General features: G+C 47.4%; 4 protein-coding genes and 1 long non-coding RNA gene across 6 annotated transcripts; 4 read left to right on the forward strand and 1 right to left on the reverse strand.

Moving 5' to 3' along the window:
* Positions 1 to 39345: 39345 nt before the first annotated feature.
* LOC105182763 (uncharacterized) lies at positions 39346 to 48394 on the forward strand. The gene is made up of 4 exons (XM_011140441.3): positions 39346 to 39792; positions 40969 to 41872; positions 46125 to 46407; positions 47145 to 48394. The coding sequence occupies exons 2-4, from the start codon at positions 41737 to 41739 to the stop codon at positions 48289 to 48291; spliced, it is 1566 nt and encodes a 521-aa protein (XP_011138743.1). The 5' UTR covers positions 39346 to 39792; positions 40969 to 41736; the 3' UTR covers positions 48292 to 48394.
* A 4763-nt stretch (positions 48395 to 53157) lies between these two features.
* Positions 53158 to 112976, forward strand: LOC105182762 (uncharacterized). Of its 2 annotated transcripts, none has more exons than XM_019841259.2 (8): positions 53158 to 54923; positions 106901 to 107086; positions 108369 to 108516; positions 108631 to 108907; positions 108979 to 109222; positions 109680 to 109817; positions 110012 to 110308; positions 110432 to 112976. In XM_019841259.2, the coding sequence occupies exons 1-8, from the start codon at positions 53606 to 53608 to the stop codon at positions 110830 to 110832; spliced, it is 3009 nt and encodes a 1002-aa protein (XP_019696818.1). In that variant the 5' UTR covers positions 53158 to 53605; the 3' UTR covers positions 110833 to 112976. The 2 variants fall into 2 exon arrangements, with proteins under 2 accessions (XP_019696818.1, XP_025163052.1); XM_025307267.1 differs by lacking the exon at positions 53158 to 54923 and adding an exon at positions 83707 to 86248.
* A 1433-nt stretch (positions 112977 to 114409) lies between these two features.
* Positions 114410 to 124241, forward strand: LOC105182779 (uncharacterized). Its single transcript, XM_025307290.1, has 13 exons — positions 114410 to 114480; positions 115050 to 115171; positions 115421 to 115644; positions 117415 to 117553; positions 117810 to 117967; positions 118036 to 118096; positions 121286 to 121412; positions 122695 to 122826; positions 123025 to 123146; positions 123321 to 123547; positions 123649 to 123787; positions 123853 to 124004; positions 124123 to 124241. Exons 1-13 carry the CDS (start codon positions 114410 to 114412, stop codon positions 124225 to 124227), a joined length of 1779 nt encoding a protein of 592 aa, XP_025163075.1. The 3' UTR covers positions 124228 to 124241.
* Positions 120356 to 121099, reverse strand: LOC112590513 (uncharacterized). Its single transcript, XR_003114275.1, has 2 exons — positions 120892 to 121099; positions 120356 to 120765 (listed from the first exon to the last, which is right to left on the reverse strand). It is a non-coding gene; the product is annotated as an uncharacterized LOC112590513 (long non-coding RNA).
* A 202-nt stretch (positions 124242 to 124443) lies between the features above and the next one.
* LOC109503794 (uncharacterized) lies at positions 124444 to 126675 on the forward strand. The gene is made up of 2 exons (XM_019841237.1): positions 124444 to 125517; positions 125635 to 126675. Exons 1-2 carry the CDS (start codon positions 124444 to 124446, stop codon positions 126673 to 126675), a joined length of 2115 nt encoding a protein of 704 aa, XP_019696796.1.
* The last annotated feature ends 17504 nt before the right edge of the window (positions 126676 to 144179 follow it).

Consider the following 144179-nt stretch of genomic DNA (forward strand, 5'->3'; position numbering starts at 1 on the left):
GCGAAGGACTCGCCGCCTCCCCCTGCGTCAAGTTTTCTTTTCGACCTGTGATGTCGAGTGAGCGGAGACTTTTTTCCCCGGCAGGGAGTAGAAAAGTTTTCTTTCGAGTGTGAAGAGGGTCGACGCGCGCCCACTGACGCGCCGACCACTTTGAGTACAAATTGCTTTCCAAGATCGCGTGATTCTTGCTTCCATCTTCGCGAAATGATTTCTCCGCGTCTTTCTTGGAGAACAAAGCACTATCTTTGCTCTGGGCGAGAGAAAGAGTTTAATCGTGAAAATACGTTTTCTTTCCGATTTTCGAATGAAGAGTTAAGACCTGCCGCGTCGGTGATATTTCTGAGATTCTCTGATGAACAAAGAACAAAGAACACCGTTTCTGCACGCGTCTCTGCAAATCCGTTCTTACGTGCAATTTTAATCCGCTTACCGAAAAGCATGCATCATTCTACTACGTCAGAACCGGGCAAGAGTCGGCGAGAATCTTCCCTATCCGAGAAATGAATTTCCCACAGAGCCGTCTTTGCTATATCGTAGAAGAGCGACTATGTGAGAGAAGCCGAAAACCGCGATTTGTATTAAACGCGTGCACAAAGACACAAACGCGCACGCACACACATCTCATCTAGTCTCTCTTCTAGCAAAGAGAGATAAACCGTTACAAACTCTCCGGCGATGCATGTCGTTATAAATGATAAGCGCGACCCTCCTCGAGCGTGACATTAACAAATCATGCCCTGTGATTCAAGGGGGGACCGATGCAGCCGCGCGCAAGAGATCACCAAATAGACAATAACGACAATGCGGAGATACAAGGAGACAAGCGAGCGCAGTTCGCTCGATACGATCTCTCTTAGCGGCTTCCCGTTTAGTGCGGGGCCTCCCTTCCGGCGCGAATACACGAGTTCCTCTCCTAACGAAGACGCGAAAAGGGACGAGCATCGTCCAGGAATAATGACGTTCGTATATTGTACGTGGCACGTCTACTTTATACTACACGTGGCCGATCGCATAACCAAGCTGCGCTTCGGAAACAATCTGTGCAACCGGGATATCCACGATGAGAAAGAGAGAGAGAGAGAGAGAGAGAGAGAGAGAGAGAGAGAGAGAGAGAGAGAGATCGCGCGCACGTACGTGGCTGGAATACAAATCGTATTGGAATTCAACGAATACGAGTGTATCGGACACGCCGAATGGGCACCGAGAAGAAAGAGAATTAGAAAGAGAGAGAGAGAGAGAGAGAGAGAGAGAGAGAGAGAGAGAGAGAGAGAGAGAGAGAGAGAGAGAGAGAGAGAGAGAGGGAGAGAGAGAGACGGGGAGAAAGAGAGAAAGAGGACTTCGAGAAACGACGGCTCACAGCCGGTATATACCATGTACGGATTTGCGTTACTACGTTATCGCGTACTCGCGACTCGCCCGAGCGTGTACATCGCACGAGCGCGCGTCCAGGTATATCGCACCTCGCCGATCGAGACACAAGCGGAATCTACGGCCATTGTTTCCTGCTCCTATTGTCGCTTACACAAGTATCGGGATACATTGCATCCGATACTTCCTCCGAGCGCGTTCCCCCGAGCGCGTCATCTAATTGCGGCATTCGTCCGCGCGGATTCGCAATTTATCGTCGCCGCGAACATCGAGTGCGAACAAAGCTGTCCCGTGAGATATGATAGAATACGTGCTGAAAATCGAAATCGCCGCGTAATCGTCCGCGTGGAATAACAACGCGACGAGACACCGTATCGTTTAGTAACCGAGAGCTGTAGACGCGCTTTTACGACGGGATGAGTCGTACGAGAGAGAGAGAGAGAGAGAGAGAGAGAGAGGGAAAGCTGCGTTTAAATCGATTCTATTATAATTGGGACAGGTGAAGGGTGTCCCAAAATTCACGCAAGATTTGAATTTTGCGCCATTTGTGCGGTAAAGTGTTGCCAACGAAAAAAAAAAGACAGCGTGACAGCTGACAGTTTAGGGTTTTTAAACTGACCACGCACAGCGAAGAGAGTTCGTTGAATGGATTATGGAACAACAACTCGTATAGAAATTTCTTAGGATTTTCCCAGATACAGTTTAGATTTCAACTAGAATACCCAAATTTGTCCCAAAATAGGTTATCCCATCACGATACCAATTAGAAATCCCATTCTTGTCCCAAAATGGGTTCTCTATCTAGAATCGGAACAGAAATAACGTGTAAATTCCAACCTTTTTTTATTAATGCAACAGGAATAATACAAATGTCTTTTTGTCTTAAATTGTTCCGTATTTGGACGTAATATAATACATTTTCGTTTTATACAATGTATAGAATATATTTTTATATTTGAAGATAAGTTGATTAATTCGTACATGTGTAAATTAGATGAGTTTGTCGGATATTTATATATATTCTTTATTTTTTTAGCTTGAAAGCCTTCTATTAATATTTTTTCATAATTATTTCTCTCGCAAACAATTTGAGTTATTTTAAAAACCGAATTAATATATATATATATATCATATTATTGATTCGGTTATGTATATGCATTATTGTGGTATATATAAGAGATAATTATTATATATTAATACTTACAATAAAAAATTTATATTTTAAATACTCATTTATTTTATAAAAACTTTTCACAAAATATTGCTTCAAGTATTTATGCTTTAAATATTTACATTTTACAAGTATATGTGTGTATGCATATATATGTAAAGTGTAAATATTTAAGGTATTGTACATCTCATCCTTATCATGGAATGTAAAATGAAAACCAGAAACATTTTTGAGAAAACGTTGGGAATGACCAATCTGTTTGTATTTCCCATTTAGAATCGTATTTTTAAAACATTACACTTCTAACTAGAATCTGTACAGATTTCCCAGTTAGAACCCAAACATATTTTGGGAAATCGGGATAGAACCCAAATAGATTCTAAAACATTTTCTATACGGGAACAAGTGGATGCTGATTTTTCGAACAAAATCATCTTCAGCGATGAGGCTCATTTTCATCTTGATTTGGCTTGGTTAATCGACAAAATTGTCGCATTTGGGGTTCAGAAAATCCACGAGTGATTGTCGAGAAACAAATGCATCCACAACGTGTCACTGTTTGGTGCGGATTTTGGGCTGGAGGCATCATCGGACCATTCTTCGGGAGAAAATGCGGCTGGTCAGGCAATAACAGTTAATGGTGCTCGCTGTCGCGACATGATAAACCAGTTTTTTGTGCCTAAATTGCAAGATATGGATGTGGACGACATGTGGTTTCAACAAGACGGTGCCACATGCCATGCAGCCCGAGAAACAATTCAATTACTGCATGAGTCATTTCTTGGTCGTGTAATTTCCCGTTTTGGTGATCAGATCATGCGATTTAACGCCGTTGGAGGACTTTTTTCTTTGGTGTTCTTTGAGGTCTAAGGTTTATGCCAACAAGCCCACGACCACCCACTCACCACCCTTGAAGGAGGAAATTGAGCGCTGTATCAACGAAATTCAGCCACATTTATGCAAAACGGTCATGGAAAATTTCAACAAAAGAGTGCATATCTGCCAGCAAAGCCGTGGAGGCCATTTACCCGATATGCTATTCCATACCAAACCCTATACTGTATACTTTATGAATCAATAAAAAATTTACAATTTTTAATTATAAACCTGTGTTTTCTATCAAAATTACTTCTTGCGTGAATTTTGGGACACCCTTTATTTATCATTCCGAATCATTCCGGGGAAACTGCACTATTTATGGAAAGCTAATCACTTTACGTATGCGTGATCCGGAACATTAACCGGCGGACGAGAAGAACGATGGCGTGGCGTGTTCATCGTGACAGAAATCATACGCCTTAGGCTTTCTTACGGTTGGGATTCCAGTCCTGCGCGTCCTGCGCTCGTTATGCTATGAAAGTGTTAGTATTTCTCTCGCACGAGACTCTCTCGCCGGGCTCTCGCATGTCCGTTCTGGAAAGTTTGCGGAGAGGGTAAAAAGGAAAGAAAAAAAAAAGAAAAAAAAAGAAAAAAACAGAAAAGGGACAGAAAAGGGAAAAGGAGCGGGGAAAAAGAAGAGGGGAAAAAAGGAAAAGAGGTAACCGAGCACTTCCAGTGGCACGAGGAAAATTATATACACCAGCCGGTATTTACTAACCGTGAACACGACCGCCGCACTCCGCACAGCGTGCACTCATTGCGGACAAATGGACGCGAAATCACCGTTATTATTGCAATTTTCCAGTCGGACCGAGGTCTCGCGGCCGGCGGTAGCCATCGACTAAAGAGAAGGGCCGGGGCTAAATCGGTCGGACATTTTTACGCTGTAAATCGAGGTGGAATCCGTGCTCTTTGTCTCGGCGGGACGCTCCTTCGATAAACGCAACGCTTGCCGTGGATAAAAGCGAGCTTCCACGGAGCTTTTGTACGCGTAAACCGTTCGCGGCCAACGCCGCCGAGAACGATCCGCGGGATCGCGACCCTTTCAATGTTAAGCTCCTATCCTTCGTGTGAAGAAAGAGAATCATCGAGAGTACGTCCGTTCTTGATTTTCAATGCTTTAGAGGAAATGGATGCACGTAAATGTGACATGCAAAAATTCGCAAATTTGTATTTTAATAACAGGACGCAATTAGATTTGATGATATTATTAACCCGCCGAATGTATGCGCTATATTTGTTTTCGCCTAATTCAACATACGCGCCTAATTGCTTTAAACGTAGCTCTCCCTCTCTCTCTCTCTCTCTCTCTCTCTCTCTCTCTCTCTGTTATTTTCAAAACTTGAAAGCTGTGTCAGTCGAATGTAGCATTTCGCCTAATACAGCTAATAAACCATTAAAAGCGGGTTTATATGTGTTGCTCGCAGCTGTGAAATGAGTAATGTTTGAAGCATTTCAGCTGCGGATGCTCGAAACTTTAGAACAAGTGATGCTCGAAACTCCGAAACAACCAATACTTAGAACTCTGGTATAGTTGACATTTGAAACTTTAGAACGATCCATTTGGCTCCGTGGTTTGATAGCGACCGCACGATAAAACGCACGATAAAACGGAGAAAGACAAATATCTCACAATGTTCGAATAAATCGCATTTAATTAGTTGCTTGAACAATATTAATTGTGCGCTCCCAAGCGACGCTTTTATTTGCTTATATCCGCGCGAGGATAAGCCAACTCCCCACATCGTCGTCCCTAAGCGAACGTACGTCACTGGCGAGTATAAAATATCGCCGTAAGCGCGAGTTCACGTGGAAATGAATAAAATTAAAACTTCACAATCTCTCTCCTGCTACGATGTAATATCGTACGGAGATAGGCAATTTTGCAAAGTTACACATCGCACTAAATGCGAAAGGATACGCTCCATTCAAATTACCGCGCGCGCTGACAGAGCTATTAACTGCGAATAATAATGAATTTTAAACGATATTATCCGAAAAGCCGCTACTTAAGCGCTTCCGCGGAATAATTCCGCCGGTCGAGACATCGGCAAATTTTATAAAGCTACACATCACGTGCGTGCGGCGCGCAAGAGGAAAGAGGAGGTCGAGCTGCCTCTGAATTATCCCCGGGAGTGATTAGCTTTAGTTAATAATGAGCTTTAGATGATATTATCTCCAGTCCTGCTGAGATACTACGGCTTCCTCCAGAGCGAAGGCCCCAGACCTAACGTGAACTCCGTAGGGTCTAGCGTGGGACTTGATGGTACCTAAGGGTTAAACTAGCGAGATTAGATTGGACGTCGGTCATGCTGAATACCGGAAAACGACCACCTTCCGTGAGCCTTCCGTCGATAATTGCTCGATCGTGTTACACGATCATTCGTGTCCGATACACGCGGCGAATCCTAGCTAGCGCGAATGACGCTCAGCGTCTTTGTCGTCGTCGTCTAAACCGGATGGTCCGCAGCGTGGTAAGTATACGTTCTCGATAATTACGAGCGCGTTTGTTCCTTCCCACGTCGCGCCGGAGCGGCCTTTTTTGCGAGCCGACCTGCCGGAAGCCGCGCGTCGCCTTCGCAACGGGAGAGGCCACCGTGAAAGAATAGTCCGGCTTGAGACTCTCGAGCAGCCGGTATTCCCGATATTCAACTATCGATCATTTCAACCTAATATTCGCACCAACGGTTTCATTAACGACGGCAGATTGAATTGAGCGTAGTTTAGTAGCAATCTCGTAGTCAATGCTATTACTAGTTGCTAGTAATGGCTTATTAAGTTCGCCAGCTTTACAGCAGCAATCTCCCAATAATTTCTCTAATGGAAACGGAATGTGGAACGAACTTGAGTGCGCACGTTTCAGATTTGCCGCGATCGTACATTGCCGCCGTGATAGTTCGCCAGATAGTTGCTTTTCGTTCACGAAGATCCACTCGCTGGAATCTCCATCGACTGAACCGACGCGACGCGGCCAAGTTTCCTCGGCACGTACGAAATTTCATTGGTCGCGCATTCCGCTTAAAATTAGACACTAGATTCAAGCGTGAATCGGAAAGCTTTATTTCGTCGTTCTTTGCATTTTTCTCAAGACTGTCCGGGACAGCCATTATCGACAACGACTAATTATTACCGTTATTACCACACAGTAATTTCAACGAGTACCTTCGGCCCTGTTGTCGCAATCATCGCGATTGACGGCGCGACCTCCCTTCGGCCGTTCATTAATTTATAGGAAGCGAGGCGATATTGGACAGAGAGAGAGAGAGAGAGAGAGGCGGCCGTTCGTAGAGGATTTCTTCGCTGTAATTAATAACGTCCGTCTCAGTTCTAACTGCAGCAAAGATCGGTAGCTTCACGATAGACGACGATCGCGGAGACGCGAGTGGACGATTTAATATCAATATCTCCAAGGGGGGCAATAAGTAGACTCGTTGAAGCCTCGGTGAGAGAGCCGGCAGACGAGAGGAGATCGACTAAAAAGATCAACTGCCGGATCGCGAGTCCGAGGGGGACGCTGCGCGCGCGCACGTCATCGCGCAAAGGACACCGCGAGACACGTAATTAGAGTTTGCCGTTCGGCAAGCGCGGCTTTGTAACTCGCGGCGGCCCTCATTAGCGCGTGACTTTTCATTAGTCCTTCTTCTCCGTCTGCGGATCTAATATAAGGCAGGATCGCTGCGAGATCGCCCCGCTAAATACTTCGGAAACTTAATATTACTGCGCCGGCTAATTAAGAACCTAATGACGCCGTTTGAAAAGCGCCTCGGCCGCCGGAAGTCAGAAGAGCCGGCGATTGGACGCGCCCTCCGTGACGGGGTGTCTCCTGTGCTGTCCGCTACAGAGTAACTGTACCGATCGCAATTTATCGCGCAGTTGTGCGAAAGAGCGCGACGTACGGCAAACATTAATTAGTTCCGTGTCGCGTATCATTTTTCTCTCTCCCACCCGCTTTGAAGTGGACTTCTTGCTTCGTGTGCTTTCGAGTCGCGCATCGAATTATCATATTTAATACACATAAGATAAACCGTCCCAATGACCGGACACATTCTGCTATCCGACCACTTTGAAAAAAAAAATTTACTATTTGTTTTTTAACAATAATAAATAAAAGTAATAATTATTGTAAAAAGAAAACTCCAATATTTGACGATTAGTTAGGAAAATTTAGATTATTTAGATTAAATTTAGATTAAAATTTAGATAGAAATTAGATTATTAGGAAAAAAATATACCCAATTTGATACTTTTTTTGTGTTAAAATAAAAATTAATTAAATAAGTATGCACCCCAATATGGTTTAGTAAAATAATGATCAATCGTTGATAAATTCATTGCGAGATAGCACCTATATTTATATTATTTTTCGTTAGCACATGCTAATTTTCTAATTGCGGCCAGACACTGGGACAAATGTATCCGAACATTGGGCACTAACCTATTTCAACTGCCCGGTCACTGGGTATATTAATGCGCTCCATTACTTATGTAAATATTTCACTAACAATAGATATATATACAGTCAGTCATTGGTATACAGTAATAGATATATCACAGTACATTGGTCAAAATCATTTTTCTCTACTTAAGTTTGCGAATAAATGTGAATATTTATATCAAAACTATTCTTAATAAATATTATATATTATATTTTTTTGTGACGACCTTAACGCTTAAACGTCCGGTTACTGGGACATTTATCTTATCTTACACCTAACGTACTTCAATTCAACATGTGGACGCGGGGCGGAAGGCGCGGCGGGAGGCGATGAAACTAACGTTTTATCCAACTTCTCCGCTACTATCGGCGCGCGTGGATTATCGCGTGACGCACGACTCACACTCAAATACGTTTTCGCGAACGGCAGCAGCGCGAGCACGCCATTATCGTCTGATATACCGTCACCTTGGCGTCGTGCAACGTTGTTGCACGTTCCGCCGCAACGACACGAGCCGCGCCGGATGTTTATCGCGATGGAAGTTCGTTTTCCCCGCGTGATCGGTGCAAGTTGCGCCATTAAGGCTCCGCTACCGGTTCGACGGGCGTGTAAGTCGCGGCCCGTTTTAATTCACGATTGCCATTAACACGTTTCTTACGGCTCGGCCGTCGGGATGGCCGTCTTCGCCACGGCCGCGCGCGGCGATCACGAGAGCGAGACATTCACTCTTGCTCCGAAAACGTTGCCTCCGAAAACGAGAACGTTGCCGTTCGAGCTGCTATGGCCGACGAATGCCTGCTTATAATCGATGCGAAGAGATATCGAGCTAAACTTGCGAACTTGCGTCATCACGAGGCGCGGGTCGTCGTCTCTCTCCCTCTCTCTCTCTCTCTCTCTCGACGCAGGCCCGTTCGAGAATGCAACTTGCTTCAGATACGCTAAATGTTATACACAGCGCTAACTCGGCAGGAATTTTCGAGTTCCCGCGCTAGCTTTGGATTACTATTCCCCGTGCACGTGGACTTTGGCTGTCTTCCGTGTCGCAGCTAAAACACGATACCGCGATAGCGGAGCGAATTGCAGCGGCAACGATGTTGCAGCCTCGCCGGTGTTAACCCTCTCCGCCAGCATACACGGCGAGCAAGTTACGGTGAGTTGTATGCGACTTGATCGCGTGCGCAAGTATCGAGGCAGTTTCGCGTCGCGCTGCAGCCTAGAAGTGAACATCCGCGGACTCGTACCGCGCGCGCGCGCGCGGCAACTCCAACTCCGTCGCCGGTATTAGCAAATGCATGTGCAAATAGCCGAGCGTTTTGTGCGCGAGATCACGCTCGGTGAGTCGGCCGCAAAGCTCCTGAAAGCACAATTACGTCGTAGGGGCTCCGTTCGCTCCGAGGCGGAAAAGCTACCCGTGGAGCGAGGCTCGCGGCAGGCAACGCGACGACATTTGTGCGCGTGTCAGGATTATGCCGTGAGCGACGCCGTGAGGTGAATATATGGCTACGCGCGACGCGACGACGTTTCGGTTCGCTGTGCACGTACGGTTATTCAATGCAACAAGCTTGCATTACAACCGCGGGGGGATCGCACACGCCGCGATACAGTGGAGCGGCTGGATTAACGTTGTTATATTTCGTCAGTCGAGGATGCGCGCTCGCTCTTCTTCAGAGTACGCCCGCTTGCACGGGCACTGCGATACTATCGCGTTCTCTTCCGGTCGTCGACCAACGGAGCTAACGGAGATTCAAGAATTTTCACAAAAATATCGCCAAGCCGTCCCCTCCCCCCCCCCCCGCGGCGGGGAAATTATTTCAACGTTGATCACCTGACAAGTTTCCATTGAATTTTAGATACTTGTCGAAATAATCCATCCCCCGCCTGCCTGTCTGCCCGGCCCCTGTCATTGTTCCGATGACGGATCTGTTCAGTTGTTAAGAACAGAAGAGAGAGAGAGAGAGAGAGAGAGAGAGAGAGAGAGAGAGAGAGAAAAGAAATAAGCGATAAGCGATTCTAAATACCAGAGAAATTTTGCGAACGAAGGAAAAAAGGAAGTTAATTTTCAGACACCCTGTAATAATTCTCCTCGGAAACCGATCAACCAGTTAATTTTAATCTGGGAGCTTTATGCGCTAATTGGTAAGCCTGATTTAAAGGCTCTTTTTCGAGCACGCCGTGGAGGTCTTCTCGCAGGAGGTTCGCGAGAGGAGCGCCGTCCTGAAAAGGCGCAAACTCGTTTACTCGCGTTTATAAATTGCACCGTGCTTTTTCTGCGGCAATAACAAGTCCCCGCCATCTCGCCGTATCGTCCGGCCGTGGCCGGGATATAATCCCCGGCGCTATATCCGCAATTCGGCGCGAGATTCATCGAAATTCTCTCGCAACAATATCCGCGGATATCAACGACGCGCGATGCCTGGCCGCGAGCGGAGCGTGACTAAAACCGCCAATAAAGAACTGTATTTATAGGCAGCGTTCCGACCAAGCAATCAAACGATCCGCCGCGTCGTTCCGGCTGAACGAGAGTAAAACGCCGAGAGTATCAGCGCGACGATGTAGAGGTGCGCGGCAACGCGCGGAGCGCGCCGATCCCGAGGAAGCGATCGACCACGTCAAATGGTACACCTCGCAACTTTGCGCTGGAAGTGCGAGACTCCGCGAACGGACGAGAGGAAGAGAGCGAGGGACTCGCGCTCGCGCGCGCGCGCGCGCGAGCTGGCGCTCGCTGAGTTGGATAACCAGATATATTTCATCCCGCGTCAAGACATTCATTGCGCGTAACTGTGCTCTTCATTCGCCGGACGCGGCCGACTAAGTGCTCGGGGAGCGATATCCACTCGTGGAGATATTATTCACGGCAGCGGACGCGCGCGCACGCGATTCCGCAGCCGGGCGTAAAATCTCAAAATTCCGCTCGACCGCGTAATGCTACCCGACGCGACATTCTCGTCGAGACTGAGGTTGCTAATGATCGTACGAGCTCGCGTCGAGCACGACACCGATTCCTCGAGAGCTCGGCCATAATTCAACGGTGGAATTCCGCGCCGAGGTGGTGCATGATCATTGTCAAAAATGCAGCATGCGCGAAGGCGGTGTATTGTGCTCGAGCGTCGATTGTTACACGCACCAACAAGAAAAGTACAACGTTGCTCTTCTCTCTACTCGAGGAAGCAGCAGCAGCAGCAGCAGCAGCAGCAGCAGCGACAGCGGGCAGCGGCAGCGACGCCGATCTCGCGATTTTCTACCTTCTCCGAGATAGACAATACAATCATACGGCGTAAAACAATAAAACAATACAATCATACATACGATCGCAATGCGAAGAAAATAAATGTTTTACTCGATCCGCGAACCCACCTACGGCAATCTCGTCGGCGAAGAAGAGCGGCAGGTGCACGCGTGTACGAGAGAGAGAGAGAGAGAGAGAGAGAGAGAGAGAGAGAGAGAGAGAAGAGAGAGAAAAAAAAAAAAAAAGAGAGAGAGAGAGAGAGAGAGAGAGAGAGAGAGAGAGAGAGAGAGAGAGAGAGAGAGAGAGAGAGAGAGAGAGTGCGTTAGCAATCCGAGACGGATGAAATAGAGAGAAAATGAGATCGATCACCGGCTTTGATAAAGGACGAAGCGGCCATACGCGCGCGACCCTTTGAGATTGTGCCTCGTGGAATGATAGAGCTTTAACGATGATTCCGTGTAATACCTCTTCGGCCCGAGGGCTCCGCGCGGACGGTAAATGATTCCCGCCAATGAAATTACACGGCCCCGAGCTACGGGGATCTATTGTGAAGCGCTTGTCGCTATTCACGGCACGCAGAGAAATTCCGCGAGGCGAACGAAACGTTGCGCCGCGCGCGAGGTCGTCCGTCTCCGGCGGGTAATAAAAGCTTCTTTTTCCCGCTCGCGATATCCTCGTCCTCCCTCGGTTTTTCGACCCCGACGGGAGGACAATTTTGCAGGAGGCAGCCGAACGCGAAGTGCAACGCGAAGTCCGGAAACCTTCGAGGAATCAGCGCGATGCCGCGCGCGCCGGGCGAAATTCGCCGCGACGCGCATTCACGTCTTGCTGTCGCTTTTCGTACGCTTGCGATACGTATCTGTGTGTTCACCACGCCGTGTCCCCGTTCTCTTCACATTTTTCATCAACCAAGGAGAAATTCCAGAGGGAGAGTGAGGGAGAGAGAAAGAGAGAGAGAGAGAGAGAGAGAGGAGATTACATAACTTGCATGTAACGTTTCATTTGTCAAGAACCGACGGACAAGCATCCGTCGGAAATTTGCGCGTTAATACATCGCAAGTGGGGTAAGCCCGAGCATCAGTCAACTATTCAGACAGATACTCACGGAGAGAGATATTCCCCCGACGCTTAATCCCCCGATAAAAGAATTTAATCACGCGTTTACGCGTTTATAAATCGTCGGCGGGCGTAGATTACGTGCACCGCGCGCGCCCGCGCGTCTAACGTGCGTTCAGGGAACAGTTTGCGAACGGCCTGCGAGCGTGTGGCTGGATACCTCGGGAAAGGACATATTCATTTTAACGGATGACGCGCGTAAATCGAACTTGAGGGAACCGCTGGAAATGTGGGAAACGTCGCGGGAGCGATGCGGGGAAAATCTGTGTGACGCTCGACGCTGAGAACTTTGTCCCCGACCTCCAGAACGCTCTCTCTCTCTCTCTCTCTCTCTCCTCTCTCTCTCCTTCTCTCTCTCTCTCTCTCTCTCTCTCTCTCGCCACGTCGGACGTAATGTTTCAGACGTGGGCGATCTAAGGCAGACGCCACGGTAACGAGTTCCTGGACCGTGGGATATTGGTATGCGACTTATAAGGATGCGCCCCAATCAAGGAGTAGTAGGCGCAAGATCGATGCATCTCCCGGGATAGACGATCCGCTCGGCTATTATTCGTAAGTCGTGATCCGGGGTCAGACTCCCGACTGCAGGAGGCTCCCCCTCTTTATTAACCGCTGCCCGACAGGGGCATACGATCGAGAGACGGCACTAACGCATTTTCAGGAAGCACCCTCTGCCCTCTATCGCTGCCGACGATCGGTCGTCCGCGTCTCGTACGCCGCGAGCGTAACGACACGCCGCGCCGCGCCGCGCCCGCGCCGCGTCGACACCGTATCGCTCGCGCGCGCGCGCTAATGTAACTGTACACTGCCATAATTCAGGATTGATACACGTCAAGGCGTTTTCTTCCCTACGTGTAATCTTATATCTCGTGCAAATGGTGATACGAAACTCGAATCGCCGTCGCCGTCGCCGGCGCGACACAAAATTCCGGAACGGAACGGAACGCGCGCGACGCCTGTAAAGTCAATTTAACGGAGCTCTCGGAATCATGATAATCCGCAGCGTAACGTATTGATTTCTTACACCTCGCGCGCGCTTGACTCCCGCTCCGCCGGTAATTTATGCAGCATCCTGAGAGCGTCCTTTCCGGCTGAATATCGAACGTTCCATGACTTGATAACTCTCGAATCAGAGAAGCGGAGAGAGACGCTGCTTGTATAAAATTCCGCGTCGTATGAAAAACAATGAGTTTTCAAGAACGAAAAAAGTCCCAAAGCCCACATTATCGAGGCTCATTCTACTGCCCTTACGGAGGAACGTAATTATCAGGACGGACCTGGTCGCGATCACACGCGCGATTTACTCCCGGACGCAATTCCTCTACCCATGTCGCGCCGTCGCATTTAACGTCGCGAATAAATGCCACTTGAAAGGAATATCAAAGCAACGGGAGAAACACGGCGACCGGCGAGTTAACGACGGGTTTATTGGCGGGTCAGGTCGCGCTGGAAACGTGATTTGCAGATGCGCGCGCGCGCGCACGCACACGTGCGAGCGCGAGGGGAGCGTGTTCTGACGGTTCCTGACGACGTGACACCTGTAACGTAACGACTCATCGCTCATTTTTACGGGCGATCGACAGGTTTCGAGTTTTACTGCGCGTATACACCGCTGCCGCGGCGGCGCGGCGCGGCGCGGTGACGGCCGAGCCGTTCGCGCACAGCTAGGCTGTAAAGCTCCGGCCTGAGGAATACGGCCGAGTAATCCTGCGATCCCGAGAACCCACCTACCTAGCGACCCAGCTACCTACCTACGCGTTGCGAGTGCGAATGCGAGTGCGCGTCAGACGAAGGGACAACACGTGCGCATCGGAGGTGCACACACGTAGCGGACACCTACACGTGCAACATCGGCCGTCGCCGCCGCCGTCGCTGGTCGCTTCATAACTTCGCGCCGCACACGGCACACTTTATCTCCGGTTATCTTTGCCGGCGAAGAATCGTAAATTCGAACTCGCGAAGGCGAAGCGTTGCGCGTAGCTGTGAGTCTCTCTGCGTGAGTGAGTGTGTACGTCTGTGTGTGTGTGTGTGTGTGTGTGTGTCCAGCATCACCGGCCGGCCGCATGATTTACGCGATCCCTCGCGTCGCGCCTTGAAGAAGGCGTAAATTGCATCGCCGCGCGCGTCCGTCGACCGCAATTTTTTCCTTCGACGCCACGCGGCGGCGGTCGATCCCGCTCGGATCAGGACTTCCAGGCTGCTCGCGATCTAAATTGATCCGGCAGGAGACGAATCCGCCGGAGAAACTCCGGCTCGGCGTTTAACGCAGCTGCTTGCTAAGCGGCAGCTTACTGTACCGAGGGGAGAAATATGCGACGAAATACGCTGCGTCCTTCGCTATACTATACTATAAGAAACTAATTTTACCGCTGTGTCTTTATCCAGCGAAATTTTCGCTTCCATCGTCAAGTATGGAGGTTTTAACCACACCTGTCGTTTCTATATAACGTTGACGTTCGCTCTTTCTCTTCGAAGAGGCGATTTAATGACCACCTGAGATCGATCTGAGATCATCACTTTATTTCTCTCCCTCTCTCGCTCTCTACGCAAAAAAATTCGCAATATCGCGTGATTATTCCAAATCACGGGTACCACCATCAACGAACTAAATTACGTATCCCGCTGACTGACACTTTCTGAATTACGGCCATTCCGGACGGAGGCATCGACATGGAGCCCGCGATGCGCGCGGAGGCGTTCCTCTCACGATGTTACCTTTTACGTCCGGCCTGGTAGGCTCGTCCAGGCGTATGTAACCACCTACGTGTCTCGTCATCTGCTTCCGATCGTGGCGTTTTTGTCCGAGCAAAGTGAGGCACCTCGCGATTATCGCGTGCGACTCCATTCCGCGCTTGTATCCGTTTAATTTCCGGCCTGGATGATAAGGAGACATCGCACCGCGCCGCGCCACGCCGCGCCACGCTACGCTACGTTGCGTGCTGCGCGTTGCGTAGATCGGGCGATCTCGCGAGCGAGCGAGCGAGCGAGCGAGCGAGCGGATTAAAGGAGCAAATCGTTACAGAGAGAGAGAGAGAGAGAGAGAGAGAGAGAGAGAGAGAGAAGAGGAGCGGCGAAGAGAAGACGGGGAGATGTTGCGGTGAGATCGATCGGCCGATTCACGAAGATCGAGAAAGAGAAGCGAGGGCCGCGAGAGATAACTGCTTACCGCGCGCGATGGACAGTACGTTATCGGCGTACCTGCCATTACCGCCGTAAATGGCAATTTATATTCAGACCGCGCGGAAAAATGACGCGAATTAATATTTCAGAACGGCAAGAAGCAAGTAAGTTCTTAGTTAATCGTCGCACAACCGATAATCAAGCAATAACGAGTATACAACTAATGACTATGGATCAGGTAATCATTAGCGTGGCCGTGTCACACGAAAACCGCTAATTACGTAAAACAGCAATTAAGTGATCGGTCACGAGGGCGTGGAAACGTTGAATATTCCCTGCACGCGTTCAGACTTATGCATCCGAAATCGCCATTTTGCCGCGGTCAAGTGGCAATGGCTACGGCATTAATGATAAATATAATGTCGCGCGTTATCGCGCGAGATATCGCTGATATTGCATCCGCAACAAACACACGCTCGACGGCGCGAAAAACTTGGCGCACGTCAAGAGTTACCTTCGAGATACGATTTCACGGATCTCCGCTATCGCTGATGTCTACTCGATCGTTCGCTCGTTGACTCTCGAGCGATATCCATCGCGAAATTCGCGCAACGTCGATGACTCTAAGACGAATAAAAGTTTCCCTCTTCGAAAGCGCGCCGTCCTCCCAGCGAGCGATCCGGCTAGTCGGCGAGAAGCGTTAAGGTTTCCTTGTCGCGCAAGTCGCTCCCGAAGCGCGCAGGAAAAAGTGTCGGCGGAGGGGAAGGCTGGCGTCTGCTCTCTCGCCGCGTATTACAATTAGCTTTGCAAATCTCGCCACGAGCAGTGTGTGTGTGTGTGTGTGTGTGTGTCGCGCGCGAGCCGCATTGCGCCGAGTCACACTCGTGGATACCTTTTTCTCAGCCGCGCACCGCGCGACGCGCCGTCCATTTCCGCGGACAAAAGAGTCAAGGAATGCCGCGCGCCGTTCGCGAGGGTCGCGGCCCGTCCGTCCGTCCGTCCGTCCGTCCCCCGGTTTCGCATTAACGCCGTTTCAGCCGGTAAAAAGAGGAAAATCGTGCCGCCGGGGAAGTAGCGGCCGAGTACCGGCGCCTCGCAACGCCGTTAAAAGCGTTTATTGGCGTGAGAGCACTCGCGGTTGCGCGCAGCCTGCTCCGCCGCGCTTCTGCAGCTGCTGCGGCGCCGCCGTCGATGACGACGACGACGACGACGACGAAGACTGGCTCGAGAAGTAGGTCCACGAGCTTATCGGAAACGCGCGCACCGGCTCTTCTTATTACTTTTGTGCGTCTCCGGCGAGCTGCTTCGCGCACGCACCTGCCTCGATCGGAGATATCGCGGCCGGATATGTTATAACCGGATATATTATAACTGAGCTCGCGCTCGCGCGCGCTTGCGCGCACCGCGGATAATTTCTCGTTATTGAATGAATCGTACGTACAGCCCGTGCGCAATCTACTGGGTCGGATCTGCATTGTGCGGATGTCTCTCGGGCGGAATACGTCCTTTGACGTAGACCTTGACGATAACGGACATGTATTACGTGGCTAACGGTAAGAGTAACATTTTTTATCTGTTGAATCGCGTGTACCCGGATGATTGTAGGATGTCGGCTGTTCGCGAGTCGAAGAGGTGATGGAGCAGTGATGGATGGCTAAAACGGTCGGAAAGGTGAGGGGAACGCGGAGTGGTTGCTTGGGCGAAAAGCAGGGCATCGCTAGAAACGGGGGAAAAGAGGGACGACCCTGAGTGAATGCTTGCGCGCTGCTTGCGGTTCTCGTAATGGGTCCGATCGCGCCGATCCCACCGATCACCCCGACTGTGAGACATAATTGCGGCGAAAAATGTGTGCGAACGTCGATCGTTGGTGGATGGACATTGAGATTGAATTCCCGCACACTTACGCACCCGATGTTTCCACCACATGCATAATTTTGTAATTATACACTTTGCCTGAGACGATCGCGAGGGAAAAAGACATTTTTCCTGCATTTTACATATCTCGATTCAGGATGTTATCGTAATTCGCTGTAATTAGCCTTATCGAGAGAACGACAACTGTCGGCCGTTTCGCGTACGGTTTTATCTAGTGTGATGACACGCGGCGAATGGTCGACGGCGCGTTAGCGTGCGTAGCTCATACCTTCCAGTCGCTTCTTTCTAGCTGCGATTTCCTGCCTCGAACTGCACTTTGCAATTCAGGAATTTTCTATCTGTGGCTCACGGCACACGCACACGTGCGTGCGATACACGTGACGTAATACCGAAGGAGTCGTCTTTACGACCAAGCCGATACCCTCTCACATCCGGAGGAATACAAACGTTCTCTCTTGCGGAACTTTCCACAAGATCACAGAATTCCCGAATGTCTCAAAAATCACACGAGATAAGAAGAGACTATATAAAATATGTATACGATAATAGCGAAAATAAAAGACCTACGGCAGAGAGACAAAGATAAATCTCGACGGGACGGATAGAGAGAAGTCGCTCGAGGAGGTAAAATATGTAACACGTTCCTCTCGTAAATCGCACCGGTTTGCGAGGCACCTGAGCGAAGAAAGCGACCGTTCCTCTCGAAAGCTTCCAAAAACGGAATATAGAACTCGAGAGCTCGGATTACACGTCGCCAACAGCCCGTCAACCAAGCGGATCGGCGCGCTTTCCCGCACGACATATCGTCTTCAATCAGGCTCGTTAGGTCAAGAGCAAGAACACAATGATCGGTCCGGCGCGGCGATCGGGACGGCGCGATACGTCCATCAACGCGTGGCGAAATATTTTGCGGCGAGCAACGAGTCGATCGAGAGATCGGTCGGTTGGTCGCTCGGTCGCTCGTCCGTCGTCCGTTCGAGGGAAAAAGTCGACGGCGGAGATCTGCGGGGCGATTTTTTCGGCGTGTCGTGTCACGTTCCGACGAGGGAGGCGAGGAGAGACCCGGATGAATGTCACGACGGCGGCGACGAACGGCGATGACGAAGACGACGACGAACATGAGGTCGACGACGACGACGACGACGACGACGACGACGACGACGACGATCGCGAAGATACGGGACGACGTAGATTACACTGAACGTGCTACCCATATTAATAAACTAGTTTTTGCCGACACACTCGCCGCCGCGGTCGTTCGCTTATTACCATAGAGAACGTCAGCTACTGAATCGCGCGCGGCCGTTAGTCCGCGCTACGCCCGACGTTGCCGACGCCATCGTCGTCCTCGCGGTAATCGCAGCAGAGGCGGCGGACTAATTAGATGCCACGAAGGTTACCAAGGTCAAGTGCGTCGCGCTCTTCCTTTTCGGTCCGCGCGGCCTGTCGTCGGTCGGGAAAAAGCGAATGATAAGTCGGGGAGAGGCGATTATTATTAATCATGATGATTAAACTATTTTCGCCGACGGCGCCGCGCGGCTGGCGAGCCGACGAGTTCCGGAGGGGATGGCGAGGGGATCGCCACGGCCGACACACGGAGAACGCGCGAGGAGGAGGCATTAACTCTCTTTCAGAGTCTCTAGGATACATCTCTCGCCGCGCGACTATCTCGATTACATCTTTTAATTAAAAGTAGATTCGCGCCTGTAAAGCCTCCACGAGGACACCGTTTCCGCGGCTCTAATTATCGGCGTTGTCGACACGGTTTCACGGTGAGATAATCTGACACGGTTTCATCATGATAAGCCGATCCGTCTCCTTGAATGTCACGCGCAATAACTTTGCGAGAATCTCTCGTCGGTCGTAACGTAATCGTCGGCGATCGTCGCCGGGAAAAATTGCGCTTTATTTTCTCCCGTTTTCGCGGCCGACACTCTTTCCTTCGTATATCTCAAAGCACACGTCGCGAGTTTCGCGCGGCCGCGCGATTCCCGCTACGCTCCCCGTTCACCGCCTGCCGCGCGCGATTGCGCCGCGATCTCGTTTCAACACGTACGCCGAATTCGGCGACAGAGCGAACCAGTTTGCACGCTCGCAACAACCGTAGCCTTATCGAGCGTGCGAAACGCGCGAGGATGTTCCGCGGGAGTTCAATTACGCGGAGCGCGCCTACTTTCAGCAGCGCGATCGCCGCACCGTTGCGTAGCGGATCCGATCGTCGCGCGATCCCTCCTTCCGGATCCGTGCGGAGTAACGTTAAGCCGCGCGCACGTGCGTGTTTGACGCGACTTTTTCTCTCTCGCCGGGCATGAGAGCCGCGCTCCGCTGTTTCCCACATGGAACGCGCGCGCGCGCGCGCGCACACCGTTTCATCCGCGCGGTGAGACGCGGCGGCGCGCTACTCGAGCGCGAACTCGCGCAAAATCCACGACAAAATCGAGCTAATCTGCTGCTCGGCTGAGAATAAAGGCAGAGATTCCGCGAGTGCGATCCTCTTAGGAAACGCAGCGAACACACGGGCACGTACACGCGGGTTTATCAGAGCCCGTCCCGTCCCGTCCCGTCTCGTTGAAGCAGCTTCGAGAGCACTTACGAGACTGAGTCTCGCGTTGTAACACGCGGACCGTTGTACCAGATACCTATCGCCGCAATTATTCCGTCTACGCGAGAGATACTTTTCGTTTACCTTGGGAATTCGCGGCCGGCATTAATCTCAATTAGCGGCAAACCGCGCGGCAACGACGCGACGGCCTATCGAGGCGAGATCCACCAAATCGATTTCAATTTCTTAAGCCGCCGCCACGCCATCGCCATCACCGTCGTCCTCGCCACGCCATGCCGTGGCGCGCCGCGCCGCGCCGCGCCGCGCCGCGCCGCGTCACGCACCGTCCCGCGCATCGTCCGTCCGGAGTGGAATATCGTGTTCCAGATTTTTGCTCCTCAAGACGCGCGCGTCACCGCATCCTCCCGAGAGATACTTTGTCCATCCTGTCGTTATCCGCCCACACTGTCTCTGTCCTTGACTGCGTTCTTCAAGCGATCGGCAGTCTCTTACGGCGTGATGCCCCATCTCACACGCTGCTCACTTCTGCGCTATTTCTGCGACGGTCTCCTAACCCCCCCCCCCCCGCGCCCCCCGCCGCTCGCCTCCCCGTCTGTTTAATGTTTCTCTTTAATAAACTACAAATCGGACACGCTTCGTTGCTACTTTCGCCGCGGTCTTCGGTATTCCTTACGCTGATAATTATTTCCTAATTATTCCGCGATGTTTTCCTCTCTCGCGAGTACCGTTGCTGATTTATCATCTTTTTTGCGCGCGCCTCTTGGCTCTCTCCAGCGGGTAGAATCGATGGTACGCTGTCGTGAACAGACTGATCAAGTCGCTGCAGCAAATAGGAAAAGAAGTCGCGCAAAGATGAGAATAGAGATACATCTCTCACGTTGTTTCGCGCGCCTCGTGTGCCTTAATATTTCACGCGGCCCTGCGGCTTCTCAGTCTTCACTAGATATCGCGTAATTTGTCTCCCGATGTCTCGCGATGGAAACAAATTTTCCCGGCGCCGTACGGCGGGAGGGTGGGGTGGGGGTGGGGGGGGGAATAGCCCCGATAACACGCGAATTTATAACGCGAGAGCAACGTCGTTAGAGAGACGTGACTCTCCGGAGGACAGGAGCGTGCTTTCAAAACAGAGTGATCAATTTTACGGATTGCGAACCTTGCTCTCGAAATGGCCCGTCCAAGGCTCGCGCACGTCGATTACAAAGCGGACGTACATCGGAAACGCATTAGCAAACCGTCGCTGTCTGCTGGCCAGCTCTCATGCCGCCTCTTAACTTCTCTCCCTCTCTCTCTCTCTCTCTCTCTCTCTCTCTATCTTTCTCTCTATCTACCTCTCTGCCACATCCTAAGCGAAACTTAGCGCACCATAGTATATTCCGCGCGCCTTCTGTCACAGCCAGAGATACACGGTTCGCCCGAAGAAAGACGTTCAGCGCGGACAAGTTAATGCGCCCGTTCGTTCCATCGCCGAACCGCGAGACCGACGAAAGCCGTCGTCGAGCTTGCTCGAGCTGCGCTATCATGAATCCGCTCGAGAAGAATCGCCAGAGCGCGAGCGAGCCGCTTCAGAGGGAAGAACTGTGCACCGAGCAAAAATCAAATCGCACCCTGTGTTGACTTTATCACTCCCCGGTTGTGCGCGCTTCTAACGCGCGGCCGAGAGAGCCCAATAAAATCGTAGGCACTCCTCCGCAAACAATTACACCAGGGCTGTAATTTAGAAACAATGCCAGATGCATCGCCGTTGTCTTGCTGCCTCGCGGTACCGTACAACTGCCGGCTGCCTTCGCACGGGATTGACGTAATCACCGATGACAGTCGGGCAGCGCGCGCCCAGCCGACCGTGCATAGCCTTCGCCCACCTCCTCTCTCTCTCTCTCTCTCTCTCTCTCTGACACTCGTTGTTGCTCCTCTGTCCTTTTTCCTCTCTTTATTACACACGCTCGCTCGCGTGTGTCGCATGTTAATGGCATTTCGGGAGTCGTCGGTAATCCCGACATCGCACGCGATTGTTCTAGATGCTCATGCGACGTGCGAAAGGGCTGGAAAGGTTGACTGACCGGCGCTCGCGAGAGCTAAAAATTCCCGTCACTTCATTTCACCCGGGAAGCTGAATATCGGGCGACTGTTGATGGCGGCGAGCAATATATCGGCGAATGATCTCCGCGGGGTAGTGATGGCATATAAAGTTGGGCTTGAGAGTACGCTTTATACGAAATCGCAATTACATTAGCGAGGTAGCGCTGGGTCGCAGTGAAAAGCGCACGATCGAGCGCGAAAGCGTTCTTTTCGCGCCGGCGAGAGACGACGAGTTGCAACTTACGTTACGCCTCGGGTAAACGCAAGTTGCAGCGCGAATGGCGGATCGAGAGCCGCTTCCGCGGTCTGAATCGGGTGAGATTCGTCAGCGCTCGCTGCCACACGCTAATCACGGCGCGATACCGCACGGAGCTACCACTCTCGCGCGCTTTATCGTCAAAGGCGCTGATCTCACGCTCGGCAAACTGCGACTGTGCACGCGTAGACATGCTCGGTCAAACATACCAATGAGCTGCATAAACAAGGAGCGCCGGAGCACGCATTCGCGCATGTCTGTCCTGAAACCGCCGGGCGCTTCCTCGAGCGCTCTAATGCTCGAGAGACATTTAACTGTTTCTCGTTAAAATTAGCGGAAACGGCATCGTAAAATCCTAAGCCTCTCTCTCTCTCTCTCCTCGTCAAGAGTTCCCGTTCTCGTCACGGGGCGCGGAGCACCGGCAACGACGAGTAAATTGTCGCGGTCACGGGACGAGCTTTATGGATAAGAGAGCCGTTGCGCGTAAACTTCCTGCGACGCCGGCGAGGCCGCTTAACGATGCCGCGCGCGACACCACGCCGGCCCCGCCGGGGTTAACGGTCTTTATTATTATTCTCGCCTAGCTGGACCGGCTACCGCCGGAAAATTACTACCTATTCTCGGGTTATATGCGCGTAAATTATGACGTCGGGGGATCGACAAGACGTCCCGACCCGAGTGCGTTTTCCTGATAATAATATAAAGACCGGCGCAACCTCGCGGCTGACCCACTTAGGCCGGGGATTCTGATCTCCGCCCCGCCAGATCGCTGTTCCGTTGTCGCATCGCGCTGATAAAGAAGAACGCCGATGCGATCCTCCGGGTAACGACAGCCGGCTCGACGATGGACCGACGATGCGGTGGGAAATTGGCGTTCAGGGGAGAATCATCCTTCCTGCCCTGCAATTTAGCGCGCACGACTTGTGAAATTGATATTCGACGTTATAAAAAATAACGGAAGGCACAACTTCCTGTTGATAGAAAAAGTCACGCGTGTCAGAGCTCAACATTTTCATTATTCATAAATCTCTAACTTGACTTTCAAGAGAATATAATTATCAGGAAGGTGAGGGAAAAATAATGAGAGGAGCGATAACACACGCATGCATGCGCGCGCGTGCGGAGAAGCCATGAAATAATCGCCCGAGCAACGCGTTCGTCTTCACGCTCTTCCTTTGACGTCGCCTCGTCCGCGAAGGAGACGTCTGCGGCGCGGCGCGGCGCGGCGGCTGCCGTCCCTCGCGTGTGTCTTTTACGTCTCAAGGCTGCTACATTAAGATCGTCAGCAGCGGAGAATAATAATAACACAATAATAATAATCATAATAACGACTTCTTCTTCCTCATTACGAGCGATCTGGCCGCTCGTCACGTCGAGACTCTTCGACCGCTCATCAAAATCCCGGCGTGCATAGCGCGCGATACGGACGCGAGTGCTGATTACCGGCGAGATATCGGGACCCGGGCACTGCCGATGACGACGATGTTCTCCATATTTACGAAGTATCGCGCGCGCGCGGGACGCTCTGCCACTCGATTTACCTGCCCGGCCAGAACGGCGACGCGCTGCGCGTCCTGCGGAGCGCGTACGGCGCGTGGGCCGTTAATTGTTGAGTAATGAAACGCCCGCCGCGTGCACGGCTTATACAGCGAGAGCACAGAGAGAGAGAGAGAGAGAGAGAGAGAGAGAGAGAGAGAGAGAGAGAGAGAGAGAGGGAGAGGGAGAGAGAGAGAGAGAGAGAGAGAGAGAGAGAGAGAGAGAGAGAGAGAGAGAGAGAGAGAGAGAGAGAGCCGTGGGCCGGATCGGCGTCGTTTCGCTCCCAGCCACGACATGGACCATACAGCCCGCGGAGGAGAAGCGAGCGGATCGCGAATCGTGTATCGATTTAAGCGCGACCGGACGGATTCAATAACTCTCCCATCGAGAGAGAGCCGAGCCGTTTCAAGGCATTCCGGTTAAACGTGCGTGGCAACCGATATTTACCTATCTCATTATCGGCGGAATTTATGTTACGATCCACGGCGGACTTTTCCAGCCGCCCGAGTGGCTCTCTATCTTTTTCTCTCGTCAGCCCGCCGCGCCGTCAGCTGTTAGAACGCGAGCGAGCGTTCGTCAATTACGAGAATCATTCGCGACAGACTATCAGATCCGTATCTTTCCGCCGGATAAGCCGGCCGTTAACGAGCCGGCGCAGCTTTTTACATTCTATCCTAGAGTCGTTGCAGTGTCTGACACCGTCGCTCGATACCTGTCGTTAATCCTTTAATACCCGTCGTGACTGCTCGCGCTGGTACTTTGAAGCTCGATACATGTGCTTGCCGGATCTCTTTTTTTCTTTTTGCGTCCGTCGGTATCTCGGACGGCGCGATAAAAATTGCCACTTCTCTTCCGGAATATTGGCATACATACCAGCGATTTAAAAAAAACCCCCGCCGAATCGTCAAAGATTTCATTCGCTCTCGAGAGACGACGCCATTTTTCAAGCGTGAAATTAGACAATCAGCCGAAGAGGGGTAAAAAGTAGAGAATAAAAATAGCAGACATTCCCGATATATACGTGGAACGTGTTCTGAATATAACCGTTTCGTTATCGTCGTCGTAAAAAGAGCATAAAAATTGGACCAATTTTTACAAGAGCCTGATGTACGTATTATTCATACTCTCCTTATTTGCAGATGGTCCGAGAAGATAATGTTGAGTGATATATATATATATATATATATATGAGCACATTCGCCGCGCTAGCTTTCCTTGACTAATTTAGACTGAGTATTTCTCGACACAACGTTCGTGAGAAGAAATGCTGCTTTTGCGTTGCTTCATTTTCGATCGTCAAAATTGATGTCTTATCTGTTGGAGAGATTGCACGCCTCGCAACAAGACGGCTTAGAGTTCTCGGATGAATTTAATTATCGTCGTCTGTCTTCGCATTACTTGCAAATCATCGCGACGGCGAGCCAGCCGCAATCGTGCACGTCGATCAATATTGTAAGGCGTTCAATGAATTAGCGGCGAGATTCGCGAAAGACACGGTGCATTCTCCGGATAATGCAATCTATTAGGAAGGCCGGTACACGGTACACAAAGAGCGCTGCAAGACTTTCAACTTGGCTTCAGAGAGAGGAAAGTATTCCAAAGTTAGCCAAGTCTCTCCGTCCGCTCGCTCAACGCTGCAAACCCGGCTGTCTAATTGTAAATTCTGTTCCGCTAATATATGCCGCGGAGAGATGACTTTCCACGAGTAATCTAACCCCAGACATATGGCGTGGCGTCTCGTGTATTTCCCTGGGTATGCTCAAAGCGCGTTTCATGACGATGATATATGAACGCATCGGTCTTATGATCCGCGCTGGAAGAGAGATCGGTCGGCACGAGTGGGAATGATAAAAACGATCATCGCTTCGGGGCATCGATTTTCTGGTGGGGCTCGATGAGCGTCAGACACGCTGACGATGCAGTCGGATAACAAAGTCGCGGTATCGCACGCGTAACGCGTCACGCCCTGCAACGCTAATAGGCCTCACATTTAATTAACACCGGGGGCTATTACGGGCGTCTTCGCGCTCACACAGATAATCTAAGCCACATCGCGACTTGCGGATCTTTTCGGATCACGAGCAGAGAGGAGAAAAATAATGTGCATGCCTGTGTGTGTGTGTGTGTGTATGTGTGCGTGTGTGTGTGTGTGTGTGTGTGTATGTGTCGCTCGACGATAATAATCGAGAACCTGTCTGGATGCGACGGACTATCTCGGAAGCAACATACCTACGTCAACGTCGCCCCGCACGCGGCTCAGGTTGGAATTTCTCTCCCCTTCTCTCGTGTCGCTCTTTCAACAAAATTTTCACACCGATACCACTCGAACTCAAGGCCGCGCGATGCGATCGAGAGAGGAGGAGCGCTATAATCCTCAAAAGGGTCATCATCCGGCCGTCACAGCGAATACAGATTGCTGTTAGCTCCGCTGCGCGCGACTATCCGACTTCACCAGCTATTACTTCACCGCGCGTACTTTCCGCGGAGAGCGTAATCCGCAAAGTCATTCCCGAGGATGCATCTCGAGGCACTCGTTTGCCATGCCCGGGACGTCGGGAAAAAGGTCGATGCGGGCGGCACGGCAGTAAAAACTATCTTCGCCCCGCGGTCATTGTCTACGTACACACGGGCCTCTCCGGCATGGGTCTCGGCGAATGCGCGCTAAGTCGAGCGAGAGAGAGAGAGAGAGACAGAGAGACAGAGGTCTCCTGATCGTGACGCTGACTATAAAGTCCGCGAGCGAACTTACATATACGTAGGTATTATTAGCCCGGCGAGAGGAGGAGGCCGTATAAACGTGTCCACGGGTGACGTCCCGACATCCCCGGTGCTCCGGGCGTACATGAACTCTGTACTTTAATGGGCTCGTTTCGTCCCTCGCTCATTCTGCGGCCTAGCGCGCAGCCCTCCGTTTTTCTCGCTTTTCCCCGTCGCCCTTTCCGCCGCGACCCTCCCCTTCGTTCCTGCCACTCCCTCCTCCGACTCTCTTTCCGACTAACCTAGCCGCTCGAAAGAGAGAGAGAGAGAGAGAGAGAGAGAGAGAGAGAGAGAGAGAGAGAGAGAGAGAGAGAGAGAGAGAGAGAGAAAACGACCGTGCATACTGAAGGCAACTCGAACGCATCGCAACGCGCTGCACAGAACGATCTCATGCAAATGACACTGACCGCCAAGGAAGGAGGTTATCCTCCAATTAATCGAGCGCCGCCGTGTGCTCCGTCAGTCGGTGCCCTTCGATACACGTCAAGGCGCGAAATTACTCCTCGAGGTGGATCCCCACGCGGTTATTAACGCGCCGCGAGCCGCGCGGAATATGCAAATCCTGCTCGCGTTTCTGCAATTACGTTCGTTTTCGAGAACCTTGAGGAAACGAGGCGCGAGAGAGTACCTCGCGGGACAGGTATACCTACCTAGAGAGCTTATACAAGCGTCAGCAGCGTGGCGAAGAGAATTTGATAACCTTTGCTTAAGCAGAAATAACAATATCCTGTTTCTGCTGTGAAGATGATTATCTTTAGCGTACGTGTTTCATTTTAGTCTCGTCCCCCCCCCCCGCCCGCCCCCCAAAGGGAGGCCTTTCTTCGTCGGAATAAATTTTCGAGCACGGTGTTTCCTCATTATCCGTTCAACACACGAAATATCCGGCGAGCGCGACGCAACATCTCCACAGCAACGTGCGTTAAGCCGAACATGATAGTGTTCGAGTAGGGAAGGAAAAAAAAGAATATTAAAAACTACAGGCGGGACACAAAGTCGCAGCGCGCGCGTGCTTAAGCCAAGAATGCGAGATTTCTGTTGCTATCGATCTAGGATCTCACGTCACCCCGATCAGGAGTCACGTTTCGACGGGTCCGAGAATAAGTCGTGACTGCAGCCGAGATCACGCGAGGACCGTCACGACTCTCTCTCTCTCTCTCTCTCTCTCTCTCTCTCTCTGTCTTTCTCTGCGAATGCCGTCATAGAAGCGGTATAGTACCTACTATAGCGCGTCCTCCTCTTCCTCCAGATACTATCGCGATCGCAATGTTGCGCATTCAACATCAAGGCACGACGGTGCGGTAACCTTTCATTTACCAGAAAATCCAGCGTACAAAGTGGATGTGCAAGTACAAAAGAAACTTAAGAGGGCTTCATCTTCAGAAAGCACCGCGACGAGCACGAATGTTGCACGTCGAATACGTGATGAGATAGAAATCTTTATGCGTAATAGTGGACTCGAGGTGTGCGTACCCCCGACAGACAATAATGAAAGAAGAAAAAGATGCGGGAAGAATGAAAAAACGTACAGAGCAGAAGAGAAGAGAGGGGGAGGGAGAGAGGGAGGGAGAGAGAGAGAGAAGAGAAAAAGGAATTACGACACAAAAATTCAAAATTCTGACTCTGGAAGACGTCACGGCACGCATAATTGCTACGTACAGAAGATATCGCCGCTACACCTTCATTATCGAGAACGAGATGGGTGAAAAAATAGTTTGATCAACGGGTACACGACTCCATATTATGACTCACGTCTATCACGTTGAATCCTTTAGGTATATCGGCTCACTCATATTCCCTCGAATACTGAGGTATCTAGGCTCGCCCGCTCTCGCTTGTAGTCGACCTGACTCGGCTCCGGAGCAGCGGGACAAGCCGATAATTTAGCGGTTTTGTTACTTCTAGGGTAGTGCGCGCCGCGTTCGCCGCCGTACTCCTCGCGTTTTACATGCATTAAAGCCACTGTGCGCGAACCGAGAGAGAGAGAGAGAGAGAGAGAGAGACCCTCTTCTCTTTACTCTTCTCCTTCCCCTCCCCCCTTCCCGCCCCTCTCCTCTCACCCTCTCTCTCTCTCTCTCTCTCTCTCTAGTTTTCTTCTCTCTCCTCTACTACACTCTACTCTTCTCCGCTCTGCTATGTTCTGTTCTACTCTGCCTTACCCTCTCCCTCATCCCCGATTACAGCTGCTGCAACTTGCGCGCTCCGCCGCAGCGGTTTTGTCCCGCACGGTTTCGATTTCTACGCTTCTTTCACGCGGTCCACCCGATGCCCTTCTTCGCCTCGCCTTTGTAACAGCGGCGGCAGCGGCATTTGACGGAACGGGATATACTTCTTCTTCATCCCGAAGCGCAACGATTATACAAAGAGTGCTTCTTTCGCCTCGCCGATTGCAGTTTCCGCGCACGGCACGGAATCCTTCCTCCCTCCCTCCCCCCCCCTCTCTCTCTCTCTCTCTCGCTGTCCTCTCCTCGCCCGCCACTTCTCGTTCACTCCTTCCTTCTCCTCTCTCGGAAATACTAAAGGCCGCGGAGCGGCCGTCGTTCGCGTCGAGCGGCACGGTTGCCGCCAGAGAACGCGAGGGACTTTTGTTACGGTGTGCAAGAACCCGTTGCATAAACGTCAGAGCCGGGGAAAAATAGAGTGGCACGAGTAATCCTCGGCGGAGCGAGGAATATCTATTAAGCTTCCGCGCCTCGCGGCGAATTAACGGCCGCAACAAAATTGCCCAGAGTCGCGTTACGATTTCCCATTCACGCTTTTGCGCGATCGCCATTAGCGCGAGCGCGCGCGATTCCACGCGCGTCCGGCCGGCCGGCCGACGCGAGGGGAACGGCTCTCTCATCGCCGACCCGGATAACGGCGAGCGCAGGGGGTGAGCGCGATGTGTTGTTGATGGACGTGCCTCGAAAGAGGGGGACCGGTACCGTTGAGCATCGAGAAGATCGGCCGAGGAAACGAGGGCGACCGTAAAACGCGATTCGTGAATCGCGCGCAACCGCGAACGAGTATCGCGGATCGGCGCGCCGCGCCGCGCCGCGCCGCGCCGCGCCGGCGATGTCGGATGGAGATGCTTCTCCGATTCGCCTCATGCGAGCGCGATCGAGCTGGCCGTATCGGAACCGGCCTCTCTCTCTCTCTCTCTCTCTCTCTCTCTCTCTCTCTCTCTCTCTTCCCTTCCTCTCTTTCTCGCGCGTTTCCTCTTCTTTTCATTTTTTCTCTTCCTTCCTCTCCCTCGCGCTCTTGCTCCCTTTCTCCCGTTCGTCGTCACGCTCGTGCAACTAGTTTAAACAAGTTTAATCGGTCGAATTTTTCTACACGAAAGCGGATTTCACGGCAATATAAACAGGCGAGAAATTGTGCACAGCTGTCGCGCGGCTTAACGACTTTCTTCTTCGCGATCGCATCGCTCACCGTCTGTTTGCGCCGCGCCGTGCAGCACTACGTCTACACGTCGCGTACGTCTCTTTTCGTCTTTTCGCGAATCCTGAGAACACACGCCGGCAACAACGGCGCGCCGAAGCTAAATACCTGTGATCGTTTCCGATACCGCGAGCGTGCGGTTACCTAGGGGCGCGGGGCGTTCATCATCGTAAATCCTCCGTGTTTAACGGCCAGCGGGAGTACTTACGAGGCAATTCAATCTTATTGTGTTTGCGAGTGCGCTCAGCCGCAGTGAGATGGACGAGGATCGTTGCTAATTGATTCCGCCGGGGACGCCGTTAATTACTCGCCAGGAAATGCGTTATCGATGACGCGCAATCGCGTTGCGGCGCCGCGATTGTGCACGCGCGAGCTAAGAGACTGCCGCGCGAGAATCGATGGGGCGCTCCACGCGCGCCTTTCCATCCCGCTCTCGCACGCAACCCCCGCTCTCGTCCATTTTCCGATTAGAAACGGCAGGAAAGAACAAAGAAGAGAGCAGAATACAACGTCTGACGACGTGTAGCGCGGATGGGCCGCATGGTGCCGCATGGGCAGTTTACAAAGGGAGGATATCTATTCGTCGCTTGGTAGCACACGGATCGGCAATGCTTGACCATGTGTCTCGTAGCGGTAACACTCCAACGAGCACTGTGGCCATTGTTCTTGCGCGGGATGCGCTCTCCCACGCGTGTAACGCCTCGTTTCATGGCGTGAGCGCGCGCACCTCGGCGGAATCCCCTGAAATTTCTTGCCCATTCTTGCGCCGATTGTCCGCCGTTCCTTGGTCCCGCGCTAAGGACGCGTACGAGGATACGCAAGCGTATATGCAAGCGCGCGCGATTTAAGCTCGCCGGCAAGACTTACGAGCTCGCGGTTAATGGAATACGCGCGCGCGACGCAAGAACGACGGACCTCGAGCGGACACGACCAGACTATTTAATTACCTCGCGCGTCCTCTATTCCGTGTCTGCGTGGACTCCCGACGCGGCGTCGACGTCCACCGGAGGAGGCGATAAACGCGGCAACTTCTGTTATTAAGAGCGCCTTTTTGACACGTCACTTTCATCCCGCATGTGTAATCGGGAAGATTGAGAGAAGACCGCGCGTGCGTCCCCGCCGATTCGTCGTAAAACGAAATAGTGGCCGCTAACCTGGCACGGTTGTAAAAAAGGAAGGAGAAACTTTTAGGGGGCTGCAACGCTTACTCCACTTTGCTGTTCTTTCGCTAGGAACGAAGGGAGAAATTTCCGCGGACGTAAACCGAAGGCAAACAACAAGAGACGGCGGACCGATGAGGAGAGAAGAAGAGAGAGAGAGAGAGAGAGAGAGAGAGAGAGAGAGAGAGGTCGTGACTCTAGGAACGATCGGGGAACCGTTTCTATGGACTACCTTCCTTATAGCTTTCTACCTCCATCATCCGAATGTTCGCGGTAGCGAGAGTCGAACTGTGAGAAAAGCACGAGGAATGTTTCAGGAATCACTACCTCGCAACTATGTCGGGGTCACCGTGTGATGGCTTTCGATATTTCGTGAAACACGGAATTTGTCGCACTTCCGCGACGGTTTTCATCGGCTGCGACTATTGTCCCTCCTTCCTACCTGGCCTGGATGAAGGGACAAGAGACCGAAGCTCACGCTTCAATGCACACCGGTGCTTCCAGAAAACCACGGCGAATAAATTGAAATAGAATAACAGACTGACTAACATGAGAAATCCATTAATACGCTATGCATCCTTCCTTTACAGTTAGCCGGACACAACTCGAAGACGCCAGAAGCGGGAAGCACTTTCGATGCTTTCGATCGTGTGTCTCTGAAAATGAGCGAAACGCGCGCACAACGGCAACAAACGAGATACTAACCCCGGTCGGGAAAAGTTTCAGAGAGCATTACCGAAGTAAAGATACAAATTGGAAGGTATCGTATATCATACGGAGAAGCTGAAGAGGCGATTTGCGCGCGCACGTGCGAAATTTCAGATACGCTTTATCGAAACGCGTTACCGCAGCTTTCGTTGCTGGCAACCTTTCGCGCGAGCGCGCGCGAGACAAGGAGAGAAATAGGAATATAAAGATTATTGTTGCACGAGCACTCTCTCGAGGGTGAGCGCCGGAGGCGAAATGCAATCGCGGACGAAAAGGACGAAGGCGCGTCTTCGCTTCCGAGGAGAACGAGTGTCTTCGGAGCAGACAGACCGCGGAGCAGCACACAGAGAGACCCTCCTCTGGTCTCTCTCGGCCTCTGGCTCCGGCGGAGAAACCCGCGCGACCACTTAAGATCGTCATAATGCGAAGATAAATGCTCCGCCGTGCTGATCATTTTGTTGCGCCCCATTAAAAAAATTAGCGATATCGAAAAGATCGATCCGAGACGGGATCGTGCGGGAAATTATATTTAATCGGCTCCGGCCGCGTTTTCGTGTCGGGAAGGGATATAGTTACCGCATCTCATATTTCTTCACGACATATTTGCAAAGAGCGCATCCTGTTTTCGCGACGGGCTGAGGGAGGGGCGGGCGAGCGGGCGGGGTGTTAATTTAGCTGTACGCGAGAAATGAGGATTACGTCGCTAAATCACGCTCTCAAAGAAACTCGCCCGACCACGTGGCGCAGGGGGCTCGCGCGTAAAAAGCGAACTCTCTTCGCGCGCGCGCGCGTGATGCGCTGGACTTTTTGCTGCGCGAAGAATAGCCGTCGCGCTTTTCTCGATGCTCGGAAAGAAAGCCCTCGGAGGGCCCCAGTTCGCCTTCAGCAGCCGCGGGCATGTTTTGACATACTTCCCGCGATAGTAAAAACGCAAGGCGGCAAAAGGTGAAATGCCGATGAAATCCCCCTCCCCCCTCCCTCCCCCCCGAGCGCGTCTCACGTCGCAAGGTGGCGGGAGAGCGGGGTTGCGCGTTCTTTTGGAAAAAGCGGCGGGTATCTCCGTCGATTAATCGCGCTGGAGATTATCAGGTGCACCGACCATTTTATCGGACACGATGTGGATAGACGCTCGCGATGGGCGGTCCGCCGACGGTCGCTACCAACGCAGCAACTAACTAAGGAAGAAGAAGATCGGCAGTGAGTAGCCGCCGCGCGTCTCAAGGTCTCGCAACTAGGAAACGATCGGTTCCACGGGCTTTGCCTATACCCCCATTAGCTCTCTCTCTCTCTCTCTCTCTCTCTCTCTCTCTCTCTCTCTCTGTCTCTCTCTCTCTCTCTCTCTCTGTCTCTCTCTCTCTCTCTCTCTCCGGATAGGAAAGTAATTACCGATGCATAAATCCGCCGATTGGAAGCCCCTCGGCGAGGCATAACGGCACGAGAGAGTGGCGTCGCGAGCGTCGCTCGTAATTCGCGAGGTGTAAGTCGTGTCACGTACGAACCGGCCGTTTTGCGTTCCGCCGGCGAAGCAGGAAGCGTACGTGGGATTATCGGGATATAATCCCGGGTAATTGCGGGTATTCTACTCGACCCTCAACTACTTAATTAGCGCTGAAACCCGACTCGTACGAGTCGGAAAGACCAGCGCGCGCGCGCGCGCGCGATTCCTCGCGCGCGGTAACGCCCACTTACGCCGCCACGTGGAAATCGCACGCGGGCGAGTACCGTGTGTCTCCGATTATCTCACTCCGACTCTCATTGTTCGTCCGATCACGCGCGCGCGCGCGGTCAATGAAATCGAAGTATCGAAGTTGGCACGCGCGCGCTTCATTCCGCGGCTAAAAATTCTCTCCTCGCTCTCGGTCGGGCCGGTCAACAATCGACGGAACACCGTCAAATGTCTCAATCCTTCGACCTCTGCCAGTATATCTCCGTCGATATCGACGAATTGCGGCGCGCATTCAGCGGAAATTTTCCGAGAGATGCGCGAGAACTCGCGTTGCGAAGAACAGAGCAGAGGGTGAGCGATAAAAGATTATTTACTCTGAGCAACACACATACACATACACACACACACACACGCGCGGCTTTATAGCGTGCGCGACTAGCTACATCGGCATCATCGCTAATCGACGGTGCCTCGCCGTTGGTCCGAGATAAATCTAAGTTGCGCCGCTGATTAATCTGGCTAACCGCAGCGCAGCGTTCAGAGCCCAAGAGAGAGAGAGAGAGAGAGAGAAAGCGGAGGGCGGCTTCATTGTCGGCCCAATTCCCGATCGCCTCAACGCGTCGCGCGCGGCCCTCGCCCTCGCGGCTAAGAAAAGAACGCTCGAGTCACGATCGATAATCGCGTATCGCGACGGTTCGATCGCCCGGCCCCACTATGACCGCCACCACCTTCTTCTCGGCGGAATCGACTGACCGGAACAGAAGTAAACACCGTGCCGCACACGGCGAGCCAATACGTAGGTGTCTAAACGTGCTGTATACAGACGAAAGGACCAGCCATAAGCAGCGCGGGCCGCGCTGCCCTCAAGAGCACCTCTTCACGTCCGACGGAATGAACTGAATTATACGCTATTGAGAGCGCACTGAGCGACGCCGTCGCGATTCACGATTCACACCCGCGCGATCGATCTCGCGCGCGCGCGCGCGCGCGCGCGGCGTTATTGCGGTTAAGCGCCGCGCGCGACTTTAAGATAAACGATTCAGCCGAGATAACATTGTCCATCTGACAGCTCGCGGTAACAGCGACTACGGACCGCGGAGAATGACTGCTTTCGCACCTCGGCTAATGCCGGCGCATCTCAGCTCGTCGTTAGAAACGACGCGCGCGCGCGGAGAAAAAAGAAGCGGCCAGTTTCATCAATACGATTCATCGTCCGCGCGACGCCGCCATGTAGCCGCGTCGTTACTAGATTGCCGGACGAATAATAAATCAGTGCGACGAGCTGGCACGGAGGAGCCGATAATCCCGTGACACCCGTTGCGTTAAATAAAGCTAACAAACCGGAGTTTCGTTTTAAATCATTCCCCCGGCTTATAATTTATGGCGCGTCTACGTGGACTTCTTAACGTCGGGACGACCATGCCGACGTAACTTACGGCGGGTTGTCCATTTTTTGAATCCCGCTACTTAGTTGGCCGCAAGAAAACACTGTTGCACGTTCTGCATCATTAGCTACGCCGTGCCTCCAAGTGCACCGTCCTCTGCCACGGCGAGGGCCGGGGAAGAAAAGTGCGTCGCGTCGCGTCGCGTCGCGTCGCGTCGCGTCGAAGATCGTCGGGATTCGCGAGACGAGAGAATCATCGCGTGCAGCATGCATACGCCGCTCTCCGAGTGTGCTTTTTGCGCCGCGACTTTACGGTACACAAGCGTGTACCTGTACCTGCGCCTCCCCCTCCCCCCTCTCCTCGCCGCTCGATGCGATGCGTCTGAATGGTAAACTGGCACAACATTCACCGGCAATACACGCGAAGAAACGCGATAATGTTAACGCGCGACATCAAGTATGTAATTATCTTCGCTCTTGTAGGACGCTTTTTTCATGCGCGGGCATAACTATAACAGTATTTCATACGTTGCGTGTGTGTGTGTGTGTGTGTGTAACTATAGGAGAGCAACTTTTTTGACAAATTCGCGGTGCGAGCTCTTGCGTGTCCGGCAAAATTGATTATAGTTTGTCGCTCGGCTGAGCATCAATATTAAACGTACGGAAAAATGCATTCCTGGTAAGAAGAAACAATTTCTCGCCAATCCTCGCTCGCATCTCGCCAAATTGACTCGGCGAAAATGCGAAATCACGGCGCGAGATGTATCGGTGAAGAGGGAACTCGGTACCGATCGGAGATTCTCCGCAAATTTCACGCGAAAATTGCGGCTTTGACTGGACGAGCGGTATTTTCCGCGCGATGTAATTGAATACGCGAAATGTGGCGCGTCTCGGCTGCTTTTGTGCTCCCAGTCCGTTCTGAAAAATTCGCTATTTGTACCTCAGTAGCGATTCGCGACTGCGCTTGTATCATTATTTCTTAAGTACCAAAGTGAATCATGGCGTGACGCGAATTTCTTCTTCACCTTCTTATCGTTAAAGCCAAGCCTATTCGCGCGGAAATCCAATGAATCGAGCATTTAGCAGCAGGTGAGCTGGATTATACTTATGCGCGCATTATACTCGGCACAAGAGCCTACTCTTCCGCCACTTTTGAAGCCGGCCGAATGTCATAAATTTTCAAGCCCCGCGCGCTCGCCGTTTGTACGGCACATACAAAAGAGCGGCCTGAAATAAATAATTTCCCCCACGACAGATCAATCTGTCTACACGCGAACAAATCCATCCTTTCGTTTTGAATTCGCACAAAGGATCTCCGCGCGGGAGAGAAATCGCGAGCGCGCGTTTCGCGCGCGTGCGAAAAAAATTCGCCATTGAAATCAGCGCATAGCTTCACGTCGCGGTCGAACGAAAAATCGCGTGGTTACGGCTGTCGAAAGCCCTTCCATAAACGATCAACTTTTTGCCGGTCGCGCGCGTGTCGCCAGATTCGAGGCACGCAATAAGCAATCGCCTCCTCCGCGAGTAAATTATCGGGGCTCCCTTGTGGAGCCAGCCGGTGGGAGATTAATTTCGACGCGCGCGCGCACGCTTTTCCCCACGAGCCGCGCTCGCAAAAAGCCGCGCGCGCGCGCGCTCGTATATATCGCCCCGGTGGTAGTTGTGCCGACCACGACGCCGGGTAAATACGTAGTGGTAAACGCGCACGGCCACGGATAGATCCCCCTTTGCCGTGATCTACAACCACGGCGAAGCAAATCGCCGTCGCACGCATCACGACGGCTTGGAATACGCGTCCCGAGGCTTTCTACGCGTTCTTAACAACCGAGTGACCGAGACACGTGGATGTATATGACCGCGTCGTCTCCCGCCCGCTCTATATACCCCCCCCCTCCCTTTCATACCTCGCTACTCGCGACGACGTAGGGGGATCCGCGGTGAATCTCTTCTCCAGCGTGCACGAGCGCTCTCTCTCTCTCTCTCTCTCTCTCTCTCTCTCTCTCTCTCTCTTTGGAGCTCTCTCGCTCACTCGCACGCTTCCACTCTTATTCCCGTCCTGTCACGACCAGTCGCATCATTAGGCCATCCGGTATTACAAATGACGTTGAAGGGACTCCCCAGGCTCCTCCACCTCTTCTTTGTACCCACCCCGCTCCCCCTGTCCAATCCGTCCCTTTCTCTCGCTGATTGTCCCTCTCTCTCTCTCTCTCTCTCTCTCTCTCTCTCTCTCTCTCTCTCTCTCTATCTCTCTCTCTCTCTCTGTCTCGCGCTCTCTGTCTCGCGCTCTCTCCACCGCGAGTACTCGCGCCGCTCGGATCGGCGAGTCCTCCCCGACTTCTTCACGCGAGTCTATCTCCGGCTGGTTTGCCGAGTCAATCCGGCGAAACGTCGCTTTAACTGGATCGTTCGAACACCGCGGCAAAAAGCGGCAAGCAAGTCATAAGCATTTATGAGTTTCTTACCGGCGATAATAAGTTTGGAGCGATTGCTGTTTGTATCATTGCGCGAGGTGTACGGCGCGCCCGTATTTCTTCTGACCGGCCGACATTCTTCGCGAGCGAGCGAGCGAGCAGCCGCGTGCGCGGGCCTTATCTGCGCCTTCTTTTCCCGGCCGACGCTCTTATCATCAAACCGCCCGGCCTGACATTCGCGAGACTCGCCCAGTGAGACGCAGTCGCGAGCGCCCGTGACGACGGACTCTCGGTCGCGCGTCTGACCCCGACCGGCTTTACCTACTGCTACGTACCACCACTACTACTGACAGCCCGGCATAATCGAACGGAGGATCGATTCCCGCGCACGTCGGTAATGAACGATGGTCTCCTCTCAATACGTATCGCCGCATTAACCTTCACCACGGTCGTCGCAGCGGGGCCCACACGCACATCCATGATTCGTAGAAATCGAGCGACGCGTGATACAGGAGAGCTAAACGGCTGAGCGACCACCATTCATTGCCTCGTCGGGTAGCCTGGCACGCGGCTTCAATCCCCTTGCTGTCTCGTTCCGCGCGGCACATACCGCGGGCACAAAACCGCGTTTATCGTAATTTCCGCAAGAAGATCCGCCGTTTCGCGGCGACCGACCGCTCTCGGTAGCGACAGTCGCGTCAAGATGATTTAAATGTAGCCGTCGTGCACAGCGCTCCGATAGCGCGCGTATACTCGGCTACATTTAGCGCGCGATTGACTTTGACACGAGCAAGTAGCTCGCGCGCTTCACGGTGGTCGAGATAAAAGGAAACGAGAGGAGAGGAAACGAGCAGCAGAGAGAGAGAGAGAGAGAGAGAGAGAGAGAGAGGAAGAAGGACGGACGTGAGAGAATCTCAAAGAGAGTGAGCAACGGAGAGCGAAGGAAGGCAAAGAGAGAACGAGAGAAAGAGAGAGGGGAGGAGGGGGGAGAGAGAGAGAGAGAGAGAGGAGAAGGAAAGAGTAACAGCGAGAAATCCGTACGCGGGGGTGGACGCGCGCGAAAATAGTGGTTTGCGAAGAAAGGTCAGACAGTGTGTGGAGATAAGACGAGATAAAACCGCCAGTAAGGGCATAAAGCCGTTACGGGGAGGAGGGAGAAGGCGTTTTATTACAGCCGGAGGTATGACTCCCGGAGGATAACGACGTTACGATGGCTAAGGGAATCAGTGTATACTCCTGGAAAGCGTATGTAGCCTAATAAAAGCTCGTGGCGAATTTACAATACGCCTCGAGCGGCATCATTGTAAAGCTAAACAATGCCCCGGGGGGGCAACCAGTTTGGCGGAAATAAATGCTGCCCGCGTAAAAACTAGGGATATTATCGTAGGAATTACATTAATCTTCCGCTGAACGTGATAGACCCAACCCTTTGTCGCTTTTGTATTCCTCAAGGATTCGCCGAGTCCAAGTTGTATCAATTAGACGACGTTTCAAGTGGATACACGTGTTAAGACGTGACGTGACAGGAAGACGTGTGAAACGTAGGGGGTGAGGAAACGCGAAACACACGAATTTAATCACACGTCGTTTAAATTCCGCCGCGCACTGGTGCGATTCTGTAACTCGTTATTGGAGTTAACGACATTTTCGTTATCGTTGCGCAGCTTTTGTATACCGTAGAAGAGAGCTGCGCAACGATAACGAAACTGTCGTTAACTCCAATGACGAGTTACAGAATCGCACCACATTGAACGTGTCACACAAGCTGTGTCAATTCATTCATCAGTGATATCCGAAACGAAGGACCACGAAGACCAATCGGAACACCGTAACGAGCGTGAACGAGCCGCTCTGCGGGCAGCGTACAGAAGCGACAAAACGGAAATGAAAAACGACGAAGAGCGAGGACGAAGAAGACGCGAAAAGAGAGGAGCACGTGAAATGCGACGTGATTCGCAAGGTTGCGACAAGGTAAACTCAACTAACGTTGTCGGAGCAAACAAGCACGACCGACCGACCGACCGACCGACCGACCGACCGACCGACCAATCAGCCAAACAACCAACCAACCAACCGACCGACCGACCGACCAACCAACCAACCATCCGAGCATCCGAGCATCCGAGCATCCAACTATCCAAGCAACCAAGCGACCAACCGACCAGAGAGAGGGACAAAGCTAAACTAAAAGGCAAGTCAAAGCAAGTCAAGAAGAGCTAGGTCGAGGCGAGGCAAGGTAAAGCGAGTAGGGACGGGGTAAGGCAAGGCGCATTGGCGAGGCATGCTAAAGCAACGGGTCCAAAGTCGCCGTGCCACGGCGAGGCCCCGGTGGCGCGTTAACCTCCCGCTCGTACGCAGTACGCTCTCGACTCTCGCGCAGGCCAGGTTGCACCAATCCCGTCAGTCGATCCGCCGACCACGTGCATCCCGCCACGACAGGCGAAACCACGAGAGAGAGAGAACGGCCAGAGCGTCGATTCGATCGCGCGCACGTGCCTCTCGTACAGCGACGAGAGACGTCTCTCGGCGACCTGGACGGGGACGATAATGGTGAATTCTTGCCGATAAAGGAAGCTTACCGCGACGGATGTAACGCGCGAGTCTTGTCGCGAGAAACACGTTCGATCAATCGTCCCACGATGATTACAAGGTGAAACTAACCAGGAGGTGCGTCAGTGACGAGCGTGGAACTTTGTCGAGCGACAGCTTTCGGCTGCTCTCTCTCTCTCTCTCTCTCTCTCTCTTTCTCTCTCTCTCTTTCTCTCTCTCTCTCTCTCTCTCTCTCTCTCTCTGTGTCTCTCTCTTACCGCTACGAGGGATGAGTGTTCGAGTGTGCGCGGTCGGACAATCTGCCGAGGAGTGCTCACCACGAGTGCTCTGTTCGGACGAAGCTCGTGAATGAAGACGGACGTCGCAAATTAATTCGCGCGAGATTTCGATCGCCCTCCTTGCTCCTCTCTCTCTCTCTCTCTCTCTCGCGTGCGCGCGCGCTATCTATTTATCTATCTCTCTCGGCATCGGCCGCGAGCGGTTTTCGCGCGCATTACACCGTGACGCCGGCGGACGAATTTAATTCCGCGGCGGCTTTCTCACGCCTGTGAGAAATCGGCCTGGGTCGCGACGATTAAACGATGAAGAGGAGGTGGGCCGCGTCATTCTTCCCGGCCGGGGCGTTCCACTTTCGGTGCCGGCGCGTGAAATCGACGGGACGAGGCGAAAATGAATTCGAAACGGTCACGCCAGTGCGTGGCAGCACGTGAGCCTCGCCTCTTGCCATGGCTGAAGGAGCGACCAAGCGGCGCAGTGTAACCTTCGAGGGAGCGGGTCCTTTAAATTGTCGCGCTCCGGCGAGTTGCGGCGAAAAAAGGGGAACCGGTCAGAAAAACCGCCTCGGCGAAGATCGATCGGCCGGAACGGCTCGGAATAATTGAATTATCGAAAGTCCGAAGGTACACGGAGAGCAGTCCCGGTAGGACGACCATACATGGTCGTCGTCCTCTGCCTACGAGAAGGCTTCTTCGCGGAGGAAGAAGCGAAAGCGGCGTCGTCGTCGTCATCGTCGTCGTCGTTGTCGTCGTCGTCGTCGTCATCGTCGTCGTCGTCATCGCGTGGGAGGTCGCGAGCATCGTGCGCGGTGCTTTTTACTCGGAACGAAGGAGAGACAGATTCGTGCGCTAGCTCCGGAACCCACACGCGGCGATTTCAGTCGCGGATCTTGCCCTCTTCTTCTGCGACAAGAAAGAGAGAGAGAGAGAGAGAGAGAGGGAGGAAGAAAGAGCAGCAGCGCGAACAACGCGAGTGGGAAGCGAGTGCGCTCGATTTCGCGACCAACGAATCTTCCAGGAACGGCGCTGTGGTTTCTCATCTCTTTCTTCAACGCGTCCGCGAGAACGCGTGCCGCGACCGAAGACGATCGATCCGGATGATCGGCGGAGGAACGAGGGGAACCTGATTCGAAGCGAGTTCGTGCTGCTGCTGCTGCTGCTGCTGCTGCTGCTGCTGCTGCAGCCGCCGCCGCCGCCGCTGAGTAGCCAGCTCGAATAATTACAACTAGTTCGTTAGCAAACGCGGCTAAATCTTCGCGCGCGCGCGGCAGACCCCGCGAGTAAACGAAACCGAGTGAATTAGCCGACACAAAGTCACGAGAGAGAGAGAGAGAGAGAGAGAGAGAGAGAAAGCGAAAAGAAAAGGGAAAAACAGAGTGGAGAGAATAAAGAGGAACAGGATACAAAAGAAAAGGGAATAAAATGGAAACGTGCGAGCGACCCGCGAACCTGCGAACCAGCTGGGAAAGCGCGTGGAGAATTGCACGCGCAGTCAAGTGATCCACGTAGTCGCGACTCGCAGCGTTCACCTGTCAACGTCTGACATGCAGTCGCGGCAGAGCGCATTGGCGAAGTCTGTTCGCGGGGAAGTCTCGCGAAGTAAATCGCACGCCGTACGTTAACGTCGCCGTAGCTCGTGACGGACGCGCGCGCGCGCGCAAGCGCGCGCGCGAGCGAGCGAGCGAGCGAGCGAGCGAGTGAACGAGCGAGAAGTGGTTCTTCCACTGGCGGCGGAAAAACGAGGAAAAAGGGGACAACAATAAAAGCGCGAGGAAAGAACAAGAACATGCCGGTCGCCGGGACCAGGAGATTATGCAGAGTGGGACTCGCCGCGGTCCTCGTCACCGCGCTGTGCGTCTTGACTCTGCTGGACTCGCCGCCACGACTCCCGGATCCTCCGACCGATCTTCCTCCCACGCCTGGTAAGCAATTTTCCTCCTCCGGCAACGCGGAGGGCGCGAGCGCCGCGACCCTTGGCCTTTCGTTATCGCTCCGCGGAACGGTCCGTGGCGACTGCTGAAGGCGGTAACGCGGTGTATCGGCATCTAGCGGGGCTCTTGCGCCACCGCAACAATCGGCCGCGCGAGGATAGATAAGTCGAGAGAGACAAATCGATCTCGTTTCACGTGACGCGCGACGTCCACGATTGAATCCTTCGATACACGAGAGCGGACCGCGCGAGACGCACGATCGATCCCTTGGAATCGATGCCTCCGGTTTGCTGTTCTCTTGGGAAAAGCGTGTACGCGGGGAGAGAACGGGAGTGGAGTAACGATTCCGCGTCCTGGGATCGCGAGAGAGAACGCGGAGATTGAACGCGAGGGCCGAAGGCGAACCGAGCGTGACGCGCGCTGTCGTTATCGCGTACGTTTTGTCGCGCACTCTCACAGACTTCTTCCTCTCGCAATCTCGGTGTAACTAATATCGGGGAATGTTACGATCGTCTCTATTATAACTGTAATACCTAACTATATCTATTATTTGCGATAACTCGCCTCGTACCTTAGAACTAGCCTCGAGAAACTACAAATTACAGGCGGAAGATTTCTCTTGTGGAACATTTCGTCGGATTGAGTATTGTACTTTTTTCTACGACTTACTCAAGTTTAAAAAAAAAAGAACATACATATATACACACACATGTGCGAGATTCTTTTCGCGATGACGTGACTCTACAGTTTTGCAAAACTTGGGACTTGTGCCGTGTAAAACGAGAAATTCCTGTTTGCTGCGCGCGCCGTAGGCGCGCGCAACAATAACGCAACGCGGGCAGGTAAGGGGAGAGAGAGAGAGAGAAGGAGGGAGGGCGGGAGGGAGGGGGAGAGAGAGAGAGAGAGAGAGAGAAGAGAGAGAGAGAGAGAGAGAGAGAGAGACGAGAAGAGCCGAAAGAAAGTAACAGTAACAGTCGGGACTGACGTGGCGGTGCAACAGTGCCTAATTGGCGCGTAAGCAGAAGTACTTTCTCGGCGCGATAGAACGAGATTCGCACGCGATGAGTTTGTCCGTGGTACCTGCGAGCGATTTATTACGGGATACGCACTATTTCCTAGTCGCGCGAATAGTTTCTCAGCATTAAAGTGCTAACGTGCCCGCGGGAAATAAAGAGCCCTCTAGCTTTTTTAAACGCACGTTCATCCCGCGTAATTGCGCTTTTTCTTATGCTAACAGAGAATACGCGAGATACGTAAATGAATCGGCCAACGGCCGATACCGATCGCGGCGAGCCACGCTCTCTACGCATCGCGGAAAATTCTACGGGCTGTGCGCGCCGTGTATGTGCGCGCGCGCGCTCCCTGAGAAACTAAAAAGATAACAAGATAACGCACAACGAGAGGCTCGCGTAGACGCCCTCGCGCGCTCACGCCCGTGCAAAAGGAATACGCGATACGCAGTTATAAATAAACCGCGAAGCTTTGGCATAAAGCTCGCCAGGAACGTAAATCTCGGCGCGCTGTTCTTTGGTAGTAGCGACTTCATTAGTCGACGTAATTTATGACGTGATTCATCGAGTGACCGCCCGTCGACTCGTACGCATTCGCGTAATTCACCTTCGCTTCCTCCGTGCAAACATTTCGCGGCGATTATGACAGCCGGTCTCGTACGTCGCGCATTCGCGACTTCGTGCGTGTTCGCGCGCACTCCGCCGCGTGATCCGCCGGCTCGAAATTCGCCTTCATCTTGCGAAAAAAAAACAACAGCGACCTTCGTCTCTTCACCTCTCGTGCCACGACTGACTCGTCGGCCCAACATCGAGATCGCGCTTGGTGCGTTAATTGAAGATCGCGTGAAAAACGGCGAGCGCACTGCCGTTAACGCGGCAGTTCATGATCGACGTCCGCCGATCGCGCCGACTCGACGAGTTCCAAGATCACCCTGCTCAATCAGTCGAAGATAAGAATCCCCAGCGGACTAAATTAACAACCGACTAATTAACGGTGGACCTTGAAAAATCGCCACCATTTACCAGTCAACTCGGTCGACTAGACCCATTCTCCGCCCGCTCACAGCATTTCCATGAGAACGCCGCGCGCATTAGCGTATTTCTAGCATGGTACGAATGCCTCTCCCCCTCCTCCCTCTCTCTCTCTCTCTCTCTCTCTCTCTCTCTCGTAGGGCCGCGTTACCTTCTCGTAAACCTCGCGAAGCGTGGCCGCCCGACGTGGCCGAGGGGAGGCCGGCGGGTAAAGGGCACGGACGGAGTCACGAGGAATACTCGCGGCACGCAAACACGTAATACCGCCGTCGGCCCTCGTTGGGTCAAACGCCGACTTTTAACGACACACACACGCACGCACACACACACACACATCGCGACGGCTCATCACCCGTGCCCACGGCCGCCATCGTCCGGCGACGAAATCCGGGATCGCGCGCGCCGGTTATCGTCCGGTCTCTCGTTACCGACCAGCCGCTCTCTCGCGCGGATCGCATCGATCGTCCGGGAAATAGTCCCGGGCGTCTCGTCAATAACGCTCACGATCTATATACGTCGAAGGCGAGTAATTGCGAACGAGACGAGTCACGAAACGTACACGGTGCCATAAATTTGCCCGGCCGCGAGGAGGGCGCCGCGACTCGACGTGCGCCACGTTTCTCCTTATTTTTCCTTCCTCCTCCGGGCGGCGTCTCCGTCCGCCGCGCCGCGCCGCGCCGCGCCGCGCCGCCGCGCGCCTTCGTCGTCATCGAAATGATTATAAACGAGACGTAACGAGAGCCTCCTTAAAGCTATCAGCGGTGCAGATTTATTATCGCCGGCGACGAGCGCGCGCGCGCGCGCGCGCGTTCGCGAATCCCTTATTCCATAAATACATTTATTAGACGCATTAATGCGCGCGAAAAGGAAAGAATAGAAATCTCGTCCCGCTCGGACTCACCACTCGGAGTGGCGCAATGATTGCGCGCGGAGAACGAGTTTTCTCCGCGGAATACGGCAGACAGAGACGGGGCAGAGGGAGGCGTATCCAACATTGGGAAGCCCAATTAGCGATCGTGTCGATTGAGATTCCGGCCAGCTCATTTCCTTGCCCTTTGAATATTATTAGAGCGCCGGCCGCCGAGCGGGAATATATGGAAATCGCAATTACGCGAAACTATCGCGAGAGGTCGCTGATAAAATCCGCGATGCGGAGGCGAGAAGCGTTTTCAGTTGTAAGCGCAGCGAGAGGTGGTCGCTCCCCGAATGTGTACGTGAACGTTATTCGTAATAGAGAGAGCGCGGCCGACTCCGACGCATGACGCGTCACTTCCGTCCGTCCGTCCGGCCGATGCGCAGCGCAGCGCGCGGACTCGGTGTCGACTCATCGTCCATTCGACGATACAAGATCGCATCGACTTGGCTTAAACAAGAAGTTGATGTTAAATAAGATAAACTCAACTGTGTGTAGCGTAACACCTGCGGGAATTACAAGGCGACACGCTGACAAGGCCACAAGACAAGCGAGCGAAACTATCGGTCGAATCGTATAAAAGTATAGCGACAAGCCACAAGGGCGCAGGGTTGCGAAGCGCATCGACGAGAGTTGGCGGACGCCAGCAGGGAGTGTTACTACTCTCGCAAGAAGACACAGTCGACCTAAACTCGTTAACTCGAATGAAACTCCGCGGGACAGAGCGCGGGACGACTGGAGAGGAGCCAGCGAGCCGCGTGAATAACGACACGAGAGATATCATTGCGTGATCGCGTGAGCGTGCGTAAAAATGCCGCAGGCCAAATCGACGAGAGCGTCGCCGCCGCCGCCGCCGCCGCCGCCGCCGCCGTGACGGTGTGGTGGTGAAGGAGCGCCTCTCTGAAATCTCCTTCTCCCGATCGCAGCATCTTAACGGCGCGCGCGTTTGGATCCTGCCGCGCGAATCTTCATCCGATCCCCCGCTCTCGCTGCTCGTCGATCGAAGCTCCGGGGGCTTCGCGCGATTAAAAAGCGAAAATACCTTTTCCAAGGCCGATCGCCGATCGCCGATCGACGATCGGTAAGGAAAGTTGGGGTAATTGCGCATTCTTTAGGCTGGCTATGAATAGCTCCCGAGCCAAAACGCGTCAGATAACGCGTTCGTTTCTCCTACCCACCCCTGCGAGAGCCCCTCAATTAACCGCTCTAATGGTCGGCTCTAATCGGCCGCCTACTAACGTGCCGATACAAACGACTTCTCTCACAGCGTCGTCTTTCGCGCTTCTAGGTGGCGAGCCGCCGGGCACAAGAAGCATCGTCGCTTATTCGTGGGCACGGAGATTGGCACTCGATTACAGGCCCACCAAGCAGTGCGACGGTAATGGAACGCGCGAAATGGCGTTAAACGCCGCGTACAAGCCGCCCGGCACGAAGTGGCTCGAGACAATCCCGGGACAGCTCTTCCTGTACAGCGCCCACTTGGACCTCAGAGTCGCCGGTTACCCGAGCATCAGAGTGATTGGCGTTAAACGAGGAACTCCGCCGCCCTCTACGCTCTTCTGCACTATATGGTGAGCCATTTTTCATTTCGCGTCGCGACCCGTTATTCGCCTATACCCGACGAGAGCTGAACGTCGGTAGGAGGAATTATCGTTTCTCAAAGCGTGACCTAGCAGCATCCGTGTCGCCTCTGGAAACCTACGAGACCACGTCGACGACTCGGCTACAAATTAGCTCCCCCGGCAACAGCGGGATGAGCCCGGGATGAGCTCGTGAGGAAATTCGCGAGCCGCTTCCGCTCTCAAGCCAAGCGACCTTTTCATTCTCAAGACTTTTTATTGAAATCACGGTAGGGCGAGATGTCGTAAATGAAACTGTCACGGAAACTCGTCTCGACGCGCATCGGTTTCCGGCAAAAGTTCGGCAATTAAGAGCCCACGGATAGCCCACAAATCGCGCAACATTGCAAACGCATTATCACACGTGAGTGTATCCGAGAGAGAAATCATGTTTTCCCGCCGGCTTGGGCGAATTTTAGGCGCGAATTAAAACGCCACATTCGCGAGAACGCGAACACGGGGACGGGGGGGCACGATGCAAATGGTCGTAACGACGCGAAACAGAGTCCGCTCTTGCTTTTAACACGCACACAAAGGGTCGATGTTAGGGAGTGCTCTCTCCGCCACACGCGCGTCGGCCGTTTCGGCGCGCTGGAACGCCCGACGCATTAAGAACTTTATCGGCACGTGTACGCCCGCACACGATGGATTAAGCGATTTCGCGATTTCGTTGGATTTCGTTTTTCCAGGTACCGGGAGCACGGCAGGACGCGATCGGTGAGCGTGGAGGCCCTCGTCTCCACGATCTGGTTGAACGAATGGGGCGGCACGGAGGACAGTTACACCGGAGTGCTCGTCAACTGCCAATTGCCTCTGGACGGCTCGATACGCTCGCAGCCGTCTTGGGTTCACGTAGGACTAAACGGCTGCCACGCGAATGCTAGTCATAGTTTAACGACCCGCTCCGAATTCGCCGCCGACGAGCCGCTTGCGTCCGGCCGCAAGAGACGCCGCCAGCAGTTCACGCTGTGCATCAAGGGACTGGATTTCGACGAGGACATATCGCACAGGTTGATCGCCTTCGTCGAATTACACCGTATCCTCGGCGCCAAGCTCTTCTACTTCTACGTGTTCAATGTGCACGAGAACGTGCTGAAGGTGTTGCGCTTGTACGAGCGCTCGAACGTGGTGCGGTGGTTCGCGCTCGACCTACCGGGCGATCTGCCGAACGAGAAGTCGGCTAGGAGGCGGTTCTTCCGCGAGGACATCTGGACGAAGAGGCGGATGGAACTGATACCCTACAATCATTGTTTCTACGAGAACCTCCATCGCTCGGAGTTCGTGGTACCGATCGACATCGACGAGGCGATCGTGCCGACGCGCAGGAAAACCTGGCACGAGCTGCTGCTCGACGAGCGCGGCAAGCTCGGCAGGAGCTTCAAGGACTTCGCCTCGTACTCTGTACGCAATGCTTATTTCTTCCCCGAGCTGCAGAACAAGAGCCAGAGCGATCAGCTCGCCGGCGCCGACCGGCGGCGGCGGCAGCTCGTCGGCCGCGGTCGCTCGGCCGACCCTTACCCGGATTACCTGGACACCATGCGAACGGCCAGTATCTCGCCCGAGGGCGACTCGGTGAAGAGCTTCGTCTCCACGAGGCGCGCGCTAACGGTGCACAATCATTATGCCCTGACCACGCTGAACCCGTCCACTAGACGGGCTCATCATCTGGACTCGAACGACGTACTCAAGCACCACCACCGAGCCTGCGACAGCAGACATCTCGACTGCGATCTCCTGATGGAAGACGTTAGAATCGACGAGTCCGCTCTGCGCTACGCGGACGAGCTCAAGACGAGGATGAAGATCGCGCTGGCCGATCTCAACGCCTTGCCATAGACTACAGTGATGTTGTAAATAATAAAAAGAATACCATGCCTGCCCGAAAACGCGTCCTTTGGACTTCCCCCGAAACGTCCCAACGTCTCGCGCTAGTTCTCTCTCCTCCTCGGTGACGAGGTACTCGAGGTACCGATGCGACGATGCGCGACTGTAATTTCAGCACGTCGAAAGTTCGAAATTACGTTCAAACATACTTTCGTGTGCGTCGGCGGGCGGTGTAACGACGATGTAACGATCGCGTGGCCGGCCGCAATAATCGGTGGCCTCTGAAAGGAGCTGGTGCGCAATCTTTCCCGAACAAAGCACGCCCCAGCGCGCAGAACGACATCGTATCTGAATTGCCCACAAATCTGTTGTAATGAATATTTAATCAAAAACTTTTTTCACTTCGCCAGCAAGAATCCGGAGTAAAAGAAGAAAGGAAAAGAAGGAGAGCTCCGGGTAATCCCGTTAAAATTAAATGCTCAAAGAGACGATTTCACTTCTTCCCCTCCTCGAAGCGCGAAGAGAGATAAGTCTAGAAAACGAGAGCGTTCTCGGTCGGGAAGCAAATGGTCCAGGAGGGACAGTAAAAACAATGACGACGGTTTTCGAGCGTAGCGCGCTCCAGATTGTTGCGGCGGCCGGACACGGTAATTGGAAAAACGTGTAAAACAACGAGCACCAGAGAGCACGAGAGCTCGGCGCTCTTTCAGTCGTGATGTTTGAAATTATCGCGGCTGGACGCAATAATTGGAAAGCATTTAAAATGACAAAGACATGCTTGATGGCCTCTCAAGATTGTTACAGCCGGGCATGATAATTGGAAACCGTCTAAAACGACAAAAGCAAGGCTGATGGCTTTTCAAGAGCGCGAGCGCGATGCTTGGAGTGCTTAACTCGCTCCCGAAGATTCAAACGCTTTAAACAGCCGGCGGGGGGGGGGAGGGGGGGGAGGGGAGCCGGCTTTCCGCGCGGCCTCAACGACGTCTGACACGTTTATCAAATGAAAGACGAACGCGCTATTTACGCGAAAAGGAAGGCACAAGGAAAGGTAAGAGTCTCTTGAGTTAACGAGTACGTACGAGGAGCGAACGACTTTATAAAGCGCCGCATCCATCATGCTCGGTACGTGCGAACGACAGTTTCAATCTCGCTAAAGTGGCGGTTCGGTGGTCATCCATTAGCGCGCTAAGACCTCGCTCTACACTCTATGGGTCAACCTCTGCGCCTTAAACAGCCCGCGGGGAGGATTTCTATCGACGTTGTTATCGACTGATTAGATATCGCGGATCGAGTATAAGTCGCGACGGCGATGGTGGGACGTCTACGCGCGCGTATTTTTCGTAGATAATATCGAATAGAGCGACGAGGCGAGAAGAGAAGCAAGGCGCGAGAGGCGAGACGAGGCGAGGCTACTCTCTCAGACAGCACGCGTACTTGAAATGAAAAATAAATCCTGAGAAGGCGGCGGCGGCAGCGGCAGCGGTGGCGGAAGCAAACAAAGCTATGACCGTTCAGAGCACGAACGCGATTCTCTCAGATAAGTTTTACGATCCGTATCCAGCGCAGCGCGAGTGTGCGATCAAGCTCGTAACTAGGTTTAATAGATCATAAGGAAGTGGTCGTATCCGCATTCCCTGAAACTTGTTACATGAGACACAAAGATAAAAGTGGAATGCCATTTCGCCAAGAAGTGAGAAAAGAAGAGAGAGAGAGAGAGAGAGAGAGAGAGAGAGAGAGAGAGAGAGAGAGAGAGAGAGAGAGAGAGAGAGAGAGAGAGAGAGAGAGAGAGAGAGAGAGAGAGAGAGAGAGAGAGAGAGAGAGAGAGAGAGAGAGAGTAAGTGAGAGATAAGTAAGTTCACGGAATGCTGGAATTATTCGCGTACATTCACGGCGTTCCGGACAGTCCTCAGGGTGTCGGCCGACCGACTCTTCAAACGCCGACTGCTGCAACTTCGAAATGAACCGGAATAACCAAACTCGCGAACTTACGGCGGAACATGCAGACGCGGGCAAGTTTTCCGTCGTATTTCCCGGGACTTTACTGATCTGTCGGCGCTACAACTTGGACGTTTAAGGCGACAAGTTGCCAGAAAGTAGCGGGCAATAGGTACGCAGATCAAGATCGCTCTAGTTCCACATAATAATAATAATGTATCTTGTAAGAGGGACAGATCGCCTGATGATAAAGTATCGTTCAAGTGGATCTTGCTTGGCCGACAGCTGCGTTACGCGGACTTATAATTACACCGTGCAAGACTTGTTCGCGATTTTTCGCCACCGGCTCGAGATAAGCGGTCGCGCAGTCGATCCGAACAAATCAACCCAATCGAACATATTCTCTTATCGGTTACCTTCGCGTTCTTTGCAAATCTATTCCATCGATCTCGTGAGAGAGATCCGAGATAACTCTGCGTGTTAATACTTTTTTGTTCCGTTGAAACTTTAGCGTCTTCTCTTTCTAAGAATATTAAATTCTACACAACTTTCACAAAGAAATGTGCAGCGCCTTCACAGCGCTGTCGTAAAAAGTGTCTCATCAACATAATAACAAAGGACTCGTTATAAAACGTATGAGGTAGGTCACGACTGTATTCTGAAGTATATACTCGCAGTCCAGTCACACGGTCAAGCGGTCAAGCGCTCCATATTCATGGTTAGATCGAATTGCGTCATGGAGATTTCACGATCAGTGCGACGCATTGTGAAAGCAGAACATCGGATATATGAGTTAACGTGGCGACGACGCCGCGCAATTTCGGGAATTAAAATTTCGAGCGCGGCAGCGTCCGAACGAAACGAAACGTATGGTAAATCTCATTATATTCTTTAGCCTCATGCACGTTAACGTGCGTATCCCTTTACTGATTTATATCCGCGGCGTTTGAGTTACAACTTTTTCACCGGACTGACGAGGTAATCTCGCTAAGTCACGCCTGAGGGGCCCCATTGAGAGAGCCGCGCGCGAGCGCGTTCGCTCGCTCGCTCGCTCGCTCGCTTGCTCGTTTGCGCGCTCGCGCGCGAGCCGTGTTAATTCGATCGCGGAATATTTTCGAGCGACACTGCGCGAGCCGTGCTCCAATTTAACAAAGTATCCGCGAGAAGGCGTCCGTCTGACAACACGTGATAAAATTCGCACCGGTGTCATTTACTTCGCAGCACGCCGCGCGTAAGACCGATCCCGAATTAATACGGCGATAAATCACGCGGACTTTAAGAGACGATGCGTTTAGAGGGAGCACGCGCTCATCGCTCGCCTAAATTTATCGGCGCGTCGCGCAGCGGGCACCCGCATCTCTCTCTCTCTTCGTGTTCCGTCAACGACGACGACGACGACGACGACGACGACGACGACGACGACGTCGGAAATTTCACCCCTCTCCCCGCAAAGAGCGCGCGCGCGTGCACACACGCACACACCTGTCCCCTCCTCGGCAACACCCTCGCGGCCAGACCGCCAACTCGCTCGAGCCGTTATTCATGAAGGAGAAACAACGAGACGAGAGCTGTGTTATTGCAGCCGCGCGCCGTCGAAAATGAACGTATATGAGCGCCGACCTCGACGATGACGTCGCTCTCGTCGCGGATAATCGCCGCGAGTGAGCACATTTTTACGACGCTCTCCTCTTCCTCTCTCGCACTTTCGTCACCCGAAATCCAGGTCGCGTCTTGAGAGAGATCGAGTCCTCTCCTGCGCCTGGCTATCTCTCTCCGTCTTTGCGTCATCAGACATTCCCCACCTCCCTCATCCAACCGGCCAAAGTCGTATCTCATTGTCTCTACGACGCTTCCTTGAGAGATTGTTGCGACCAGCTGATCGCAAGCATAGTAAAGGTAGGTCAGTTTCTCTCTTGCGCGATGGGGGTAAATGCAACGATAATGCGGAGACGGTTCCGCCCCGAGAAACGAGCTGGAATACTGCGCGGGACCGCTGTTCCCCGTCGCGAGATAAATTCGAACGTTCAATTTATTCTCACATACCTTCTCACTCGTACTAGCGCTGCCTGCTGTTCCGATACGAGAGACGACGACGACGCGCGAGGCTTGGAAGCCTCGCTCGCCTCGCCTCGCCTCGCCTCGCCTCGCCTCGCCTCGCCTCGCCTCGCTCAACGACGAAACGAACTTTTACGTTCGCGCTCCGCGCGCAGCCGCGCCAAAGACAAATACGGCGATCACGTGATCGGTGGAGGTACCATAAATCTCCATGTAAACGCGCGCTTGACATAAACCGTAGACGCCGGGGGTTAAACTTGATCTCGAGACCTAAATCTGACTTTGCAGGAAGTGCTGCTGCACCGCGTTAAATTACGCGCGCCACAAACCTAATAAGAAGCACCGGCAAGCGCACGAGAGCACGCGACACGGGCGCCCACGTCGCGCTGCAAAAAGACCTAAAAGCGCAGCTTTCGCGTTTCGTCAGATATCTGCAAGCATGCGCCTGCCATCCGCCGAAGCGAGAGGGAGCGAGAGAGAACGAGAGAGAACACAGAGAGAGGGTTGATCGCAAGTAAGCAGCACGTGCGTAGCAGTCATCCTGGCGCATTCGCCAGGACCGCTCGTTCCTCCGAGGTTATCTCTGATCATCGACCATTGTTATCGACTGTTATCGCGCGTAATAAACATCCTCGTCGTCGCTCTCGCGCAAACTCGATTGACGGCCAGCGATGTACGCTCTTTTTCGCTCTTGCTCGCTCTCAGGCAAACGTAACTTAAATTTCCGATTGCTCGAATCTCGATGCGAACTCGTCTCGACGATTACACCGACGAAATTTCTCACGAGTAAAAGAGAGAGAGGAGTAATGTGTATGCAGGTCGATCAGAGCTTGAGATGAAAGACGCTCAGAGATGAGAGACGGAGACTCTCTCTCTCTCTCTCTCTCTCTCTCTCTCTCTCTCTCTCTCTCTCTCGTCTCGATGAGATTTAATTTCACCGCGGTGCACTGGCACGGATTCACTTTGGTTAATGTCGGGCGCACACGAGTGGAAATACAGTGAACGTCGTAACAGCCATAAAACATGCATGGTTACCGCGAAGAATACACGTGCGCGCGTGCTCCGCGTGTATACCGCAGCGGGCAGTACGCGACTCGCTCGCAAATCGTTCTCAAGTATTCTTCGAGGATCCGCCTATCGACCATGGTGTCTATTATTTCTGCGCGGCTGCGGGACGTCGTCGCGTTGGGAAAACGGATCGTCGAGTCTGCTGCCTCCTCGTCCTCGCTCACGAGGACAACATTCTGTCCAGCTGCGGAAGCTGCGGAAGGGAATGTTGCCGGCCGACGCGCCTGTCCGAGCGGATCGTAGATCCAGCGGAAATCGCTAGTCGAACATGACGGTGCACAGACGCGACAAGATGAGGCACAGCAGTTCCTGGCCCGCTCGAGCGCGGCAAACGGTGAGGGTGCGCGTCGATCCCCTATCTCGTGCCTTCACTATCATCCCGCCGACGAGCCGCGAAAGACGAGCATCATATCGATCGGAAGCAACTGCGCCGGGATCCAATCGCCCGGAAGAGACCGTCCCCTTAGATCGATGCGCCCTCGGAGTTACCGCGTCCGTCACGACGAGGCGGAGATTAGCCGACGGCGGGGCGCCGCGGGCTCTCGCGGGCAAAAACGCCGCGAAGAATCTCGCTCGCAAATCCGAGGATCCGAGCGACGCGCCGCCGAGTTGCAAGACCAAAAGTGCGGGGAACGTCATTCCGCGTTACTTCATGCCGCGCAGTCTCTCCTCAGGCGAGACTACCGCGTCTCACCGGCGCGACGCGCCCGAAGACAATCTTTCCTTCGGCGATCGAGCCAGATGCAAGTCGGACACCCTCGTGAGGAGCGACGAAGCGCGGAAGGCGCGAAGCGCGAAGCGAGCAGCCATACGGAGAACGACTTCGGACACGGACGTCCTCGAGCTGCTGTTGCAAGATCCAGATGCCCAGGAAGAGCTCGCACCGCTCATACGCAAATCCCCCCCGTCGGTCGCGGAGACCAACGCCTTTGATGTCGTGGTGAACATCGCGGATCAGAGAACGGAAGTCTCTTTGCAAACAAACCATCATTCGCGATACGATGTCGCGCGTGGACGATGTCGGACCGCCGCGTCTGGATCGCCGCCGACCCTCCGACGTGCCGCGACGCCGCCGCAGATCGAGATAGTCAACTACGACGACTACGTGACATCCGTTTCGCCGTCGTCGACGAGGGCTCATCACGCGTGCTCCAAGTGCACGTCCGAAGGCGACCTGCGCTCGCAGGTGGATCCCTTCCGTTCGCCGTCGCAGAGCAAGAAAAACGACGCGAGCGCGCGTAGACGCGACGATTCGAGCCCATCGCCGCGCGGCCGCAAAAAGGAGACGCCGCGCGGCGAGCCTCGCGCTGAGCGTCAAGGCAAGGACACCTGGCACGCGGAGCGTCTAATCAGCGTGGCAAGAAATGAGGACGGGGACGGTAAAAAGCCGACGGAACGACTGGCAGACTTCAGGAAGGAGGCTACCCTCAGGCGACATTATTATCCTGAGGGTGGCTGGGGATACGTCATTGTCACGTGCTCAATGCTGGTGCACTTTCTCGGGGTGGGTCTGCAGCTTGCCGCACCCGGGACCTGGCACGTCACCGCCGAACTTAAGTTCCGACATCCCCCGCTGCATAGCGCAGGTGAGAGACATCGTCGAGCGCGCTTAACCCTCCATTGCCCTCGTTTAAAAGAACGAATTTTAGTTTTCTCGTATTAAAAAAATTGTATTAACATAATTCAGAAAATAACTATACAGATATGATCTAAATGGTTATAAGTGAAAAGTCAGGAAGTTTCAGAGTCAACTTTTATGCCACATCTAAGTAATTAAAGAAAAAAAAGAAATGTAAACTGAGCGTTTGCCTCGTACGGGGGCAATGGAGGGTTAAAGACTCACGGCGAGGGCCCGATATCGAGAGGCCCTCGCCGTGTCTGTCCGATTGAAAATCGCGAGCGAACGCGGCGCTAAACGCGGAGTATTGTAATTTTTCACATGAGCGGACGCTCACGGTCGGTTTAATTAGCGATTTATTAACGAAACACGTGTGCAATATCGTATATATGGTAGGTATAGCGTCGAATCATCAGTGACCGCTGTATCGTTCGACGTGTTAATTGCGGATTATGAATGCAAAACTATGCGATTGCGGTCGTGGGAATTCGGGCATGCGAAAATGTCCCGCTAACCGGGACGCGTTCCAAATTACGAATCGTGACCGGATACGTGAGTCGAATATGATTTTTCGAACACACATCGTCCATCGTTGTGTGTAATTTATTACTATATTATATTTTTTAGCTCTGTTACTTTCACTCGAAATAATATTGTTCTCCACCCTTTGTGTATTTTCTTGAAGAAATAATATTATTTTTGCCGCGCGCGTTTCCTCGGAAAATACTAGCGCGCTTTATCAGTATAGAAGATAGATCGCGAAGAGAACGGTGTCGCATTTCTGGCCCGGAGATGTCTCTTCTTACGAACGTTATTTTGATCACGTTTTATGCAACTATACATATATTCAACCCGTCTCCGATCTGGTAATGTCATAAATTATGCGTTCGTGATATCTGGAGGGACGACGGCCGCGGAACGAAGCGAGAGGACGTTCGAAAAATTCAGATCTTCCATCAACGACCTTCAAATTCCGCCCATCCTAGACCCGCGCGTGACCCGACTTCCGCAATCATTAGTAACAAAAACAAAATACGAACGCAACTTTGCGGATTTGACAGAGTATTACCAATTGATTACTATATATAATGTCTATTAAAATGTTACTGAACACCTATAACGTCCCAAAGTGGAAGTCCGCCAAACTTTGTTAGCGGCAAGACGATCATGAGAATGTTGGCCCTGAGGAGAAGACAGCTATCACCACCTTACATCAAAGAGGAAATGATGTCTATCATCCTCAAAGAAACACACTTGGTAACTTTAGCCAGAATCGAGTTCAAAGTTATTTACAACTTCGCGCTTCCGACGTACGTTGATTTGCTTTTCGTGCTACCCCCTACAGAACGGAGCTACTCCCTACGAATCGAGCGCAATTTGTTTGCTTTGTCGTGTTGAAAATGCAAGCGCCTTTTTTACTACCGGCACTTTATGCCGGTGGCCGAAGGAATAATCGAAAAGTTTGCTTTGCGGGTACAATTTTTAGTTGCAAAGTTACACGAGAAATTAATTATACGATCCAAGTCGTAAAGGAAGGATGTAAATCTTTAAGCAAGCTAGATTCACAGTTTCCTCCAAGCTATATCGCTAAAAGCCGCTTTTCTCGCGCGCGTCTAAAACGAAGAAGATTATCCGAGTCTCAGTTTTACACAGTGGCAACTTTCAACGCTATCGACATTATTCCCACGAAAGACGAGCACTTTATCCGTGCTTTAGTATTATATCTAGGATTAATGCGCACGAAAGAACAATACCGACAGTGTAATCCACGTAAAACGTACGTGCCAGAAAAATCAGGCCAATGAATCGATAATCGGGACGCGTAGCATGGCTCACGTTCGGGCTTCATGCGTGTGGAGCATCGGCGATGTTCCGCGAGGAGCCGCTAAATTTTCTACGACGGACGGCAGTTCTCTCTCGCGCGAGGTATTCGCCGCCGGTCGCCAGTGAAACAAAACGCGCGATTCAATTTTTGGCGGAATGTGTACCGTCGCGTAATTGCAGAGATACGTTATACGCTTGCGCGAAGATCAAGACACGATCGAGCGTCAAACAAAAACGAGATTCAGACGAGTAATTTCCAATTGTGTTCGAGAGCGAAAAAGTGTGTTTCGCCGTTTTTGCTACGTCGGTGCTACGTCGACCGAGTCTCTCGTTTCAAAGGTAGACTTGGAAAGTATAACAATTTAAGTGCACGGTAAGTTCCTCGTCGTCAATCGGTGATCCGTTCGAATGACGCGATAAGTGGTGCAATAGCGCGTGTCGGTCACACGACTGCTTCCCGAACATCGCTCTTTTTCCTCCCCCCCCCCGCCCCTTCATCGTCGTGCAAAATTCCAGCGGCCGGTACACCCGCCGCCGAAGCTACGAGAGTTTCATGAGAAACGAGCCGCGAAATGGACGAACGAGCTGACTCGGCAAGTCCGCCGTGCGAAGACGCTTATCGCAAGCGTCGCCGCTCTTACAGCGCGGCTATGAGCGACGAGAATTCGCTCGACGACGAGGAAGATGAGGAAGACGAGCAGGAGGGGGAGAAGGAATCCTACCCTCATCGTGACGGTGCAACGCGAACGGGTTGCTGCCGGCAAGGCGAATGCGTAGCGCGAAAAGTATCCAGCCTGGAATCCGAAACCTCGTCGATCGAGAGTCTAGTTTCGAAGCGGGAACCGAGGAAGGTATCTTCCGGCGATACCGCCGAGTCATGGAGCGAGATCGAGATCCCGGAGTTGCTGTTGGCGCACCCGGAGATCCTATCGCGCATGATGCGGTGTCGTTGCTTCATCCCGCAATTCTCGTCGGCGTGTCGCTGCGCCCAGTGCCAGTATCGGCGCCGGAAGATCTCCTCCGCGTCCTCCTGCCTTGTCAGGGACTCGCTCCTTTGGACGGGCGCGAGACGGAAGGACTCGGGCTATTCCGCGTCCACCTGCCAGAGTTTCCTGCCGCCGTCGTCGGCATCCTGCGGCGGGAACTCGGCCGGTAGCCTCTACCATGGTTACGTCGCAGACGTCGGGGACAATGGCGCGATTCAACGGCGGCATTCGATCGCGGCGGCGGCCGCCGCCGCCGCGGCGGCTCCGATGCTGCTCCAGCATCGTCGATCCTCGGATCAAACACACTACTGCTCCCCCCCGTGCGGCGGCTGCAGCCAGATCGGCCGCGCTGATAATCGCCGCAGACTCTCGGTGCAGCCGCTCGGCGGAGATGCCATCATCGGGCATCGCGAGGGTGCCGGCGCCGCGAGTGCCGCGGAACCAATCATCGCCCGGACCTATCCACGGGGCTCCCCGAAGGCGACAGTTCTTACGACGCAATCGGCCGCCTCGTTTCACCGGGAACTTAACACCACCACCATCGCTGCCGTCGCAACACCACCCGTCCGAGCGCCGAGGGGTGGCGAAATCAGCGACGCGCGTCCCGCCAAAGCCGGCAAGAATGCCGAGGCGAACGGCCGTCGGAGAAGCAGCGCCGTAACGATCACGCCGAAGATGATGAGAAGGCGATTCTCGGAGCAACTAATTCTCGAGGGAGGCCTCGGTAGCGTCGGGGAATTCGAGAATCTGGCCGATCAGGCCGACGACGCGGACGAGGAGGAGGAGGAGGAGTCCCTGACCGCGATAAACGCTCGGAGGAAAATCACGCTCAAGAGGCATTACTACCCGGAAGGTGGCTGGGGATACGTTATTGTCGTAATAACGATCCTCGTGCAGCTAATCTCTCACGGACTACAACTGGCGTCCGGGTTGCTGATGAACCCGGCGATGACGCGGTTCGAGCAGACGGTTGGAAATTCAGGTACGACTCACCGCGACGCGACGCGACGCGACGCGATCATTTCGAAAAATTAATTCACGCGGTTCACCTGCGTCCCCCTATTGATTAACCAGAGTACGAGGGGAAAAAGAGGAGGGAGGGGGAGGGGGAGGGGGAAACCAGTGGAAATTGCCTCGATACGACGTGGAAATTGCATCTGCCTGCGGAAAGTTGCTAGCGGTGTGTTGTTCGCGGGGATAATAGACATCGAAATGAACATCCGCTGAAAAATACACGCGATAAATCGTCACGCCGCGTTGAATAGTGATCGATTATCGCAGCCCGTGTAGATTAATTGTTACCGTAATTGGTATCGATCAATGGAGACAAGTTACCACCGTGTACGTTTCCTAGAATCATATCGCAGAGGGGTCGTTCGCGAGATTGACGTCTCATTAAGTTTACGGTCTTTTTACGTTTGTGCATGTTGTATCTAAATACGTCGCGAACCCTAATGCTAATTATGTTAGTTAATTACACGCATGTTAGTTAATCTTTATAGACTGGTCTGGCATATTTATGGAAGCGGATCGCGCTTGAGTTTAACACGCAATGTTATTCAACGCTAATGTATATCCCACCCGAATATAAATTCTTGTAGAAGAGATTCAATTACAGGTAACATTAATAATATATGTTTCAAAGTCATTCGTATGACGTACAATATCTCAGCATTTTTGATAAATATACCGAGGGCATAGTGTACAAGTGACATATATAATAAATATATGTGTAGAAATGGTATATAATAAATATAACGCAACAATTATTCACGAATCAATGTACACGAATAAAAGCTTTCTCATCCGGATGATCTGTACATCCGGACTTAAGAGTTTATCTATGACTCAACCCGATGTTCGCGGCGCGATGGCAAGTCATGCGATTGCCAAGCGGACAATGTGCACACACACAGACTTGTGGAAGTAACATAAAGAAACGCTTAACCGCTCGCGAACTAAATAAATTTAATTATTTTCTCTTCCTAGTGCGGGAAACAATAGTGACATTAAATATCAGCGAGTTGAAAGAATAGATATGTCGAAATTTCGATATGTGCGACAAAAATAGAACGACCACGAAAGCTCAACCGCGGGTCGAAATCATAACGCATAAGACTCTTTGGATATCACAATCAACTGTCTTGTTCTCTGACTATTGCATTTTCGACTGATGTCATGTGTGTACAATTGTCCGGGAAATCAGTGCGATTTAACATTAGGCATGCATTAATGACACTCTTTGAGTGATGAGTTTCATCACTCACCAATGATGCATTGAAATCTAGCGATGCGCCTGGTCCACCGACGAAGCCTGCAGCAGCACAGGTTGAAGAACCATCAGGCATCAAGAAGTGGTGTTGTGTCCAGCCTCGATGTGTTGTCTCGTCGATGGTACTTCACTTTGTTTCACTCGCGACGCGATATTCGCATTTCGACGGAGTTTAGCGAGCTTTTTTAACACCGCTGTAAATGTACTTTAAAACGTTTTTACTTATCGTTTATGTTCGTTTATTTCTAACGCCTCGAAAAATCTATATTTATTTAATATTTTTTTTTGCAACTCTGCAGTTGCAAAGTATTTTCTCGTAGATGATGCGCGACGATCAACGGTTGCGAAACGGAATGAAAATCTAGAAAAATTGACTCTCGCGACTACCGAATCAGTCGATGTGTGTGCGCGTGCAAAGATATAATCGCGTAAAATATACGCGAGAAAGATAATCGCGACAAACGTGAAAGTTCTACCTCTTTGAAGTAGAAGCGCATAAAACGCAGAAGCGACATAACGTGAATGCATAACACGAACGTAAATGCAGAAACTGTAAATCGCAACGGTAATAAAACTTAACGACGTATATACGTGAGTAAAATGTAATCCTGACCGTCGTGTAATTTGCGCGCTTGTAGCTAAGAAACGCGCGACTGCAAACTTCAATTAACGCGAGCGAAATTAACGCGAGCCGCGTTCCACGCGTGACGACGGCGCTATTCTGACGCGTGGTATCTCCGCAATGCATTTTTGCGAAGTTCAAGGGTCGATTTCCATTCGACCGTATTCGAATAATCGTAACAGAAAATTGGACCGCTGAACGAAGCAGTGGCGTAAAATCAATAAGTCGTACGTGTTGAAATATTAGAAACTTAGACAAAAAACCTAAGACGCGAAATTTTCGTGTATGCAATAAGTAAATATCACAATGACGCGATATTAGGATAAGGTCATCAAATTTTTTTAATCGCGGGAGTCAAAATCGCAATATATTTTATACGCGACTTTTTAGACATCTTGATTGAGTATTCTTGTTCTTTGGTACTGCAGTTTTGATAAGCAAATCTCAAGAGAGCGATATTTTATCGTCATTTTAATAATGGGGAATTATATATCGAGTATTCTTTAACTTCTCTAAATTCTTCAACTTCTCAAAATAAAGAAACAAAGCAGAATATAGCGCTGTTTCCACCACTGTTTCGCTCGACGGCTTGTATTTAAAAACATGCAAAAACTATCATGCAATATAAACAAAGTGATCGCACTGACTTTTACGGAATCTCGCAAATGGACCGTTCACCAAAAATTCTAAAAACCATTACTTTACATTTTTATTTATTTTATTTATTTTCCTCACTCACCGAAATACCGCCAACTCAGGATCGGCCACGTTCTGCTGCCTTCGAATCTAGAACAAAAAAATATATTGTCAATTAGATTTACAGCTATTACTTAGCACACAAATGTGGGTGCGAACGGGTTAGCTCTCCCAGATCGTAATTCAAGTTATTCTAGCAACTGTATCTCAGCTTTCAACCGCAAAGGGTGAAAGGGAAGAATATAGGTAGTATTTTATTTTATTTTTAGGGATTATGTAAACCTACCTTCGAGCCGACCCTGCTTGGCCCGAACCGGATCCTCCGGTACCGCATCAGCATTCACTAAAACAGCAGCTGCCTTCGCAATGTCGTCGCAAGCTCTGCCGGATCTGAAGCAAAAAATTGTTTTTCCCGGTTAGTAATATCAATCGAGACTGTTCGATTTCGACAAGTCAAGCTGGCATTCGATCGACGGAAGTATCAAGAATACGAGCTGCGGCGATAGCGTTTATTTCTCTGTTAAATTTAAAGTTAAAATCAAAGTATTAAAATCAAAGTATTAGTTACCCTCAGAGTAAGTTCCGAAATGCTAGCAATGCTCGCGATGCTCGCGGTACAACGATCGCACGCGCAATGTGTCGTAATCGTGTCTTCCGATTATTTGGATTCTTCGAAAATAGTTGAATAGCGATACAATAGCGCGCGACGTGGTCCGATCCGTTCAACTCCGTGTCAAAGACTGTTATGATTACGACCGAGTAGTGTGCCTTTATAACATGTGTTGTTATTACGCAGGTCGCCCGACCTCTAGCACGTCGAGTCCCGCTTGGCCGAGCCGGTACTCACACATACTCCCTTATTTAACGCGATTTACGCGGTATTAATATTACACGATAGTTGTTAAATATTGTAGTAATAATTGTTAAATATTGTAAATATGAAAGCTCCGAAAACGTTTATGTTTGCGCACATTACACTTAACATATTCGAAATTAAGTATTTCGTAAAAATCGAACGAACGGAAGAAGGATCAATTTTGTTAGTTAAACCAAAGGATACCGTTTAAGACAAATAAATGCGCAGACAGAAATACGAACGAATTAGCTTCTCACATTTCGAGTCGCTCCCGACTCTCATTATCTTGACTTTCGACTGCATACAAAATGTGGAAAAGAAATATATAACGAGTCTGTGGAAGCTACCTTCAAAGGGAGGAAGAACCTCTCTCCGACCGGAACCAGATACTTTGGTATTCCATCAGCAACCGCCTCGTGATCGTACAAGCTCTGCCACATCTGAAGTAGAAAATAGTTTTCCTCATTAGTTGCAACGATAGAGGTGTTATTTGGTCGAGATGCGTTAGGAGTGCAACGATTCTGATTAATTGCTTCTAAAATACAACACAGAAGCCAAGCCTGACAATCACCTTTTAGACTTCAAGTCTATTGCCACTGCTCACGAGGATCCCAGCGTGATGATCGCGATACGGCTGTCGTAAATTATCTCTTTTCGATGACTCTCGAAATGAATCGACTTATTAAAATTGACGCGATACAATCGAAAATAGCGAGCAATGTATTTTCGCTTACGCGTTAAGAATCACTGTGACTCGGAAGAAACAGAATGACTTATATACGTGTTGCTCTGTGTAGCGCCGAATGTCGTACAGAAGGAAGGTCATTGATCATCGGCACGCAACATATTTGTAAACATATCGGTCGTTGGGCGAGCATTGTCCGCTTTTTCTTTTTTTCTTTATGTTATCGTACTATTTCCTTTTTTGTTATGTTATCGTACTATTTCCGTTAAACGTTGTCAAATCAATAATTAATCAAGCCTGATCAAGAGTCAATGTAATATTAATCTACGGTATTCTCACGTCATAATCATCATATTGGGATCATCGTGAACAGGAGGAAAATATACAGGGTGATTATCACGATTCATTTTTATTCAGTTTTAGAAAGAAATGTAGTATCGGAATTTTCGTATTTCTCATATATGTCTAGACCGAACAAACCCTCTATTGCTGTAATTAATTAAGAAAACTTTAATATTTCAAATCTGGTAGAGAGAGAGAGAGAGAGAGAGAGAGAGAGAGAGAGAGAGAGAGCTTGCGACCGCACGTAGATGCGGTTTTGGGGATGCGGCATTGGCTGATACCGATGATCCACCGGAGGATCCGGTTCGAACCAAGCAGGGTCGGCTCGAAGGTGAGTTTGTACAGACTCGCCATACCTATCTTCTTAACCTTTTGGGTCGAAAGACGAGACATAGTCATTGGTATAACTCGAAGTACGACCGCGAAGGGTTAATCCGCTCGTATCTTGTTGCGCATCTATTCGTTAAACCGAATCCTCTTGAGAGTCCAACCAACAAAATTCTACTTATTTCCATTTCAGATTGCGGTATAGCAGAATGTGGCCGGCCCTGTGTTGGCTGTATTTCGATGAGTGAGAAAAATGGGTATAACGAATAAAAGGTGGTGGCTAAAAAGATTTAGGACAGCTCGTAGAACTCGTTTAAGTGAATGCGATTTATCGTAGATATTTGCATGCGGATTTTTGCACGTATATACATATGCCGTCAAGCGAAATCTAGCGCGGAATCCATCAAAAATAATTTGGGAGAAGGTTTTTCATCAAATCACACACGCCTATATTGGCCGGGAAATATTAAAAATATTAAATATGCTTATTAAACATGTCGACTCAAATGTGACATTTTAGTTATTTATTTCGTACTTTGATCAAACTATGCAATTATTCGACAGAACTATTCAGTCATCGTGATCTTTCATTGTAGTTGTTTTGAGCAACACGTACACAAAACGCATCAGAATTACGCCACGTACGCGTGATCGCTTCACTTGTATTTTGATTGAAATCTGATTTCGATTTTATGATTGTCATTAGTTTTTCAGATTTATCTTACGAGCTTAACTTCGTTTGATTACGCATCGCGTAGATTATGTTTGCTAATAAAAGAGGTTTCAAATACGTATTTGATTTAGATTATGTTTGTCAATAAAATTTAAGATTTTAAATATATATTTAATTTAAGTAGAAATTCAAGTTTATATATATATTTTTTTCTCGCATACGCATCGATAGATTTGACGATCATCGTTTTCTTGTTGATTTTCGTTCTATCTGACTGTTACGTTTACGGCACAATTTATTCCTGAGAGATGGAAATTATTCAAAACATCAAAAAATTACGAAAATAACGATCTCGTAGGATACTGCAAGACAGTCTTTGCAAAAATACTGCGAGAACTCGTGGAGCTACCTTCCGCATGAATATTGGCGAAGCCATCGTGCGTAAAAATTTCACGTTATTTTTGGTCACTTCGTATATGCGCGACACGTTCACGTATATTGCAATCGACGCGATCGATTTTTAATTCTTAGTTTAATCGGTATTTTTTGCACACATACGCGCTTTTTTAATACACATTCGCGTCCCTGTTACTTTGCCCGCAGATTTCGTTATCGATTTTTTACGCGGAATTTTTGCGACGAGTGTCGTTGAAAGGACGATAAAACGTCACGAATTTGCAATTGTGTTTCTGACGTGCACAACGTTTTTTTCCTGGCGCGATAAATATCCGTTAGATGAGTTTAACGGATCCGGTCTCGACATAGAGCAATATTTTTCGTCGCGGCAGCCGAGATATATCCGTTAAACCTCCCTCGCATATAAATATTAATCGCGTCGCGAGTGCAGTGAAGTGTAACGAAGTGAAGTACAATCAACGAGGGACGCCGCAGGACAGAGACTGGACGCAACAAAGTTCCTGATGCGGAGGGCTGCGGTTCAGGATGCTGCGGCGGTGGTTTCGTCGGTGGACCTGCCTGGACGTCGGGGGACTTCGACGGGAAATGGTGAGTGTTGAATTTCAGCACTCGCAGAGTGTCATATAACGTAGTGCATGTGTAGTAAATCGCATTGACTCCCAACGAGAAAATTGTCGTTAGAAGTAAGGAAAGAATATTGAAGATTAGACCGCCACTTTTAGCGCGGAATGCTCCGCGCAAGAATGTAGGTCAAAAGTCACGCGGAAGGATTAATTCGCGAGCTATCTTGTATACCTTAAACGCCCACAGCAACTAATTAATAGCGGCGATGTCAGATACTCCTAACGGCGCATCCTGACAAATTAACGACGTCAGTGGATCTCAAAACGTAATAATAACGGTGCAGATGAAATAATGAGACAAAAGAAATGATATACCAATAATACGATAAATTGTCATTGATAATTAGTAAATCTAATGAAGACAAACGTGTCATGTCGCTGACAAAGTCAGAAGAATTAAGTCTTTCCATACAGGAACTATTCGATCATAGGCGAGCGAATAATCGATACGTCGGTGAATATCGTACGTCGTGTTACGATACTCGTTAATATGTAAATATCGAGACTGGCCACCCACGTCGATTAATATCCGGCCGAAGACGCGTCGCGCATGTTCCCCGTGAACACCCCATGAAACTTTCATCGTTCTTCAAAGAGAGACAGAGAGAGAGAGACAGAGAGAGAGAGAGAGAGAGAGAGAGAGAGAGAGAGAGAGACAGAGAGAGAGAGAGAGAGAGAGAGAGAGAGAGAGAGAGAGAGAGAGAGAGAGAGAGAGAGAGAGAGAGAGAGAACACGCTTGGAGCCATGCACCGTGCAAACGATTCGATACACCTGGAGCAACTGTCGTCCGAACGGTACTCACCTATCGTAAATTGCGCTAGCGGCAGTATACAAATTCCTCTCTGTCTTGCGTCGCGATTAGAAATCTAGAGCATGTTTCAGGCTACACGTCCACCTGAAGATGTGACACGTAACACGGAAACAACACGCTGCCTATTTGTTACAACATGACACGGATTACGCGAGCGTGCATACAATTTTTCGACATGAAAAATTAATCGACGACTAGTACGCTCGAGTCACGCAAGATCACACAACAAAAGGAAAATTCAGACAAGCGAAAAATCGAAACAGAAAACCTATAGAAAATAATCTTATCAAGCGGCGAATAAAAATAACGAGAAACGCGTTGATCAAAATTGAAAGATTTCTCAGAAGAAAAAATAATTCAGAGAGATAATTTCTATAATGAATCATAGTAAAAACTCTCGACTCTCCGTTTAATCTAACCGGACTTGACCTAATTCGACCTGACCGTGTCCTATTAGCAGCAAGTCAATATTCATCCCGATCAACTTTTCGTTGGGTAAATTCCCCGTTCGGTCTATTTTCCTTTCGGATGTTTGTTCAGTCCATTGAGTTTTATTCGAACTGCCGTATCTTCCTTCATTTCAGTGAATTGTTGACAATCACTTTTCTATTAGGCAAATCATGTTCGCACTAAATTCCCTACTCGACGAGTTTTCATTTTGTCACGTTGTCCACAACGAAATTTTCGTCCGCCAGTTAATAAAGTGCAGCGGTAATTTCACAGAGACATGAGGGATGACAAATATTTCCCTCGCTGCAAAAAGCGCTGCGGGAACCGGCGAGTTTGGTCGTCTATAAAATCCCCTCGCGGAATACTCAGAAAATTGCTGAATGTACGCTGTGTCGGATAAATGCTCGATCGACTGTAACAAATCTTAGCGTCATTAAATAAATTGCAGTGAATTAATCCTGACTTCCTGGCAAGCCAAACTTTTAATCTGTCTACTCGTGAATGCGATGACGTATGCGCGCGATGTTGCCAGAGTAAATACGGCGCCAAAGCGCCGTATTTATTCTGGGCATTCAAATTGATTCAAAATGTATAAACAATCCGATTGAGTACAATATTTAATAATTACATTGTCACAGTTCTCCTCGTACCATAAAAATATGTTCCTTCTCAACAATATACATAAGTATGACAACTCTCTTCGAAATATCAAGAATTACTATGCGTTAACACCTAGGTTTCATTGCGAACAGATATCAGAAAGAAAATACAGTAGCGTAGTACAAAACCATCCAAAATATAAAACAATGTTGAGGAAAAAAAATAAATTATTCGATATTGTGTGTCAACCTTTCTCTGATAAGGTAGATAATAGAAGGTTTACTCTTGGCGAACGTTTTACCAGCTTATACTAACTTACCGACGAGCCAGTACCCACGAGTGCGCTTACCGAGAGACGATCTGATTTTCTGCTAAAACGTTTCGGACGGGAGAAACAGAGAGAGGATAGTATTTGCAAACAATATAATCAATACAAATCACAATACTTTCTTACGTCTAAACTGCTCGATGCATAGCGCATTTATTTGTCCCCCCCATTGTATGTAAGGTGAACAAACAAGTAAACTCGAGATGATAGAAGATGAAGCAGGATCCAACGCTATCGTTGAGAGACTGTCACTTGACTTGAGAAATATAAACAGTTTGATTTCGCGCGTTCAACCACCACAGTCGAAGGCATTAAACTTTATGGTCTTCCGCAAAGTGCCGTAAAGAGAATGCTCGGCCATGCAATGCACTTGCTTTTTATGCTCCCGATAAACTCCCTCAAGTACCTCGCGAGCGAAGAGAACACTTCTGCTTTACGCAAGTTTGATGTGAGATCTACGACTTGCTCATAGAATTCTACAATACCGAATCGTTCGAAGATTCGGCATCTCGCGACGTTCTAATCTGAACGAGTGATAAAGAGACGCCGGCGATTCCGTTAGGGCTCTACTCCGTTTTTAAATCCGTCCAGGGAGCAGAGGTAATTTCATGTAAGAGTGAGAGAGTCTCGTGCACCAACGGGAGACGTACCTGTTCTTCGCGCTGTTACACGGTAACGGTGCGCATATTCTCAGACGGTTATAGTCTCTAGAGTGCACAAACGTCAGCACAATTAACTCCCAAGCTTCGCGCATAAAGATCTCGCACGCAACGACTTGTGTGAGATCAAAATTAATAATTCGTATCGTCGCGAGTCGCGACGGTAATACGAAAACATAACACCTAGCCGCAACGATTTTAACGAGAGCGTTCCCCCCGCGCGAAGGTCAATGACATTTGGGAAAGAAACACGTTACGAGAGAAAATAAAGCTGAATGTTGCGAAGGGTCAGTCGCTCTTGACATGTGAAGGCGTTGAAGAGAGAACCTACGATACGGGAGGGAGATAAGACGGAAAGGGTATATTAATTCTCGAACGTACGTCAAAACTTTAAATTTATCACGTTTAACGACGTCAGGCTCGAAGGCTTTCCGACGTGCAACGAAAAGAAGTCGCGGGAATGTGCGGGAAGCTTGTTGCGAGCGTGACTAATGGTCTAAGAGACACGGCCGTCGAACGAATCGATACACGTCGTTTCACTCTGCCGAATCGCGCGAGCAGTGACAAATGTGTCTCGGCCGTCGTGAATGCAAAGTACCCCGCAGATTAGCAGATAACCGTAGTTCGCTGTCTGCAATCACACCCACTCGCTCGCTTTAAACCCGAACTTCGATCACCTGACGCGACGTGTAGCACGGCAGACGCGTTGGAGAAGGATGAGATTGAAATTTTGTCACGACACAACGCAGCCTAATGTGTAATACGAAAAGAGAAAAGAAAGAAAATATGTGTCGTGAGATATCGCCCTGATGTATTACACCGTGAAACTTTTCGCGAAGCAAACGCACCGGAAATACGAAGCCGGTCGAGTAGAATGTATCGTTCATCGATCAAATTTGTCTGTAAATTCCGCGTTCAAATGATTTCCACAGCATTTGTAATTTTTATACGTTTCCTCAGCAAACAGTCCTCGGCGAATTCGACGAGAGAAAATGCAATTAAATTTCGTCGGCAAAATGTAATTCAATTAAATTCGAAAATTTTCTTGCTGTTTTCCCGCATTATATATATTATCATTATATTGTCATATATATTATCTAGAAAATATTATCATTCTTGAGAAAACCTCCGTTACGCGCTATTTCTCGCCGGTCTAATTATCACACGATCAATCGCCTCATTCGCGCTCATCATATGTTACGCTCAAGACGCGTCTAAATCCACGCGAGATCACAGATAAATCACAGCGGCTTGACGCGATTAGCAAAATGATTAATTCATCATTATAACTAAGTTATTGAATTGCTAATTGCGCCGATACGTATTCCAACGGTGAGCATTTGCATAATTATGCGGCACATAATTACCTCAAGAGAGTTGCACTAAGCTCCGAGCAAAAGAACGGAAGGTCTTAGGTAACGTGGTCGAAAGCAACGCGCGCGCGCCGATAAGAAGCGTAAAACCGGATACGCTTGTATCGAGATGATATAAAGTGCACGGAAGCGTGCAGCCAGTGACGCGAAAGCTGTGAGCGTAATAACGCGAGGCAGCAACACGAGGTATGGTTATCACAAAGATTCAGCGGCCGTGCAAAAGCAAAGCAGCCCAAGTTAAGATGCCTTGTCAATAGTTACGGATGAGCGGATGGTCACGAAGAGTCAAAGGACACTCGGGCGGGGGGGGGGAAGTTGGAGGTATCAGCTGTCGTGTCCACCGCCTGACGCATATCACGCTCTTCTTTTATATCGCAGAGGCCACGGAAGGTCAGCGAACGAAAGTGAAGCGAACTACAACGGGAGAAGTTGAACGACCCTTGAGATAAAATCGCGCGTGGCAGAAGCTAAACTGAGCGCGGAAAAGTGAAAATACGAATTTGCCGGACCGGCGAGGTATAATCGTCATTCTTCGGTAATAGCATTTTGCGAGAGCGTAATATTTGCGAGCGTTTAATTTGCGACGCGACGCGACGCGATTTCTGTGATCCAAACAAGTTTTTATCGCAACTCTGCCCAAGAACTGTACTCGAAGAACTCGCCCGGGGAGTCTGTATGAGTCTCTCAGCGAAGGATCGGTACCAAAAGTGCGACGCCTAAATTACGAAACCACTTTCCAAGGCCAGAGCGCATGCAAACTTCGGACTATCGCCCGGTTATATCATCGGTAAGTGACAGAAATCTGCAAGCTAGAATGTGTTTCTCGCGATTCGACGATGGACGATGGAGGATCCTCTCGATATCGCATCGTCTTGATTCGTCCTAGCGCGAGTACCTTCTTCTCGAGCGGGGGGGAGGGAGAGGGAGGGGGATCTCCGATCTTTGCTCTGTTCCCTTCTTCCTCCCATAAAAGTTTATCGGTTACCAGCGAGTCTCTTGTACGCACGGAAGTTTATAGTTGACGAATATGCCCGACCGTACGGCGAATGAAATGGAATCGGCGAGATCGGTTAATGACATCCGAAAACATGTCCGCGAGATAACGCGCTGCGCCATGGCGCTCGACCGCGCCTGCCGAATCGAGTTTTACTTTCATTCGGTGAAAGTGCTGACCTCCCTCCTCCTTCCGATCGGGCCGCCGCTCGTGCAACGGGTTTATGGGACGCGTGCACTTTTTTCCCGTCCTCTCTTCTCCCTCTGCCATCGCGACGTAATGCCCGACGAGTAATAAACGTTTCTCTCCGTGCCCTCTCGTGGAACAATATCGTCTCCTCGTACGATCGCGAGCAACACTGGCGCCATACTGCTCCACGCGACACGCTATTTTCCTTCCTTGGAAATCTCTCAAAGTCGTCCTTTAAAACACCGGCTGTTGTTCGTGAGAAATCTGGGTAAATTTCGAGTTAATTATTCAGACGTGTTGGTATCTCGACGAAAAATTTAATAAAATTTCTCGACTGGTTCGCTGCTCGATTTTTCCCGGTCAGATCGACTGATAATTAGCGCGACCACGAAGAATTGATCGTGTCTACTAATTGATCGTGAACGCGCTCGATTGAAAAATGTCGCGTCGGGGCGGGGAAAAGGTAGGAGGAACACGGCGGCGCGTCCGGCAAGCGAGACCTCTCTTCCGCTGCTTTTTCCTCTCTACGGATGTAATTGAAGTCGTTATGGGGCGGAATAAGGAAGCGGGACGCGAACGATGTAAGCCGCGCAAACCGGTGATCTCGCGGTACGCGCGTGCACACACACACACACACACACACACACACACGCGGGAGCCGTACTATTGCCACGCGACGCGAGCTTCGCGTTTAATCCCGGTCTCATTTGATTTTAGATGAACCCTATCCTACCCGACGAATTCCTCCGAGGGAAACTCCATTCTATCCGACCGCCCCCGTACTCGTCCATACACATACGCGCCTCGCGCCTGATCCTCGCACTTGGAAAAAGTTTCGCCGCCGGATCGCAGCCCGCGCACACGAGAGCGCGGGGCTTGCTTCCTCTGAACTTGGAACCAACACTCGAGCGAGCTTCGCTCTCCGAGAGCGAAGGGTCTCTTCCTCCCTCTCGCAACATTCTCAGATAGACGCAGAAGCATCAAGTCCGATAGTTGCCGGCAACTGTTGTCGTGTTTTCGCTCGTTTAATCTATTCGCGCGATTATAGTCTCGCGAAGGAAGATCCTGAGTACTGAGTTGTCCAAGAAGTTGCGCAAATTTTTTCCCCGTGCAAATATAATCAAGATGAGTGAATGCGATTTTCCTGCGACCACGATCCTGCGAAGCTTCAATCCCTCGCCCACTGATATCGGGGTCTTTCTGAGTCATCATAAGCAGCTACGCCTGACAGTGAGCAAAGCCCTGTGGTAAATGTTCTCCCCCGAAAACTTGGTCCGTTGAAAACGGACTCTTCATGGTAAAGCTTCGTGTACATCTGCTTTGTGGAAGAAGATGCTCGTCCGAGACAAAGACTGTCTGGCTTTCTCGCGAAACTCGCGCATGACATGTTTGATACTGCACATTCGTAAAACGCGCCCGCGAGGTAGCATCCAGATTACTCCAGCGCGCCGCTCGTGGAGCTGCGCGATAAGATACGAGAGAGAATACCGCTCAATGGCCGAGCAATATCAGTGTATCCCCGAGCGATCTATCTGAATCCGTCGACGGTGCAGAATTCAGAGGCAAAAGAAAAGCGCTCGCCGCTGCGGAGAAAATTCTTGAACCTTGAGAGAATAAGACTCGCGTTGTACGCACAGGACATGATCCTAGCTGACCCGCCTATGAAAATTTATTCTACTACTTGTCTCTGCCCATTTACGTTGTTGCTGAAAGAATTATCAGCAAGACAGGCGCAAGAGGTACACGTTAAAAGCACAAAATCGTCATTATTCATACCGAGGTGTGTCAACGAAATATATAATTATCCCAAAGTTTCATTTTTCTCACGAGCGAAGGAGACCTGGAAGAATGAATAATGACGTTCTCTCACGCAAAAAAAGAAAACAAGAAACCCCCCTCCCCCCCGCGAAACGCAGCAGGCCGACTGGAAGTCGCTCCACTTTCGCTACGCGCCGGGAATGCAAGGCGACCGACGATAAATTTCGCTAATCGGCCAATCAGCGCTGGCAATGATCGACTGGCCGGTCGCACGTGCGTTTGATCATGCGGATGAGTCAGGGGTACATGCCGATGGCACTTTAAGAACTAAACGGGATACTTTACGAGGGACGCTCGTCGAGGGACGGTGATGTACGTTTACACGGGGCAAACGGTCGCCGCGACGACGGAAACGAGCGAAGCGCGTAGGTATAGACGAAGGTATAATTACGCCGTGTAATTTATATACGCCGCGTCTGTGATACACACATGACACAGAGAGGGGGAGAGAGAGAGAGAGGAGAGCGCATACGCCGAAAGAAGAACGCATACACGGACGCGGATACCCTCCTCGTATCCGGAGGGTCGCGCTCAACCTTTTTTTCCATCTGTACTCTCGCGCTCCGAGCGCGCTCATAAAGTTCGCAGTGTAAGACCGCCGGCTACGAGAGCGAACCGTCTTTCAGATCTGTCACCCTAAACTCGCGGACGTACGACTCCGGCGACGCCTGATAGACGCGTTGCTTCCGCCGCCCGCGACCGCGATCGCGGCGCGGCGCGCCTCATTCGCCGTCGAGAAATCGTGAAAACGAAAATAGCATAGGCGAAAAGCCGCTCGAGTCGAGTCGAGTCCTCCGAAGCAGAGACCTGTTTCGCGAAAAAGCGCACACGCGATTAACGTCGGGCGGCATCGGAGATGGATGAAAACGCCGCCGTGTAATCGCGGCGAAGCCGCAACATTCTGTGCGACACATGAAAAATTTAAGCAATCACAATCGCTCCGAGAGGCGCTGCGGTTGCGAATAATCGGTAATCACTTCTCTCGCGAAGCAGGCTTTAAATTTCCACGCGACTTAAACCGTGCGCTCCCCGCAAATCGGTCGAAACCGCGCGATGTTTATTTACGATATCCGCGAGACTTCGCGCCACGTTGTTTTTGCCGGAGAGATTTTTACCGGGCCGCATCGGGGACACGATCGCACTCGAAGCGTCGGCCTCCCGGCGCGGCGACGGAAGTCACGAGTCAACGTCGCTATTACGAGCACGTGTCTCTCGATTTCGCGTCTCCTCGCGGAATGGTAGGAATTTGAGAGAAATACCTTCGGGTCGTATACGTCCATCATGATTTCCCGTCACAATCTCGCCAGCCGAGAGCTGTGCATCAGCTGCGAAGAATTTGCATATGCACCTGCCGATTCCCCGAGCAGGCGCTTCGTGAAATTTATGAAAGCCTATGAAAATCTCGGCGAATACTCCGCATAACATCGAACATGCACAAGGCAACAACGACAGACGCTAAAATCTTCATCACCGTGGTCACCGGAAAATCGGGACTTCAGTGAAATTTCAAAGATACCAATTACTGATCATCGTCCGACTGTCATCTGAGAAAAATGCCGAATGCCGTGAAAGCCCGAATTGCGAAAACCTCTGCTTCAACGTGTCGAAGACAAACTCCATATGTGGAGCACCCGCAGGCTCAATTCGAGCGATTTCGATCCATTTCGGTTGACGTTATCGATCGCAACTTCGAATGTCTGTCGAACCTGTTTTTCTACGAGCTACTTGGAAGTACAGGTGCGACTACGGCGAGACTCGCAAGGAAATGCAACGACTTCGGCGATGGCGATGTGTGTCGGCCGGATGGCGATGGTGGTGGCGGCGCGGTGGAGGTCCGCGCGAAACGACGGGTGGAAGGGTGGAAGGGAGGAGAGGAAATAGAGGGAAAGAGCCCGTCTCTCGTCGGAGCGGCATCAGTCGGCGATACCGCGCGAAACCCTACGCTCCACAAAACCGCCAGCCAGCCTCACTTGAGCGGTCACACCACCTCTCGCAACGCTCAGTCCGTTGCCTCATCCCGATCGGGGACCACGCGATCCGACTCCGCGCGCTCGTCGACGACTCTCCCCGGGATCGTTTTCGCTTTTCGCGCTCACGCTCGGCCTCGCAAAAATGCCTCCGACTCCGCTCGCGGACACTTCTTCGCGGCCTGTTCTCTCTCTCTCTCTCTCTCTCTCTCTCTCTCTCTCTCTCTCCGCTTCTGTAATCACCGTTGAATTCGGCCAACCGCGAGAGTCGCGCGACTCGCTGTCACGGTGAATTTACGCGACCGCGCGAGACCGTAAATCGTTCACGCGAGACATAGCCGTTAATTGACTTCGGTAATCACTTTACGGCGCGTTCGTTACTCGCTCAGAATTGAACGCGCTCCAATTAAGCGCTGCCCGGTATACGTGATATTTGTTGGTCATCGGACGGCTTGTTATTTCGGCGAAAGCGATATCCACGGGTACCTTCGCGATCGCGCGGAATTCTCTGCCGGTCGCTGCTCGCGGCCGGAAACGACGATCGACCGGCGTGAGGCCGTTTCTTAATCGGCTAAGTTGTCGTACTTTGCGCGTCACTCGCAACTGTTATTTATTATCGTGCGACGACAATTCGACGGGAACAGGACGGAAGTCAGTTTTGCGCGAGATATTAATCTTTTTTTATTCGATAAATTCCTCGTGATTATCGCGAATGAACATTTGCACACATCTCTGAAAAATTCCTCCGGCAATTGATCTCTTCTGGTTGAAAAAAAAAAGAATTCTTTTGCAAGAATCAACCGAGTCATCTAGATCTCGCAATTCCGCTAAGAAACACGCGACTTCTGCTAGGAATCTCGCTCGTACAGGTTGCCTTTCTGTCTGTCTCCTACTTGTTTCCCGGCCGTTCCGCTGCGCGCACCTGACGACGTCGTTATCTTCTTGTGCAATGCGTGAGATTAAATTTCACCGAGAGACGCGCGCTCGATTAAATAATTGCGCCGCGTTCGTTCGATTCGTCGCCTCGATAATCGCGCTCGTTTAATTACCGCGACGGTCCGAAACGAAGGTGCGAGGAGAAAACGGCGCGCGTGGGACGGAGCGTACTCGATGACGTTGTTTTTGCTGAAAGTTCAGCCCCGGTAATTCGTTCTCCGTTCGGTAAACGACGAAAGCTTTTAGAGAAGGGCGAATCGCGCACGCCGAGGCTGTCGAGCGATGCATTTATAGACGTGATAAATCACGGCGCCTGTACAATGAGAAAGCCCGCGGCCGGAATTTATTAAAATCGAGCGTTTAGAGAGAGAGAGAGAGAGAGAGAGAGAGAGAGAGAGAGAGAGAGAGAGAAAGAGAGAGAGAGAGATAGAGAGAGCCTGGCCTCCTCCCGTCCACGCGCATTAACGGGAACGAAGCCGCCGATGGAATCGATCTCACGGTACAAAGGCCCCGCGCGCGGTAATTTATAATAGCTGATTCGCCGGGCCGCTCGAGCCGAATTAATTCATCGCAACAACCCATGGGGAAAGTACCTCGCTCATATTTTACGCGGCACTCGGCCGCATATCGCGGACAAAATCGCGCGATTAATTTTGATTCCCAGACTTCCGAAATCGCCGATGTCATTGCTGCCTGCGAGTTTCACACGGTTCTTGCTTTATAATGCAGAATTCGAGTCCGGCGTCTCGTTCATCCTGGGATAATATCCGACGTCGACGTCTCGTATCGGAGCAACGAGTTGCGACTCTAAGAACTTGCTAACTTGGATATTGCCGAAGGAGTAGCTGAATGATGTAATTATCGCACGATAATGAAACATGAAACTTTGAAACAACGACCAAAAGTGTAGGATTTAGACAATGTCGGCAAAGTGTCGCGATTCCCGTGTACATGATAACAACGTTTACAAGTTTCTTCAACGCGGATTTTCTCCGTTGCCAATTTCCACGTAAAAATGTACACCTCATTACTTCCTGATGACCGTAGTTGCACGGCAGGAACAATCGCTCCGGGATAAAAATAATACCAAAAGGCGCGTCGCGAAAGCGCTGCTCCTGATTGACGCGAATACGGTATCGAGCGTGCATCGAGCGGCGTAATCGACGGGCGTCGTGTGTGTACGCGAATGCACGTCGGCGTGCAGCTGTCGCGAGGAAGAAACCCGCGAGGAAGAAAACATACGCTGCCACCGGGACGACCGGCAACATGTTCCCGACGACTTGCACGCGGTCGCGGTCGCACGCGACGCCGATGCGTGCGACTAGAGTCACCGCATGCACGAGCGGCTTAAGCGGCAACGACACCGGCACGTAGCGGCGCGACGAAGGTGATCCTGGACCCCGGTGATGTCGATATCCCGTGCGCGATCTTGGCCGCTGCTGGATACGGCGGGCAGAGGCAGCTGCGCCTCCGTCGACGACTCGTCCCTCAAGGAGAAGAAGAATCGCCAAGCGGAGGAGAGCAGCGACGGAAAGAACAACCCCGCGGCGCAACCCGACGGTGGCACCCGGGTGCAGGCGAGACGGCTACTGTGCCGGCATTATTACCCCGAGGGAGGATGGGGCTGGGTGGTCACCGTCGTCAGCACCCTCGTACATCTCCTTGGCTCGGGTCTGCAGCTCTCGATACCGGCCACCATCGCGTTGCCCGCTAAGGTCAAGTTCTATCACCACCCGCTGCACACCGCTGGTGAGTCGAGATATTCGCGAACAATTTCCTGGACTCTCCGGCTTCCGTCGAGCTCTTACGCGAGCATGGCTCGTAAATACGGTAAAACATTACGTACGACGTTCTCGATGTGTACGATAAACGTAGTAGTACTTCATGGAGAACATCTTGAAGGCCAAGATGTGTAGTTTCTTTTAATGTATCAAACTTGCGCCCGAGAGGTGTTCAGAATGAAGGTGAAGGAAAGAAACTGAATACTAATTAACTGGATGCTAGGAGAGTGCAATATTTTTGAAGAAGTAATTTGGAAGATAAGAAAGAAGACTCTCTACTGCTACTGGGTCTCTTTTCTTCTCCTTCTCTCTATTCCGGTAGCAAATCAGTATACGAGCTTCCTATCCGAGTGTTTTAATGGGTAAAGTCAAACCCCTATTTCTACCACAAGCCCTTATTTAGTGGACGGTCCCAAAGTGAAGTAAACTCTCGTTACCGGTATGCCGAAAGCCGTAGCTACCAAGCCATGGTTAAAGACAATAGCTACGCGAAATTAACCGTAAAGCAGATAATTGAGAATAAACGCGGTAGATAGAGACTATCGCCAAACTTGTTCTCTCGCGACCGCTTAGACGCACAAATAATAAACTAGTCACAGTTCAGCGTTCGTAATTCATAGTTGTTATGAACAGATCATAGAATTGTTTTAAAAAGCGATAGACTACGCGCGTGCTTTTTTTCGTTATATTTTTTATCGAGTCATGCATTATAATCCGGAACACGAAATTCTCTCTACGACAATGCCAGATTTATGCGCGAAACAAATGATGCCTCTCGTGGGACACTACGATGCACATCCGAGAAATAAAATAGAAATGTTTTTTTAAATTTCATCAAACTGAAACAAAGCGAGAAATTGCATATTTCACAACTTTCTCTACAAATAACGCAAATAAATCTTGCGATAAAATACATAATTTCTTGGTTCAACCATAATAAAAGAATCATTTAAATTTTATCGTTTTTATCTCTTTTTTGTTACAAACGAGATTTCGTTCTTTACTGAATTTTAATCTAATTTTCCTAGTCACTTTTTAATTTTTCTCGTCATCTTTAATCTTTCTTAGGATGAGCCCTGAGCTGGATCAATTTTCCTCTGTGGTAATATCCGACATTAGTATAAAAAGATGTAGGAAAGTGAAATTTTACGAGGGCTACGGATCGCGCCACTCGGTTACTTTGACATTTGACCTATTCTCGGCGCGTTGAGCCGATATAAGTGTCCTTCTACCCTCCTTTAATAATTTATCCTGCCCCCACCTTCTTCACCGTTGTCTTATATACGTTGCTCCGTAAGCACGCGTCCCGTCGCGGCGGGAAACATATGAGAAACGAGTTTCTTGCGCGATGAAAGTTACCGCAGAATTCTTTTAACACTTACAAAAATATGGGTTGAAGTTTTCCCAATTTGCTGTCCTATATTGAAATACGATATTCAGGATCAACTTCTGCGTTTCATAGAATGGACAGTGTTTTCAATACCTTTTATATATATCATTTATATATATCAATTAATTTCATCCTACATCCTACATCGTAAATAAAATTTAAGACTTTAACTTTGAGACTAAAAGTTTATTTAAATTTTGTAATTTGATTAGTTCAATGAATAAAATGGTAAAAACTGCACAACACAAAAAGAGAAAAAATTAGAGATTTTTCTTTTTTGAAATAATTAACCCATATTAAAATTTTGCATTTATGCCAATAGATATATCCATGAAATGATATATTGATAACATATGCCACGTGTATTTATATCACAGAAAATATATTTTATGATAAAATAACTAACTTATCGGCATTGGAGATAACACAGCGCTCTGTTTCGCGAAGGAAGTACCAACAAAGTATAAAAGAGCGGCGCAAGAATGCCGAGAGTCAGTAAAAAATCTCAATCTTAGAAATCGATACAAATTTCTTTAATTTATATTAACCGCAGTTTTAAATGTAATTACGTGAAAAAATAACGTTTGGCAACAGACCAGTGATTTCAATAAAAATTCAGTCATAATAACAGTTTCACTCACAAATACGATGATGATCAATGCGACCCTGCGTTGATGTTCTATATGCTGACCAGTGTTCATCTCTCCTAAATCAAATGGACATGATGAATTATTAACCCAAAAATACTTGCATTGCTGCTTTTCATCCATTTCATAAGTAAATAAAATCACAGATATATGTAGTGATTATTTCAAATAAACAAGTTATTGATCTCATTGTTTTAACAAATTTTTGTAATACTTTTGTAAAATATAAGCAATAATTTGTGATTTTCAAGTGTGTATTTTAATTTAAAATGTAACAGAAATTATATATCTGATCTATTTGATATTCCAAATGTATAATAATTTTGAACAATAGATTATTGAACCTTGTTAAATAATGATAATAATTAGTTATTAAAGAATACACTACAAACTAAAATGCGATGCTTATGGATTAACGCTCAGGCAAATTTGTACCGTTTACTTGTAGGCAATCGAGACTGCAAAAATAAAGGACAGGGATGTTCAATTCAATTATCTCGATGCTCCTCGCGATGGTCGTACTGGGAGTCGCCCGAACACAAAGAGCAACGAAATGACTTCAATGCAAGAATCCGCGACAAACTTATGTTCGTCGTTCTCTAACAATAATCTCAGAGGCTTTCCGAGAACGGCTTTCAACTATTGGGTTACCGGGAAGGAAAAAGAGTTTCTCAGATATTCTCGACGGTTTCCCTCAACGTTTCCGAGACTTTCGGTTTTTCCGACATTGCCCAATATGATTATTTCGTTTTCACGCAGAAATATGATAAAATTACACAAACCGTTTCAAGAAGAAACAATGGTATATGTAGAAAGATTTTTTAAATTATAAGAATATCCAGAAATAATTGAAATACAGAGAGATACGAAAACACAATCGATCCCCAGTGCAGACAAATATTAGGTTATCGAATTGCGCACATCAAATACGTGCAATTGCCTTTTGAAAGCAAATAAAAGTATTATTCAGTGATTACTCATATAAATTTATCTTTCGATTTTATGACTCTTTCTGAATGAACAGTGAGCAAGAAATGCACTAATACCACATGACACTGCCGCTTCTAAGAAGACAACGAACATCAGGCGAGAAGAAACACGCAGCGCGCAAGAAACGAAGACCCCGCTCGTAACTTGCCGAGTGCCGTTGATAAATCGCGATGAGTAGGTGTAAAGTAATTTGGCAAGGAACATCTGATGAGGGCTTATCGAGGAGCGTCATGATGAGGCAATTTGTAAACGCATCGTAACTTTTCGCTTCAATAATATAACCTTTCGCCCGGTTCGCCCGGTTCGTTGTCTCGATAAATTGGATAGCGGATACGACTATGAAGTATGAAGTAGCACCGATTAATAAAACGTGTAGAACTATATTTGTCGAGCGGCAAGACCCAGGGGATGTTATTTAATAAATTATCTTACTTGTGATCACTCTTATTTAACTACGTCGCTTCAGTGCCGATAATCGCGCGTATCTCTGTTTATCTCAGCTACGCCATATTGATTCTCGATCTCCGAGCGCCCTCTTTTGGAGCACGGAGACAACACGGAGTCGATAACATAGAGCTCGCAAACGTCGAATAATAAATCCTTTTAATTAACGTCACATCTCTTACATCTCGCACAATGTTATCTCGTTGAATTTTATATTTCATTATTTCATTAAATCTCGTATTTTTTAAAGCGAGATATTATCAAAATTGTACTTGTAAGTCCCTGTAAGAAAGAAAAGAAGAAAAGAAAAAAAAGAAAAAACGCTGCTCTTCTATAATTAATATGAAACGCAAAGTGAAATATATCAGGAACGATTTGTCCGATTATTCTACAAAAACACATATTTGTATTTTAACGCCAGTATTTTAATTTACTTCAATTACACCAGGGAGCAATTAAATTACCGAGAGCAATAATCTGCATCGCTGTGTGGCAATCTGTAGGCTCCGCTTCGTAAATATCGTCTCTAAACTACGCCCCGCCGAACATGACGTCCTGACGGGTAATAATTGCTCGGCAGTCCCTTTGTTCGTCCTTCACTGGAGGATACTGCTCCTTGTCAACCGTACTGTATCGTCTTGCGTCTTTCATGAGGAGCTGTATCGGAATCGATATGTAATAACCGCCTCGGAACATGACGCGCAAAAAAAGTGTTGACGGGACCTAACGAATACGAACAATAAGATGGCAGCATGACGCGAGTAGAGTTCGGTCAAAACGGATGAGTGTCTTCGACGATTTAACCTTTAACCCCTCGCAAACCTCGAGTCACTCTCCGTCTCAAAGCGATTGTGCGAGCGATGACCGTTAAAATGCGTCGGTGGGCGTTCTAGCGTCAAATTAGACAAGTTACTTGGTCAATTTAAGTATTATTTCGCAAACTACATGAAGAACGCAAATAACGCTCTGCGGTACTTCGCACCGTACTCCGTTTGCAAATAGAACTATAAAAACTGCCCTCTCGAGCTATACATGCCCGTGGAACTAGGAGAAGACGAGTATGCGGCCGAGAAATCTCGCTGAAACGTTTCTTCCGAAGTTAAATCGAGACTTCCATAATCTACCGTCCCGTTGGATATTTATCGAACTACTCCTAATAAAACACCCGCTTAATCCGCGGATATATGCCTACAATGGCAGCCGCGCGCGCGCGCGCGCGCTTCAATTCATATATCCCGGGCAACGAGAGAATAATGTCCGCAAAAAAGGAGGGGAATAAAGAGGGCAGGGATTTACGAAGACGGGAATATCAAAGGAGTCGCGCCAGGACGAGGAAGAAGGGAACCTAGGACGCGCGCGCGAAAATGGAAAAGTTAAGATTATCGTGACAATTTAGGTTTTTATTTCTCGCATAATAAAATCATCCGACCTACCATAAAAAGAAAAGAAATGTTGATGCACGAGCGAGCAGGTCCGATTGTACGAAACCAGAGATCGACCGAAGACGAGCAGGGGAGAAGAAGCATTAAAGCTGGCATATTATTTCGAAAAGTTCACTCACTCCTCGCTGGCTCGCGCGGGGGTGAGTTTCGCGCCGGCGGCATTTTACGCGAGACCATCACGAGAAGGAACAGTGAATTATCTGCGCGGCGGGCTGTCGGGTCTGCTGCTGCGTAATATAATGTATATATACGTATAACATCTCCCTGCGCCCTGTGTTGCATGCGCAGTTTACACGCGACGGATGTAATTTCACCGACTAATTATCTATTCGAGGGCAACGCCACGAGGCGCTCTTTAACCTTCGGAGAGGAAAGACTACTACGGAGCGGCTACTTCGTTCCGCGACATAACGGCGAGAGTAGTTCCCCATTTGTCATTTCGGAGATCGAACGAAAAATTTGCGCGATTAAAGTTTCATCAGGCCGAAGTTTCATCCATGCGGCGCGTTGCCGGGGATTCGAACAGATAAGACGTATCGTCCGGCCGGGTCATCTATGCGAACAACGCGAACACAATCTCACGTCGCGACGAGCAAACACGAGTCCAACTTGTTATTGAACGAAATCGATATTTATAGGGGGCTGATAGAATCACACTCGTTTGAGTTCCGCGCGCCCGGTACACTTCTCCGAAGCAGGTCGCCGCGAAGTAGCAACGCGGCCATAAGTCAATTTAATTTTATCCAAATAATGCGCCTGATAGTAATTCCGCCCAGGGCGCATTCGAAGGCGCTCAAGGGCGCTCAAGGGCGCTCGCGGACGAGTGAGGAGGCGATGTAGGCAATGAGAATCTCGCTCGTATATTTCTCTGTCACATGACCAAAATACGATATCATAAAATGTCCACCGATAAAGAACATCACGTAATAATAACGCGCATTCATAGATTCGTATTCAGCACAAGAAGAGGGAAGAGGGAGAGCGCATTCCGGCGGATTGCGCTCTCCCTGCGATACCAGTCCGTCCTCATAGGAGCGCGCGCATAGATATATACGAGCACAAAGATAGCGTAATTTATTACGGTCCTGCATAAATATCGGAGATCACTCCGGCGAGTTCGCGCTTAATGATCGCATTGATCAAGCTAAAGAGCAAACAAAGAACGGTCGACAGCCGCATCGGCGCGGCGGGCGGCGTCGATGAATCGCTTGATGAGCCGAAGGGGGCTGTGTTACAGGGAGAGAGGGTGGTGAAAATCCGACTCCACCGAGCGGAGATTTACGGAGAGGAGAGCGCGACGCGCGTCCGCTGTTATACAGAGACCAAACTGGAAACAGCCATTGACAGGACATGCACGGCCGCGGCTGATGGACGAGTCACACGAGGCGTGCGATGTCACACGGTGGGGGGAAAGTGGAATAGCGTAGACCAGAGAGTCGGGATGGAACACAAGAGCAGGCATACGGAGAAAGAAGGAACGCGATGACGAGATCGCGTCCGATCCTCGGCTCTGGACGGGGGCTCCGCTCCTGAAAGCGGAGAAACGCCGGCCGCAGCCGCAGCCGCAGCCGCAGCCGCAGAGACGGTGGAGACTCGGCGCCGAGTCGCTCGGTGTTCAGTTCGCGCGCCGAGCGTGTCGCGCCCGGTCGACGTCTCCTCTCGTCGTCGGCCGCCTCAGCGAGTCTCGACGAACAGCTCCATCGGCTCTGAATTGTCATCGTCGCTGTCATTTACCGAATCGCAAGCGTTCCGACGACGGCGTCTTCCTCCCGAGACTAGCCGCGGGAAACGACTTTCCGAGAGTTTCGCGCCCGCGACGACGACCCGATCGGTGACGATTTTGCCACGTGCAGCGTCTGAAAAGTTCGCTCCATCCGCGGGAACTGTTCTCTCTCACCGGAAGCTTTTTCAATTAAATCATCATTATCGCGTGGCCCGAGAGCTACCATCACGCATCGACGAAGATATCGCGCCTCCGGCCGTAGGAACTTACTCGATAGAAAAATACACGTGGTAGCGTCAGTTAGACTCAATTCGTGTCGCCGACAACTGAGAGTTGGAAATTTCATTTTGAAATCGCGACTCCATCGATCCAGCGGCGAATCAGCATGTCGCGTAAATCAATAGCGGTGGAGGAACACTGAGAATCGGTAAAATTAAAATTTCATTTCATAAAAGTTCTCTTCCTAAAAATGTTATGTTTTCTAGGAAGTAACGGATTCGTGTAACTTGTTCGCAAAAATTGTTCGCAATAAAAAAAATGGATCGCAGTTTCGACGCGTTCTTGCGGAATATCGATGGTACCAAAGTGACGACAAAGAGCTCGAGTGATCCGTTTTCTCGGCAAGAATGATGCATGAAGGATTTCGTCTCGATTTGATCTTCCGTTTCCATCGCAATATTCGCGACTCGAGACAAACGTTCCTCGAGCCTCGGATTCTCGATCAGGAGGGAGATGGAAGAGACGGAAGAAGAGGAGCAACAACGACGACGACGAAAACGGCGACGAAGACAGCGACGTCGACGACGACGACGACGATGATGATGAGAACGATGACGGGGACGATGACGGACCGTATGACACCTTAAAGCCAGAGAAAGGGAAATTCGAATAATGGCAGCCTCTCGCGTGGATTCTGAAGTTGGCGAATACCGGCGAGTGATGTCTGCGACAGCTGCGGAATTATCGAGATCCCCGAACGAGGCTCGCGAAGTCGTCCAATCATGGACCGATCATAATCACCGCATCGATTACGCCGACGAGCCTCTCAGCCGGTCAAGGATCAGCGATCGCGATCATCCGTCGAAGTACTCGAATAACGGCCACGACTCCGTGAGCCATGGTGTGCAAGAAGACGAAGAGCGATCGCAGCAGGAGGAAGAGCCGTTCCCCGAGAAGGAAGTTCGCATCGTCGGCAGGACGTGGGACATGAACGGGGATGCAAGTTGCGATAAGGCGAACGGCCAACTCGACGGCGATATCGTCAGCGAACGTAAGATAATTGCGCGCAAAGGAGGCGACGACGGTCTCGGTGACTCGGAAGGTAAGCTCGGAGCTACCCGCCGCTCGTCCTCGGCGAACGTCGAGATCGAAGGCGGACGACAGCTGCTTAATGACCGCAATCGCGCGAGAAAAAGCACCCCCGGCGGGAGCGAAGAGCGTGTCGAGCCGGAGAAACACGCTATTCGCGGAATAAAAATCGCGGCATCGCCGACGGACAAATGCATAAACAAGGCATTCGTCGAATCGGCACGCTCCTCCCATGATGCCGATAAAACGATCGGCTCGAGCGAACGCGAGCATAGTCGGAATATCGAAAGCCATAAAGATGGCTGCGACGAGGACAAGGCAAGACTGCCGATGGAAATCAGTTCTCGGCGAGGTTCTCGCGCGTATCCTCACGGGGACGATGTCGTCGTACCCTCCGTCGCAGCGCCGGCGAGCGCAGGCTCGCCTCGAGCTGGTGATCTTCGCTGCGAAGCAACGGCTCGTAAGGTCGTTCACTCCGCCGAAGACAGCAAGCGCGCGCGATCGCCCGGAAAAATGCGACGATTCGCGCCCGCAAGCACCGCCGCCGTCGTGGATCACGAGTCAGGGGAGGTTCGCGGCACGACGGGCGTCGTCGTCGTCGGCGGCGAGGAGAAGCGGCGAGATAACGCGAAGAAATGCGACAACTGCGGGGAATCGCACTTGCCCTACAGCCGATACTCCTATCTGTGGAAGTATTCGGACTATGTGAACCACGACGCGAGCGCAGTCCTCGACGAGGGCCAACGCGACGTAGCCGCCAAGATCGCCGCCGATCGGAGAATCGATCCCAGGCTGGCGGAGAAGACAACCAGCGGCGCGGTGGTGCTTTATCGCAGCCGGTCGTTGCCGCGATTGTCGGTCCACGACAGCGGAGTCGCTTGCAGCGACCACGCACCACCACCGGGACAAGCCGGGAACGCCGCGTCCCGCCAGCTGGTTGCGGAACTCAGGCAGTTACTCACGTTGAAGCAACACTACTACCCGGAGGGTGGCTGGGGCTGGGTGGTCCTCCTCGTGGGTTTGCTCGTGCAAATCTTGTCGCACGGCACACACGGGGCCGTCGGGGTCTTCCTTCAGCAGGTGGCGGCCAAGTTCGGCCCCCACGTGCACATGCAGGCAGGTTAGTTTATTGCGGAGGAGTCGGTACTGTTCGTTACTGCACACTTAAATGAGGCGTCCCCCCGCCCCTCGACGACAAGAGGAAACAAAGCGGTGGGGACGCTGGGGAGGGATTTTTGTAACTCGTAACTTCGTGTCTTATTTTCCGGGTGTCTGAATTTGCTGTTGTTCTTCTCCGTTAATTCGCTCCGCTCGCGCGCACGCTGATTTGCGCTGATTTTCCCGAGGGGAAAAGTAGCATAATTATCGAAACAGGTCTTGAGAAGGAAAAGTGTCAGGCGGATAAAATCCCGATGCGCCGTCGTAACTTTCGGACGTTCTTCGCGACATTGTTCCCTGTAGGAATCGCTCGCACGCGTGCACATATCGCTCCGCTGGCGAACGGCCAAAACGGCGGAAAGTCGCGGCTCACTCTCGCAGCTGCGTCTAATAAGCGGCGTTTCCGTTGTCGCGCTTAGCAGCACTTGTCCGAAAAGGGTGAAACTGGAAAGTCATCGCGGAGTCGGACGTGCGCGCCACTGCGCCCGTGTCTGAGCTATTTCGCGTGAAACGGGCTGCTACTCATACATGTCGCAGGGTGTTTGAACCAAAAATAAGATGTCGCCGAGAAATGAAATGTTATCGATGGCGAAGAAAGTACTTGTTGGGAATTTCTCCGTATTTTCTTTTAACTTTTTAACTAACTATGCAGATGTAACCTCCGACATATCGAGACATACCGAGAAACGCTTGTTTCAACGCACAATGTCAGTCTCTCACTGACGATTAAAAACGTCACGTTTAACTGTACCATTACCTTGAAAGAGGCAGTTCGGCGAGCGCGGTAACTGTCACTTATTGGCGATCTTAATGGACCGATGATGAATCTATCGAGATATCCTCTCGACTGTCGCAAGAGACGAAGCGATAAAAATAATCCGGCCGCGACGCGCCGACAGCATTTGTACGTACGAACGGATGCTCGTGCTGGCTGCAATAATCCTTCCTTATACAGCATTTCGTGCGACAGGATGATGGCACACGGTCTCTCCCGCACGTTTACGTGGCCTAAATATCTCGCGAGAGACGGAAGCCGTCGCGTCGCGGCATAAGGGGCGAAATTGCGGTATCGTAAATGACGACGGTTGCAAAAACTGGTACACTAACCAGCCACTTTATGGTCGCGCCGAAGGAGCTGCCGGTTGAGGAGTAACTCGAAGGAATTTGACACGAGGAATGCGCGATTGTATACCTATGCGAATACAAAGATTTGTGTGCGAAACGCGTGAAGCAATTAACAGGGACGTTTGTGACGGAGCCTTTGGCGCATTGCCCGAAACAATCCCCGGACGAAACGTGCAGAACCGTCTCCAATTTTGATATGTCGCAGACACGTCGCGGAAGAAGTCGGACAAACAGGTTCCACGTTTCCTGCGTCCCGCAAAGTTAGCAGTTAAGATAGCTCCGTGATGCGAATCTGAATCCGATAAACAGACGAGATGTAACCGTTTACGGGGCTCATCGGATTTAGTGAAGAAAGAGAAAAAGCGAAATTCTTTCTCTTTCTTTGTAGTTGAGACGAATTGAGCTACTAGAAAATTGACGTCATAGTGGAAGTGGACTTGTGTTAGAGCGTTGATCCCGTTCTCGTTCAAGAACAAGCCTCGAGAAAGCGCTGTTCGCGCGCACGTTCACACGCGTGAGTATGCACAACCTTGACGTGGCTCAATGGTCCTCTTTTTAAATTGGCCCAGTCATTCTCTCCCGGGTCTATCTAATCATTATTCTCTTAATCATCATCCTCAGTCACATTTGCGAAACCGAGCGCCAAAGAGCGAGGACAAAAATCCGACGAAGTCGGAAGCAGAATATTACTCGAAAAAAAATATGCAAGTCGCGAGTGAAAATTTAGAACTTTTACAACAGTTATAAACGTCATTTATCACATGAAAGCGTGTGAAACGCAATATTTTGAAAAGTCTTCCTCAAATCCATATCCAGGCGAAAGCGAAAGGCACGAAAATGCGGCAGGGAAGTAACCAATCAATTTTTTGTCGGCGCATTTAAATACCTGCTTCGAAAAAAATCACCGAGAAATTTTGTTGTCATCTCAAATCGCCTGCATATCGCATACCTCGAATTCACATATTTCCGTTAAAAAGAAAAAAATTTCTTAGGATTATTATCATTATTAATTTTCATTGACCTTAGGCGAGTATATTTCGTAATGACCCGCAGTCGCGAATATCGCACAGAATGTCCTCCAAGCTGGATACTTGTTTCTAAAGTCGTATCGTGTTATATCCGATTAACTTTTCATGAATACGATTGAATACCAGAATACGAAAGCATTCAGAGCCTAAGGCGCTGAAATTTCGTCATCAGCGACGCTCGAAGTGTACCGCTGCGAATCGAGCTGCTTGCGTTTCGATCTGATTCGATATTACGACTCGCTGCGTGACATTCAATTTATACGTTTGTTACAAACGCATCATGGACGCGCGGTGATAAATTAATCTTTTTTTTCGGACTGCTACGCGTACGTTGACATCTCGCGTTATGCACAAGACAGGTTCAGATTTATAGAGAATCGTCTGTCACGCCTTCGCCATTCTTCATCGCGTGTTATGCCTGAATTCTTGATAAGCGCGCTTTCGCTCCAATTTCTCATTACGTTCTTTTAAGCTCTCTCCAAATTCATATCGTAGCGGGAGACGAGAGTATTATCATATTTCATCAGATTTTCACCATGACACATCTTTCATCTTTGCATTGCACATAAAACTGAAAAGGCAGATAAAGTGTAATGGACAAAAGAGGGAGGGTGAGTGATTACAAGTTTTCGTCGTGGTATAGAGTCAATTTCTATCTCGAGAACTGGAGGAGTATAAAACAATGATATGTAAATAGATATAAAAACGAGATGTGATACATCTGTCTGATATAGAATCTCCTTAGAATCTTATGTGAGTTTCGTGACGCGCGAGTATATATAAATCCGAACATTTCTTTCTCTCTCTTTTAAACTCAGGATGGTGAAACTCACTATGGTGCTTTTATCTGTCTTAAACAGAGACGCGGTAGGCGGGTTTTTGATTACTTCAATTTACTCGAGAGTTTATATCTCGAGAGTTGTATTATATAATGTAACTTTCCAAATTTTCAATATAGAAATTGAACAAATCTCCCACATGATCGAAACGCAAATTCAAAAATATCCATACAGTTCGATGCGATTTTTCTTACCGCCGTGAAATTACATTTCACAAAATTTCAATTCTCCCAATAAACAATAACTCGATACACATACGATAAATTTGAAATTTTTCATCTTGAACATACACGGATGCACGGACACCCGCGAGATTTTTCTCCAAAATTGCTATATGCAACGAGGAGACCTGGAATCCGTTGATCTAAATCTAAGCCAGTTACGTCCATCTCGGTCCACCCCCTCGATTCGCTCGGAAACGAAGGAAAAATCCAGAGATTAAAATTCCATCGGATTAAAATCCAAAGCCGCCCGCATTTTCTCGTGGCGTCTGGTGTCTGGCACGTTGGGTAGCGAGCGCTTCCGATAAGGAACGTGAAATATGCGTCGTGTCGGGGAGCAACGCGCGGAATTGTCGCGCGTACGCGCCGATGTTAAATGCGAGGGAAGCGCATGACGACGGCGTCCTCCTCGTAAGATGGAACTGGCCTGTTCTGACACCGTCGTGAGACAGAGCGGATGAGAGAGATGTGCGATAAAAATTGCCAGGCTTAAAAAGTTTTTTTCGGCCCCCCGCGGCGGACGCTTTCAGCACGCGGTGCCGACGCGTAAGTCTATCAAGATAAAGTCTGGAATGCCTATTGTCGCCCAGACGCCTCTCTCTTGCATGAAAGAGGGAGAGAAAGGGGTGGGAGAAAGAGTAAGAGAGAGGCTCCAAGCTACGGACTTACTTCTCCATTTTAACGATTAACGAGGTCCCGTCTAGTTCAGAACGTTATTTGTTTAGTAATTCATCTAAAAGCTCAAATACGGCCACCCTCGCTTTTACAGCAGCCCGAATTTTCCTTAACGTGGCTTTTGATACAGTTAAAAGTAGCAATTACATAGTGTTTTCTTTTCTAAAGTTGGTTTCCAACGATCCGCTCATTTTTTAGAAACATCAAGTTACGTTTAAAAAATAAATATTTTTTATATATAAAATAAAAGTACACTTATCTCTCTCTGAACGCATAAGGAACAAATAACAAATGTGTGAATAACGAATTCGTAAAATAGATAGATAATTCGTGTCAAGGGCAAATGCTAAAGCCTTGCGTTGCAAGCCGCCTTTTACTCGCAAATCTGGCCTCCTAAAATAATGAAAGATACGAGCTACGCAAAAATACCACTGCACGTAAGCAATAGCGCGTGAAAACACGCACCTCAGAGTTGTGCATGTACGCGAGAGGCACGAAAATAAATCTCATGTTAAAACATACGCAGTGTGATAATCTGAAATGTCATTAATCCAAATCTTAAACAGCTCGGTCAAAAGAATAAAACAATTTTCTTGTACTCTATATATACATATTATATATATATATATATCATATATATATATATATATATATCTCTGCTAATGAAAAGTTGACAAAGTAAACACAATTGACGGAATAGAGAGTTATTAACAAACATCGACGAATTCAAAAGGTTCACTAAGTATTCGCAAGTTATTATTTCTCCCTTATTAACACAATTCGTTTATTACAGCAATGAAAAATTCCAAGTCTCGAAATGAAAAGTAGCAATTCGAATTATCGCAAGTTTCTTTCTCCCGAGCGGATTAACTTCGAAATATCATCGAGACAATCCTCAATACGAAAACGCAAGACCACCCTATCCAAGAGGATTCGGTTATCTCCTGAGATCGCTTTCTCGGTGGGCGTCGTTACTGCAATTGTAATCGAGAAACGCTTTACGCTTTCCGTAGGACGTCGCCCAAGAAATTGTCCACTGCGGCTCACGAGTCCCGTAAAAAAGACGTCGACCTTTCGAACTTCTTTTCTCTCCTTCTTTCTTCCCTTGCTCCTTTTCTTCTTTCTACGTACGCCCAGCTCTCTATCTGTCTATCTATCGCGAATATTCCAGTTACTGGAGACGCGTACTGCAAAGGGAAGGAAAGCGACTCGTAGGGCGGAAACCACATCCGTAAATCCTTCGGTTTGCAACGAGTATAACGGCTTGCACGTTGTTCGCCGAAAAATATTGTTCCCGGATGAATTCGTTCGCCGCGAATGTCAGCATCCGGTGGTAGTCGAGTTCACACGTGTCGTGCAATTTATTGAAAAACATTTTATACAAAAATAATAATTATTATTGTTCGCTTCTCGTAATTCGTATACTTGATTTGGCACCGTTAAATTCGGCATATCGTAGACGAAAATTAATTATTTAAACAAGAAAATTAATTTCTTCTATTTTTCTATCTAAACATCACAGCAATTCATTCATGTTTTGTAAAACGTACAATCATAATTCATTTCAAGTATCTCATCACGAATATTGGAGAATGTGGAGGGGGAGGGAGAAAGAGAGAGACACATTTTTCACGACTCGCTTTTGTAGCCAGCGACGCCTTAATTACATCCACACCTAATCCGACTACCACGGGCGACGCTGTAATTATCGCGTAATTGATTTCAAACTAATTTTATGTACGCCTCTCCAAACCATTTCACAAAACCTAATTGAGTTTGCAAACCAGAATTTAATTCTTTCCCCGTGCTTTTTCGCTGTCATATCTCGCTGTTGTTCCATCCTCAGTGTAGACCTACAAATAACGCTTTAAATATCCGGATACTGCGTCTCGACATTTTTTCTTCATATTCTCATATATCTCTCTTGCGCGAATTACTGCGCGCATGGAGACACTTTGATATTTGTAGCTTTAATAAAACTGCTCGCGCGAAAACGATTGTGTATTTCCTCGCGGGACTAATGAGAATTTATTCGTCGTCTGGAAATATATCTGTTGATGCTACGAATCGACACGTCATTCGTACGTTGATTCTTTTTGTAGATCTTACTTAATTAAAGTACATTTAAAATAAATTGTTTGCGGATATTAAGCGGATATAAAAAGAGAAGAGAAACAGAAAACTATATAATATTTGAGAGAGTTTGAAGCCCTCTTTCGGTGATTAATAACAGCGTCATATTTTAAATATGATGACTGTTACCGCCAGTACCAACTTGCACCTGTATTTTAAATACATAAAACGCGGTGAGTTTAGACATTGTACGTCGTCAAGATTTAAATGGCAAAACAGGAAAACTTTTCGCAACAACATTTCATAAAGTGAGGAAAAATAAAGTACGTAAGAACTGTAGGAAGGATTACATTTGCCGCTGGAAAAGCTACCTCGTTATGTGTGATTACGGAATAAACATCTTCCTCTTAGAAATTCGCATCTTGATAAATGTTCTACTTGTACCTCCGAGTGTCGCTAGGCAAAGATAACGAACAAATTTCAATAAAAATAAAAATAGATATAAAAAATAGTATGGCATCGGAAAGATGTGCCAAGAATGTGCGAACAAAGCGCGTTTCTTATCTCGATCGGCACTACAATATTGCAGTCACGTACGAGGATCTAATTTTCTATCGACAGCTGAGAAGCGACTTTTCGTACGAAATTGAGCATCCATTTCACTATACTACCCAATAAAATTCAATTATCCGGACGTGCATAATCGATCTCGTCGCAAACTTTCCTAGTTCCGAAAGAATGTTTCTAGTTCTGAAGGTACCACTTATCGAGTGACGTTTGAGCAAATTATCGCAACGTTAGACTTCAATCACATATCGGCAAGAACGAAAATCGTTTAATCGGACAATGTCAGAAGTTTGAAGATTCCGTGTTTTTGCCGCTTGTAAGTAAACTCTCAACTAAATCTCTCTGAAGAGATTTCTGAGGAGATGAAATTACAAAGTAAAAGGGAATTAAATTATATAATTGAACAGAATGTTCAACGCAACGAGAGAGGTATTTTGCGGGTCAAATAGAACGCGCGGGAAATAAATCCCTTCTTCCGAAATTGCGATCAGACAGTTGACAATGAAACATCGACTCGACGAGCGCGAGCGCAACAAGTCTATTGCGATTCTTGCGTGATACTTGTTCGACACAATGGTACGTACACGAGCTTAGTGTATATTTATAGAGAACGGATATATAACGTATAACGAAATCGTGCGTGATAAATTTCTGATGAAGAATACTTCTCCCTCTTGCAAATCGTGTGTTCCCGCATGAGCTGCATCGAGCGCAATATAACGAAATTGGCGGCGAATAAATATACGGAAATGAATCTTTCTAAATGCAAGCAAGCCTAAATGAGGAACTCATTGTTACGGTGATACATTTAATTTGTACGGTAATTTACATGGACAATTCTGACCTAAATGCGCGCGCGCTGGTAAACGAGTCGGAAATCGTCCTAGAACTGTCGCAAACAAGTCTCGGTACGTGTAATATAATTATTATCTTTATATTCACCTTCCCTCCCTCTCTCTCTTTCTCTCTCTCTCTCTCTCTCTATTATCTATATATATATATATATATATAGTCGTTGCATTCTCCGGTGTGTGAATTTTCCGGAAATTAATGTCGTAGAGCTGTTGAAATTATAAAAATTGCTACAAATTATGCAATGTCATTCCATAAGTAACAATAACTCGCACGTAAAAATAAAAACTCATATTTTATCTCTTGATGCTTTTTATAAAATAAATGCAAGCATATTTTAGAGGAAAATAGCATACGAATATATAATTCAGAGTGGTTCGTTAAATTTATCGATGATAACGTTATCGTTACTAGGTTCTTATCAAGATATTCGCGAGCCCGAATTTATGGACTGCCCGTGTACATGACGCTTTTATCGGAGAGTCTATAAAGTCGGTATTTCGATATTAATATCGGAGCTCTGTCGAGCAATGATTTTTTTGCAGCCTATCCTCCTTGAGGGTCGCAACGGCCTCTAGCCCCCCGTTCGTCATCGTGCAAATAAATCAGAGTCCTCTGTCAAAGGCATCGCCTATCCTAGAAAGAAAGGAGCGAAGAATTCGCACGCGAAGAAAAACCTCCCGCCGTTGAACGGCTGTAAAGATATTCGCGCAAAAAGAGACGGAGGTCCGCTATCGTCCTGTCACCGGCAGAAATCGAAAACTTATCGCCGACGCTTCTCACGTTTCTAAAACGATTAGAACTCGGCTAAATTAGGACGTCGTATTTCATACGGCAGCAAAGGACCGAGACGATCTATGGTGAGAATTGATCGACTGAAAATTCCTCGTGCGTCGCGAACTGTTCTCATTTCGTTCTATACGACGATGCGATTTCGCGGTATATTGCCACGAAACCATATCGTGGCACATATTGGCCCGGATCAGCCTCGTAAAATAATAGTTGAGATTGCAAACATTTCCTTGGAGCAAATTTAATTTTGTCGAATATAGCGACTTTCCTTTTTAAAGGAAGGGAAAAAGAGGAAGATAGAAAAAGACAGGAACAGAATGCGATGTATCATATTCTCGTGTTTGCCTGTCGACTGACATGATATGCGTATGACCTTATCATAGTTATCTGGACTAGATAACCGCTTGTCGCCAGGATTTTGAAGGAAACTTCCTTGCCGGTCACAGACTTACACGCTATAATTCGCAACCATTCGTCGGAAGTAAGACCGTGGCTGTAAGATTGTTACCGCGAGACAGAGGTACCTACATGTGGTAGCACTCACTGCGATTTCAATGCCTATAATTATTTTACACAATTTAAAAATCAACTGCAAAGATGGCTAAAGATAATTGTTACAAAATAACACCCTAATTAAACTTTTCTTAAGAAAATATCAATTCGTTTGTTCAATGCTGAAGTACTTTGATCCAATATCGGCCACAAGTTGAAAAAGTGATGTTTTTTCAATGAAAATTTGATTAGAATTTGATCGACACTACTTGCACTGACGATATTTTCCCGATATCCGACATCACAATTGAAATAAAGTATATTGAGTGTTTTGACGGAACGACCATGGTCATTAAATGATGAATTGCGAACTGATTAATCTTGACGAATCGAATATGATCCCTCCCTATCACAGTGTGCCGATTGTTCGCCCGCCACAAGCCCTCCGCGCGATAACAAACCTGTCGCAAGCGCGATTCTTCATAACGCAACGTTCCATCAATGCGGATGAAGATTGACTGTCAGCGGGCGAAAAGGACGACAAGCGACTATATAGATATATGTAAACACGCGCGTCCTAGAGGAGCCTACTACAATGGCGACTACTACTCGTCAATGGGCTCCGAGTAAACGCTCCTCTCAATCCCTCGTGATATTAGTGCCAACGCTCCTTGTATCCCACGCAATACAGACAACGCTTAATCTTATCTGCCTCGTGAATCTGCGAGCCTATCCGTGATAACACGAGGTCCTCTCCACAAGAGCCAATATGAAGCTACTTGCCTAGGATAATGCCGCGTAGTCCAAAGGCAGCAATGTAATAGTTACATCGCTGTGAAAAATTAGAGATCTCCTATATATTAACCCCGAAGCATCTTTGAAATCTTTGCACTTTGTATCTTAATGAAAGAAGGAGAATCATAAAATAAATACAGGCAGGATAAGGAGGATTCGTTGAATTTACGAAATTTGCTGACATCGCTAATTACGCTCGTCATATTTTCATCTTCGCGATTAGTTTTTACGGGAGTATTAGGCCTCACACATATATTTATCACATTAACGTTCATTTCCATTTCACTCACAGAGTAATTACGTCTTCTTAGAGATAGATGCTTTTTTTCCGGAGAAATATTTAGGAGATCAGACACGCGGTCCTCTAGAAAGTTCTCATTGCTATATCAAAGTTCGCGCAATCGCTGATCTTCGAAGGGACGGCATTATAGTTCCGAAAGAACTCTGTCAGTCCTTCGCCAAATATATCGCGCGTTTCAAAGAGTCGTATATCGACGTTCTAGCTTGTTACACGCGCTGATCGAGAACGAGGAATTTGAACCGGCGAACCGACGAAAACTTGAAAGTTACTGCTCGCTACTCCAACTATCTCCTTTTCCTTGCGCTGTGGAGAGAAGTGCTTAACAGCTTGGTGGCAATCTAACTGAGTGACTCATGTTCCTTCTCTTGAGAGTTACGATCATCCTTCGGCCCTATTCCCTCTTCCTCTCTCTCTCTCTCTCTCCAACCAAGTTTCTAACTATTAATCTCTTTCCTTTGCTGCGAACGTACGTCCGCTTAGACTGACTTTTACTTTCGCCGAATTGCTCTTTAATCACATCGATAATTGTGCAAATATTTTTGTATTCTGATTGAGGTTGCCAACAATAGTGTAATATAATGAATTCTCAGTTAAACACGTGTCGTATTCTGGCTCTACTGGAAATTAATGCAGAATTAACTCCAGACGCTTTAAAAAAGCAAAGCTAATTTTGTGGAAGATTATAGTATAAAAATACTAAAAGCAGAATCTGAGATGAAACGACCGCTCGTGGTTTCGTCGCGGCCTGCATTTATATACATCTTAATGCCCAAATTAAATTCTTGCGGATAGAGTCTCCGTTGGTATGGATGCATCATCTAATCCTGTTCGCTTACAATCGGAAACGTCGATCGCAACTTACGAGAAGCTGAGAGCTTTCGTCCAAGAGAGAAGTTAAAGGACGGATTAGCGTGGACTTGGCTTGCCATGGTCGCCATTGTACGACTTATCCGAGTTCATCTCGAGGACCTTGATATTGAGTCTTTCCCGTCGCACCACGGACGATCCACGAGAGCGAGTTCATCGCTTGCAAAGAGCCATTAACGTTACCGCTTCAACGTATTCGACGAGATTGGTTAGCGAACCGAGGAGGGAATAAAAAGCAGACTTTCGCACTACTTTCGATCGCCGATGCTTTCGCTTTCCCGCTCGTCGTTCATAATTCAGAATCTTGCGTAATATAACAATAATATTCCAAATACGTGCAGGAAGAAGGGTTTAATGGATTATTAACCTTTCGTCGGCCAGTCGGAATATGGCATTATAATGCACAGTCATGCGACATTGTGTGCTGTTTTATTACTTTTCCGTCAAAGTTCTCTAACTTTCCACTCTTTAAAAGATGTCACACCGCAAGTCGGTTCGTTTTCAATTGCACACGTCCGGTCATCTGCAGCAACGATATTTTTATCAGCAGCGTACTCTTTGTTTCCAAAGCGAAACTTTGGAAACACCAAGAAACTGCGGACCTTTCCAAAATTTCTAATCTTGAATAATATTCGAAATGATGAGAGATGTCAGCCGTACGCTCGAAGTGATTCAACATGTCTTGTGCTCAACGCTAGATATCCTGCCTGCAACGGGATTTATAATGGACCGCGATTCGACAGCTGCAACGTAGTTCGACGATAAAAATAAGCGTCGCCAACGACGTCGTCGTCGTCGTCGACGTCGCTCCAACGATACAACATCGAGGGCGATCCACGAGAACGGCCGTGATATTTATGCACTTCGGCCGACAATCCTGATCTCTTACTTAGCACTTTGAGCCTACCCTGTCGCGACGACGTACGCGAATATTGCCGAAGTGTGTGTGTTTCATTTCAATCAAAATGGAATTGATTTATAGTATTATTCTCGTATTGGCGCATTTGTCTGACGCATTCGTATTTCTAACTTTATCTTAATTTAACTCAATTTAATGAAATTTGTAAAACATCCTATACGTGTGCGGTCGTGCAATAGATAAGGCCAAATAGACGCGTTATCATCGCCAAGTTATTGTCACATAAAAAGATCGTTAAGCTCGACTTCGTGTTACGTGCTATAAAACCCTGCCAGGGAGCAGGATATACGCCGTCGCGATCAAAGGAATCGTTTGCGATCTTTCGCATAATCGACGTCCATTCAGGCGAACTGACGAATCGTGCCTGTGAAAACCATCGTACGAAACTTCGTACGTCGCACTTATTTTACGATCTCTGCTATAGAGATGATATTCTGTCCCCTCGAAACTGATTTATCGTTAGATTCGAATTACAACTCAATCGAGACACAAATTCTCACGCTTTGCCTACTCAAGTCTTAACATCCTTCTTTTTTCTCAACATCGTTATTTGCGGATAATAATTTGATATTCCGTAAACTAAAAAGTGACGTATTTCCATGCAAATTACGCAACAAAATAAAGTAGCAAGAGAGCTCGCGGTTTTCCATGAAGCGGGCGGCAAATGTGATGACCGAACCGATAATGTGAATCGATTAAACGTATCCCGCTATATAATCAATGAGAGCGACTTATGGTCAGTGCTGTCCATCCTCGCTCCCGCTTTGCATAATTCACAAAAGCGCCGATGCATATTTTAAAGCGCTCGATTACGCACGGCTCGTATCGCCGTGTAATACGATCGCATCAGGACGATGTCACGAACCGATACGGACAACTTTAAATACCCGATTAACGTGCGGCAGACACTTCGTACGCACGTCGAAGGCTTGCAGTCAAGATCGATCGAAGAGCCGCGCTCTTCGATGGCGATGTAATTTTTTGTTCCGCAGCATACGCGAAAAGCAAAGAGGATGGTTCTCGAAGATGATCTCAATCGACAAGTCAAATCGGGATTTGAAAACGGAAACGAGTCAACTTGCGTTGCTAGTACGAGAGAAAAATTGCAATACCACCACTTTCGAGTATTTCTGCCAAATTATTCGCGTATTGCAAATTATCGCTTAAGAAAAAATTAACTAGAAGCAATGATTGCAATTTCGCGATTATACCGATCGTAGAAGCCGAGTCGAAGGCGATCGCGTTCGGCAGCCTCTAATTTTAATCCGCAATTGTTCCCAGATGCACAGAGGCGTGTATAGAGGATCGCGATGATTCAACTCCGTTGAAAACATATCTCGTTCCAGGCGCAGACATAACAACGATAAATCTTAACAACGATCGCTCCGATGTATCTGTAACGATGTTGTCATCGTTACAGATACATCGGAGGTTTCTCGTGTCTGGTCTCGCCGCCCATGAACCATCGCCCATGAAAAGCACGTGGCGAATCCGAGGGCGAGGAAGGGATTGGCCCATCCGCTTCCCCTACGCAAGCTCAGCTCGCGGAGCGCGCGTCTCTTCTGATCCACCTCGGCGAATCCAGTCGGCGTTTGGCAACGCGTCCCTCATCCGGTACCCCGACGACCCTTCCGATCGGGACGCGCGATACGCGAATGTGCAAATAACTTTACGGGCCACTTCCGGGAAAGCCGGGATGTTCATTGTGCACCACATCATCGTAGCAGACGTTACAAAAGAAAAAGAAAAGAAAACAAAAAAACATCTCGTCATCGGCATCGATCGAAAGAATCGTACTCTCGCATAAAACCGGGGAAATCCCTCTGTCCGTTTCATGTTCGTCGATTAAATACGATTCGATAAAATCAATCGTGTCAAGTCAAGGATTTTATATAAAAATTGCCGACCGGCGAGGCAAAAAGCAGTTACCGTTTCGGACAAATGTGACTGCACCGAGTGTCACGCGCGGCGTTTTAGGGAGCGTTGTTTCGACCGGATACGCAACGGCATCGTTGACCCCCTTTTTGCTTTGCACAACTGATTGTATAACTATATTTTTATCGCGTCCGGCACGCAAATTGCGATCGGATTTTTCTGGACTCGGCATTCGCGGAAAATCGCGGCTTTCTCGAATATAAGCGATTAAAATAGGATTCTAATAGAATCTCCATCTCTTTTGATGAGCATTTATCTCTCTCGGATGTGTCAGAAAAATACACATTGAAAATAATGTTTAAATGAAAAATGTCCTTTACGTATTTTTTGAACGTTATAATTGCTCTCGCACGAGTAGCATTTCCACTTGTTTTCACGGCGTCAAATTACATATAACATTTTTTTTATTAATATCTATCAATATTATCGGCGTTCTGCGTGGAAATTTCTCTTCCTTTACGTAACACGAATCGCGCAGCCGCGTTTCGTTCGAAGATTCGGTCATCTCCGTTTTATGATTCACTTAAACTCGATGGAGACATCGGCATAATTTCGTCGGCTAGTTCCCGTCGCGACGAAATATTTTCTTGGAGAGGAGACCGAATTTAACACGGGATATACGCATTGTACGCACGGAGTAGGTCGGGATGTTGCTCAGTCACGGGTCGTTTGCCCGTCTCAAAATTGCACAATTGCTGTATTAACGGGAACGACTGTACGTCGTTGCTGCACGCTAAAAGTGCGGCCCGCTCCGACGTTTCGTTTTCGCTTTCTCTCTCTCTCTCTCTCTCTCTCTCTCTCTCTCTCTCTCTCTCTCTCTCTCTCTCTCTCTCTCTCTCTCTCTCTCTCTCTCTCTCTCTCCGTCACTTCCTTATTTCCTTCTTGGTTACACCAGACTCACATACAGCCTCCCACTCTGCAGCTCCCTTTGCAGCTTCTGTTTGCCGAGCTTTCAGCATAATGCATCTACTCGCGTAATGTAACCACTGAACACGTCACGATCGCCACGAAACTCGCGCCACTAAAAACGTGCATTACTTCACGCATGCCGAGCTGATTTGTTTGATCCTGATTTTATTATCTTTTATTGTCTTTCATATTGTCTAAGCAATCCTAAGAGTCCCACTTCAATAATTTTTTGTTATAAAGAGGCAATTCTGGATCTATTCTCATATTTCCTGAGCGGAAAAGGCCAATTTTATCAAATAAATGTCCGCAGAACGCTAATGCGTTTCAGTGTTTCGAAAAGGGATCTAATTACACAAAATTTGTTGAATAAAAAATAAAATGAGAAATTACAATGTCTAACATCGACGATTGTATCGCTCTTCCGAGTCAAAAGAATTGCCTTCATCTTTCTACTTACATCGTAACGTAACTCATTGCCAATTGTATCGACTTGATCTTTAGTGAGCACAGAAAAATAGAAATACGTAATATCGCAGAAAATAAGTATTGAATCGCGAACGACGGCGGATCGACGAAAACTCGCGCCATGGCAAGCGAGCGTCGTCTAAAGGGAGCGAACTTCATAACATTGCCAAAGAAGATAGTTAAAGTCACGTGTCGTCAGTGTCCGAGAGAATAATCCCGACTCGCTCGCGAGATGAAGAGCCGAGAACGCAACGGAAGAACCGCAGTCCAGAGTCCCGGTTACGAGGATAGCGGAGTCGCGACTTCCGGCGAGCTCGGCGAGCATTCCTTCTCCGGAGAATGCGAAGGGATAGTGTCCCTTCAAGCGGCCCGAGAACCGAAAGGGATCGAGGAGGACGTGAATCCGGACCCCAGGTTTGGAATGTATCCACTCACTGACTGACTGTGAGCGATCGGGATCGTCTTTCTACGCCAAGACAAATTTGAACGATATCTCAAACACGTCCCGCTTAAAGCGCGAATTTAGACAAGCCTATCTTTTGCATACATCGATCCGCGGAATTCCATTTTCTGTAGGGGCCGAAATTGCCTCGAATTGATCGAAGCGACTATAGTCTCGCTAATTGTTCCCCCAGCTTATCCCAAAGTCTAGATTGACAGTCGATTGAGTCGTAAAGCGTCTCGAAAGCGTCGTGTGTGCTCTTTAACGGTCTCTATTTGCCGAATGAAAATATACCGCTGCAAAGCTATTCGCAACGACGACATCTCGGAGTAATTTACGACGCGAGCGCGGCGCGCTGAATTGAACGGACACGAAACATCGAACGTGACTCTCGAATCCCATGTATGTCAGGTATGCCGCGCGTTGCACCATAAAACAACATTATTATCCCGAAAGCGGTTGGGGTTGGGTCGTCGTCGTAACGGGCGTTATGGTGCAAATTCTCGCCACGGGAATTCACGGGGCCGCCGGGGCCTGGTTGCTGCTTGACGGGGCAAGACGATATCGTCAGACTCTTCTCAACGTAGGTACGTGACGCCGGAGTGCGCGAACATCATTATCGATATTTCTTATCCGAAGCGACTTGAAAGATAATCACGTCAAACTGCCTGATCGATATACTGGACGAGAAAAACTACATTCATAATGTAATTTATAAAAAGATTGGAGAGGGCTATACGTTCACTTTACCTCCCAGCAGGTTCCCAGCACTATATCTCTTGATTATAATGTGCAATAACACGAAGCAAACTTCGTTATTACTTGCGGCTTGTTGCGCTACGAGCGCTTTATCATCGTCGTCATAAGGGCCAAACCGGCAGGCGCGGTTTATTTTTAACGCCCTTTTTGCGTAACGCTAAGTTGGAGCCTTTTAACGAGTTTCGTTGATCCTCGACCCTCCTTCTACGACACGCGATCGTGTCCCGAAAAAAAGGAGTCGTGAGATTTTGGCAGCGAAGAGGCGTTCCGAGTAACTTGGCGAAAATTCGAGGGGACAAACGGAAACGAATGGATTGTGTATTTTGGCGAGAATCCCGAGAGTGTCTGAAGGGCGGACAGCGCTCTAATTGGCTTCTTTCGATCTGTATTAAGTAAAAGATGCATTTACTAACCAGAAATCTATTTTTCAAGTTTGACGAAAAGACGCTCGATATGGTTTTTTGCTTTTTTTTCAAAATTTTCTGCGTTTAGAGCTCTGTTTGCTCTCTACTATAAAATATAATGCAAATTTAAGTAGATGTCATCTTGCATAAGTCATGTTGAACAATTTCACACTCGCATATTACGTCAGTCAGTACCGGGAACACTTCCGTTCAAATTATACTTTATATAATTTATAGAAACTCGAACATTCCAAATAGAATGTACGATTATGCCGAGAATCGGAAGACAAACAAACAGAAGCGACGCACAGCTCCTTCAAACTGTCGCTCTCGCTCCTTAAGAAGTTTTCGGTGAGAGAGAGAGAGAGAGAGAGAGAGAGAGAGAGAGAGAGAGAGAGAGAGAGAGAGAGAGAGAGAGGGAGAGAGAGAGAGAGAGAGAGAGAGAGAGAGAGAGAGAGAACTCCCACAAATCGAGCTTCCTTGTCTTTCGCGGAGACACAGTCGCCAAGTAAAAGCCCGCACCAGCTTACAAGTCATTGACCCTCTCTCTGATGGCAGACGCTCTCGCTCTCGCCAATTCACTCTCACTGTCGTTTCACCCACTCCCATCCGACGGAGACCATCGAGGGTAGAAAGTAAAGGGTGGAGAGTACTCGCTGTTCTTATGGTTCTCGATAAAAGATTCCGTTCCTGACCGAGGAGATCCGGGCAAAAACACAAGAAGTAGCGAAGCGCGTAGCATTATACGGCGGACGTTCTTCTTGAACTTTACAAACCAGGAGCTTTGTTATTGCATCTCGTACGTATCCTTTTCGCGGGTTCTCCATATTTACGAGACGCTTATCATAAAGCCGCGATCACTGACTCAAGTAGCGTTACGCAAATGCGCCGCCTATTCCTCACGCTTCAACGTTCCTCGTTCGATGTGAGATATTTGGTAAGACCACTTACATTTCCGCAAGAACGGACCTCTGCGCTTCGTAGATGCCGCGTAGACGCAGAACGTCGCCGCCATTCATCGACACCGTATCGTACGATCTGTAACACAAACGCAGAAATAACATTGTTACGTATCTCTACGTATCAGGGCCCCCACGAACGCTCAATGAGCCCGGTCGCACAGTCGTCGAGCGCGTATTTCAATTTGATGGATTTCGAAGCAATTGTCCGCATACAAATCTTTCCTAATCTTTCACGTTCTCTCTCCCCCGTCAACATCGTAAACGATAATAACGGAAACATCCTGTATGTATCCCAAGGCGAATCCGGACGTGTATATATATATATATAGATATAGATATATATATATATATATAGATATATATTTGTCCCTTCGTAGGGGAGAAGCTAAAGGCGGTTCGGAACGACTGCTCCGGAATTCCGCCAACACACATCCAGAAGGAGAAAGAATCAAAAGAGATCATACGAAGGAAGGAGCGACCTTAAACGACGCTCCCTACAAATAAGTCGTCGGCCGTCGGCGAGCGGCATTTAACGCGTATCCATCGCTACCGTCGTAACTTACGCAGTTAGATTAATAAGGGTTTTATTTTTTCTTCACGCGACGATTTGTTTCCGTGACGCCGTGACGCTCGTCATCTCCTGCAATATAAATAAACCGCACTTATGACGATCGATAAATTCTCGTATTCGATGCAAGTCGGTGAAAATTAATTATAAGAACACGACTCTCCTTCTCTTCGCGAAAGAGAACGACCTAAACGCACCCGTCTAATAGCCCGCCGATGTAGCAATTAAAACGGTCTTAACGGCGATCGAGCGCTCGTTCGGTGTCTGCAGGCAACCGTATTAATTAGCGTTCCAGCGAGAGCGCTCGCATACGCGAGACTACGATTGAAAATATACGAAGAAAAGCGCGATTTTCCCCCAGACTGTGAAATTACATCCAGCAGAGAATTACATCCCATTCTCATGGACGTTCAAGAAAAGTTCACTTAAAATCAACTATGAACGGTATAACATACGTGAGAAACGAACAAATTGTTTTCAGACTTCCAAGTCTACCATTCGAAGTTTAAATATCACCAACTGAGAACACTGAGAGAACACTTATAAGAATCTCAGATGTTTTCAAGTCGTAATTCGTCTAAAAGAAGAGAGAAGAAAATCGAATGGAGCGGGAATGTGCCGCGCGACTTACGGTATAAACTTTGTCGTGAGAATAACGTACTTCTTGTAAAATATATTGTAAAGTATATATAAATACTCCTTGTAAAGTGTAAAAACTAATAATAAGATTTAATTTAAAAGGCACATTTTTCTTAAATTATTTAGATGCTTAATCTACGGGATATCGATGTACTTGAGTTAATTTCGACGAGAAAGAGAGAGAGAGAGAGAGAGAGAGAGAGAGAGAGAGAGAGATGTGGCGGATAAAAAACGTCCTCGATACAAAAGAGTTGATTTACGCGGTCTACAAATAGACGAGAGCTATCAAGGCGTTCGGCCCCAGCACCGTTCCGAAGTAGATGCAAAAGGCGTTCGCGGCTTTATCCCGGAGCCAGACGTGATTTATTGATGAGATTTCATGACCGCGATAGGCGCACTAAACACGCGTTGCGTGGCAAGAATAAGGCGAAAGAAGAAAGAAAGAGGCAAGAGCATAAGGCATCATATTCGTTAACGCGTCAATGTTACGCACTTGGTTATATTCTTCGAAAACTGATGACTGATCATAAATCATTTAGGAAGCGGCGGATAACAACGCGTTAATCTTATTGGCTCCGACTGGCCGGGTATCTGGGCTATGGCGGTAGGTAGTTCGGTCGGTAGCCTACTTGAGAGAGATACGGCAAAATCGCAAGTTGTGCGAGGAGATATATATATATATATATATAGGTATATAAAGCAGTGAGATACTTTTAATCCATTTGCACAGGCCGGAAGTATACCCGACGAAAATTGTTGTCGGCTATTCATGCTGACGAAGGAAATAGCTGGGGAAATGAAAATAAAATGAAATAAGAGAGAGAGAGAGAGAGAGAGAGAGAGAGAGAGGAAGGGGAAAGACGAATTACGTAATAAAAAATATACGAGGAAAGGTAGGCACATTTCGGATGTTTTATGTTGAAAAAAAACTTTGATTAAAAATCTCGACTGATGTAGCTACAATTCAAGATTCAAGTCAGGGCTCAAAAGCGTTTGCTAAAGCCAGACTAGTGATAATATTTAAGCGCTTGCCGAGGCATATCTATTCGAACAAATTTCCGGGTTATTTCCAGCTACTAATGACAAACGACGCCGAGAGCAGCGGAATCGATCGATGCAGAGAGCAAACATTTCCCGGCGTGCTTGCGCACCGCCAATCGCGGTTTATCCTCCGATCGTAAAGTATCGGTTGGGGAGCAGATTTGCTGGATTGCATTACCGCATACAATACACAATCGCGAAGCGAGCCCCCGCTTCACTGCCGACATACAGTCGCCCGGAAATTCACGGAAGATTAAGAGAACCGCCAAATCGTGCTAAATGCTGTCCGGCGTCTTCGTGTCAAGCTGGCTCGAGAGCGCAGCGCGTTTCCCAATGACTCCGGATAGACAGACGGGCCGGAAAAAGCAGGATGGAGAGAATAGTCAGATGCTCGAAGAAGTGCATTGCAGCAACGTGATACGACAGCAGACAATACGCCGGGGAAAATAAGAAACGGACGCCAGTCGAAGCGCCCTGTTATCAGTGACGCGTAACGAAGATCGAAACCTCTCTGAAATTGCTATGCATGATTTGACGTTTATATTGCGGAACAGATTGCGAGCGATACGCCGGGGTCCTATCTCCTACGGGGCCGTCGCGTCGATCAACGACACCGCCGACGTCCCGGCAAAAAGTTAATAACAACTCCGTGAGGAGACTTCCAGCCGTTGCCAGCCGGCATTTTTCTGCGGCGGAATTAATTCTGTCGCAATGCGTTCGACGTGTGAATGCGTCAACGTGTCCGTATCACGCGGCGATCAGAATGTGCGCGATGTTGTAGTGCGCGTGTGTACGTCGGAAGCTCGTTCACATCGGTGTAATTACACGTAATTGCCACGCTGCCTTCTCGTCAGCTTGTGCTGCACGATGGCGATTTTATCTGGAGGCGTCGCCTGCCCTGCTACGCGATTGATGAAAACTTGAGAGACCTTCTTTCGTTGCAGGATGGCTGGGGGCAATGTCGACGGGTGTCGCGTTGCTGGTGTCGCCGGTGACGATAGCGTTCTGCCGGAGAAAAAGCACCAGAGTCACGGCGGTCTTGGGCGGCCTTGTCACCGCGCTCGGCTGCCTCTTCACTTCGTTCGCCTCGCAATTTCATCAATTGTTCTTCAGCTACGGCACCGTAGTCGGTGAGTGAATAACGTCGTGGTGATAACAGGACAACTGGCAATGGCCACGTCCTACGAGTTATCCTCGTACGCACTGAGAGAAAAGTATATGATATTTGGAACTATAATGATATAGTAACTAAATTATAGTCCGAAATATCATATTTATAGTAAGTAAGTGTTATCATAATATCGGTAATAATTATACGATATAGGCATAGTATAACCAACCATATAATATTTTTACTAAGAATTATAGTAAGTTGAACTAAAATTATTGTATGGATACAAAATATAAAATGGTAGGTAAAGTAACTCTTTTATATAGTCAATATTACCGGAATATTTGCTGAATAAGGACAGATGTAACTATATGAATATTAAATCTCACTATATTTGTGAATGAGAAATTACCATATATGTGGTAAAAGTAACTAAACAATTATTTAAGACAATCATTGACTATATACTTGTGTTTATTCTACTATATTTCCACCATACAGGTTCCACGAACTATAAAAATATGGTTGACGCCAAAATGAACTATAGAAAAATATAGTGAGATTATATAGTTAATTCAACTATATTTTTCTATCAGTGCGCAAATTTCCGCAAACACGCAAGTCAATGCAAGTTTCAGAGGTTTAGTTCCCGTGGTAAAATTTCTCATCGATTGATGCGTCGAAGATGCTGGGCGAGCAGATTTCTGAGATTTTTGAGCAAACACATATAAGGCAATTTGAAGAACAAAAATTAAGAGCTCATACGATGTTAGACATGCGTGTAATTTTGCGGTACATTAATGTTACCGTTTGAAAATTATCGCGTCGCAATTATCAGTAAATTATTCCGGAGCCCTCGCTCAACTCCCGCTTGATACGTTTGTGTGAGTCATCAGTTTCGAACGATAGAGAGGAGACGATGATGTTTAATCCGTAAAATGAGATGTAACAAAGCCGATGCGATGATAAGCTGGTAAACTATGACATGTAGCATTGTTCTAATATATATAGGCCATAATCGGAGGGTAGGAAACTACGTCCTTGCTGACTCCGCGTTGCCAAATGGTTATTTAGACTCGTGAGTCATCTTTCTTTGTTTCCGGCACCCATTAGTCGGGTCCCGCCTTCGTTCTTACCCTAACGCTCCCTTTAACGCGCGAAACTTCGCGAGAGTCAACTCCCGACAGCAATTTCGAGAACGCAGGGAGTAGTCGACGAAAGTGACGAAATATGTCGTAGCGAGCGGGCTTCTACGGACGACCTCAAAGATTTGAGCCATCGTTGTGTTTTATATCACACAGGGATAGGGGTTGGAATGACGAGAGACTGCAGCACGCTGATGGTGGCTCAATATTTCAAGAGGAAGAGGGAGCTCGTTGAGATCTTCATCGTGTCGGGCAGCGGCTTGGGCATAGCGGTTATGTCTGCTTTTATAAAGGGCGCGATCAGGTGCGTTGAATGGGCAGCGAGAGAGAGAGAGAGAGAGAGTAACGAACGGTAAAAATCCCTTCCGACGGATTCGACTACGTGAGACAATTTGCCGAGGATTCGCTCGGTTTGCAGCAAAATCGGATGGCGGCTCGGTCTTCAGGCTGTCACCGGGGTGGTTTTCCTCACCTTCATCCTTGGCACCTTCTACCGCAGCGCCTCGTTGTATCACCCGCAGCGACGGGCAATTCTGCACCTGAAGAATCAGAAGCGCAAGATAAAGGACAAAAACAAGGCCGATGACAGGCCGCCGTTTTTCGACTTCAGCACTCTGAAGAGCAAAACAGTGAGGATATTACTGGTGTCTACCGGGATCTCGGCGTTCGGGATCAACACGCCGATATTTTATCTGGTAATGGCCGAAGGGAACCGACTATTTTAAGTTTAGGGGAGACCCCAGAGAGAGGATTTTTTTATTTACAGGCGCATCAGGCCGAGGAGGAGGGTCTCGGCGACACGGTCGTCCTGTTGCAGGCTTATCTCGGACTGGCTTGGACTCTCGGCTGCGTGGCTTTCGGGCTTCTGGTCGTTCATCGTAACGTCGAATGCAGGATAGCCCGTCAATATCTCACGCAGGCGGCTGTCTTCGTCTGCGGACTTTGCATCCTCGCTCTCACCGCGGTCCAGGGAAATTATCACGGATACGTGATGTTCGCGTGGATTTACGGTAAAGTGATCTTCGCTCGAAATAGAGCTCGACCGAGAATGGGATGCCTCCACGACACAGAGAACTCCAAGGTTCTCGAAAAAATCTGTCGCTTGATATTCTTAGGTATAGCGACGCGAGGCGAGCATTCGGCGTAAAATCTTCTTTGCTTCTTTGCTTCTCTTTGTCTTCCTTTTGACAAGGTGGCAACGTAATAAATGAGATTATGTAATCGGAGCGACTTCCAATTTGCACGTATCACTTTCTTCCTTTCTTCGAGGTAGATCGCGGAAGATCGATGATGCAAAGAGCGGGAGCCGGCAAACTCACACACAGTTTACGACTGCGAAACGCGAGAGTAATGGGGATTTAGTGGCACGATTTATCCCGCTTTTTATCCCTTCCTTCACACGCAATAAAGTCCTTCGTGATCGAATTACGAACGATAAAAAAAAAAAAAACACTGTTCTCTCTGTAGGCATCTTCTGCGGCGGCTATCATTATAGCCTGAAAATGTACACGTACGAGAGAGTGAGGGCCCGGAACTTCGCCAGAACGTGGGGATTCGTCCAGTGTTCCCAAGCGATACCAATCGCAATCGGCGTACCGATATCGGGTAATTAAAACGAAAATTATCAAGCAATGCCCATGTTTCAACGAACGACATTATTCCGTCAGTCAGTGACATTTTGGTTTCATCTAGTCTTCGTCCTTTTAAACACGACCTTTCTCAAACGACCTTTCTCCGCAAAAAACACTCGACGTCGAGTGAGCCAGCCCTGTAACGCATAAATCTGCCATGCTTTGTAGGATACATAAATGTGGGTTGCGGCGGCAAGGCCGGCTACTACTTCAGCTCGACGTGTGTCTTGGTTGGCAGCTTCACTCTCTTCTTCATCGATTTGCACCGAAGAAATTTGTCCAAGCATAAACACACCAGAGCGAACGGCACGAAGCACCTGTGTGCCTCGGACAGCTGTCCTAAACGACGACGTGCGTCGTTCAGTCAGGAGCCTGAGAACGAAGGGCCCCACCTAGCCGCCGCTGGAGCGGCTGGAGCGACGGCAGCGGCGCTTGTTCTGGGTGCCGACATCGCTCCAGCACAAGGTGAGTACCTCGTGTCTTTTGCAATTTGCATAATCCCGCGAACAAGAGCAAATGATTACACGAGTGATCCCGAAGGTAAAATGAATTCTCGCCAAGTAACCACTACATTACGTCGTCGGCTAGGTGAAGCAATGGACGTCCTAGGGGCCGACAAGCCAGAGCTTACGTGCATCTCGGAGGAGGGTATCGCCGACATGGATCTACCCGACAATCTGTTCGAGGATCTCGAGTACGTGGGCGACTGTATAACTTCGTGTAACAAGGTCGAAAACTACCTCATGCTCTCGGAATTCGAGAACAACCTGATTGCCGAGATACCGATGATTATGGATCGCCGCGGACGCAGATGGTCCTTGGCACGATCCAAAACCGGTCAACCGCTTGCCAACTGCGGCCAGACGAGCGGCGCGCAATCGACAAACGACGAGGAAGAGGTGAAGTCGAAGTGGCGTTTTACGAACACCGCCGCGCCGTCGAACACAAACAACCGAATGATCACTGTCATCGACGAGGCGAGCGCGTAATCTCGAACACGGACGAGGCGGTGTCGTTAACCCTAAACTTGACAAGATAATTCAGGAGAAGCAAATCTCAAATGATACAATGACAGGTGTGAGAGAAACAAAGACGAAATTTCTCAATAAGAACAAAGAAGAAAAGTGTGTAACTATTAACGAATATTTTTAACGAAATTTTTCTCGAGAATACACTGTTTATATAAAGCGAAAAATATACTAATGCTTAAAGATAATAAAATGGAAAGAAATATATAAACGTGTAATTCATATACAGATCTTAAAAATTTATAAACATATTTTAATAGCGAGAAGAAATTCAATGTCTAAGTGATGAAGAGCAAAATTGTATCTTGTAACCGTTAGTGCAAATTGCCAAGTGTAGGGTTAAAGAAAGTCCGCGAGGCTCGTTTTCTCATCTATTACAGAGAACGCACGCAGTGTGCTAAATTTATTTGTTTGCATTAGCAGTCGACGAAATATGAATCACCGCGCGTGATTCGCGTGAGATTTTCCAGAATCAAAGTTCTTCAATCCGAGCAGTTTTAATTTTGGAAGAGAGGGGAATTACGAAAGATACGTATGAAAAAAACCAAACCACAAAATACGAAAGATTGACTGAATTATTCCGGCTACAAAAAATACGATTTACCGATATTTAGTTGCAAATTATTATTTATCCCCTTTCTGTCGGCTGAAGTACTCGCAGAAGTTACGTGACTCATAGTCGGCGGATATACAGTGACACGATACCCTGGACACGGCGTAAAGCAGTTCCTTGAGAACGTAATCACTCGAGTGAGGCGCGATCTCTCGGCTCGCGCGATGCAATTAAGGACAATAATGTCGGCTTTCGACGAGAGGAACCACGGAAACGCTCCGTCCACATAAAAACAACCTCGACTCGCGACGGCGTATTGCTTTGTGTAAGCTTCCTGCTAATTCACTGTCCGAATTATAAAAAGTATAGCTCGTCGTTATTATATATAGTTAACTCGCAGGCGGCATGGCGATTTATGTCTTGAGATACTTGAGAAAGTAAACTTCAGGGATGAAACTTCGCTGGTTACGTGAACGTGAGACGGCAAGCTCAGGCTCTCTTGGTACAAATGTTGCGATTTACGCGAAGATTATTGCGCGTCTGATAAAGTAGTGATTGAAGATACGATCGTGGCGGAAATAACATCGATAGCTGATTAAAATTCAGTGGAAGACAAAAAGAGTATGTCAAGGCACACGTTTTGTTAAGAACCTCTCATCCTCATCGATTTTCATGAATGTTCCAAGTGTCGATGTAGGTTTTGCTACGATTGGATAAGAACTGGCAGTTGAAGAGTGAGAAGTAACGCTTGTACGTAGACACGCTAGCTTAAGATTCGAAAACTAGTCCGATCGCGATTTAGAAGCGACAGTACGTCGTGAAAAGCATATATACGTATATATTGTCTATAACAATTTTTCGGTCAATGACAGCATGTAGCGATCGACTCCACATTAATAATACGTAATAATCTATTTATTTGCCCCTTTTCTATCATATTATTTATATTAGAGTGTAAATAGTCGCTATTGCTACCGTGTATATACACTTGCGTAAAAATATGCAGCCGTCGGAGTAGATTGCTGTAACGTTAATAACGTCAATCGCGTCTTTCAGGATTTAACGTGAGAGAGGATCTACCCGGACAAATCATATACCTTTCTTGAAACAATATTGCGCCATAAAAATAATCGATATTCAAAACACGTTATTGTGTGTGTGTGTATGTGTGTGTGTGTGTGTGTATGCGTATGTATGCGTGTATAAGGCGTGCATTCTTTTATAATTATTTATACAATTAATATAAAAGTCAAAGAATAATTCTGCTATTTAAAATACAGCGCGAAATTCACGAGAAACAAGAATCGCACTTCTATACAATTTGGCTCATAGATATCTTTTTTTCTTCATAATATTTTCTTTTCTCAAACAAAGTTACACAATTATATTAAAAAAAAAAAATGTAATAAGAAAACCCATTCACCGCCTACCAATTTCTTTCAATAAGTAAGTGTCGAATCGCTAAGTATACACCATGAGAGACAAAAAATTGCCGAATAATTGTATTATCGTGATGTTATTGATATAAAATTGTGATTCTCAAATACATGAACCTCGTGTGTACCTCACCATCATTTCTCGCAAAACATCCTGATTACAGATTCCATATCCCCAAACGAAAAATTTTCGAACGAATATTCAATCAACATGAAACGCTCTCGGTGCGCCGTAACAAGTACGATTTGAAATTGGACCAAATTAGAAACGATACGACCAAACAGTCTCATTACGATTCCAATGAATGCGATATCGATAACGTCGCGTTAATTATGCATTTCTGCTCAGCCTATTAATTTCAAACAACACGCGTATTACGTTACACACGGCCGCACATATACATTCGTTTCAGCGACCATCAGATAAGAGTTATATCTCTGAATCACCGTGCAGCCGATGACTCAATTTTGCTCTTTGAAATTAAAGTTTCGGGACATGTCAATTTGAGAACAGAAACAGGCGATCTAACGTGTTGTCTCGTCGATTTCGAATAGTTTCGTTCTCGAATTGCTCGATTTGGCTTTCGATTTGATTTCGAATTACCGTCGTTTTGTTTCAACTTGAGCGGGGCGAATGTTCTAGTTTCTTTATCGAAATTTTCATAGAAAACTGCCCGAGAAGTGTGTTAAAGATCGAGCCGCGTGTTTATCATATTGTCTTGCGTGTCGCGTTCATTACTATGCAATTGTGTGTGTGGCGATTGGCACGATGTGTATACGATAAGAGATAGCACGATGGCGGACAATCGCTCCAAGGCGGCGTCTCGCGATCAAATGCCCCTGTGGCATGCGTCGTGACGGTATTCTTGTGAAAAAAGTTGGCGTGACTCGACCGAGTCCTCGAGGTAAGTCCTGACCGTAATTTTCACGACAACAGATCCCAATTATTAAGCCAACTACCTATTTCCGTCTTTCCACGAATTCTCTCTCGATTAGCATCAGGAAACAAGGCCAATTTGAGAAAATCGTACGTACGGTAAGACTATAATGTAACATAATGATCCCGTATAATTATAATCGCGCTAATGAGACAAAAAAGAATCTTATTCATTTATAATTATTTGTCCCGCGTTTGGCACGAAAGATTTATTAAAATTTCGGTATAATTCGGAAATATCACTTTTCCGTCCCCGAACGACGAAACCACTGGAACGCGATATCGCGAGACGAACATCATAAATCAAGCGAAGGGTCTTGCTTATCCCGATCTCCCGGGTCATATTTCGGGCTCCTGGATCTTTTATGAACTCAGCTACGTGTCACTTCAACCCCTTCTTCAATCAGTCTGGTCTCTCGCATCTCCCTGCTGCCCTCATCGGTTAATCCATCGATCATCCAGCAACCGTTCGTTTTGCCAGCAATCTTGATCAGATCTCGATAGAGATGTGTATAGAAGCACCAGTGTAGGACGCGATGAACCGCACAATTTAACAATTCGAGATAAGAGACGACGTGTCTTGCAGCGTTAGGGAAGGACGACATAACGACGATGGCGTACGGGAAGCTGCACGTGCTACCATTGAGCCTGTTCATCTTAATTCCTGTGACATTCGTGACTACGTAAGTCTCTTGAGAGCGACGGAGTATGATAGGTGAAACGGTGAGACGGCCAGAGGTAGCGATAAGCCGCAACAAAGATATTTATCAGGAGTATTAAGATTTTGAGTGATTACCGTGGATACAATCCTTTTTCTAAAATCTTTCTCGACTTGATTAATGCGACTTGATTTAAATGCTTTCAAGATGAGATTTATTAATATCGCATTATTCATCTTACTTGTTATCCTTAAAAAATCGCGATCAATCAAATTGTTTTGATTGATTGAACGAAACGCGAAATTCTCGATATAGATAACAGTTGGTAAATTATTAATCTGAATTAATCAGTTGCGTGAGAAAAAAGAAAATCGTTTCTATCTCTCGTTTACATATCTCTCACCCCTTGATCATATAAATATTAAATTTTCCGTCGGAGCAGCGAGTGCATGCCGCGAAATTATTAACGACGATGAGTCCATCGTAAAGAAGCTTTGCGTACCGCCGAGAAAGTCGTGGAAACATAATGCGAACGTTTTATATACTCGCTCGCGCCACACAAGTTCATAGTTTATGAACGGCTCATGTTTCAGATACACCATATCAGTGCAGTGGGACCACGTGGTGCCTGGGTTCCCTTATATATCAGAGACCGGTACACTGTTGCCGGAATCGTGCATATTTGCACAATGTCTGAACATCGTGGCCCTTTTGCGTATGTACAAGTCATTCTAAAACAGTTCTTTTCAAGTAGATTAAATCCAAATAAATCACATGTATTTTTCGTGCTTTCGAATCTATACATTCCCCTTTCAGATAAATAATTATCTGAATAAGGATATAGAGGAATGTCAAAATAAAATCAATTGCGAAATGTGCAAATATAAAAAAAAAATCTGTGACCAACAAATTGCAGTAAGATGAAAAAACTAATGAGCGTAATAAAAAATTCCATCTTCCACAGTCGGATGCTGCGTTTATATCAGACACCGACAGGTTCTGCAGTGGCAAAAGGAAAGAGGTCATGACCTGGTGGGCAGAAGGCTCGTGGTGGTGACCGCATATTGCGGCGTCCTCGCCTGTTTCGGTCTCGACATACTCGCTAATTTTCATGCCTCCGTGGTCGCCGCTCACATGGTGGGAGCGATGACTTGCTTCTCCGCCAGCATTCTCTATTTCTGTCTTCAGGTACATCGTAACGCGCATCTTTACGTTCTATCGTGAATTCTCGCCGGGAGACATTCATTTACCGACAATGTTGCAACCATTCGTTGACGGTGCCAGACGAACGTTTATCCTGAAAGCATAAAGTCGAGAGAAGGCTTTTCTCCCGAGCCTCTCAACGTTAAACATTCGCAGACCTCTATATTTTATATCTCTTTACATTTTCTTTTTCATTCCCCTTGTATCTTTCTTTCTCACTGTATATTTTCTCTTTAGTTAATTCAGCTCTGATTCTCACAAAAATGTGTCTCTTCCTTTTTTTCCTAAGACTCTTTTTCGTAGATTTTTTTCGCGAACAGTTCTGTGGAATTCTTCAAGTCGACAATTAGCCGACTTGACTATAGAACAATAAATAGAGACTAATAGAGCAATAAAGACTTTTCTTGTGAAAGAAACAATTTTGCTCTTGTAAAATATTAGGTGTACAAATGAATAATCCAAATTATTTTAAGCAGTTATGAAATCAATTTTAAATTGAATACATTTTCCCGCTCTTTTGTGATTATGCAATTTTGACATATAGCTATTAAAAAAAACATGTAGTTTGGCGAAAGGCCCAATATAACCTTCAAAAGTATTCAGTTCAGTACAGTCGAAAATGGCAACAGATAAGATGCATATCCGACACTGCATTCTTTACGAATTCCAACAAGGAAAAATGCTGCAAGAACGTGCGAATCGATTTGTTCCTTTCTCGGCGAAGGTGTTGTATCGTACGATGTGTGCGCATTTTGCTTTAAGCGGTTTAAAAGCGGTAATTTCAGTCTAATCGACAAACAACGCCCTGGAGGCCCTCCGAAGTGCGATAATGATGATTTGGAACAACTGCTCGCTGAGAATTCGGCATAAACACAAAAAGAGCTTGCAGAACAGTTGGGAGTAACGCAGCAAATGATTTCCAAACGCCTATATGAGATGGGAAAGATCCAGAAAGAAGGAAAATGGATTCCGCATGAACTCACTGAAATCAACAAAAATCAACGAGTGGCAACGTGTCTTTCTCTTCTCAATAAGCAGCGTCGAAAGCAGCTTTCTTGTGGAAAATCGTTACGGGCGATGAGAAATGGATACTCTATGACAATCCGAAACGCAGAAAGTCATGGGTAAATCCCGGCGAATCATCAAAATCGGTCGCAAAACCCAATCGCTTCGGAAAGAAGGTTCTTCTCTGCATTTAGTGGAATATCAAAGGCATGCTTTATTATGAGTTGTTGGAACCGGGTGAAACAGTTACTGCGCGGACTGCTACCAACGTCAATTAATCTGCTTGAGTCAAGAATTGGAACGAAAACGCCCATATACTGACAAACTGGGAGAACGTCCAGTGAAATTGTTGCATGACAACACCAGGCCACACATTGCTTCCAATACAAAAGACACCATAATGAGTCTTGGCTGGGACGTCTTGCAGCACGGCCGACGTATTCACCAGACATTGCTCCATCCGATTATCACTTGTTCCGGTCGATGCAACACGCCTTGTCCCGATATACACTTCCAATCAGTGGATGAGATCCGAAAATGGCTTGACGACTTTATCGTGTCCAAAGACGTAACATTTTTCCGAGATGGAATTCATCAGCTGCCTGAAAAATGGCTTAAAGTTACAGAAAGCAACGGCGAATACTTTGATTGAACAATTTAATTTACTTTCTTTTAAAATAAACCTTGAATGTAGCTGAAAAACTTGGATTATTCATTTGTACACCTAATAATTATAACGAATCTTTTCAGACATATCTGAGCTATAAGATGGTACCAGCCGTGAACAACATGATTGTTGTCTATGTACGTGCGTTTCTCTCGGTTCTTACGTTGAAATTGACGATCGCCTCGATCGTTTTCGGCCATATTTCGATGTTTGAATTTCAAGGTAAGCATATACCACATACAAGTCACGACTTGTGTGTAATATAAAATACGTAACTTATAATTACGCAACCTGTAACGTATTTTTGTTAGCGAGGTTTCGTAGTTATCCGCACGTAAAGCAAATAAGTGCACAAATTTATCGGCACAAAGGTTTCGACTTTGTTATTGAAGCAGAATTAAAGTCGAAGTAAAATACATTAAATATTCAAGGGTTTGAAGTAATTGATACGAAGATAATTAGCTTGTTACACGCGCAGGTCACGATTACAAGAAGTGGCTGCCGGCGGACGGTGGTTGGGGCTGGCATATCTCTAGTACGATATGCGAGTGGATCCTCGCGATCGTGTACTGCGCATTTCTCCTCACTTTCGTCCCGGATTTTCGATTGATTCACTTCGAGGACCCCGTAGTTACGGTACGTCGATGAAGCTGTCGTTGCTCGTAAAGGAGCGATCGTTAACGTGATCAATACTTTTGTTTCAGTTAATATATCTGGACAAAACTGAAAGCACGGTGCTTGCACGGACGTTTTGCAAAGGGAAGTGACCGCGCCGCAGGATACGTGAATTATTTCTTACGTCGATTTGTCAGGCGCCCTCTACGTCCACTTATAGTTAAACTAACAACCTACCTAATCTATCTTCCACATTTGACTATTATCGCGTATGATCGCAAGGAAAATAGTAGAACGACAGGAAACTGAGAAGCGGAATATATAAGGCAGACATATTGCAAAGTGCAACGGTGAAAAGGGAGAATGATCGCACGACAGATGGCTAAGAAGCGACATATGTCGCTTCGTCGAAAATGAATAAAAATGTTACTTGTAGAGATATACTGCCATATATAACAGAGACGGAAATAAGAAAAAAGTAACACAATCACGCGACGCGAGCAGCGACTTTCTCTTAAGACCTCATTAATTAAAATGCCATTAATTTAGATACAGCTGCGAGATACGCCGTAATTACTACGATGATGGTGGATGATGATAGATATAAATCAAGGATCGAAACGTCATATTTGGATGGCGTAAGATCGAGCACACGCGGGGGCGCAGGTGGAAAAATTGAAAACTCATTTGATTGATTATGCTGCTCGAACGCGACAGCTGCAAAGTTCTGCTTCTATCGTGGTGATTACAAAAAATAATGTGCATTTAACGATGATATTTAGCGACTTGATGAGATGACGATAATACGATAATAATTTTTTGTCATATTCATTCTACCGTACCGTTTGTCATATTTACTCTACCATATTTATTCTATCATAATTTTCATTTGCGATTGAATTTATATCGTTTACTACAATATCCTATTTCTTTTCACGATATTAAATTTGAAAAAGTTATATTAATAAAACGTATTCTAGAACATATTTCTGTAACACTGTATGATATATCAAATATCATTTTTGTCGTTATCCTACCGAACACCAGATGTCGACGTATTACGTATCGTGCGGTCGATAAAACCGCGTCGATGAACTCTTTGTAACATACACTTTGTGCTCCAACCGTATTCAGCACATGTTCTAGTATTGCAACTGATGGTACCCGGTTCTTCAACGATCGAAAAATTCGAGAGTAGTTAGTAACAAGGTCAATCAAAATCATCAATAGATCAAATACGTGTGATAGTAAATTATCTTTGATAAATAAAAAAAATTCTTTTTCAAAACACCGTATCTATCTCGAAGTAACAAGTGGCCGATAATGATAATAGCACAAAACACTTTATATCATTATAAACAAGCATTTGTTTGATCATTTATAATTTTATATAAACTGTAAACATAAAACTCTTGTTGCAACGCAAATTATTGTCCAATTTAAAAACTTAATTTTCTTAAACGATTTATGGTACAATTTTCTTATATGTAGGCAGTCTGAAAAGTTCTCGGCCTAACAATGAAAGAAAATTTTGTTTACCGTGAAATATGTTTTATTTTTCAATATAATCTCCTGAAACTTCAATACATTTATTCCAACGTTTTTCCAATAATTCAATACCATTATTAAAGTGTGATTCCGAAAGGTCTGCAAAATATCCATCCACGGCTGCAATAGCTTCGTCATTTGATGTAAAACGCTTTCCAGCCGGGAATTTTTTCAGGTTTGGAAACAGATAATAGTCAGAGGGAGCCAAATCTGGTGAATACGCTGGATGTTCAAGCAATTCGTACTTTAATTCGTTGAATTTTGTCATTGTCAAAACACTTGTGTGAACACGTGCATTGTCTTGCAACGATTCTTTTCCTCTTTAAAGCAGGTCTTTTCTCACGAATTTTTGCATCCAATAGATCCAAAAGGTTACGATAATATTCAGAGTTAATCGTTTTATCTTTCTGAAGATAACCGATCAACAAAACACCTTTGTAATCCCAAAAAACTGTTGCCATAACCTTCCCTGCTGATGGAACCGTTTTTGCCTTCTTTGGTGCACGTCCACCGGCTTCAATCCATTGTTTCGACTGTCCTTTTCGCTCTGGTGTGTATAGTGGTGGATCCAAGTTTCATCAACAGTTATAAAACGACGCTTGAAATCCATTTTATTTTGCTTAAAACAATTAAAATGTGTCAAACACGCTTGAGAAATACGCATTCGAATGCGTTTTTGGTCAATTGTTAGCAAATGCGGCACCCATCTTGCACAAAGCTTCTTCATATGTAATTCTTCATGCAAAATATTTCCAATTCGTTCTTTTGAGATGCCTATGATCTCAGCTATTCGCCGATCTAACATATCCAACATATCATAGACTTGTTGAATGTTTTGTGGTATTGTAGCAGTTTTTGCCAACAACCTTCGCGTGAATCATCTTCGAGGCTTGTACGACCAGATTTAAAAAGAGCAGCCCACTTTTTCACAGTGGAAATTGAAGGTGATGCATCCTTATACACTTTTAACAATTTCGGATGAATTTCTGTTGGTGTTAAACCATCCAAAACAAATTTAACCATCCAAAACAATTTAATCACTGCACGATATTCAATTCTTTCCATTTTAAAAAAGACAATGAAACTGGTGCTACTACCTGGTGCTCGAATGACTTGACAGATCGAAATAAAATTTTACATGGGTTTATATCAGGGATGCCATTTTCCAATACAATTATAGTTTGACAGTTTCTAATGCCATCTATGTGTCAGGCCGAGAACTTTTCAGACTGCCCTCGTACATATTTTAATTTAGCTATTTTTACTTTAACCTGAAACCAAGTTAGAAAGCTAGAGATTTCAAATTCTTCTGAGGAATCAGATTTCATTAGATAAAGATTTTATCAGATAAAGAAGTCCTATTGGACTTAGAGTCTATTCAAATTGAAGAAGGATACCTATTTCAATACATATTTGATAATTTTCCATATCTACTTTTGAAGTGGTCAGCGATATTAATCTTGGCAAGACAAACGAATGCATCAGCGACAGGAAGCACAGTTAAATCCAGCACGCTAGACCAGATAAACAGTCTTTGGCGGACGTACTGCTAGTCGACAGAACGATAGCGACCCGGCGGCGCAGCTGCCGAGAGCGTCGTATTCGTTGACGCAACATCGATCGCGCACCTACCACCACAAGCCATAACCTCTGCATTTCCCGACGAGTTTCACCGCGACTCTGCGGAGTTTCGCCCTTCTGAAAACTTGCCGTGAGACACGCCGGCCTAAAAGCTGACCTTGTCGACTTCAAAATTCTCAATTGCGTGTGATATTGTCCTGCGATTTCCAGCATGTGCTCTACAAAGTGAAGACTCTGAAGATACTCCGAGCAACCTTACGAAAGAGAGGCTAGCGCAGAGACACCACCGTCCCCCTGAGGTGGAAATTCTGCGAGTCGCCGCCCGATGCATCGTCAAGTGCGTTTCACCAGTAGTTTCTGCAACTTGTGCGACATTAGTAGTGTTTAATTTCTCGAACGACGCCAAGAAAAACGAGATCTGCTCTCGATATATTTGCATTTTACTACAATACGCAGAGCGAAAATAAACACGAGCGTATAACTTTGATTGTTGCACGCTACGTTATCAATTTTATCGAAATATTACTTATCGATTTTCGTTCTCGGTGCATGACGAGAGGAAAATTATGCGGAAAAAAAATACGTAGAAGTATTGGTTAACCGGGGGTTCCCAGCTCACGGGGAATTGTCCACATCATCCTCGTGGCCTTGTGCTATATATCGCACGCGTATTTTTTATCTAGGTAGACAACGCCCGTTCATACATTCGTTAGTGACGTGTATCGTTCGTGGTATCGTTCGTGGTGTTATCAACGTGAAGTCATTTACATGAAAGCGTAATGTAAATTTATCGCCAGTGTCACGACGGACTTTGTACGAATACGTTACCTAACGTAACTGAACAAATCGTTGAATTCACAAGGTGTTGATGGATGCATTCTGCGTGTGCGTATAAAATATTCAAGATACTTTTCTATTTTTCACAATTAGTAATTACCATATATATATATACTTTTCTTTTCTTGCTTGCAATTTTTGCAATGTTTTAACATTAAATACCCTAATAATCAAGCTTCAAATTAAAATACTATAAGAGTACGTTTGCAACCAATTTCTCGAAGAATAAAATTTTTCATAATTTACTTACGTCATTAAAAAGTCCATTTACCAAAATTGAATTTACTTTTTTCATTCTTCGGAACACGTAACAAAACGTAAAATATGCAATTTATTCGTTGCATTTGATATGTATTTCTTTTTTCATATCACGTATAATTTTAACCGATGTAATATATCGAAGAAATTACAAAAAGAAAATATTACGTTTACATGCAGAGTCATCGCCAATAAAACAGACATCGCGACATCGCGATTTACTGGCAGATAATATTAATTACGGTTATATATCGTCAAAATATCGTTCGTACTGCGAGAAAGGCATGCACACACGTGTCAAGGACAATGATTTCTTTTACAGAACTACTCGGTGAGACATTGATGGCAGTTGAGTTACGGCACTGCCGGCGGACCAGACGTCGCGGAGATTGATACTCAACAAGTAGAGGATTGAGGGATCTATGAATAGCCATCAAGAAGCATGAATGATCGTGACTCGTCGGCGGCTGCATCGGCGCGAGTCTCTTCCCGATAGCGGCGTCGATCGCAAACGTCGGCGACTAACGTCACTGTCATTCGCTCTATCGCCGACAACGAGCACACATCGCAATCATGGAGAAGCAGGAGTTCCTAGTGAATCTACATTACCTGCCGATCGCGGTCTTCGTCTCTCTGCCTACGATCTTCATTTTAACGTAATTTCAACCACATTCTTGAGTCATTAATAAGTAATTTATGCGTGTAATTACTGATACAACGATATCCTTTATGAGGCATCGTCAAGGTCTATCGCCCGCCAATATCTTCAATTCGCCCACCGTAGTAATCTTGCCCGTAAAAGTCGATAATGGTTAACAGAACAGATCTTTATGAGATTATTTTGCAATTCGCAGCTACGTGATCGCGGTCTTACTGGGACACGTGGAAGCTAGTTTTCCTTATATCTCCCAAGCAGCAGCTACCGCACCAGAGAGCTGTATTTTTTCTCAAGTCGTCAACATAATCACTCTGCTCAGTACGTATACAGACAGATAGCGCAATATTTTACGCTACGTTCACGGCCTTTCCTAATGTCGGCGAAACACGTGCAGACTTTCAGCCAATAAAATTAATTATATCGCGATCTAGAGCGTATGATCTTTCTATCACCGCGTCGGAATTTATGACGCTGACATTTCGTGTGTTGCAGTGGGCTTTATAGTTTACATAAGATACGCTCAAGTTCGAGAATGCACGAGCGTCTTTCACTCGTCGGCCTCATTACCGAAGTGGAACCATTGGGCCTTAATCTTCGGTATACTATCGACCGCCGGTTTATCGATCGTAGCAAACTTTCAAGAAACCTCGATGCTCGTGGTCCATCTTATCGGCGCGTTCCTCTGCTTCGGAAGTGGTACTGCGTATTTTTGGACCCAGGTACGTACGAAGAGGTCGCGCTCTCTGAGCAGCGACGAGACGCGAAGCTATTTCTTCAATACAAACTTGTAATTTACTTTGCACGATTGTTAATGTTGCAGGCCGTGTGTTCGTTTTATCTACATCCGTCAGGATGCTCATTGCGACTCGCGCACCTCCGCACAGCATTATCGACCTTCAGTACAGTTTGCTTCTTTATAATCGTCATCACAGGCGTGCTGGCCCGCCTGGCCTATAAGGGTTGGTTCGTTGAGCCTTAACCGTCGCTCATACCAGTGCACTAACACGTGAAAAATGTATTTCAGGAACAAACCCCCGAAAATGGTGCAAGGAGGACGGCGGCTGGGAATTGCACATAACTAGCACGATAACCGAATGGTTCTGCGCGATGACGTTTTGCGTTTATATCCTGACGTTCACGGAGGATTTCAGGGACATCCGGATAAGTCATCCGAAGGTAACTCTTCGCAAGTACAGATATCGAGATGGTCTTGTCGCGGAACAGAAAATATTCCAGTTTGTTATTTTGCATGAATCGAACATATCAAGTACTTATCAAATATCGCCCAATACAGGTGATATGCAACATACACGGATTAAGGTCGAGCAACGAGGCGCTGAACGAGAGCCAAAACTCCAGCGTGGTTCACGAGCGAACGAACCCATCAACCAACACCTGATCGCTCATCGGCAGAGGCGCCGGTGGCTACGTTAATCTCCTCTCGCACTCGCCGGTCGACACACCCTGCCCCGGCTACCGATACCGCGAGTCCAGGGACAACCTGCTGGACGAGACGGCGCCGTTGGTGGCGACGACGCCGCCGGCTCTGCCGATCTGCGATGTCGAGAGAAGTCCCGACGTCCTCTGCCCGGTGCAGGTGCACGTGCACGACCCCATGATACGCGAACGACGATGTCCCAGAGGCCACCGTTCCGAGAAGAAACGTCGAAGAGCCATCGAGAACCGCGCCACCAAGTGGGTAGACCTCGACGAGAATGTCTCGCACGGTTACATCCTGATAGACGACAAGAACCTCGGCCCGGGAGTTCCAGACGTTGATTGCGAGGAAGTGCCGTTTCCTGACAACACCGTCGACTATGACGAGAACAATGACGACAACGATGATGATGATAAGGATGATGACCACGAGGACAAGGACAACGACGATGACGACAGCCGCGACGAGAACGTTGGCAGCCACAGCAGACGCGGCGAGTGGTCGATCTACAAGCAGCTGAAGAGAAGCGCCGCGAAACAGTACCGCTGCGAGCTCGACTTCGGCGCGACCTACCCGCTCGCGAACAGCCACGGCAATGCTTACCAAGACTCGAGCAGCCACAGCAAGTACACGGAGCTGTATTCGGAATTTCGCGCCAAGAACAATGTCGACCCGAGTCACCGCGACTTCGACGTGACTTCTTCGTACTCGATGGCGAACAGCCACAGCGAGCACGTTGCTCTCGCCACCCAGGACCAGGTCAGGGATCGAGCTTACAGAGAGAATTCAGAAAGCGACAATCTGACCTGGGACACCAGACCGGGCGCGAATTACGAGATAGCTAACAGCCACAGCAACTACCGCGTGTTCTACGACAGTCAGACGCAGCATTACGCGTCAGGTATGATACCGCCATGGTGCTCGGAGCTGTGGCCGGAGAACCGCCGTGAAGAGGCTCACGTTGCGTCGGAAGACTCCAAGGATGCGAAGAAGCAAGATGGCAGTGAACGCACAGGCAATGCGGGCCAATCCGAGAAAAAGATCGAGAACGAGCAAGACTCGGACACGACCTGCGACATCGAGCAGTGCTTGGTGCAAATTGAGGAGAGCCTTCTGAACATCGAGCAGAACCTCCTGCACGTTCAAGATTTAGATATACCGGAGCTGAGGAACCTGCTCTACAAGAGCCCGAGCATCGAACGGAGCCTCTTTGAGGTACAAGATCTCCTTTACGCCGACGGTATCGTGCCGGTAATCTCCAGGAAATCCATGTCTCTCGACTCCGACGAAGAGGAAGAGGAGGAGGAGGAGGAGGAGGAGGAGGAAGAGGAAGAAGAGGTATGGGTAGGGCAGAATTTGACGATAAAGGACAACGACGACGAGGACGGAGATGCGAGCGCGCCTCTCTTAAACGGCTCTAACGAGGAGTCCTCCGACACGGCCAACAATGACGAACAGAATCCTTCGAAATCGACCGATGACTATTGTATCGACTGGGTGGACGAGTCCAATATTCTACGAGAGGACGAGAGAGATTCGAGTCTGCAGACGTGCGCGGAGAAGACGATGAATTTTGTGCCCAACAGTCTCAGCAAGACTCTGCCAAGAAGAATCGTCTTGGACGAAGTGAAGGAGAACATCAGGCTCTGCTCGTCCGAGTCCGAGGAGCCCACAATTACGATCGATTACAATCTGAACAGCGCATGCGCCGAAAAGAAACCATTCTGCCGCGACAAGTGGCACAGCAGGACGAATTCCTTGGACGAGAACTCGATGTTTCAGACTCCAGAGTTAGGCGGCAAGCAGGAAAACAGCAAGTCCTCGTTGCAGGACATCTTCCTGGAGTCCACGAGCAGTCGATTGGTTGTAAACGCGAAAGCACGATCGGAGGGCACACTGCAGACCAGTCGGAACAAGCAGCTGCGACGTGACCGAGGAGGATCCCACGAGGAACTCCTGCAGGCCGTTGAAGCGACGGCGGAGGACTTCCGGAAAAGACTCGAGAGTTTCGCGTCGCAGCGGCGATCCATGCTAGATCGGCAAAAGAGAACAACGCCCAAGTCTGCCAAGGAAGTCTCGGAGACTACAGCGTCGCGTTCGCGGGAGAAGTCGCCCGTGAGGCAAGTGAAACGCGAGACAGCCACAACGACAGCCACGGCTACGAGTAAGACCCAAGAAAAGGACAACGGCGCCGGTAAGAGTACCGGCTGCGACAAACGGAAGAAGAAGAAAACGTCGGGAGGAAAGAGCCAGAGCACGTCGGACAATGCCTTAGTGCCCAGCAAACTGATCTCACTCTCGTTATCGCTGCTTCTCGCGGCTCTTCTGCAGGCGGTCAGATGCTTGACGGATCTCGTGGAAGACGCTTTCAGATCGGTCAGTTACGACAGAAGCGGATTGCTGCAATAAAACCGCGGCGAACTTCTCCTTGAGAAAGCTAGAGTCCAGATAGTGGCGACGGATACATAATAACTATGTAAGAGCGATCGACCGCGTCAGGTCTCGACCAGGTCCGTAATCGTCCGAGTCGCATTCGATATCTGTGATAAACATTAATACTTAGGGTTTCTCGACGGCATCGCGTTACTCGCTGCTTCCATGTACCAAGATCGGGCAACCTACGAGTTCATATTATCAACAAGTAAACTGAGACCCGTCTGTACACTGTTTGTCAAGACTATGCTGTGAAACGTGATTACGATCGAGCCAATGAGCAAAGTAATCCGCGCTCCGAGACTATCTTCCGAAACGTGAGAGACCTGTATGGCGCTCTGTACGAGTGTACGCGTTACCTCGGAAAGCCGGACACAACGAAACGAAATGCGATAGTGCAAGGTAAATCCTCTTATCGATGGTGCTGAATACGGGCTAAGCGTGAACGATATTTAGTATTACGTTCAAAAGTGCCTAAACCCATCGCGTATCACATACACGAGGTGTAGTACACGATACACTATTGATAACGCTATTTATGTCTATCTACATATAAACTCCTTTTTCTAAGGTGTAAGATCATCAAGAGGAAATAAAGCGAGAGCCGAGGCGAAAAGACACGAAGCTTGAAATGTGAAAAAACGTGTACGTCGCTTTTCCCTGTTACTTTATCCATCTCCTTCGTACGACCCAAGATATAGATAATAAATCCGAAAAGTACTACACTGAGAAAAATATCCGAAATATCCGATTGTTACTTTCGTTATCCGATATCCAAATATCCGGTGTATTTAATCGGACATTTGATCGGATAACAAAATTAACAATCGGATGATTCTGATATTTTTCTCCGTGTAATGTTACTTCTGGAATATATTCGCCTCGAGAGAAATCTCTCGTTGATACAAACACAGTTGGATGAACACGAAACCCTATTATAAATTTATCATTTATCCGATAACAAAACATAATATCGAAAGTCTATCTGGAATCATATTTCTATATTTCCATCTGAAAGGATTCCCTTCTCAACCAAAGTCTTCTTAAGATAAAAGGAAATTAGAAGAGATAATATTTTAGGGAGATAAAATTATCTCATTTCAAGATTTAGAAAAGAGAGATATTTTCCCGTGGGTATTTTTTTTTCCAAATTAGGAGGAACAATTATTCTTGTCCCGCAACATACTCAAGATTACATTGAACAATGACTGATGTAGAATTTCTGATCATTTGCGAATTGCTATTGTCTGTAATTATACTGAGTAAGTGTTCCTCGCTCTATCTCTAATTGATATTCAACGATCAATTTGCCATTCCATTCAGGCTTTCCCATTATCCGATTTCGCAGATTCGCACAAAATGTTCTGTACTGTACGTGCGTTTTGGGGCGTAAGATAGTAGGCGAGGAGCGGAGGGGATGGAATTCGGATCGATGTTACGTGCTTATCGCACGTCAATCGAGGTCGAAGGGGTGACATGGTAACGCGACACGAACTGCTCCGAAATGTCCATTCCCTCAAATTCGAGTGTCTCGTCGTACAATCGGTTGAACATTCTCGAGTTTCCAAGTCGAAGCTATCTCTTGTGAAACTTGCTCGAAAGACGCTTATTTCTATGTTCGCCCATCATTATTGATAATGCGATGACAAGCACGTCACCGTTAATACAAAAGACTTATATAGTATAGTAATACTCTTGTACAAGCTAAAGCATAAGATGCTTAAACTAAATAGGATTTGAAAAGTTGCTATCGATCGTATAAACTTGTGCCGTTTGGACGGACATAATAATAAAACATGACAGAGCTATAAAACTTCAAACTTCCACGTCTGGCTTGTGTGTTTACACGCATTCCATCCACGTATATAGACAAAACTATACCAATCAATTTATTTTTAGATGAAAACTTTCAGGGTTCTCGTATCAAGTAGATTTCACATATGAGACAACGATTCCCAAATGCGAAGAAGAAGGTATAAAATCAGTGGAAACGCGTGAGACGATGTCACCATTACCGCGATATTTACCGCAGGGCTGTTTAATAAAGGCGAATAGATAGCATGGTCGGGTAAGTTCACTTTCGAGTACATCAATCGTTTAGAAACGACATTGGCCGCGTACTCCTGCGCGCTAGAGCCAGTTCGCCCGACTGGCCGGTGCCGACATAAAAACGCCATTACGAAGATGGAGAGCCAGACATCGAGCGGGTCTCTTCCGAGACTTAATACTAAAATATACTCTCTCGTGAAAACGAAATCGAACGCCGGACTAAATCGCACCCATTTTCCGCCGGAGAGAAAGCTCTCTCTTGCTTCTCGTGGGACTCGAATTTCGCGAACGTCCTTCCGCACTTTCCGCGGAATGCGTCTACCCCGGAGATATCGCGCTATTCCACGTAGATGCCGACCGCTTTATGCGAACACATCGCATGTAAAGGCACACGTATAACGGCACGTGAAACACATTACTGGCTAGCTACTGTCAGACTCTAACTCTCTTCGCAGTTCTCCTCGCGTAAATCGTCACGATGCCATTATTTATGCATTATATTGTCAACTCAACGAAGTTGACTATATGTACTCGTCGACTAACGCGCATGGACATAAATCTTAGGTCGCGAGTTGAGTGCCGAGAAAGTTGGTGGAAACAGATAATAGTGCGAAAAACGATTGCAATTCGGTTGAAGTTCAAGTAGAATCGAAGACTCTATTCTATTAACCGTTATCTATTTCTACCAGCTTCGCCGGTGTTTAGCTCGCGAAATTTCGCGAGATTTGCATTTGCACGCGCTAGTTGGAAAAAAAATAGTTGAGGAGTTCTATAATTGTGCTACTTGGTTGAATTGGAGCTATATAAATTAACGATGTCGCGAATGGGCTACGTTAGAAACTTGCTCCGCAGTTACTTCCAAGGAATATCTCCTAGCCATTTCCATAATTACCAACCGAACGGTACGTCTGCCGCTCAACGTGAAGCACTTGCAAGTGACAGGAGAGTGGGTGCAGATTAAAAGTAAATTGTTTCTTTCCGAGTCTTAAAATTACTAAAATTAAGAATGACAGATCTTTGTGTGCGGTCTTTTGTAAAATTCGCACTTTATATCTCAAGTCTAACGTCAGCTTCCTCAGCTTCAGTTCAAAGACACCCCTTTCAATTATCTCGACCACCTTCTCGATAAATGAAGGCGAAATTGATCATCTCGTTCTTCTTGTTCTTCGCTTTATTACTTTGTTACTCACGACGCACGCATGCACGTACGCACACGTACGCACATTTTATTCATTGCATTCGCGCATATGCGCGAAGGCAATGAATAAAATACAGTAACGCTACCTTGGAGCGCTCCATAGAGCACATGTGTGCATTCGCTTACGCATCACGCATTGCACGAGCGTCATAAGAGCAGTAATAGGATGGCTTTGTGTTTGGGTCGATGTATATTGCGTACCGGCTCGTGAAAACCACTAAAATTTCCATAGCGTCGGGGAACAATTGTCTAATTGTAAAATCAATCTCCGGAGCTGCGCATACAAAGACAATACAATAAAACTGCACAGAGAGAACGATTTAGTTGAATTGTTACACGCAACTATGTTTTTCTTTTAGGCAGCAGATAATAATTAAACTGTGAAAGACGTGCAAGACCAACTCCACGTCTGAATGCCTGAGTGTCAAGCGACAAAAAAAAGATATCTGGATGCCGAACTTGTGGTTCTAATTCGGGTGCTGGTCAGGCGAATAATGTGCTAGCCTTTTCATTTTACTCAAAACGTCACCTCGGTTGAGAGGATGGGGTTGTGGAAATTGCGTCAGGGGTCTAAGGTCCATGTCTATCTATTAGAACTTTGTTGTTAACATTTTCGGAGGTGGGGTTTTAGAGTTGTGCTGCAATATCTTTAAGATAATTGTCACGACGGGATGTGAAAAAGTTGTGAGTTCGTGAGGATTAACGAAATCAAATATCGACTGGTCAGTCTGGAAAGTGACTCAGGTTTTTCCTGACAAACAACTAGAGGACTTTGGTCTAGGGGGAGATAAAAAAAGGGAAATCGGTGTGTGATATCATCGTGCTCGAAGGCTCGCAGAACATGCTCGTTGAATATAACATTTAAAATGTAGTGAGCAACATAAAATCAATTCGCTCTATTTATAAAAGGATCTAGAATACGCGGAGTCCGCAGGACGTAACAAGTCTAACAAATGCTTATTTGGAATAGTCCAAATAAATTTTTCGATTGATCGAACAAAGTTTTGTTTGACGCAACAAAAATATTGTGTTGCAGCTTAGTTCTAACGAAATTCGTACGAAATGTTTCTGTTGCGTCAAACAAAACTTTGTTCAACCAAAAAATTTATTTGGACTATTCCAAAGCAGCGTTTGTTAGATTCAACTAAATCGTTCTCTCTGTGTGAGTAACCCCCATGGGCAAAATGTGTTCTATCTTTAAACTAAACTGTCAAGGATAATGATTAACCTAGGCTGATGAACATTGATCTAACCGGATTCTTCAGATAGTTCAACCGAGAACATCTCGCGATAACGTTCGAAGTTAGCGCGTGCTTTATTTAATCCCAACGCATTTGTATCATTTCGCGTTTAACGCAATAGGTAATAGAACGCTACACTCTGCAGCGATAATTATTCCGAAATACGTAACGCATGAAAATTCATGGTGGATAGTATCAAAGATAGTTCGTTTAGCCGAAGGAATAAGTAAAGTAATAAAGGCAAGCTCACAGCTCAAGTCATAAATCATTTCCGCGAATTTTAGTAAGAAGGAAACCGAGATACATACAAAATTTCGTGTAACTGTTTAAAATGGCGAACGTACAAATTTACATAATATGTACAAAGTTTGAATCGGCAATCACCCAGTTTAGCGAGTCATGCGGTGAGAGCTTCAAAACTCGAAAACCGAGAGAAAGAGAGAGAGAGAGAGAGAGAGAGAGAGAGAGAGAATGGGAGGAGGAAGAACTTCGTACAGACATGAAAATTATTGTTCATTTCGCGATATTGCCTGTTCCATATGCTGCACTGTTAAAAGTAACAATGTTAAATAATTCACGGGGGATTAAATTGCCGCAGTTTCGCGAACGGTTTAAAAGTTAATAGAGAAAAAAATGCAGAATCAGATGCAAAAAGAGAAAGGGAAAAGGTGCGAGAGAAAAGGATGTACAGTTTAACGCAGAACCATTCAGCGATGCTCATTGCCCGTGATAACGCTCGCTAGATCACAATAGATCGCAATAAACGAAAAGACGGTGATTCTATTCTCCTCCTTGTCGCGACCGAGCGAGCGGCGTCTAATTTTTATCTCGCTTCTAACTTTTCTCGTTCTTTCGCCGGCGCCCGTCCGTCGTGATAATGACAAAAATCTTCCGACAAATTTTCATCAAGCAGCGTGAAATTGAATTTTCTTCTTGGCCGGTGCGCAGCCAGATTGAAAGCGTGTTCACGGGCCGAATCGGAACGAACATGTCGGCCGACGCGCGTCGAGTTGGCGGCTGTGATTTAATTTCCATGGTAAGTCCACAAACTCACCTCCGCGACCGCCGCTCGATACTTAGGAACGTCGCAGTCAATTTTCCCTCTCCGTCTGTTAAGGGGGAGACAATTTTTATTTAAAGACACGCCTCTCTCGAGTTTATTGACGTAAGAGAACGTTTGCGCGATCGCCTATTGACTTTATCATATAAGTAGATGAAAGGTTAATTTTTCGCTAGGGAGGCGAATGCGAACGAGAAAAACGGTCGGATCCGATGCGCACCAATTGGAAGAGGGAATTCCATGGAGAGAACGTACACGCGGGAGGAAACGACTCGTGTTTAACTTTACGCCGTGCACGCGGATTATTTCTCGGATGTACGTGAGCTGGACGAGCTAAAAATCACACGAAAGAAGCATCGCGGCAACCACTGCAGCGTGAGAAGTGAAATTTTTTACACGTTCGCGTAAATCAGGCGATTTACTGCGACTGAAGTAGTCCCTCTGAATTTTAATTGTCATATAAATCTTCACGAGCCGACGCGCGAAAGAGTATAAAGGAGAGAGAGAGAGAGAGAGAGAGAGAGAGAGAGAGAGAGAGAGAGAGAGAGAGAGAGAAAGGCAAAGGAGGCTGGATGGAGAACATGCGGCGCGATTAAAGTAAATACTCGACGGACGTGTAATTCCGTTTCCGGCGCTCAATCGCGCTAACAATCGTTCCCTAATGAATCTCCGAAACTTTTTTCCAATTATCCGTTCCAATTACCGCGAGAGCGTAACGAATAGGATCGTCGCTTTATATCAACGTGACAGCGTGATACGTGCATTACTCCTGGGACACTCTCAACACGCTCATACACATTCATGCACATTGCGCCGCGACTACCACGATAATGAATACACTTCATATGTATGTAGGTGCGCGTGGTGTTCTTGCAAAGGACAAACCTCATTTATAATAATATTCTACGCCGCAGCTGCGCTTAGTTCAACAAAACATTCGAGCGTTCCGTTTAATTAAAGCTACAGCAATTTAAACAGCTGGCACGTCTAATAAATAATTTGCCCGTAATTGCGACTTGATTTTTTAAAGCATCTGCGGAAGGGGTGCGTGGAACGTGATATTCAATTAAATTTTGGCGTAACGAGTTCGTCAGCCCTGCGAGAGATTTAATCACCCTTCCATTTTCAACTACGATATTGCTTTACACGCTTCCCGTAATGTAATTGCTTGATTTTGCGAACTCAAATATATGGATAATGTAATGTGTTTGATATAGAAATCTAAATATCGAATGACATTGATTTCTATTTAATCAAGTGAAGCATCAATTTCTCGTTCCTTCCTTTTCATATGAGATTATTAGTACGTGACGATCTGTTCTGTCGATAAGCCGAGGAAATATTCAATGGCAAGAATGCAATCTTCATTTCTCGTTTCTAGTGAAGCGGAGGAATCCAAAGTGTTTACGTGCCGTGTGCTTCGGAGCCGCCTACTCTCTGTGCCAAAACACGAACAAAGTTGTAGCCGGTCGACTCGCCGTCGCTCACGTTTGCCACTTGCGGTTAAACGTTTACGGAATACTTAAAATATTAACGTCATCGCTGGAAAACTTCCAGAAATAAGACTGATGCTGGCAGCTCGGAGAACAAAAATAGACGGGAAATCGATGAATTCTTAATAACGTATCAAATCGGTAGGCAGTTGTGGCCTAGTTGTACCATTTTGGATTAAATAAATGTTCGAAAAACGTCGGTCGATCGCTTTCGTGTTTCGCACGATATCCTCTTAAAATCAAGTCATAACTTTCCTGCGATATAGACATAGACAAGATACTTATTTAATTAAAGTTAGTTTCCTCGGTAATGTCGGGCATAATTGCCTTTAATATTTGCAGTCTGAAAAATTGCGACATATTACGAATATCGTCAGATGTGTGTGTGTGTGTAAGCAAATGTAAGCAAATTTATCACTAGTTGAGATTCGATATAATAACTTACAGATTACCTAGCCACGACAAAAGTAACACCGAAGATATACTCGTAAATCACTTTTGACAATGTACCTTGGATGAAATATCACCGTGAAGCGGACCATAAATCCTACATTTGCGCCACATTGCGAAAGTTCGCAGCGTGTGTGTACCTCATCTATATGTATGTCTATAAATACAAACAAGTCGAAAAAATATATTCGAAAGAAATTTAATAATAGATACGGGACGACAACACACATACATATGTATCGGAAATCGCGCACGTCTTTGCGTATCTCTCCCTCCCCCTTTTTTCTCGGTCGTGAAAAATATATCTGCAGCTGAAACGAGCATTGAAGTAGCGTACAATTTGTAAAGTTTGCCACATTCTTCCTGAATATCGGCCGAATATCGAATTCGCCTTCGACACACAGATGGCAACGGCGGAAATTGAGACTAACTCGCGCAAGGAGAAATAATGCGACTCCGGTAGGACGGAGTCGGCTTTGCACAATACGAGCCATTAAAACTCAACTGCGCACAGCGAAAACGAGAAATGAACGAAATATGCGTGCTACTCGTCGCAATCGAAGATTCGACAAATTTTCCAGCGGCGTCACGTCAACGATGCGGAAATTTTATCCATTTATTAATAACATCAAATTTTGCTGCGACACGGCATGACGTTATTAATCACAAAGAGGCGCGACGATAATAGCAAATTAAATGAAAAATTGAAACGCTCGGGACTGCGTGTAAATTACTTGAGATCTTGCTATATTAATATGCGCGAAATCGCAAATTTCTTGGGCAACTTTGCGCTGAAACTTCTCACTTTCCACTACAGCAAGTGCGAACTCTTTTTTGATAAATGTCCGCCGGAGTAAAATATCTCACCAAGATTGAAGAAGCAAAGTTAGCGCGAGTTCGATAACGAATCCAAAAAGGAGGCTCTCTGTCGGAACTCTGGCGGGAATGCAGCGAATAAAAGTGAGTTGGCACGAAATATGCTGAAAGAGCAGGTTCACTAATGGAGATGAGTACGTTCGTGGGAGACTCGGGCACGACCATTCTTTGGAGAACGCGTAAAATCGAGACAACGTTTCGTCAAGGAAACGCTCGGGTTTCTCTTACGTAGACCTCTACGTCGAGTATACCTTAAAATATCTTACCTTGCCCTGGCAATTAGCACCGAGCACGCAAATGCTTCTCCTTAAACGTACACCCGAGTCTACCTTGAACTCGTATAATTATATTGTTCCACGTGACAGCGGGAATAATTTGATTGATCAACGTTGCGACAAACTGATTAATGAAACAAAATACAATATTGCAAATTTTGATCTTGCAATAATGTACTTCTTTTGTATCTTTGGCACGACGATACCAGAAATCTGTATTCATGATGTCAATTTTTTCGGTCACTTTGAAGCACACTTTGCGTTTACATTGGTTCGACAAATAAGTATCGAGTATCGAAATTTATCACACGATGAATTTAAATCGCTGATTGTTAAATAACGAAAGTATTGCAAGTTTGCAGCATAGAATCATCAACAAAAGATCTAAGGGAAAAGGTCGAAATGTAAAATGCAATAATACTAGATATTGTATTTCTCAGACGAGTGGCAAAATCACATTATAGATCCCCAAAGTATATATTTCACGTAGATATGTCAATTTGAGAAGTAACATCTCGCAATCTTCGTTCAACAAGTGGTATCTCGAGATATGTCTGATGTAGCGTAATTGACGTGTGACAGATGGATAAATTCGATTTTGCGCGATCGTGTGCACTTTAACGGAAATTGTGTTATCGATATCGTCGTACCGTCGCAACAATTTATATGAGAAACACTTACACGAGTCCTATGAGATTTTACCCTTCTGAAATATCAAGTAACATCCACTCTTTAGAGATTATCGAGGCTCGTACCCCAATTTCTGTAGCTCCGGTTTTACGTCACGCACGAAACTCTCGAGGCGTAATGATATTATTCCGCTATATCGATTCGTACGCCAACTGACTGCATAAGGCGACAAAATCCACCCCGTAACTCGATTCGCATGTATCGCGGGCGGTTTGTTTGCTTTCTATTTCGCGCTACCGTGTATCAAGATCGTGTATATAATTAAATTATTTTCCAAAGAATTTGAAAAAATGTATTTGTCGCTACAAGATTGTGATTTACCTTACTTTACATCAAACTACATTGTCGCATTATATCTTTGCTAATTACTAATACCACATTTATGCATCGAGCCGTAGATTGCGATATAATAGCCCGTAATTACCCCGGTAAATCCTTCTAATACCAATTACAACCCAAGATCAATTCTGTGCAGAGCCTTGAATCGCAAATCATACAGCGAACGCCAATTAGGATTCTGTTTGTTCTCTTGTATGCCGTTGTATCGCTACTTCCGTACTTTCCCCTTTCACGTCCGGACCTCCCTATATCCGCCTCCGCTGCTTGTCAGACGAGAACGACGGAGTCTATGTACCAAAATAAAATACATCCACGGAGCTTCGCGACCACCGTTACGTTGTTATTTATCCGCAGCTTCCTCCGTGCCACCCTCAGGAAAACGGAAACTCATAGGTGGTCACGTCCAGCCATGTAAAATGTAAAGAATACCGTTTCGTGCATTATTTCGCGAAGACATTCGCTGCGGCATGTCTTACGACAGTATGTCTTACACGAGAATGCATTCGTTCCTTTTCTCTCCCTCCCTCTCTCTCTCTCTCTCTCTCTCTCTCTCTCTCTCTCTCTCTCTCTCTCTCTCTCTCTCTCTCTCTCTCTCTCTCTCTCTCTCTCTCCCTCCCTCCCTCCCTCCCTCCCTCCCTCCCTCCCTCCCTCCCTCCCTCCCTCCCTCCCCTCCCTCCCTCCCTCTCTCTCTCTCTCTCTCTCGCATGCCATCTTTGACCAACACCGCTCCCTGAATTACTTAGTAGATCACGCGTCTCGCTAGCAAAACGTTGTGCTTCCAGCTGGCGGAAGTTAAAAATCGCTTTCTTCGAAATTCCGGAAATCTATAGCGAGAGTGTTCTTTCTGCGTCCGAATGCAAAGCCGATCGCGTTCTCGTTCGAGGCGACAAATAAGAGCGCGAGGAACAAGGCGCCCGGCACAAAGAGAGTAATGCATGAGCGGTAATGGAACAACGCCGTCGTTGCCTCGTAGGTCTGTTAGAGCTGTCCGCGACAGAACAGCCGCTGTAAACTCCTTCGACAATAAACCAATAGGACCGACTGCAGATAACCGTGCGCACACTCGACGTAAAATTTGCCAACTTTGCTATAGACGCAGTCTTTAACAATGAAATATTTTATTCTGATGGTGGAATTTTCACGTGAAAGAATATAATACAACTGTCCTCTATTCTATCGTGTTCCCTGATGATTCGAACGATGGTAGGAAGACAGCCAAATAATTTCTACAGTTTTACGGAATTAAATGTCTCGATTGTTACGTATAATCAAACTGCGAATTATACTTATAACACAAAAAATATATTACATTTTTCCCTAAAGGAAGCTTCAGAAGTCTACTTCTTCCTTTCGACGCAAGTTCACATGCTTCTGAGAGAGCCACTCGCTATGAAAGTAGGATTTTTTAACTAATGTTCAATCCACTTTCAAGAATCTAGGTATATGAGTCTTTCTCCTCCATGAAAATTTAATCTACTCAGGAAGATTACCAGCGAGACAGGAATAATATTAAAAAGTCTTGTAACGTCTTTGCCAGTGATAGATGGTGAATGCGCTCACATTCAACTGTGCACCGACGTTTCTCGAAGCTGTCAGTAATAATTAGTACTTTAGCAAATAATTCGAGGAAACTGTTCCAAGTGTAGCGCATGCAATTAGACCGAATGGAAAATTTATACGGAGAGGAAAGCGTTAACGAATGGTCAGAAAACGGAAGCGGTAGGTAAATGATATATGACCTAACGACCGAACTTCGTTAAAATAAAGGTGAAAGATGAAGCAGAATTATTCTTCACGTCTACATCGCAACTTCACGCAGATTCTTCAGGATAAAGGATCATTTATACGCTTCTAATATATTGATGAGCGGATCTTCGAGATATTCTTATTACTACCGAAGCTCCGCAACTTTGATGTTGCCGATCAAATTAAGTACTAACTAAACGATAACGGAAGAACCAAGCAGATGCAAAAGTCCAACCATGACTAGCAAAAAATATCTGAATACGCGGTTTTGTCAGTTTCATTACTTTCACAGCCGAGTTTCCAGCGCGCTGATAACGAAATGAGAAATGCAAAAACGCAACCAAGTATAATAAAAACAGCGAAATGGTCGAGAACGCAAAGTTCCGCAGCTAGTCGAGGCAGTTTTCTTCGCTCTCTCTGCCTCAGTTTGCACCCCGGTATTATTTTTTCAACTGTCTTACTGCGCCAAAAATTCCACGTTGTTGTTTTACGTTCGTAAGTCCAGCAGAGCCAGTCTGGAAGCTCCTTTTACGTCGGAAAGAAGGATCAATGTGCACTTTACGGACACCATGGTCGAAAAAACGCTACTAAAGAGCGACTTTTAAAAGAGATGAGAGCGCGAAGCGAGTGGAAAGATTCAATAATAGACACGATGGAAGAGACTGAATTTGGCAGACGGCTCGAGCAGGCGAAACGGTGGCACATTCAAGAATATATATCCATCCTTCTATCCGTGAGATAGTGAGATTATATCCGGTAACGATTGGTTCGTGGATATAAAAAGCATAGGAATAACGTGGTAATGTAGCAACCAACGCCCGCGCGTTGGCGATATTCCTGCGTTAGCGATTGGAATAAATACGTTTTACGTTTTTAATCAGCATATATCTGTCGTTCGTTTTCTCGATTCGCGCATCCTTGGATTCTCGGTAGATGTAAAAACTCGGCTTTATATATCTTTCTCGTTCCTCCTCTTTCTCTCTTTCTCTATCCGTATCTCAGAGGTTTATCGATTAACGTAGGACATAACTAAGAAGCACGCGCGTTTCCGAATATATCAAAGGTAATTGGAAAATGCATCTCGCGTTCGCGACTGCTTCATAAACTAAAGTAGGTCATCATAAATGCTCGCTTTTAAAAGTCCCCGCTATTTTTTTCTGTTATACACGTGGAAAAAAAGTGCGCGCGACACATGTATACACAACACACGACGATACTTTCGTATTTGCCAAGGATGTGACGTACGCACGATTTAGCACAAAAGATCGCGCATCGTCGTATAATTGTGAATGCAGCTTGCTTTACCGTTTCCTCGTCTAAAACAATTGTAAAAGCCGATCGCATTTCACGGTTATAATGGTCCCGTGGTACGAGCACTTACTTCGACGATTTCAGTTATCGACGATCGTACCAGGTTCTTCCAGAATGGTGGGAGAACACGTAATCACAAGTGTCGTGTCAAAGCAAACGAGAGGAGGGATACGGCACTTCGCCCGTCGCAATTACTCTTAAATTGATTTTTCTACCAGCGCGTGTTCGTTCCCATCGGGGCATTCACACTCTGGAAAGATTATTCCAGTTTTTAAATTAGCATTCTTATATTAGACAACGTAAATGAAACATACCTATGTTAAAAATCAAGTGTAAATGCATCTTTGAGTTTTTGAGATACGTATAAATATATATTTTTAAATGTTGTTCATTAAATAATTATTAGTTTTTAGATACACACGATTATCGTTGTGAAAAAGTAGAGTTGGAAAAATTTGAAAAGAATTTCAATTTTTCCTTATATTATCGTGTGCAAATACACTGCTCAAAAGAATTATGGCATAGATAATTTATTGCTGAAAATTGACCAATTTTGACTGCCAATTACTTCGCGAAAACTTATTGTAGACTAATGATTTTTGTTTCAAAATGAAGCTTAAAGTCTCTATTTTAAGAATATATCTCCATTTTTTGCATGCGATACACCCCTATCCCTGTGACCCCTGACATCTGAGGGCATGTTTGGTTAGGTATTGAAAATTGCAAAGTTTGACGGAATGCATGGACGTGGACAATCTTTTTTCGGGGACGCCGTTTGCAGTAATTGACTGTGAAAGTGACGAACCACGGGGTCCTTATCTCTTCTGTTACAGACACATACACACATGCGTGCACACTTGGTCCGAAGGCCAAAAATAATATTTTTGAAGGGCTGTAACCTTGCGAAAAAAAATTGTAGCGACTCCATTTTTTTGTTCAAATTGAAGGGGAGGATTTGAACTTTATGACGATGTAAATTTCGGCGTCCCCGAAAAAACTTGTCCACGTCCGTGCATTCCGTCAAACTTTGCAATTTTCAGTACCTAACCAAACATGCCCTCAGATGTCAGGGGTTACAGGGGTAGGGGTGCATCGCATGCAAAAAATGGAGATACATTCTTAAAATAGAGACTTTAAGCTTCATTTTGAAACGAAAATCATTAGTTCACAATAATTTTTCGCGAAGTAATCGCCCGTCAAAGTTGGTCAATTTTCGGCAATAAATTATTTATGCCATAATTCTTTTGAATTTTCTGTGTATTTTCATGTTTTGCCTTCATCACAATGTAATAACATCAGTTTAATTCCATAAACGTCATTTGACTTTAATTTGTTGAATAATGCGATGCTAAAACCGATTTTATGGGCACAAATTACAATCGATGAGGTAAATTAAGATGCAAAACTGTTTTTTTAGGACGCCTGAGATAATATTCATTTGTATAAACTGAAAAATACGTCGAAAAATATTGACATGGTACACGTGTAAATTGATACGGCGAACATGTTTTATCCACTTATTTATCAAGTCGCGATTTCGAACTTAACTAACTAAACTAGATAAATAAACAGATAAGTAACACGTTCGCCACATTAATATTTTATATGCACCACGTCAATGCCATGTTAATAGTTGCGGCTGTTACTTACTCGCGATATCACGCTGCACCATTTTTTGCTTGCCACGGGTAATTACAAAAAGAGACCTGATTTAATATGTGACGTAAAAAGTGGACCGTGTGGCGCGCGGAGAACTTTATTTTATAATTTAACGAAATGTCAGTCTCTCAGGTTGCGTCGGAGCATAAAGAGAGAAAATTGGGCGGGAGGGAGAAAGATGAGCTTGTTATTTTCCGACGTACGAAATTAATATACGGTTGATATGTTAAAAATAGCACGAACGCATTTATTTTAGACATGCGTGATAATGTCACGATTTATTTATTACTTCGTGACCAATACTCGAGACCGTTATTGCGGAAACTAAACGAAGATTAACGACACGTTTTATCGCGCATGAACTTGAACAAGTTTGCTCGGCAGATTCATTAAGCCATTGTCCCGATTTTTCTGCTATATTTAGTCGTGCGATACAGCGACTCTTGAGGATTCAGAATCGTTCTATGCTCAAGCATGCACTTTATTTTCCACTGTCTGTTACTGTACGCTTAAGCAATTCTAATCTGTCGATATTTATTCACAACACATATTGCAAATCGATAAAATAAAAGAGGTGTGAAAAAGGAGGGACATTATGTCCTGCGACAGGTAACGAAATGTCGCAGGTGTCCCCGTAAACATCTCGACGCAAATTCTCTCTCGTTTCAGGATATATAAATACATATAAAACGCACACGTTATATTGAAAATCGCTGATCGGGTCTTGCTTCGTTGGAGCGCAACACCGGCTTAAAGGTTGAACGCGTTCATAACTCAAGGCTAATATTTCTTTATGTATGTAATCTTCATACACACACGCACATATATTTCAAGGATTATCAGATACAGCCACGTGCGAAATGAATGCGAAGGAATAACAATTTATCCAGCGACACTGTTATACTGTGTCTCCAATTGCGATAGCAAAACGCGAGGATCGATCAAGCATTTTCTCATTATATGGGAATTTACGGGCGCTCAGCTATAAAGAGTGCAACTGCAAAGAGAAAAAGAGAGAGAAAACGTTCGTCACGTAATGCGATTAACGGTAACTTTAATCATAAACTGGACACGGTACGGGCTAATCTGATTAAAGAAAGTATACCGGAATAGAGCTGCAAAACTACCCCGTTAAAACACTCGGCCGGGTGGCGTTTCCAGCGAATTATTAAATTACGAAGCATTTCGTGTGTGTGTTATATATATATATATATATATATATATATATATTATATATATATGTATATATATATATACATAATGTATGAAATAATAAAATATACAGAGTATTTTCCTTCCTTTTTTTCCATTTTTTAACATAATTCACATTTACACTTCACGTAAACATGGTAATACACTTTAACTAATTTAGAACGGATCTTTCGATGAAAATTTTATGCTGTTATTTTTCTTCTCCCAAATTTTTGAATATCAAACATCCACGGTCAAACTTTTAATTAATATCTTGCTTAATCAAGATCGAATTGATACTGTACGAAACATAAAATTTTGTTATCCACTCGCTAAAATTTTACTACGCACAAATTTCTCTATTGATAATCAAAAAGGCCTCAATGTCTCAATAATTTCGATAACAAAAAAATGTACAAGTTTCAAATTGACCAACGAAGTACAAAAAATTTTGTAAACACACGAGCATAAAAATTCATTTTTGCGCGCTTTTAAAGGCATATATTAGCAATCAATGCAAAATTGTTAAAATTGCACCTGCAAATCGGAATTTTAATATAGAAAAGCAATCGAGATGCCGGATGAGTTGGACAGGTCCGACAGACGAAAATCTAGAAATTTCCGTTACTTCGAGATCGAAGCCGGTCTTTTCAATCTCGCTTCAGCAGAGCGCAGGATTACCCAAAAGGTCAACAGCGCGGAGAACGAATAACGCGAGATTGAACCGTGCGCGTTTGGTTGTGTGCGTAGAGTCGAAATACGTTTGTTTGAGATAACAACGCGAAGAATGATCGTTCGATGATTTGTTGTTGATTCGTATTGCATCTATTGGGATACATAAGAAAAGATAACAAATGACGTGGAGAAAAGCATTTCATCCTACATATTTATGTATAGAATTTAATCTTTCTAGACCAGTTAATTGATACAGCAAACGTATGTTCGTGCTCTTCTGTGTACCCTCTTTTTTTGTTAAATGTTAAGTAGTAATCCTAACTATCGAGTAAATAAAGAAAATGACTGAAATTGTATAACACTTTGGAAGAAAACTGTTTCGTTTTTATTATCTCGTAAATAAAAGGGAAATGGAAAAAAAGGATAATGTTTATTATGTATTTTTTTAATGGAAGATTTTGGCTGAAATGGATATGATCGGAGATTTATGAAAAGTTACGCCGCTGGGAAATTTCGTTTACATCATTTCCCGTAGGGCCGAAATGGTGCGTAAATTCAATATATGTATACCATACGACGTTGGCGCGAAGTCGAGCAGAAGAATCGCGCGACAGTTGTAATCGCGTAGGATGAACGATGACAAAACAAAACGTTATTTCGAGCCGATAATTTGATATCCCGAGGACCGTCGGATCGTAAACGCGGAACCTCGATGATGAGGCAGTTTATCGTCTCGAAATGATCGGAGGTTTCTCTGCTGACACCAATACGATTGGTCTAGATGATAAGTGCATCCCGTTTGACAAATGCGTCGTTTTCTCATTTCTCAGATGTATCGGTGGTAGTGACATCTCCACCTCCTACCCCAGAGCAACTTATCAATATGCGTTCTCAAAGATGTGACGGTAAAAATTTTAGATAGAAAAATATAGTCTCCTGGTTTTAAAGCAAAGGCTAACATATATATAAATGTAACTGACGGGTTACTTGAAAAATAGAAAATATAATCTACTCCCCTATGCGGGCGGGTAGATAAATATTTCAAATGGGTAGCGTATGCATCTCTATTGCGTGAAAGGACAATGGAAATAGTACTAAAGTTCGAATATCGCGGGAACATTAATCCGAAATAATTTCACTGCCTCCTTCGATAGTGAAAAGATCGTTTTATTAGGAGAGACTCGCGTCATGAATTCATGAACAAACGAGAAAGAAACGTATAGCCTT

Source organism: Harpegnathos saltator, unplaced genomic scaffold (assembly GCF_003227715.2).
Source record: "Harpegnathos saltator strain DR-91 unplaced genomic scaffold, Hsal_v8.6 scaffold844, whole genome shotgun sequence".
NCBI classification, from domain to species: Eukaryota; Metazoa; Arthropoda; class Insecta; order Hymenoptera; family Formicidae; genus Harpegnathos; species Harpegnathos saltator.

Excerpts from the sequence above, each read along its gene's own strand:
- LOC105182762 (XM_025307267.1), top strand. The coding sequence starts at position 84,712 with ATGGCAGCCTCTCGCGTGGATTCTGAAGTTGGCGAATACCGGCGAGTG. Across the intron at positions 107,087-108,368 it reads CAGCTACGGCACCGTAGTCG|GGATAGGGGTTGGAATGACG; the intron begins GTGAGTGAATAA and ends TATATCACACAG. Across the intron at positions 109,818-110,011 it reads AATCGGCGTACCGATATCGG|GATACATAAATGTGGGTTGC; the intron begins GTAATTAAAACG and ends CATGCTTTGTAG.
- LOC105182763 (XM_011140441.3), top strand. The coding sequence starts at position 41,737 with ATGCCGGTCGCCGGGACCAGGAGATTATGCAGAGTGGGACTCGCCGCG. Across the intron at positions 41,873-46,124 it reads CGATCTTCCTCCCACGCCTG|GTGGCGAGCCGCCGGGCACA; the intron begins GTAAGCAATTTT and ends TCGCGCTTCTAG. Across the intron at positions 46,408-47,144 it reads ACGCTCTTCTGCACTATATG|GTACCGGGAGCACGGCAGGA; the intron begins GTGAGCCATTTT and ends TCGTTTTTCCAG.
- LOC105182779 (XM_025307290.1), top strand. The coding sequence starts at position 114,410 with ATGGCGTACGGGAAGCTGCACGTGCTACCATTGAGCCTGTTCATCTTA. Across the intron at positions 117,554-117,809 it reads TTCGATGTTTGAATTTCAAG|GTCACGATTACAAGAAGTGG; the intron begins GTAAGCATATAC and ends TTACACGCGCAG. Across the intron at positions 117,968-118,035 it reads TCGAGGACCCCGTAGTTACG|TTAATATATCTGGACAAAAC; the intron begins GTACGTCGATGA and ends CTTTTGTTTCAG.
- LOC109503794 (XM_019841237.1), top strand. The coding sequence starts at position 124,444 with ATGATACGCGAACGACGATGTCCCAGAGGCCACCGTTCCGAGAAGAAA. Across the intron at positions 125,518-125,634 it reads ACGCCGACGGTATCGTGCCG|GACAACGACGACGAGGACGG; the intron begins GTAATCTCCAGG and ends TTGACGATAAAG.